This window comes from Gossypium hirsutum, chromosome D05 (assembly GCF_007990345.1).
Source record: "Gossypium hirsutum isolate 1008001.06 chromosome D05, Gossypium_hirsutum_v2.1, whole genome shotgun sequence".
NCBI lineage: Eukaryota > Viridiplantae > Streptophyta > Magnoliopsida > Malvales > Malvaceae > Gossypium > Gossypium hirsutum.
Genome location: NC_053441.1, coordinates 14,188,724 through 14,332,902, shown reverse-complemented (window position 1 = coordinate 14,332,902; position 144,179 = coordinate 14,188,724). Strand labels below are relative to the sequence as shown.

Here is a 144,179-nt window from a genome sequence, read left to right as displayed (position 1 = left end):
GTAAAGATATATAATAGATGAGTTTTTGAACAATAAAAATAAAAGAAACCTTAGATCTGACTGCCTTTTCTGTTTTCGGGTGTTTTTCTTGCTTGAATCTGCTTTTACTCTTGTATTCTTAAGTAATATTACAATTGAAAATGAAAGGAAAATCCCAAAAAGAAAAAAAAGTCTCCCATTTGATTCTTGATTTTGGCTTTTTAAAGCCGATCTATAAACATTCATTTCTTTTTTTTTTTGTTTCCGTTCTTTTGTTTATTCTTTGCCCCATTCCTCGCATGCTTCGCTGTTGCTTCTGTCTCCATTGCAGGTGTGTCAGGTGTGGGTGGTGCACGTGATGGCCAAGGGCAGAGGTAGCATGGGGCGACTGATCAGAGGCGTGCATGCGTGAGGGGAGGTGAAGCGGCGGCAGCTACAAAGCATGAGACTAGGGTTTTTTGTTTGGTTGAAAACTAGTATAGTTTGGGCCATTCGGGCCTCTAAGGTTTTTATCATTATTGGGCATTTGGATTGGGTCTGTTTTTTTTGGGTTAATTTTGTTGTAATGGTCTGTTAATTCTTTATTGGTCTTGGTCTATTTGGGTTTTATGGTCTGGGCCCGGGCAAAATTTTGGGCTTTACAGCTGCCCATCTTTGCTCGTTGTCGTGTAACGAAAACAGAGCAAAGACCAAGGAAGACCAAATTTGCCCGGGCTTGCCGAGCCTTGGCTTCCTTTGGTGCTTTTCTTCTTCAAGTAGCCTCGTTCTGTTCTGCTGTGTCTCGTTGCTTCAATCCACTTCACTGCGCTCCAGAGAAACAATGACTTAAATCTATTTTGCTGCAACTCCATGGGGATGAGATTTGTTGTTTTCTTCGTCTGCTCCACTACTGCTTAGGGATATAAGATTTGTGCTCTTCACTCTATTCCACTGTTGAATGCAGGGAGATAGAGTTATTGGCTTCAATGTACTCCACTGTAGTCAGGGAGGTAAAATCCGCCATCGTCGATCTGCTTTCTTCGATCTACTTCACCACCAGTATGGGAAGACAGGATCTGCGTCGTCGATCCACTTCCAATCATTATAGGAAGATAGGACCTGTTATCTTTGATCTACTTAACGCCAATACATGAAGACAAGATCTGCTTTCTGCGATCTACTTCGCCACCAATATGGGAAGACAAGATCTGCGTCGTCGATCCACTTCCAATCATTATAGGAAGATAGGACCTGTTATCTTTGATCTACTTCACGCCAATACATGAAGACAAGATCTGTATCTTGGATCCACTTCCTATCAATATAGGAAGATAGGACCTGCTATCTTCGATCTACTTCACGCCAATACATGAAGACAAGATCTGCTTTCTTCGATCTACTTCGCCACCAATATGGGAAGACAATATCTGCATCTTCGATCCACTTCCTACCAATATAGGAAGATAGGATCTGCTCCTTTGACCTATAAAATCAATTTTATGGACCTATTTACGTCTAGTGTTTAGGATGACATGATCAGAGTGGATCAAATGCTCCTAACTAGATGTGTATGAATGATATTTGTAGAATGTCATGAGAATGATCCATTTTTAATGCTTAGGTTGTCATTCCTCATTGTTCATCAAGGTTCCATCACTGATGCCTTCTTTTTCAGCCAGTACATTTGACAGAAAACCTAAAGAAATAGACGCTATTTAGACTATCATTTCTCAAATGTTTCCAACCCTTAGGTTTGGTTAGTTCTAAACAATAGTCCTGTTTCAGGTCCTCGTATTATTTAGAAACTTTCAGAGTAATATGCAGAACTCCTTCTGCATGTGTATTGTCAATCCATTAATCGTTATTTCAAAGAAAAATGCTTGAAAGATTATCAAAATGGACAAAATAAAATTTTGCTGAGAGCAGAGCTCGAAATGAATAAATCAATCAAGATAGCAAATTTTGCTGAGATATGATGAAAAAGATTATCACAATGAATAAGATGGAATTTTATTGAGAGCAGAGCTCTAAATGAACAAATAGCAAATTTTGCTAAGATGTAAATAAGAAAAAAAAAACAGGTGCCCCAGATATCGCAGCATGAGCTTCTCTGCACAAACTCTGTGTTTAGAAATCCTAAAAGACTTTGTTGATGCCCCAAGATGTAGCATCTCTCCTTCTTGTTAATTCGGAGAAGACAAAACTACTCTATGCCTCACCTTTGATCGAAAATTTGAATTGCCCACTCCTGGGTTTTCAATTCAAAGCCCCTTTGGTCTCAAGGTGCCCTTTGCGGGTTTTTGCCTTGGCCTCTCCCCTTTTTTTTTTTTTTAGGCAAAGTACCTCTTCACTGAATCCGAATTCACAGGATTGGGCAAGCTTTTGCCATCCATCCCAGTTAAAATTAATGCCCCTCCTGAAAAGGCCTTTTTTACTACATAAGGTCCCTCCCAGTTTGGCATCCACTTTCCTCTGAAGTCCTTTTGTATGGGAAGGATCTTCTTCAGTACCAAGTCCCCTTCATAGAAGTTTCTAGGACGAACTTTCTTATTGTAAGCTCGCATCATTCGTTTCTGGTACATTTGACCATGACAGATAGCTCTTAACCTCCTCTCTTCAATCAAGTTCAGCTAATCATATCAGGATTGGACCCATTCTGCTTCGTCTAACTTTAGTTCTGAAAAAACTCGGAGAGAGGGAATTTCAACCTCAATTGGTAGCACTGCCTCCATTCCATAAACCAAAGAGAATGGTGTTGCCCCGGTAGAAGTCCTAACGGACGTTCGATAAGCATAGAGGGCGAATGGCAACTTCTCGTGCCAATCTCTATAGGTCTCAGTCATTTTCCCCACAATCTTTTTGATATTTTTATTGGCTGCCTCCACCGCACCATTCATCTTCGGACGATATGGCGATGAGTTGTGGTGCTTGATCTTGAATTGATTACAAACTTCTGCTATCGTGCTATTATTCAAATTTAATGCGTTGTCTGATATGATCCTTTCAGGCATTCCATACCGACATATGATTTCCTTCTTTAAAAACTTGCTGACAGCTGTCTTTGTGACGTTGGCGTAAGAAGTAGCCTCTACCCACTTAGTAAAGTAGTCAATCACTACAAAAATGAAACGATGTCCGTTTGAAGCCTTTGGCGATATCGGCCTAATGACGTCCATGCCCCACATGGAGAAAGGCCATGGGGAAGTCATGACGTGAAGAGGTGATGGAGGCACATGAATTTTGTCTCCGTAAATCTGGCATTTATGGCACTTCTTAGCATACTTGATGCAGTCTCCTTCCATGGTAGACCAATAATATCCGAATCTCATGATCTGTCTGGCCATTGTGAAACCGTTAGCGTGTGTTCCACAAATACCATCATGGACTTCTTCCAAGATCTGCTTGGCCTCCACAGCGTCTACACATCTTAACAGCACCTGATCTTTTCCTCTTTTGTACAGGATTTCTCCATCTAAGACGTAACCACTGGCCAGCCTCCTCAACATTCTCTTGTCATTCTCAGTTGCTTGGTTTGGGTATTCACAATTTTTCACGTATCGCAATATGTCCTGATACCAAGGGTTGTCGTCCTTTTCTTCTTCCTCGTCAATATTACAATAGTGGGCTGGAGCATCATAAATTCTCGTTTGGATAGGCTTCACATCCTCTGGTCTATTTACTTTGATCATGGAAGCCAATGTAGCTAAAGCGTCGGCCATCTGATTCTCGTCTCGTGGGAGATAACAAAAAGTGATGTCGTCAAACTCCTCAATCAATTCTAGGACTATCCTTCGGTAACTAATCAATTTAGGGTCTCTTGTTTCCCATTCGCCTTTGAGCTGATAAATTACCAATGCCGAATCCCCACATACCTCAAGTACCTTGATTTTGCGTTCCATAGCCGCGCGGATTCCCATGATACATGCTTCATATTCCGCCATGTTATTTGTGCAATCAAAATCTAGTTTACTGGTGAAAGGATAATGATCACCGTTTGGAGATACCAAGACTGCCCCAATCCCGTTGCCCATGGCATTTGAGGCTCCGTCAAAATTTAATTTCCAAGTATTGCCTTCTTGTGTGCTCGCTTCAGTAGTTGCCACATACATCAGATCCTCATTTGGAAAGTCAAAGTTCAAAGGCTCATAATCGTCCAGGGCTCTACTTGCTAGAAAATCTGCTATCGCGCTCCTTTTACAGCCTTTTGATTCACATAGGTTATGTCAAATTCAGATAGTAGAATTTGCCATCGGGCCATCCTTCCGTTTAGAGCAGTTGACTCCATCATGTATTTAGAGGGTCTAACTTTGAGATTAACCAAGTCGTATGGTACAACATGTATTGTCTCAATCTCCGAGTAGTCCAAACCAATGCGCAACATAATTTTTCGATTGGCGAATATCTCGTTTCGCATTCAGTGAACTTCTTACTGAGATAATAGATCGCTCTTTCTTTTCGTCCTGACTCATCATATTGGCCGAGCACGCACCCCATGGAATTCTCAAATACTGCCAAGTATAGTATCAGTGGTTTGTCATGGCAAGGTGGCATCAGTACTGGGGCGTTGGACAAGTAATGTTTAACTCTTTCGAAAGTTTTCTGGCATTCCTCATCCCATACACCTGGATTGTGTTTCCTAAGAAGACAGAATATAGGGTCACATTTCTCAGTTAATTGTGAAATGAATCGAGCGATGTAATTTAGTCTTCCTAGGAAACCCCGAACTTCTTTTTGAGTACTTGGCGGAGGTAATTCTTGTATGGCCTTAACTTTGTCTGGGTCAATTTCAATTCCCTTTTCGCTGACTAAGAATCCTAGCAATTTTCCTGATCTAGCCCCGAAAGTACACTTGGCTGGGTTAAGTTTTAGCTGGAACTTCCTTAACCTCAGAAACAGTTTTCTCAGAACTTGCACGTGTTCCCTTTCTGTTCTGGATTTTGCGATCATGTCATCAACATAAACTTCTATCTCTTTATGCATCATATCATGGAATAATGCTACCATGGCTCTCTGATACGTTGCTCCCGCATTTTTCAATCCAAAAGGCATCACTTTATAACAAAACGTCCCCCACATCGTTATGAATGTGGTCTTCTCCCTGTCTTCAGAAAGCATCTTAATTTGGTTGTACCCAGAGAAACCATCCATGAAAGAGAACAGTGAGTATCCGGCCGTGTTGTCTACCAAGGTATCGATATGAGGCAGTGGGAAATTATCTTTTGGGCTGGCTTTGTTCAAGTCTCTGTAGTCCACACACATTCGCACCTTCCCATCTTTTTAGGAACAGGGACTATATTGGCTACCCATTCTGAGTACTTGACCACCTGTAAGAAACCAGCATCAAATTGCTTCCTAACTTCTTCCTTTATTTTTAGCAAGACATCAGGCCTCATCCTTCGGAGCTTTTGTTGGACTGGTTTGCATTCTTCCTTTATAGGCAATCGGTGCACCACGATATCAGTACTTAAACCTGGCATATCTTGGTAGGACCATGCGAAGACATCTTTAAACTCTTGAAGCAACTCAACAAGGTCTCGCCTTGTTTCCTTGGCAATGCAAGCGCCAACTTTTACCTCTCTGCCCTCTTCTAAGATCACAACTTCTACTGATTCCTTATAGGGTAGAATTTGTTTTTCTTCTTCTTCCATCATTCTTAACAAATCCGGAGATAAAACGCTGTCTTGGTCACCTTCAAAATCTTGAGGATCATCTATACTTATGTCTTGCTCAAATAGAGACTCTGAATTAGTAACAGAGTCGCTCATCTCGTTGATATCTGAAGACCTGTTATTGGAACAAATGGAGGCCCAAATAAAAGGATCTAAGAATACTTGTATGCATAGTATGATTATAAAGGGGATGAAAAGAATGAAAGAATATTTGCTCAAGATGAAACTGAATGATAAGTTTTCACTGAAATTAGATTTTGGACATGTGCCTTTTACAAAAGATTCTTATCACCCCCAGGCTTAGGGCAACAAGTGTTCTGAATATTACTCTGAATTAGTTCTAAATGTTACAGGGATCTCTTCTGTAGTCCAGTTATTCAAAACACTTCCAGGTTCGTAGGGACGAATGCCCGATAAATTCCTTTCCACCCTTTCTTCCGCGGATATGGCATTGATGTCCAACCTCTCAATCCTTCCTTCTGTAACCTCATCCTTCTCTTCAGGGTGGACAATTCCCCCTGAAACAAAAGTCTTAGATATATGAGGAAAGGTTATCGGTCCCCACTTGGCTTCTATCCCGCCCAAATGTGCTCTTCTCCTTTCTTGCTTTTTCTCCATCTCCTTCCTCCTTTCCCTCGTATTAGGCTTATATCCCAAACCATAACGGTCCTGTTTGTTAACTAGGATCGGTACTCTGACCCTTCCCTGGAGGTATTTTCCCAATCCTCTTCCAGGCAATGCTCCCTTCCCCATCGTTAGTTGTAAGCTCATTGACGTAGCTTTGGATATCTTAGGCTTTGGGATTTTGCTCATCTCGATGACAAATGTGGCATTTACGAATTCCAATGATCGAAATGAACATTCTATCGCTTCACTATCAGCCTCTATGTATGGCATATCATCGGTGACTGATGCAATGATGTCTTCTTCTGCACCTATAGTCACCAATCGGCCCTCTATCACCAATTTTAACTTTTGGTGAAGTGACGATGGTACAGCTCCTGCAGAATGGATCCAAGGCCTCCCCAATAGGCAATTGTAAGATGGTTTAATATCCATTACCAAAAAGTCCACCTCGTATGTATTTGGACCAATCAATAGAGGTATCTCGATTCTCCCCATCACTTTTCTCTCAGTGCCATCAAATGCTCTCACTATATTTTGGCATGATTTCATGTGAGAACTATCCACAGGTAACCTGTTTAATGTGGACAGGGGTAAAACATTCAGGGCCGATCCATTGTCCACGAGTACCGCCGGTAGTATACACCCCTTGCAACGGGCAGTGATGTGCAAGGCCTTGGTAGATCCCATACCACCTGGCGGGATCTCATCATCGTTGAAGAAGATGAAGTTATCGGCATTTATATTGTTAACCAGGCGATCCAATTTGTTCACTGAGATATCTTTAGCGACATAAGTCTCATTTAGCACTTTTACCAACGCATTACGATGTATCTCTGAACTTAGAAGTAACTCGAGCACTGAGATGCGAGCGGGTTGCTTATGCAATTGTTCCACCACGCTATACTCACTATGCTTCAAGAATTTTAGGAATTCTCTAGCCTCATTTTCAGTCACCGGTGTGTTAATTTGCGGTTCAATTCCGGTCGTCTTTGTTTTATCTTGTTCAACCGCCAAGGCTTTTCCTTTTATAGGCTCCCTTTTTGTATTTCCCAGGTCGTAACATTTTCCATTACGCGTATAGAAACCTGCGTCATTACCCTCTTCTGAAGCATTTATCGGGTTCTCCTCTCCCGTGATCATCACATTGCAGTCGTAATTCCAAGGAACCTTTTTGCTATCCTTGTAAGGAAAGGCTACAGGTTTTTGGGTTATGACCCTTGGTGCCAGTTGTATTCCAGATCCTGTACTCGTTGGCCTTGAAATAATCACCACTGGGTGATTTGGGGCCTTTCCCGTAGGCCCCTCCTCCGAGGCATAAACTTCTTCATTTTCAAGTCATTTGATCTCTTCATAAAATTCTAGCTCTTTGTTGTTCATCAGATTTTGCACCATGGCCTTGAATTCAGTGCAGTTTTGAATGTCATGGTCTTCTTCAGCATGAAACTCGCAGTACGTCTTCGTTCCTTCGGGCCTTTCTTTTGAATCTTGTTTGATGAGACCTCCTTCTATCATTTGTCTCCAGACCCAACTCAATGGGGTTTTTATCTCTGCAATGTCGGTTTTGATTCTCTTTTTCTCACCTTCGATTATTGCGTTTACCCCTTTATCAGCATGGTTGGGTAACGGATTCGCTGCTACGTTGGGTCCTAATGGGTTGTCAAACTTCACAATCCCCATCTTAATGAACCTTTCCACCGCCTTTTTAAACCCAGTGCAATTCTCAATTGAGTGTCCTGGTATCCCTGCATGGTATTCACATTGGGCATTCGTGTCATACCATTTGGGATATGGAGGTTGCATGGGCTCGAGATAAAATGGAGATACTATGTGTGCATCAAATAACTTCTGATACAGTTCCCCGTATGTTATTGGAATGGGCGTGAATTGAAGTCTCTCTGTGTTAGTCCTTGTGTTGGGCCTTGTGTTGGGTTCCTGCCTTGAGGGGGCTTGGTGACTAGTGGTTATCATTTTTGGAGGGCCAACAGTAATCGGTTTTGAATGGCTCTTGCTATATGTGCTTACGTTGTTTACTTCGCCCTCTTTTTTCCTTGGGGCTGGTCTTTTGAAGTTTTCCCCCGTGTCAATCTTACCGCTCCTTACCGCGTTCTCAATCATTTCACCAGACATTACCATATCCGAGAAGCTCTTGGTAGCACTCCCCAATATGTGGTTGATGAACGGGGCTTTCAAAGTGTTGATAAACAACATGGTGACCTCTTTTTCCAAAAGGGGTGGCTGGACTTGTGTTGCCACTTCTCTCCATCGTTGGGCGTACTGCCTGAAATTCTCGCTAGGCTTTTTCTCCATGTTTTGTAACGTAATTCGATCGGGTGTTATATCCGTTACATGACTGTATTGCTTCATAAAAGCTTGCGCCAAGTCTCTCCATGAACTAACTTTAGCACGACTCAGTTGGTTGTACCATTTGGCTGCAGATCCGATCAAACTGTCCTGGAAGCAGTGGATTAACAGCTGATCGTTGTTGACGTATCCTGTTATTCGTCGACAGAACATAGTTATATGAGCTTCAGGACAACTAGTCCCATTATATTTTTCGAATTCCGGCATTTTGAACTTAGGTGGGAGTACTAAATCAGGGACCAAACTCAGATCCTTGGCGTCAACCTCGCGATGATAGTCGATGTTCTCCATGACTCTAAATTTTTCCTCTAACCATCTACATCGGTCCTCTAGTTGTTTTGGCAGGTTCATTCTTGTTTTTTCTATTTCTGCCACATCATCGAGGTCCGGGACCACAGGATTAGTGGGATTATCCCCGGGATTAGAACCCGAGTCCATTTGAAAATGCAATGGTACCGAGGCACCAGCCAGATATTGAGGTCTAATGGTAACCGGTACCCTCTGTGGGTACACCTCTGGTTGTGCTTGGATGTTAGTTGGGGTGAAACCTGGAGGATAAACAGGGTCATCGTGATCTTCCCCAGCATCGACTACGGGGTCTTTTCCTTTGTTATTTCCTCCAGCCAATAACTGCTTTAATTGGTTCATCACAGTGTTCTGGGATTCTAACATGTCCTGCTGGATTTTTTCCAGTCGTTCACGCATCTGATCTTGCATCTCTCGTTGCAACTGTTCCAGTCTTTCCAACCTTTGATCCATTGCTTTTGTTTGGCGACGAGTACCGTAGTGATATTTGATTAGATTTTTGTTGGTTTCCAGGGTAACTGTCATAATTTAATTTTATTAGGGTCATTTTATGAGATGTAATGCAAATGTATGAGATGAATGCAAAAAAAAGAGGCATTGATTCGAATTCAATTTCATTAGAAAACTCAACTAGAAAGCAGATTTCTTTACATAAAATAAATTACATATACGGCTTCGCCTTTATACCCAAAGCCTTAACCTTCCTAAGAAGCCAAGCTAAATCTCGACCTCGCTTGATTCTGACTCATATTTTAAACTCAATACATCGGCCTGAACTGCTAATGTTTGCAGATGATCAGCCACTTCCCGCACTTGAGTCACAGCTTCGCCCATAACGTAATCTCTATCTCTAATCTGCCTTTGAGAATGATGGAATTGCTCTTGCCATTGATCATTACTCCTCTCAAGAAGCTCCATTCGTAGCTCAGAATTGTGTAATGCGTCCTCAAGCTCCTCTACCTTTCCTTTCAGTTCTTCGATCTTATTTAAGCTTGCTCTTAATTCGATCATGGAGTTGCGACTACGGTACGAGTGAAGTGACTTTTCTAGCTCTGCCACCTTGGCCTTTAATCCTGCCTTCTCATTTCGGCACTCTAACAAACTCCTTTCCAAAGCGTTTTCTCGAGCTCGAGCATCTTGAAATTTCTTTTCCCACTGATCGGCCCTATTCTTTTCCTCATTGATCTCTTGTCGCCACTGCTCTGACGTTTTACCCAGACCGACAGTTCTCATCGACAATCGCAGCTTCTTGTAATCTGTTTTTAGACTATCCAAATCCTCTTCAGCTTTGTTCTTTCCCTTCCTTAATTTCTCGGCTTCTAGCTTGTGGATATCGATGTCTAATCCCAAATGCACTCTTTCTTCTTCTAACTGTTCTATCCTCTTTCCCAACTCAGAATTTCTTTTCTCAAAGTCTCGTTTGATGATCTCTAATTCTGACGAAACTACTTGTAGATGCTCCTCTATAGACTGAACGCAATCTTCCCTCGGCTTAGGGATGTTGTCATTGACTCTTTTACTCCACCACCCATAATATTCTGAAGTTGCCATCGCTCCTACGGTAAATCTTTTCATTCGGTGAACCTATTTCCAAGCGTTAGATATTTCTCGAGTTTTTCTCTTGTAGTTTTCATCCTTATAAGAAAACTCACATTGAGCCAACCCTTGTGTTGCTGGTATGAACTGTCTCGATCTATATTGTCTTAATACGAGTAAAGGGGCATAACCGACAGCTCCCCAAATTCTGAGTAAAGGGACCCAGTCGAAATCCCTACATCGATACAGGATCTCGTCGGGTACCATCCAAGGAGCTTTCCATTCAACGTCATCCTCCTGAAGATTTTGGAGAATCGTCATCCACTTTTCTTCCGTGATGTCGTCTCGTCTTGGTGTAGCAACTTGTTCCTTCAATGGAGAATAGTCTTCTGAGAAGGCTCGATAGGAGACATTTTCCACCTTCCAAAAGTGACTATGGAACCACACCAATAGTAGCTGCGCGCATCCGATGAACCTTCCCTCCCCTGCTCTTCGACATGCGCTTAGAGATCTGAAGGTTTCTGCTAAGATTGCCGGGATGGGCGTGACTCCTTTACTAAGCCGATCGAACAAATCAGAGACGGCCTCATCTACGTGCCCTAAAGCTCTAGGGAAAATTACCAATCCATAGATACCTAGAGCGAAGACATCCACTCTTTTCTTCACATCAGGGTGTGCTAATACTAAATCTCGCAAGCTTTTCCAAGGAACGCATTTACTGTCTCCTTTCTGTTGGATCCGGGCAGCGACCCACTGTTCGCTCATCCCTGTAATGCTCATCAATTTTTTTAATAATGTCGGGACACTAGCAGCTCTAGAATATGCTTTGTCAATTTGAATCTTTGGACACCGAAGCAGGGTCGTATATTCTTCCATGGTGGGAACCAAGTCCACTTTTCCAAAAGTGAAACAACTGTAAGCAGGATTCCAAAACTGGGCTAGGGCTCGGAATAAATGCTTGTCCACTTTGATACCAAGTAGGTAAGGCAAGTCCCCGTAATCACAGTAAAACATCTGCTTGGTCCCGTCGTCCCATTGATCCCATATTTCCTTCATTTCTCGAAGATCATTTTGGATTACGCTGATACGGGTGAAGTCCCATAACTCTGATACGTACCCTTCTGCAAGACTATCGCCTTTCTCTCTCCACATCGTCTCAGCCCATAATCGTACAGCTGCATTGTCTTCTACTTTATCAAGAAACCTCTTTTCCATGATAAGCTTTCTATCTATACTGAACGTGAATCGACACCTCTTTTGAAATGAAAATGCCATGTAATCACAAACAAAGCAAATTAGAGCTAGGATTTAAAGTAAACAGTAATAAATAAAGCATCTATTCGTAAGCACTAGGGTTTGGAATAGCTCTATCTCGGTGGGTTCTTATAGCTCGCTATGTGTGGTTTGGTTCTAAAGTAAGGGTACCTGAACCAGCAGATTCCTCGATCCTCACCCATTATAGGCTCATATGGACCGAGTTCAGTTCAGGGGAATACATTTCCCTATGGCCATGCGGAGATGAAAATCTCACGAAGACATAGGTACGGATGTATCCCGGAAGCGATTCACTATCCCATGCGGAGGTGAAAACCTCACGAAGGCGTAGTTTCTCACTCCCACTTAAAAGGTGTGACCAACGGTCATGCAATGGAATGTGCAGAAATATACACCTAAACTCTAAACAAAGCAGTAATTATAAACAAATAATAAAAGCCAAAATAAAGGCAAAAAGCAAGTTTTCAATTTTGACACAAAGACAAAAAGTAATCCACTCGTGGCTTGACTCTCTTATTTAAATTCCCCAGTGGAGTCGCCAAGCTGTTGACACCATTTTTTGATGAAAACGGGGTCGACTTGGATTTAAAAAAAAGAATGAAAACGGGAGTCGCCACCAATCCTTTTTTGACGAGGTGTGATCGGGTCACCTCAAAAAGTGGTTGTTTTTAATAAATGATTTAATTTTATTAAAACAACGATTTTGGTCTACGAAATTCAGAAAAATGAGTTCGGGAGCCGGTTACGCACGAGGAAGGATTAGCACCCTCGATACGCCCAAAATTGGTACCTAGTTGATTAATTAGTGTCTTAGTGTCGAAAATTGAAAATTTGAAGAGTTTTAAAAAATACGATCCTTAAAAGAAAATCTGATATCGTGAATTGAAACATAAGATTCTCTTGTTCCGAGGGAATATCACATCCAGCACGTTAGGACACGATACTCTACACCATCGAAACCAAGATCACCTTATAATTTAATGAAACCATACTTTGAAGCTTTAAGAGGATATTTGGCTATTTAGTCAAACGAGAAATCGAAACCCAGCACGTTAGGGCACGTTTTCTCGAGTTTCCAAACGCGAAATATTGCCTTATTTAGAAAAATTTTCCTTTTGGTGTTTAGTGTCAATGCTTGACAAAACAATAACGAATACGACAAGGTGAGCAAAGTAAAATGAGTAACAACAATGCAATAGGCAAAATGAAATGACGAGGCGATTACATAAACAAAGCATACAAATAAATAAATAGAACTAACATTTTAGAAAAAGCACAAGTGTACATGGATAAACAAACACCAAATAACAATGATGACAACAAATGCAATTATGTAAAAAAAATATATATATATATGCATGTATAATTTAAAGCCATAAAATAAGAAATATATATAAATTATAGAATATGAAAACATAGATAAGTATGTACATATATATAAAATCGGTAAGTATTATAAAAAATGTAAATGTGTATTTATATATTTACAAATCGTGATAATATAAATTATATGTATGTGAATTATAAAATATGTGAAATATACAAAAAGCATTTTTAAGAGTATAAAATATATAAGTATGTATATGATGTAAAATATGCATAAATATATGTAAGTATATAAGAATTATGAAATGTGAAAAAATATATTTAAGTATGTATAAGTACGTATATATACATATTATAAATATATAAATATATAACAAAGCATAAACTAATAATAATAATAATAATAATAATAATAACATTGGAATATAAAAGAAAACGAACATAAAATTAATAAAATATTAAAATAAAGTGAAATGAAAAATATTAAATACGAAAAAAATATATGTGTATACACGTACGTAATAAAAATATACACTAGTACATAATTATAATAATAGTAATACTAATAATACTAATAATATAAAAATAATAAGGATATTTAATAAAGATACAAAAATAAACGAAAAAAGGATTAAAATTGAATTAAAAACAAAGTTGTAGGGCCAATTTAAAATGAAAACAGAGAAAAGGGACTTAATTGTAACACGCGTGCAACTTGGAGGGTCAAAAGCGCAATAAAACCCAAGTATTAAAACGCTGTGCAGCATGGGGGACCAGAATGAATTCGGGGCGAAACCATGGAGCCAAATTAAAAATAAAAAAACCTTGATTGTAAACTCCCAAAAAAAGCGGAAGGGCTAAAAGTGCAATTAGCCCTTCCAAAGAAAAACACACGGATCCTCCCTGGTGCGGGTCGGGTCGACCCGACCCGTGTTCAAAACGACGTCGTTTTATTTGTTTAAACTGGGGGTCCAAAACGGTGCGTTTTGACCCCCTATAAAAGTAAAAAAATTTCAAAAAAATCATTTGTAGAGCTGAAGGGAAAAAAAAGAAAAGGGAGAGAGGAGAGGGGAGCTCGGAGCGATTTCCGGCCAAGGGGGGTCACCGGACGGCCACCGGAGGCTCGCCGGCGCCGGCGCCGGCGCCGGCCACCGAAAGGTAAAATTTTTTATTTTTTTGTTAACTCCTTTTTTATAAACTTATGCTATGTAAAGATATATAATAGATGAGTTTTTGAACAATAAAAATAAAAGAAACCTTAGATCTGACTGCCTTTTCTGTTTTCGGGTGTTTTTCTTGCTTGAATCTGCTTTTACTCTTGTATTCTTAAGTAATATTACAATTGAAAATGAAAGGAAAATCCCAAAAAGAAAAAAAAGTCTCCCATTTGATTCTTGATTTTGGCTTTTTAAAGCCGATCTATAAACATTCATTTCTTTTTTTTTGTTTCCGTTCTTTTGTTTATTCTTTGCCCCATTCCTCGCATGCTTCGCTGTTGCTTCTGTCTCTGTTGCAGGTGTGTCAGGTGTGGGTGGTGCACGTGATGGCCAAGGGCAGAGGTAGCATGGGGCGACTGATCAGAGGCGTGCATGCGTGAAGGGAGGTGAAGCGGCGGCAGCTACAAAGCATGAGACTAGGGTTTTTTTGTTTGGTTGAAAACTAGTATAGTTTGGGCCATTCGGGCCTCTAAGGTTTTTATCATTATTGGGTATTTGAATTGGGTCTGTTTTTTTTGGGTTAATTTTGTTGTAATGGTCTGTTAATTCTTTATTGGTCTTGGTCTATTTGGGTTTTATGGTCTGGGCCCGGGCAAAATTTTGGGCTTTACACATACAATTCACAAACAAACATTTTATACGAGACAGTACAATTGTCATTTTTAAGATTGCAGTTATTCGATTTCACTTATTCTTCTAGATTTTTTTTTTAAGAAGTATTTTAGACCAAACAAGAACAAATGGCAACTGTCGTGATTCAGGGGGGGGGTTGTGGTTTAAATCTCACCCACTTTGCAGAGAATCTACACAACATCTTTCACTGTTTGTAATCGACTTTTGCAGTTACTGTGGTGATAAGAGATTCTAATTTTCTGTTTCCACTCACCAATCAAACTTCTCTTCTGTCATTTCCTCCCATCAAAGCTGCTTATGGCACAATATTTTAGTCAGGGTTGGGTTACCAACATGAAAATTATTTAAGTGCTGAAACCATTTACTGGGTTCACGATTTTCACGTTTGATGAATAGCTCCATATCCTTTCATAATCGAAAAATAGCAGTCAATGATGATAAAAAATAGAAATAAAAAGTTCCTTCACCAATGCCAGCCCAGCTCAAGTTATTAGAAATACACGCACACACATTGGGTCCACTGTGTGTAAATGTTGGATTTCGACATTTGGAAAAATTTTTTTCTGAATCCAAGTCATGGTGTTTGCCTCTGAACTGCATTCACTGCGCTTGTTCCCGACATCTCAGCTTTAGGCTTTCCACCATTTTACAGCCACTTGCTTTATGTCTTTCATTTACAATCAAAAGATGTTTATAAACTTAATTAATTGATGTGTTACCCAGTTTGGTTGGAAAATGGGAAATTTGGTTAAAGATTTCATTTACTTGGCCCATTCTTTAAGTTAACTTTAAACTTAAATAGATATAATTCAAATGGTGTTTTAGTTGACGTTGAAACCAAATTGGATGGCTACTTGCTTATAAAATTCAAAGCAGATGGATCTATATGTGTAACTTAGTTGAAAGCATTAAATGTTAAAGCGTGGGTGCATCCAAATTATTGAGGGTTTCAGATTTATTCATCCCATCCCATGATTCTTTTAATTATTGGTTCTAGAAACTTTATTTTACCATTATATTAGAGAGAGAGAGAGAGAGAAATATATATCACTACACCAACCCATTCTTAGGGTTCAAAATTTTAGTACAAAGTGCAAAGATTTAAAGATGTTCATTGTATATTGTTTTATGGAACCCCCTACACCTAAACTTCCCCATCTTAATGTAGAGTTAAAACAATAAAGTCACATTCCCTATTATTAATGAAATTTATTACCAAAGTATTCTTACCTTTTCATTCAATAACACACATTCCTTGTTTATTATCCTTGTTGGGTAGCTTTAATTCGCCACTATCATTGAACTTATCCCTTGTAGTCGAAGAACATAATCAATGATGTTTAGAAATAAAAGAAAAAGAACAAAATCAATGATGATTAGGCAAAAAAAATTGTTTAGGGTTTTTTTGTATTCCGTTAAAGTCAATGAACCCTTCAACGGGTTGGTATTATTTTCAATGAGAGTTTTGTCTCTCAACTATGTGAAAAACTTGGGCACCTAAAGAGGCAACAATTCAAAAGAGCAGACTAGCTAGCCCAAGTGGTAGTATTCTTGCCCATAAATGTCCTATATGTTGTAAGGTACAAGCTTAAATCTTACCAAGCACAAATGTTGACATTTCCACTGTAGATGGTTATGTCACATGTATAGCTCACCTTTTTAGCTACTCGGTGAATGCACTCACATTCTGTTGAACTCGTCGTCTCTTTAGGCATTTTAATTCTTCTATATAGTTAGGAGACAAAACCTCTAGCAAGAACAATACCAATTAGTTAAAAGATCTACTAACTCCTAACCGACAAAACTTTGAAAATTTCTCCCAAAAAATTTAATCTGTCCAAACAAAATTTATATGTATATAAAATTTACTTGAAATTAAAAAATCAATTTATGTCTATAATTAAATTCAAACAAAATAAATTTTAATTAATAAAGAATCCAATAGAATTAGAACTTTAAATTAAATAAGATGTATAAAACAAAACAAAGACTTGGGGCTTCCAAACAAAATCTAATGACTAAAACATTGGGGTTGCATTTTTCCACAGAAAGAGAAACATAAGCGAGACAAAGAAATGATGTCAAATTTGGTTATAGAAATTGACTCTCCTTTGAAATGACATCCACTATTTTGACCTTATAACTACATTTACCCTTTCTAATTGCAGAAAAGGAAGCACTCACTCATTACTCGACGCAAAGTTTAAACCGTCGGCTAAACGTTTTCTTATGGCAAAGCCAATAAAGAGAGCTTTTGAAGCGTGACTCAAGAGTCGACAAACTATTACTAGCAGTACAAAGAAAAAACACACTACGCAAGGATTGCTGTTGGTGTTTTTGTGTGCCTCTCTGCTATGCATGCTGTCATAATAAAACCACGGCTAAACTAAAAGTGTCATTGTCTCTTTAATAATTATTATTTTTCATACACTCATTAATAATTATTTACTACTACGTCTCTGTTTTCTCTCTCAAAATCTCCACCCTCTATCTCTCTTCTGCTTTCTTTTTTTTAATCTTCCTCGAGATCATTTCCCCACTCCCCGTGATGACACCGATTTGATAAAACTTCTTGGCTTCCTCTACCTGTCTCAACCCCCATTGATTCTGTTTTCAGAAATTACAATTTTTTACACTCCTTTTTCTTTTCTTTCTTCCCCTTCATTTTCTTAGCTTTTTAAACGGTAACAGTAATCCCCCTTTGCTTCAGTTTTCAGTGTTCTTTTCCCACCATGATTCTGTTTAAAACTCACCATAGACAACAATAATAGTTAAACCACATCATAACAATCCCCACTCTTCCTCTTCCTCCGTTTTTTCTCTCTCATTCATTCCCTGTCTCTCAAATGGCGAAACATCATCTTCCTCCTTCAAAAGCCTTACTCTATAACTCTTCATTCCCCTGAGGCTGACTCTCAAATATATTCACACCAAACCTCTTCACTTCCTTCCTCGTCCCTTTCCCTCTCTGCAAAACACAGAAACAAAAAGAACGACAATGCTTCTCCTTTTCTTCTCTTTTCTCTTCTTCACCTTCCCTTCACCGTCCCTTTCTCTCAACCAAGAAGGTCTCTACCTTCTCCAAGTCAAAGCTTCCCTTTCAGACCCTGACTCTGTCCTTTCCTCATGGAATCCTCGTGACCCCACCCCATGCAACTGGCGTGGCGTTTCCTGCGACTCTGCCACTGGCTCTGTTACTTCCCTCGACCTCTCCTACGCCAACGTTGCCGGCCCTTTCCCTTCCCTCCTTTGCCGTCTCCAAAACCTTTCCTTCGTTAACTTCTTCTACAACAACATCAATTCCACCATCCCTTCCGATATCTCCACGTGTCAAAATCTCGTCCACCTTGATCTCGCCCAAAACCTACTCACTGGTGAGCTCCCCCACACTTTGGCTGACCTCCCTAACCTCAAGTACCTTGATTTAACCGGTAACAATATATCGGGAGATTTTCCCGAGTCTTTCGGGAGATTCCAAAAGCTCGAGGTTCTGTCTCTCGTTTACAACCTTCTAGACGGTACAATCCCCGCTTTTTTAGGGAACATTAGTACGCTCAAAATGCTCAATTTATCGTACAACCCGCTTAGTCCGGGTCGGATCCCGCCGGAGCTTGGCAACTTAACTAACTTGGAGATTTTGTGGCTCACGGAGTGTAACTTGGTTGGCGAGATCCCTGACTCGCTGGGTCGACTCAAGAAACTCACAGACTTGGACCTTGCCCTTAACCACTTGGTGGGCAACATCCCGAGCTCGCTCACTGAGTTGGCTAGTGTCGTTCAGATTGAGCTATACAACAACTCGTTGACCGGTGAGTTACCTCGCGGGTTCTCGAAATTGACCAACCTGAGACTTCTTGATGCGTCGATGAACCAGTTAACGGGAACGATTCCGGACGAGTTGACACAGCTGCCACTTGAAAGTCTCAACCTTTACCAGAACAACTTTGAAGGGACTTTACCATCGAGTATCGCCGACTCCCCAGCTCTGTATGAACTCAGGCTCTTTCAGAACAGACTCACTGGGGAGTTGCCCCAGAACCTCGGCAAAAACTCGCCTCTTATATGGCTCGACGTCTCCAGCAACCAATTTACTGGTCCCATACCGCCGAGTTTATGCGAAAAAAGGAGCCTAGAAGAGCTTCTAATGATACACAACTCGTTTTCGGGTCAAATACCATCGAGTTTAGCAGAGTGTCGGAGTCTGAACCGGATCCGACTCGGTTACAACAAATTATCTGGTGACATACCCGCCGGGTTCTGGGGTCTCCCTCACGTCTACTTACTCGAGCTCGTTAATAATTCCTTCTCTGGTCAAATTGGGAAATCAATCGCAAAAGCAGCGAATTTATCTCTTTTGATTATATCTAGGAACGAGTTCAATGGTTCACTGCCTGAAGAAATTGGTTTAGTTGATAATTTAGTTCAACTTTCTGCTAGCGGCAATAAGTTCGGTGGGTCATTGCCTAAAAGCATAGTGAAGCTTGATGGGCTAGGGATTCTTGATCTTCATGGGAATGAGTTGGAAGGGGAGTTGCCTAGTGGGATTGAGTCCTTGAAAAAGCTAAACGAGTTGAATTTAGCTGATAATAAGTTTTCAGGGAAGATTCCTGATGGAATAGGGAGTTTGTCAGTGTTGAACTATCTTGATCTGTCTAATAATCAGTTAACTGGGAGAGTTCCTTTGGGTTTGCAGAATTTGAAGCTTAATCAGCTTAATTTGTCGAATAACTTGTTATTCGGTGAGTTACCACCTTTGTTTGATAAAGAAATGTACAAATATAGCTTCATGGGGAACCCAGGTTTGTGTGGGAATATCAGTGGTTTGTGTGTTGGGAGGGATGGAAACAAGCATAAAGGTTACGTTTGGTTGCTTAGATCCATTTTTATCTTAGCTGCTTTGGTGTTTGTTGTTGGTGTGGTTTGGTTTTACTTCAAATACAGGAGTTATAAGAAAGCTCAGGCTATCGACAAGTCTAAGTGGACTTTGATGTCTTTTCATAAGTTGGGTTTTAGTGAATATGAGATATTGGATTGTCTTGATGAGGATAATGTGATAGGGAGAGGATCTTCAGGGAAAGTTTACAAGGTTGTGCTTAGTAATGGAGAGGCTGTTGCGGTGAAGAAACTCTGGAGAGGTGTGAAAAAGGGTTGCAATAGCTTAGATCTCGAGAAAGGTCAGGCTCAGGATGACGGGTTTCAAGCTGAGATTGAGACATTGGGGAAAATTAGGCACAAGAATATTGTTAAGTTGTGGTGCTCGTGTACTACCAGGGATTGCAAGCTTTTGGTGTATGAGTATATGCCAAACGGTAGCTTGGGTGACTTGTTGCATAGCAGTAAAGGTGGTTTGCTGGATTGGCCGACCAGGTACAAGATTATTGTCGATGCAGCTGAGGGGCTTTCTTATTTGCACCATGACTGCATGCCTCCGATTGTGCATAGGGACGTCAAATCTAACAATATCTTGTTGGATGGGGACTTTGGTGCTAGAGTGGCTGATTTTGGAGTTGCCAAGGTAGTTGATGCAGCTGGAAAGGGTGTTAAATCAATGTCTGTCATTGCCGGATCTTGTGGTTACATTGCTCCTGGTTAGTTGCTGAAATCATTATCATCATTCTTATAATTGAATGTTGCACTTTGTTTATTTACTTCACTGCTATTTGGTTACGCTATGCTCTTTGAATGCTCAGTCAGAAATCATCTGGAAACTATTTTAATGACCTTAGATTAGCTACTGCAATCAGTTAGTATTCATGTCTAGCCTTTGTGTTGAATGAATATTCGGACAATCTCTATTTTGACTGCTTTCTTTGACACTTCATCAATACCTCTAGCTGTTTTTAGATTCTAAAACAAATTGCCACTAATAGTACATTGACTGATAAAATGCCTTTTAACTGGTGTCGTTGCATATTTCACTCAGTCTGAACTGATCTTTCTATGAAATTTTTTGGTACAGAGTATGCATATACACTGCGTGTGAACGAGAAGAGTGACATATACAGCTTCGGTGTAGTTATACTAGAGTTGGTCACAGGCAGACTCCCAATTGACCCAGAGTTCGGAGAGAAGGACCTAGTAAGGTGGGTCTGCACCACTCTAGATCAGAAAGGAGTGGACCATGTTCTCGATTCCAAGCTCGATCCATGTTTCAAAGAAGAAATATACAAGATCCTCAACATTGGCCTCCTGTGTACTAGTCCACTCCCAATCAACCGACCATCAATGAGAAGGGTGGTTAAAATGTTGCAAGAAGCTGGCGCTGATAGCCTGCCAAAAACTGCTGCTAAAAAGGATGGGAAATTGACTCCTTACTACTACGAAGATGGCTCAGATCAAGGAAGTGTAGCTTGAGAAAAACGAAAAGAAAAGAAAAGGTTTTCCTCGTAGATTTGTCCCATAAACAAAGAGTAATAGAAGGATTGTGCGAGTGTGTTACGCCTCTAGTTTTTTTTTTCTTGCCCTCAAGTTTTGGTTTTCAATCATTGATCCCACTTGCTGTTTTGCTTTACAGGTTGGTTTAGTGGGGGACTGGGGGTGTGGGGTTGGGAAGAGTAGTAGGGTTTGGAATTTTCTCAAAGACAGAGAAAGAGGGAGAAAAAAGCAGAGGCAGATTTACTATGGAGTTTAATGTACACTGTAAATTTCTTAAAAATCAAAGTTATATTCCCACCTCTCCAAAAACAGCTAGAGATATTGATGAAGTGTTGAATGAATATTAGGACCCTGAATCTGATGTGTAGCGTATGGTTCAGGTGACATTTAAATCACCAACTACCTTATTAATCTTCATTCAACCCAAGTCAAACCCATTTAGTTTCACTGCTCCATGCTATAAGATTTTGCTTTTACAGTGGTTTTAACCCTTTGTTCATCAAATCAAATAGCTATAAATCCGTTAATGAAGTAGTTGAGTGGGGCAACTAACGTAGGTCCACAATGCCAGTGGCTTCTTTCACCTTTTAGTGAATCGTTACATCATTTTGGAAAGCGACGATAACGACAAGACCAGACCCATAGGTATGTTTAGACAGGCGGCCTTAAGCCTGTTTTTAAGTGGTCGTGTTCCAAAATCTACCTCCTCTCAAATTTATTATTACAGCCTTAAAAAAGCATTTCCGAGGAATTCAACTGTTTTAATGGGACAGTAAACAAGCATACACCAAATCTCCTACTTGTACTGCTCTCTCACTTACATTAGCAGTAGTGATTCTTAATGCTTTTTCTTCAGCATCGGCTTTTGCTGCAAATTGAAATGCCTGTGAATAAAGACAAAGTTTCAACATAAAGGGGGCAGTGGCATTTTTTGTTTGTTTCAGAGTTAGGCCAGGCTTTACTTTCAACATATGATTTAGAAAAGCTCTGTACATGTTGTCCTTTCTAATTAAAAACAAAATTTGGAGGTCGTTTTCATGGCAGCTCATTAGATGCTTTGTGTTTCGTTACTTCACGCTGATTTTGTTACCAAACAAGGAACATGGATTGATAATTACAACAATTTAGTTTAAGTAACTCTTTCTAAACAATTATTGATGTCCAATGGAAACCAAATGTTTAGCATGCCGAAATTTCTTGAGGTAGCCAGGATTTAGCTGCAAAAAAGGGTGATCCAAAACTAGTAAAAATGATCACCGGTATTTAATGGATAATAGAGGGAAAATCCCAAGTGTGGGTTAGCTATAGCTCTTACCAAAATGTGGAAATCGTAAAAGCAGGAACCAGTGCAAGCAGGGGTGGATTAAACTTAGAAGGGGCTGAAAATGCCCTTTCTCTAACACTACTGACACGCATTAAAGGCAGCTCTTTGGCATTAGCCTAGGCCTATCCAGGGAAGGGGAGGGGGACCATATTTGAAATCTCATTTTCTGTGGATAATTAAATTGTCCGCCTTTTTCTTTTATTTTAGGGTCCCTGATCTATATTCTATAGTCTTGGTCTACTAGTAGTAGTAAGGAAATTCCTTTTTTTTTTAACCCCTGAATTCTTACATAATTGAGCATTTTGAAACCTATCCAATTATCTACCTTCCTTTTTGTTCAGGGGAAGAACAACCAATCATAGTGACAAGCATTTTGGATCTATAGTGTATAGTGTCTACTAGTGTGAACCTATGGCCCTTTTTCGGGAATCAATTTGGGTTTGTTTTCATTATTTTCGGCTGTGTCGATTCCTACATTACCCAGTAACAAGTCAAACTCAAAGCAAAGCTCCACTCAAGAAGCCCACGTGGGTCGTTTGTTATTGAGCCGCACTAAATTACCACCCAAAGTATTTCATTTTCTGGGCTTCTTTTTGCCTCTAATAAGGCCCCGAGTTGGGTTCTACTATACTACCAATTCCCTACCATCTATACTATTATTTATGAAAAAGGATTTTTATTTTATTTTAAAATGTAATAAATATTAATTTGAGAATAATTTATTTTTTATTTTTTATAAATATTATTATGATAAAATTTAAACTTAGTGCAATGATTTTTAAAATGTAATAATATAGTTTTAATTAATTTGAAAATATAGTAATATTAGATTATTGGTGAGTCCTATTATTATATGTTGTTTCAAAATCTAAATTTGTTAATGTAATTTGAAAATAAAACATAGCACCCTTCAATTAACCTTTGACTGTGTTGGCAAGGTTGAGATCCTCGAACTTTAGGTGTTTAGGTTTAAGTCCTATCCTATATGATCTATGTGTGACTATGCCCTAATTGGTCTTTGCTTAGTTAGTTGGGTTTAAGTCATGTTTAGTTTATATTTAGTAATGTTGAATAATATTTTGCACACTCACTTTTTTAGAAAAAACAAAAGAAAATTGCTTGAATATAGTAGTTTAAATTATATGATTTTATTCTCTATCACTTCAATTCATTATATTAAAACTGAAACTCAGGCCCCAGGGACTAGTATTCTTTAGTTCCGAAGTAGTAAATGCAATGTTATAATGCTATATTATGGAAAGAATATCCATAAACCATGGTGGGTAGGGCTTGTATAAAAGCTCCCCAAGAACTAATTAAGCATTAGGCAAGAGAGTGCCAAGTTTATAATATTCAAAAACAAAATTAGAGATGAAAATGCTAGGTAAACATGGGTGATTTAAAATTATACGTGCCGTGGACCGACCCACCTACTTCTTCCACCAAATTCTGAACCACTTCGTTTGGCCCATATATCTTGGTGGGCATGGAGCTTGTCTAAATGGTACCTGCATTTGTGTTTTAAGACCTTGGTTCAAACCTTTGTACAAAAAAAGGAATTCACTTTATTCCAAGCACCAAATGTTAAATTAGTCCATTAATTATTATTATTTGCAATTGGAAATACATATAACGAAGATACATCATTCAAAGTGGAACTTACCAAACTTTCGTTATCCATATCTTAATCAACATGAGATTTTTTTACAACAACATTTCACATTTTGAATCCTTGACAAGTACTTGGCAAATCTAGAGTTTAAGAACTTGCCATCAAAGCCTCATGACAATGCAAATGACAAAGATCTTTTACTCATCCATTATCTCCATAATCCCTCCAAATTTATTGCCTACATCACTCACATTACTATTTAATTTGCATTTGAAATATATATTTCAGATTTTGAATATAATAATATTATATCACAATACAACACACATCCAATATAAAAACAAATTATCCTCCTTTATGATTTATGAAATTTTTTATATAAAATTAAATTCTCATATAATCTATTTTATAAAACAATGTTACATTAGTCATCCTCCATAATTTATGAGCTGCCAAGTCGATACCAACGCAGTTTGAAAATGTTCGAAATACCAAAATTTTTATTATTAATATATTTATATCTTTCAAATAATTTTACTTTTTTTAAAAAAATTAAATAGTTAATTTTTATTTATTTTTATATAAAATTTCCCTAAATCGTAAGTTGGGTATCACATAACATCTTGAAATTCATTAGAGTTCGGGTTTTGTCATTAAGTATCCCTGTTAATAATTTTCTGTGATTTGACCTTTACAATTGAAAATCAATTTGAGTCGAGTCGAATTATTTAAACGGTTAACGGAATATAAGTTAAAAAAATTATAATTAATCAAATTTGACCGAATTTTATTTCTTAATTTAAATTTTTATATAATTAATAGTATAAATAAATTAAAAATTCTATATAAAATATATTTTTAAAAATATCATGTAGGAATTATTTTTTAAAATAGAGTTTTTATTATCTTTTATTTATTTGAAAATTTATTTGTCTAGAAATATTTCTCAAAAGATTTAAAAATTTTCTAAAAAATATTAAGAAACTATTAAAACAGTATTTATTTTGTCAAGAAAATAAAATAAGATTCAAAATCCAACTTTATATAAAAATAAAAAAACTAAAAATTAAACCGAAGTATTATGAGAAGTACGAAATAAATAGAAATGAATTTATTGGAATCCAAATCACTCCTAATCCTTACTGAATTAGGTTATCTTAGCTAAAATTTTCAATTAAAAATATGATTAAGTATCGTACCCTAAAATAATAATAATAATAATAATAATAATAGCCTCTAAAGCTAGAGTCGGCCAACAAAAATAAAAAATGCTAGACTTGGAGAAACGGAACACCAACTCTTTTACCAAATCTAACCCCTTTTTTCAAAGTCTGTGCACTTACTCAAACTATGATAACCTCTCCCATTTTCCCTTCATTCAACTCTTTTAAACTTCAAACTTCAAAGTCCAAACCCATCCATTTCTAGGATTAACCCTTTTCAACACGTTAGTATATGGAATGGACTAGACAACTCCCCCGCCAATCTCCCTCTCCTTCCTTCTCCATTTCTCCCAACCCATTTCAGACGCTAGAGTTTAATTTAGCTCACAAAACATGACCCAAACGGACGATATTGCTTACGATTCGATTTTGGTTCTTCTCTCCATCTCTCTTTTCATTCTTGGTGTCGTCCTCATCATCATCATCTGCAGGAAGAAACCACAAAAGCCCGATCAGAAACAATTAGAGCTCCCCGCCAAGTTTTGTGCCAGCTCCTATCAGTTAACCGACATAGATGCAGCGACAGATGGCTTTAACCCTAGAAGGATCGTCGGGAAAGGCCGCTTAGGTACCGTTTATGCAGCCATATCGCCGAGCGGGGAGCTCGTTGCGGTGAAAAGGATACATCCACGGCTTGTTTTAAGCAATGCTGGATTCGGGTTTGCTTCGATAATAAAAACACTTTCTTTGGCTCAGCATCCTAACGTAGTCCCAATCATAGGGTATTCACAAGCGCCGGGTGAGAGAATCATCGTGATGGAGTTTGTCGGCATGGTGAATTTGGATTTTTATTTGCATGAAAACTCCGATGGTGCTTCGTTATTAGATTGGAACCGGCGTTTGAGGGTTGCTGCCGGGGTGGCTAGGGGGATCGAGTATTTGCATCAAGGGATAGCACCCAATATAGTACACGGTGCATTAAAGGCGTCGAATATATTATTAGATGTGAAAATTGTTGCAAAGTTATGTGATTACGGGCTATCGTTTTTGGCACCCAAAGAGATGACGGGGCTTGTGGGGCATGTAGATGACGAGTATTGGGCTGAAAAGGGAGGCGGTGCTTGCAAGGAAAGCGATGTTTATGGCTTTGGGGTGGTGTTGTTGGAACTTTTGACGGGGAGGAGAAGTGAGCAAGGGTTGCTTGTGAGATGGGCATTGCCATTGATCAAAGCCAAAAGGTTTAGTGAACTTTTAGACCCTAGACTCGTAATTCCCTCTGATATAAAACCTGTTCTTAGACTGGCAAAAGTTGCTTCAGCTTGTGTTGGTAATTACAGAAAAGACAGGCCTTCCATTTCTCAAGTGGCATCCATTCTGAACAATCTGGAGATTGAGGTCTGTCATTAGAGTGCCAAATTTGAATATTGGGTTTGTTTTATTTTATTTGACTTTGATCATCAAAAAGCTAAAGCTAAGATTGTACACGTGGGTTGTCCTCAAAATGGATGCAAGATAGAGTTGGCCAACGAGGGTAAGAACTGTGTGGGAAAATATTGAAATGAAAGATTATAAAGGTGGGAGAGGGGCGGTGATGGGGGAATCATTGTTTCCGTGTGGAAATAGGGGGGATTTTCTTACATTGGTGGTGAAAGGGACCCATTTCCCTTAATTTTTTTATATTATGCCTTTCTCAATCTGATTATCAGATTTTGGGGGGTTTGCTATGGCTCCATCATTTCACTACAACTTCATTTTGTAAATTAATCATTACCCAATTATTTGTGTTTAGAATCAATCACAATATTTCTACAATTTTGTTCATATAAAAAAAATTGGTTTTGGGGACCCAATTTTGCGTTGATTGGACTTTCATTCTCTCTCCAATTATTCTTCTTCTTGTTTCCAACATACTATTCAATGTAATACATCTTTAATTTTCATTAGATTCTGTTTGCTTTGTCTGTATATAGTAAAATTATAGCCATTGGTGTTTTTTTTTAGTTAGCAAATATTCAGTTTTGACAATTTGCCTATTATTAATTAAGTCTACATTATTCATATTGGATTGGAAAAAGTAGCCCAAGGCAGTGGAGTGAATCTAACCAATGTTCTGCTTAAATTGTTAATAATAGTATATACCCAACAAACCGGAGCTGCTCCATCTAAATTCTAAAACAAGTGTTAGATTTCCACAAGGATTGCAATTCGGGTCCCTGTAGTGTGTATGCAAGGACCAAACATTCATTGGAACAAGTTATTATGTACACACACTTATTGAAAAAGAATATATAAATGGTAGTCGTAATTTCGCTTGTCGAGTACAGGCAGGGGATGCAGCTATGAATTGGGCTTGGAAAAAATGTTGTAAATTAGAAAGGCCCAGAGGAGGGTTAGCCCACCATTGGGGGTGATATAACAGCCCACTTTACTCTAAAAGTTGGAAAATTAAATGAACAGAAGAAAAACAAAATGGTCCCTATAAATGTAAATAAAATCTTTCTTAAAAAGAAAACCTTGCTATGGTTGATAGGTTCGTGTTGTATCCCTTAGCCATAAGAAATAAATGGGTCAAGAGTGATTGTTGGGTGTCGTTGCTTCAACTTCTACATCATAACTGTAAAACGATATTCACAAATATATAAAACTCACCTCTTTACTATTTTCATTATAACAGACAGGCAAGATGCATTGCGTAACATGTATCGTATTACTGATTATTTTTAGTTCTATTTCTTTATTTGTATACTTTTCTAATTCAATGAGTTGTTTGATATCATTTTTCTATTGGTCTAGAGAATGATGTATTGGGTACAAATTGGTTGAATTGGGTTTTTAATTTTTAATATTTTTAATTAGACTGGTTAACAACGATCTGATTCTAAAAACATTGGTTAATTACATCAGATACACGAAAACTATGAACTAAATAATGAATTCTTTAATTTTCAAAATATTTTCTCATAATATCATTATCAAATTAATCAAGTTCTTCCATTACTATAATGTTAATTTGGGATTGATGTGGCGGATATTTAAATGCATGGATCAAATTTTAAACACTAGTCTACATCTAACATGTCAATAAAAAAAATGAATCATTAAAACTTATGAGGGCTATTTATTTATATCTTTTTTCTAACATGTGATATTCAAATTCTAAATACAATGTATAGATATGTATTTAAATTTTGATCTATATGTTTTATGTGACATTTGAACTAACATTTAATGCCCTAATTGATATAATACTAATATTTATAATATTTTAATGTATGAAAATTAATTTAGAATATGAAATCATGAACCATAATTAAAATATACCCAATCTGTTTTGTTTTACTAATTTAAAATAATAAAATAATATAAAAAATTACATTAATATATTAGATTTAAATAAAATAATTCTTATTTTTTTTAAATAATAAAACACGTCAAACTAAGCGAAGTTAGGCTGGGACCAAAAGAAATTTTTAGAATTAAACCTCCACCTGACTCAATTTATTACTATTAGTGTTTAATTTCAAGTTAGCATGTGTGTTGTGGCTAAATTACCTATTGGGTTGGGTTATCTGGTTTCGACCACCACTGCTTGTTATGATGCAGAACCTTTGTGTATCTCCTGCGCATTCTCTTTAATGATATGATTTCTATCTTCCCCCAAAAACAATCTAAAAATTCAATCCATTAAGAATAATATAATGACAGACCAGAAATATGCTATCTTCACATCACATATATTGAGATTATGTAACATTCAGTGATCAGAATATATATAATAAGATTCGAATCCGTACTCCAAAAATATTAAAATTTTATTTTAATAATAGTTTAAGTTATTTATTTTAAAATAAATATAAAATTCATTTGTAATAGAATTTTTGTTTTATTTTTTATATTTTTTCTAATTAAATTGATGTCCAAGTAATTCATGACACCAACTCAATCAGATATTTAATAATAGGAGAGGCATATATATATATATATAAGATAAATTGCACTAAACATTTTCATATTATGGTCCAAATTGTAATTTAGCCCTTAAATTTCAAAACATTCTAATTGAGTTCTCATAATCCCATGTCAACTTAGATTTGATGTAAATGACATTTAAATGCATGGATTAAAAATTAAACACGAATGGATAACATGAATCTAACATATCTACTAAAAAAAGTTGACTTTAAGATTAAAAAACCAAGTCCCTCTATGAAGAAAACCCAATTAAACCATAAAGATTAGAAACGCATTAATTAGGATCATTGGCTAACGTTTTGTATAGTTGACTGTTACTGTGCTATTCTCATTGTTAATGATTATCAACTAACTATTATAATGTTGACGTGATAATTTACATAAATATAAATATTTAAAAATTCTAAGTTTAAGAATAAAATCGAACAAAAAAACATTTAAGTGCATTTGAATATCAACATACACTTATCCAAATTCACTATAGATATAAAATTTTGAATTATAAATAAAAAATTAGAAATTAGAAAAACATATAAAAAATATTAAAAAGTTGTACAAATATTATAAAAAAAAACCACCACCATTTCTGGATTTACTTGTTGTGACGTAGTAAGAAAAGCAACCGCCACCGTTTCTCCTTCATTTTTGTAATGCTTTTAATATTTCTTAAAATTTATTTATAAAAGTAATTATTAGCTAGATAGTTTGTGGTGCTTTTTTAGATTAGTGAGGGTGTAACAAATATTCCATTTATTTATATATTATTTTTTTATTATACGCTATAAGATGGAGGTCATATTTTTAATTTATCTGTGAAGTCTAAAATATTCTATTTCACAAGCTACGTATAAGATAATTTTCCTACATATCATTTAAAAAATTATATTGATAATGAATATGGTAAAATTGATGTCCGGATTCAAATGAACTTGGACATCCATTTGTTGAATCTTTTAAATAAAATTTTAAATTTTCTCAATAGTTGTTAATGACCACATCAGCATATTAATGAATTAATTGACTCGTTTTAACGTTTACTTTCCTTTTTTGAAGTGACTTGATTGAATTTTTTTTGTCGTTGAAAAGTTCAATAGCTTCATGGACCATTAAGCCGAAAAAGTATTATTAAAACTTAAGATTGATAATTTCTTTTTTTTTACAGGCAATATTCAAGTTATCTATATAATATGAAAATACGTGTTTACCCTTTAACCAATATTTAATATCAAGTCTAAGCTAACGTTGCCCTAATTAGTAAAAGGATTTACTTAATATAATACTAATATTTTGAGATGTAGGAATTGGAAAATAGATGTATGGTATTAGTAATATTTTATCTAGACGCAAAATTACAAACTGATGATATTTGTGTCAACTTTGAAGGGACCATGCAAAAGGTTTAGAGTAGTCGTCGGTTTTAAATAATGGGTTGTGAAAAAGTTGGAAATTGCAAAGAAGTGACCATTCGGTCTGAATGTTGAAATTCAAAAGTGTGAATCCCGAGTAGGAATGAACATTATTTGCCTGCAAGTATCCCCAAGCTTAACTTAATGCTTGGGTTGCTCATTAATCCTTCGGTAAGTAAAGGAAACAATGATTAGGTGAGTTGTATGAAAATGAAAATGGGATTAAATTTTGGTATGAACAAATAAGAAGCCAAAAGCTGATGAGGAATGGGACAATTATTTGAATGGACGCAAATAAAAATATTCATATTTGGTTCGAACAATAAAAACAAAAGAAAAAGAAAACCCTAAAGCCCATACGTTAAAGTTTGAAAGCTTAAGAAAGAAGTTTGATGCAGTTGCGTGGTTTCTCGGAGAAGCTGTCTCAAACTAACAGATAACACGAGAAATGAAAAAAGAGAAAGCCCATTTATATTTAATTACGTGAAGGAGTGTGATTTCCCACGCTCATCTACTTTTCAACTCTCTCCCAGCCCTTTGATCATTCATCACATCATCACTTTGGAGTTTGGGGCTAATTAATTCGAATTAGGTAGCCCTTAACTGTAAAACCTAGAAATAAAGTTTTTAATTTATTTATTGGTGCACCATTTAAAAATTAATGAAGAGAAAATGAAACTCTGTCCAATTGGTTTTCTAATAATTAATTACATTATGTATGGTACATATGAAAAACATAGTTAGAATCTTCACATCACATTAATCTCATTGGGAGGAGTTTTCGAAACCATTAATATCCAAAATTACTAATAAAACCAAATAAATAATAAAGAGAGACTTTAACTGTAAAAGAACTTCCAATTTGTCCCAGAATAAACATCCAAACCTGAAAGAGAGAGAGGATGGAGCTTGGTTAACACATGAGAAGTTTACGTGAAGAAATGGATAAATTGCTGCTACACAACAAGTTTGGTGCAAAACACCAATATTGTTACATTCGTATTTTCTATGTTACGATAGTGTATGCTATTTAGTTATTTATTTATTTATTTTGTCTTATATATTAGCTTTAAGAATACTCCAGTATGACATTGGAGCTAATTAGATCAAATGTCTTGGGGAAAAATACCACCCAACCCTTGGTATACACAAAATCGTATTTATAAATATTGAGATTTTAATTTTATATCTTACTAAAAATTGAACTCCACTCTTTAACTAATTCAAACAATGTAAAGGGTTTTAATGTTTAGATCAAGGTCCAAGACTACATTTATACTTTCATACGATCGTATCTACATTAGCATAACCAAACTTAGCGTCCAAGCAACATTTCTTACCCTATAAATTTTTTTATATTATTTTTTTTCTAAAAAGAATTAAATCCCATTCTCTCCTTTCTATTATACCCTTCTCCCTTTAACCTTCTTTCTCTCTCTCTCCCTTTCTTTGTTTTCCAAGATATAGGAGGATATAGCACACAGCAGCTATGTCCTCTCAATCATAAGCAGAAAATTAGAAAAAGAGAAATAGAAAAAAAGCGTGTAAGAATTAAATTCCTTTGCCAAACATCAAGAAAAATAAAGTAGGGGGAACTGGAAACGTGCTCTAAAGGAGACAAGTTTTGCTTTACTTGTTTTTTTTTTGTATGTGTAAATCTCGCTAGAATTTCGTGTGGTGGGGGAGTTTGACAAGTGGGGAAGACGGTGGAACCATAACCCAGCTTTGTGATGGGAATAAGACCATCACCACAACAACAGGAGAGATGACATGGTGCAATAACCCAGATGATGATGCTAGAGCTATAAAGTTAGTTGCAGCAGCCACTAAAGAACCCTCTCTCGCCGTCGCTGCCACCTCAGCCGCTTCCTACACCAAAATCCATGAAATCCAAACCATTATTTGCCCTTCATGTGGTTTTAACATACCCTACCAAGATCAGGTACTACATGTTTTTAATCCTAATATAATTGTTTTGCTAGAGTATTACTCCATATGGTTTGATCCACTAAAATACTATGATCTTTTGTGGGGTTAGACGGGAATTCATGATTTGCCTGGGTTACCAGCCGGAGTGAAGTTTGATCCAACTGACCAAGAAATTTTAGAGCATTTAGAGGCCAAAGTAATATCTGATCTGCGCAAGCTTCATCCGTTGCTTGATGAGTTTATTCCAACACTGGAAGGAGAAAATGGGATATGCTATACTCATCCTGAGAAGTTGCCGGGTACACTTTGATGCTTTAATTTTAGCTCCAAATTCAAACTTAATTATTACCTTTCTCAACATTTTTAGCTTCTTTGCTTTTCTAATTGTATACAATTAGTATTTCATTTTGTGTTGAATTTTCTCTTTTGTAGGGTTAGCTATATCAATGATCTATCTATCTATAAATACATATGTATATTTGGTTTGGGGACTAGCAATGATCTATGAAGAATTTTAGATGAAAACGTAAAACCTTACAGCTTTTTATTAGAATCCAGTTAAGTGTACTGTAAGGAAAGTACCTAAGTTGGCTAATACTAGCTGCCAAGCATTGCTTGTGTGCAGTGTTTCTTAGGTGGCTTGATTACGTGAGGTCCTTTGGTTCTACTCTCGCCACATGTTTTCTTAGAGACATGTGATTAGGCTTAGATATTCCCCTCCCACCTTGCTAGCTTAATCCTATGTTTTAGGCATTGCCCTTCATCATTCAATGATCTAATTAATACTAAAGTTTCAAAGTAGTGCTGATGCTAAACCTTATGATCACTTGATATTAACATTCCGTAATCTAATAAAACATGAATTTATATTTGATTCACGGAGGAATGCATCAAATACAGACATCGATGGTGTCTAATACGCTTCCAATGCATTAAATATTATAGCCTATATTAGCTTTGATTATAGCTGGTACAATTAAGCAATTGACCTAATTAGTTTACGCTTAGAACTAAAAACCTTCGATCTGCAGGAGTAAGCAAAGATGGCCAAATTAGACACTTCTTCCATCGACCCTCCAAGGCGTACACAACCGGGACAAGGAAGAGAAGAAAAGTTCACACGGATGAAGAGGGAAGCGAAACAAGGTGGCATAAAACAGGCAAGACCCGAGCAGTTTCGGTTGGTGGGGCAGTGAAGGGTTTCAAAAAGATCTTAGTGCTCTACACCAACTATGGCAGGCAAAGGAAGCCTGAGAAGACTAACTGGGTGATGCATCAATATCACCTCGGCAACAATGAAGAAGAGAAAGATGGAGAGTTGGTGGTTTCCAAAGTTTTTTACCAAACTCAACCGAGACAATGCGGTCCCAGTAGTGTCAAGTATACGCTCGACCGAAAGCTTAAAACCCGAAGCCGGCTGCACCAAAGTCCTAATCCTATGGCTAAGAGCAGTGGCAGCCGGGGTCTTGTTGAGCATAACAATCCACCTTTTATTCCATACGATGATGGGAGTCACCATAATAGGGAAAGCCCACCTCAGCTCATCCCAAATTTGGTTGTTCAAGGTGATGGATCCTCGATTATTCGATTAACCTCTGATACAAGCAAAGGGAGAGTTGAAAGAAAATAGCAATGGAAAGATGAGCAGCTACGACAAGGACTTATGCGGTTGTTGCTGTTGCCATGTAACAGTCAAATAAATTAAAGAGTCGGATGCTTTGGGAAGATTTGCCCATGAGACCACGCTCTTGATCGCAAACGACTAAACAAGGGAGATTGCTGGCATTTGCGTAATATTTATATATATTTTTTACCTTATTTTATCCACTTATAAGGTTTGATGACTTATATATATATATAGTAGGATTGCACAGATATGACTGCCATAAAACTTCTAGTAATAGTCCCTACTGATTAATAATTAGGTTTATCATTATCATATGTATATGTACTCCTTTTTCATTCTATCATGGATTCTTTTCTTCTTTTTTTGTTATTGTAAATCTGAATCCTCCATCCTGAGTTTGTTCTCATCCCCATTTCTGGATTAATCACATATCTATATGGATTCTTTTTTTGTTCATTCGTGAACTTTTGATACTGTTGGCACCTAAAATTGTTAATAACATTTCTTTGAAGATTCAAGTAATGACTTAATTTAAACAACATCCAACTTATTTCTTATTAGTAAGCATACAGCCCTAGACAAGCATATGAAATCATTGTAACCCAAACTAACTTGAATTCCTCCATAATCATTGAAACACCAAGTGCAAGAGATTTTTTTTTTTATCAAACAAGGACTTGAAAAAATATTGATATCTCATTATTGGCATGTGTAAAATGTAATGCAAGAATTTTGGATTTGGATTTGAATAGACAGACCAACGCCGGCTGGACGAAGAATTCATGTTCCGGCCAGGAAATCTACATTGTCTTTTTCATGATGGATTGGAAATTTGGGAGATTTAATGCTGAGTTTTAGTTTCGCAGAAACTATTAAATCGAAAAAATAAAAAAGGGGGTATAGTTAAAAGCTTAAAATAGACATTAACTCCATCAAATGGTTAAGAAAAGAAAGCTTGGTGGGTTGTTATAAAATAATAGACAATTAGGAAATGTCATTATCGCAAACAGGCATAAAGCTTAATTAAGAAGGTTTATCTGTTTACACTTCCAGTTACTATTTTGGCTTATTTATTTATTTCCCCCTCAAGTTGCTTCTGCCCACCCACCAGATTTTGTATTCTTGTTTTCAAATTGCTGTACATAATTTTGCATTTTTTTTTCCAAATTAATTTTTGGAGTGGAACTGAAAATTTTATGTCTTAATCTCACCACTCATTGGGAGGATTTTCTCTTTTTTCTATTTGCTTGCAGTTGAAGCAATTGCATAACAAGACAGGAAAAGGCTTTGGCGCAGACAAATAACATGGTAAGAATTAAACATCAATTTGTACGTCAACTGTGAAGGAAGATTTTCGTAGTGGTCCGCATATTTATAAAAAAATGGTAAGAAACTCAGTTACACATTACAATCAATGGCATAACTATCCCACTTTTATTAGCTCCAATTAACAACTTGAAAGACCCCCAAAACAACACCAAACAAAACGAAAAGACAAACAAGAATTTTCCTTTTCTCCAAAAAAAAAAAAGCTCACATCATATGTTCTTGTCTTGCAGACAAGGCAAACGCCAAATCCTGAAAATCTGTGGCTATAAGCTATATGACCTAAACACAGATACCAATATAACTGTGGAAAGAAATGAATGAATTCGTTATAGGTAGCTCCGAATGTCGTTAGTGTCCTAACGCTTATTCTCAATGCAGTCACGTGGGACATTAAACCCACAAGTTCAATGCAAGTACCATCAATAAATACGTCCTGGGATTCAAGAATTACGTGCATTCCAAATACAGTGAAATTATTATTAGATATGAAACTGGACATTAACCATTCAGCCAGAGCCCAGCCCACCACTGCATGACCATCCAATTTACGAATACCATAATTTATTTTTTCTTTCTCGGAAGTAGAAACGGTCAATGATTAATGGAAGTTTCTAAAGTACTATGATCAGGTAAAGGCTTTGAAGCTAACACGTGTAGTTAATTTCTTAATTATCATATTCAATTTTGAAATTTTGAGCAACTGATCGGATTTTTTTATTTATTTAATATCATCGTACAACAGTTTTGATAAACCGAGGAACTAACAGCTTGGATTCTGTGTACCACATTTTCATTTTTACCTAAATCGTGGACTTTCCTGTTTAGCAAGTATGTGTGCGACAGGTGGCCTACTGGATAAATATCATCGGTCCTCAACTCACATGCACGCCTATCGTCCCTTCGCCTCACCCAGCTAAGGAAATCTAAGTCCTGTCGATATGAACTTTAATTCATTTGTTTGGTACATCCCACCCTTAATCAAATACAAATTTCATTTATTGCCAACATCAAATTAATTTGGGCTTAAAAGGAGAAGATGAGAAAAGAAGGCCGAATTTGGTTGACCATCAAACGGCTGAGGGATCTAGCTGGCCCCGCCATGATTTCTTTTCTCTCCAAAGCTTTGGTATTTAGACTTTGTTTGAGAAGAAAGATGAATAATGAGTATAAGAAAATTAGGAATTTTTTTTCTTTATAATATACCCATTAAATTAATAATTTTTTAACCTGATCATCTTCGTCAAACGAACCCCAAAATCGCTTGTTATTTGAAAGAAATAATGAGGTCTGATGCTAAAACGATCTAGATAACTTCCGTTACATCCTTGAACTTCAATTCTGCACAAAATGTACCTGCTTTGCATAAATTAGGTAAAAATTCTGCATACATATTTTTACAAGTACGGTGGCTGATTGTTTGGTTTTAATCGGTTTTTAGTTAGTTTCTGGAAAAAGATTAAACAAAGCAAGATTGAAGGAGTTGAGGTTTAGCATGTAGAAATCCAGATCCAGATGATCATTCAATCCTTCATCTTCAATGATTTTTCATTACAAAAATCCCAATATAATTTTAGCCTCCATCTCTGATTTCAATAGAAGAGAAAATTGGCAAGAATTTACATTCAATCTGAGTTCTCCCGAAAGAGCTTTTCGATATGATGAAGGAATTTACAAGTCCCGAAACCCTTGCCTCTGTCTCAATACTCAACATCCATACAATTACTACACGATCTATTCCCTCAAAGACATGATTAAAAGTTAAATTTGCTGCATTTCTACAACTAAAAGCAAAAAAAGAGGAAGCCAGAAGAAGAAACATGAGTATAAACACAGATTGATTATAAGTCATCATAGCCATAAAGCCCCTGCTTCTTTCAGAATAGGCACCAATTCACCTGTAATATGCGTAGACATGACCCTATCCAAACCGCCGAACAACTTCCCTCCCACGAAAACAGCCGGGAACTGAACTCCACCCCCGTTTGTTACTGACAGTTCATGGAGCACCGCCTCTTCCTTCTCTTCGTCCACTTCACAAACCGCCGGATTCACTCCGAGCCCCAGTAGCAACCTGTTCACGACATGGCACATGCAGCAACCACGTCTACCGAATACTATCACCGCATTCTCCACAACCAATTTCGTTACATTGTTTTCACAGCCGTTGGCAACGAGTCGATGTTCCCCGCCATTACCGGCGCCTTCGAGAAAATTGTGAAGCCGCGAACGGCCACCGGCGGTGGCAGCCATGTATGATTTATAAGAGATTGCTTCTTGCATGGAACATATATAATATATGCTTAGAAAGGGAACGGGGGGGGGTATTCTATTGTTGTTATGAGATTATATAAATAGGGAAATGCGGAGAAGACTCTAACGTCAACGCCAGTTACGCACTCTAGTACGTCAGGGGGTGGTGAGGGTGATGTCGGCCTACGTGACCGTTTGGTAGATGGATTGCCATATGTTAGCCAACTGCAATTTGCGAGGTCCCCAAATTGAACGTCACATTCCCTTTCATCATTTACACTCTGTCTAGCAGAAGAACCGAAAGGAAAGTCATTTATTTCCCATCGGCATTCGCTTGAATTGTACGTGGGCCAATTTAATCTTCATAACCTAACCTAAGGATCAAACTATAAATTATCCCGGCGCAGAGGTAAAAGATTTTAATTGGGATTAAACACTTGTAACATTTCATAAACTGTTTTTACCAAATTCTCCCGCACTACCAAATTAATAGTTGGAAAAGATTAGGAAAGCGCTGTACTGCTGCAGAAGGCCATTCCAAGGGAAGTTTAATGCATAATTGCATTTTTTTCTATTTAAAAATTTAACAAAGTCTTCAAGTCAACTTTTGGATTCAGATGGCCAAAGATTAAAAAAAAAAATCTAAACATCATTCGTTAATTATTGATTAAATACTTTTAACAAAGTGATCAAAATTTTACCTACTACAGATGGTCCAATTTACAAGCCATATAACACGTCAGCATGAATACAAAATTCATCTGATAAAAAAAAATCTTGATTGATAATATATAATCCTTTTTTATATTATTTTAAACATTTTAGATATCTCCATCTTCAAAATAACATAAATATTTTAATTCAAATATAATTGAAGACCACTAGTTTAACACATTGTGCATTAAGTATAAACAATTTTTAAAAATATTCTTTTATTGAAAAAATCTATTTTTCTTTTTAATCTTTGGGAGAGTTTTCTAATCACAATGTTGGCAGTTGTCAAGGGATAAGTATGAAATTAAATAAAAAATAAAATAATTTTGTTGGTCGGATAACGTATGATTTTTTTTTTTCTGAAAGATAACGTACGAAAGGTTAAATGGCTAATTTAATAATCGCCTTGGACTGACTCATTGGACAACACATGGTATATATATGGATAACATTAAAGGATCCACCACGGCCTTTTCTTACAACATTACTCCCTACCTGTCACATTCATCCACGTGTTACACCATGTCTTCCACCGTGACGATTGATGATTTTTGAGAACTGAGATGGGCCCCATCCGGACGTGGTCGTTTGTTTATTCCCACGTTCACTATACCATCGTCATCATCGATTCATTATTGAAAACAAGATGCCAAGATATATATATATTTGCTTGAAGCTCACTAGCTCGACTCTTTTTTCTTAAAAAAATTAACATTATGGGGCTTAAAATGAAAACTTTTAAATGGTTCAGTGAATTAATTAAAAATTTTTAAATAATTTAATGATTATTTTGTAAGTTTTTAAAGTTAAATTATCAAAATATAAATTTACTAATGAGTTTTAAAATCTATTTTACCCCAAAAGATAGGGTCATGAATTAAAAAAAAAGGGTTTGAAGTTATTGCTAATTTTTTAAAATATTTAAAACGTTTAAACTGTAAATCACATGGCAAAACATGGCATCATCTAGAATATTTCATTTTGATTTTATTTCCGTACAAGATCAAGTGATTTTGAATTATTTACAAGGTTATATATGGTTCAGTTTTTAATATGAGATATTTGTATATGGTTCAATTTTCATTAATTCAAGGTTATGTAACATTTGATTAAATTGAATATGTGAAAAGAAACAAACAAATGAATGTTTAAATATCCCCCACATTGTGCATTTACTTATTTAATAAGAAAAAAAAAGAATTATGGGAGGTTGTTTTTGTCCCAAAAGAGAATACTGTTTTTAGTCATATTAAAGATAAAGAATGAGGTCACAATGATATTATAAATAATAGAAAAGGAATTTGACCCCAAAAGGAGGGGGGAGTTTGAAAAAATGAAAGTGGCCGGTCCATCCACACACTATTGATGGAAGGCAGTTATGAAGTGGTCATTTTCTTAACCCACTAATCAAACACCCTTCCGTTTTCAAATCATTCAACAAAAGCAATGTTCAATGCTGCATGAAATTGCAGGGTATGCTTGATGAGTCAGTTTCTTCCCCTACATTTCCATTTGGACACCACTTTCTGTTCTTCTTTCGTTATACAACAGTTTAATTAAGTTTTTTGAGTTTTTTACATCATGCTCCTCCATGCTTCAAAACCACAAGTTTGCATATCTAAGATGGGATCCAAAAAATAAGCCAATCACTTCATAGGATCACTTTAAAATGCATTTATATCCGAATTTAAAAATAAATTTATTAAAAGATCTCGCCGTTCGATTCAACATCAAGTTTTTGGTCATTACCCAAGTCACAGCAAGCAGCAAGACGGTTTATACAGAGAAACCAACCTAAACGGAAGAGCCAATGATATGTGTGCCGTAGACGTAGAGAGAGTGACCAAAGAATACGGAGACGGTAATTACCAACCATTTCGTTTAATGGTTTTATCGTGCAAGTAAAGGAGTGCTGCAATCCGGCCATCAAGTAGCATTATCAATGGCAATTTGCTTGGCCGGCAGGGCGTTGACTTCATCCAGAAAGCCCAAGTTCTAGGGGCAGGTCTCCAGCGAAAGGTCGCGCCGAGACTTAAAATAATACAATTAAATTAAATTATTTTAAAAAGATTTAATACAATTCATAGTGTTTATTTTTTTTGGCCCACATATAATTATATGTAACTAAGTGTTTATTTATTAAAAGATTGGACAAGATTTTATTATTATTATTATTATTATATTTCAAAAGAACTCAATCTAACGACGTTTAATTCTCCTTCTAGAACTTAATTTCAATATTATATTCTTTAACATTCAGTTGACTAACCAAAACATTGTAATACTATAGAATTGATACCATATAAGCATGAAGGTTAATACAAGAATAGCCACAAGTCAGTTAAAAAGATAGAACAAAGTAGTTCATTAAAAGTAATTACAATTCATCAAATTTAGGCGATGAGGAGGCAATCCAAACACGCATGCATCTAAAGCAGACTATAGGCATGCATGCATCTTCTTGCTCTGTCATCATAATTTTTGAGACAAAGTTGCAGGATTCCCTGTAAAAGGAAATGCCACCAACTACTGAAAGCTGTTCAAACTTCCAACATAGCCATTTTCAACCACAGTCTCACCCAAGGCACTTCAAACCAGATAGCATACCACACCAAACCCAACATCCTCGTTTCGTGTAACACCAAATAACACTTTTCGTGCCGCCCAAGGCACTCTAGAATGAATACTTTCACTCTTGATAGAAATTTAAGATGTCAGATGTTAATCTCCACAACGAGCCCCCCCCCCAAAAATAATAATAATAATAAGCAGACCTAATAAAAGTTATTACTTTCCCATCACAACATCATATTCATCAAGCTCCAAAACCCTGTGTACACACAACTCCTTATTGGTGGGACCTGCATTCTATTCCATCACTAAGCTATAATGCAATATCATAAACAATATCTCTGACGGCGTAGAGGTTGCTTACTTTGGTATAACTGCTTCCAACTGTGTTTGTCACTTACTTTGGTATAACTGCTTCCAACTGTGTTTGTCACTGCAGGAGGTTGTGTGTTAAACTGTTCCCCAATGCGAGGTAAGAAAGCTCCGGCACCCAATGACGAGGTTGCTTGCACCATGTTGTCCTCCTTGGCAGCATCGTGTCCTCCCTCAGTCAAGGAGAAACCAAAAAGCCTGCAGCTACTTTTACATGAAGAAGCTAATTCTTGACTTGTCCTAAATGTTGGTTGTGCTGACAGAGGTTGAGAATCACCAAGCTGAACAGTATCAGCTGAAGGACCAAATGAATCCAGGCTTCCGAGATGCCTCCTACGGGAACCATGTCCACCAGTTGAAGATGGTATCCTATCCCCATATGTTTCGGGAGCATGAAAAGAACTACTTTTATGAACTCTTCGCTCCTTTTCCTGGCTATTCAAGTTATGTATAGGATTGACGTTTGCAAATGGATTGCTTGCATGTTGGAACTTTAGCACTGAAGAAGGTGAGGACACTTGTGCAGATGGTCCTATATGACTATGAGTATTATAGCTCTGCATCAAAGAAGACCATCCACTTCTAGTTCCTGACAACTGACCAACATCAGGAGCACCAGGACTGTCACTTTCTCGAGTGTCATCTGCAGTTGGACCTCTTCTACATGGAGGGCTTACAGAAGTTTCTTGACCTTGCAAGACCTTTTGGAATCTGAAAGATTCCTCAAAGCCTACACCTTTATAAGAAATATCAGGATTCACCAATGTGTCTCTACCAATATTTCGTATAGCAGCAATACCAGAACCATTAGAACAAGGAAAGCGCCGACTTATTTCAGACCGGTGCATTATCTGACTATTAGCACCATCATGATGAGTGTTAAAGCCCAAAATTTCTTGACCTTGCAAGACCTTCTGGAACCGCAAAGATTCCCCAAAGTCTGATGCTCCAATTCCTTCTGTTGTAAAGGACTATGTCAAACAATGTTGCATGACAGATGAAAGAGAATTAGTTATGCAGAAGCACCTACCAGGAACCATAAATTCAGGTTTCCCTGAAGGCAGTCCAACCCTGTTCCTTTTAGAACCAGGAGAGAGCGAGCTGTTAGAACTAGATATTGAACTGGATGGTTCAATTTCCCAGGGAGAGACCCTATTATGCCTATTGGCATCAATATCATCCCACCTTACCTGCAAAATAAGCCCAAAATCTACTAGCTTAACTCCTGAGTAATTTATTGATAAAATCATAAACCAATGAGGTGGTATTCAAAACATTGCCTACGAAAGAACTAATTAGCAAGACCAAACCAAAGCAATCAAAACAACCATGTGAAGCTCGACAGCCGAACGAACTCGAAACATTATTTTTAAGTTCTGAAGTGCAAGCACCTTCCAAATATGCAAACCTAAATAATTGGCATCTAACTAAGAGTGAGTACAGCGCTTCCTCGAGAAAATAAGGTCCACCAAACAAGGCCATTTTTTGTTATGTTCATTCTGCTTAATGCATATCTAGGCTGGATGAATGAGGGTTAATTATTGATAATACAAGAGAAGTATTTTGCAGGATAAAGCAGTATTGCTCGACACTGCTTCTAAACAAGCGTAGACAAAAAGCAAAAATTCTACATGAATTATGTAATGAAACAAATAATTGGAGGAACACTATCCATTTAGGTATATCAGCTTAATTTCAAGGACGGAAAGACAAATCATTAAAAGAGAATTGTCCTGTGTAATTACTTTTGTCAAAGCCTAAACATATATAGCCCTTTTACAATAATAACCTTAAGGTTTGAATGGAGCCTTATTACAAGCTATGGCAGTATTAAAAGCAGAAAGGCATATTTCATTTATTAAATTGTATAATATTTGGAAATGTATAAGCAATGTCTGCAACCATACCAGCAGGCATCTCCATTTTGAACCAGACCATCTAACAGGATCCATCTCACTAATTCCGGTTACAACTCCTGTGTATCTGCAAAATGAAAAGTTGAATTAAGGCTTTGATAGCTTGGTTGAGTAGGTCTTTCATCCCTTCTTTAGGCTAAATATAATATGATTTAATATCTGAAGAGTTGAAAGGTTCGATCAGGTCAGACCTTCCTTCTGCTGCATCTTCAGATTCAAACCGCATCTTAAATCTCATTCCAACGGAAAAAGAATGATCAAGACTCTTCCAGAACTTATGCACTGGTATTATGAACTCTGATGAACTGGCCCTGCTAGATATCAACAAAAATATGACTGAGGAAGCATCCGAACAAGTAGAACATGCACAAAACTAAGCACAAATGGGTCACAAGCACTTAACCACCAATGGTATATAGGACCAATAGTAATTTAAATATTTTCTCCGCGTGAAAAAGGACACAGTACTTCCCCCTGTTTGGATTCATGACGATATTGAGGACGAAGGGTCAATCTTGCGATTATTTTTCTATAATAATATCAATTCGTATCTATGACACAATGCATTTAAACTAAAGATAGCTGTTCAAACTTCTTATATATATTAAGACGTGAATTATTTCGGGATAGAGAAAGGATGTCCCAATACGGTACAGTGCGATTCAGGCTTTAATTAAATGAGGAAACAAGTGAAAAATGCAACCCAAAATCACCCACTTAAAAACCAAGTTGCATCTACAAGCACTAAATTTACCATTTAAACATTTATGCATGCTATTCACTCAGGTCAAATTATTTTCCCTCTCCAAGGCCAGCATTGCACGGTCTCTCATAAAATTTCCAATAGAAACCCCATAATATTGGCTGTAAAGCATCTAATTGGAGCAGCAACATACCTTGGATTGTAGTAAATGCTGAACACACTTTTCATAGATATAGCATGGACCACATCTGCGAAATTGCTGCGGTTCAACTGCTGGGTGCACAAAGAATGAAAAGAAGTGCCATTTTTAATGTGAGCAGCTCTTCGGATTCCCAGCCTCAGTTCTCCATTCTCACCCCTGCTATGGACACTAAATAAGATTCGTATGAGGTATTGATTAAAATTTCACAAGAGGGGGAAATTTTTAACCTAAGAAAAAGCACAGCGTCTCCAGAGACAAGCTTCTTCTTATTTACAAAAGCACTCCATCCAGTTGTAAGCAAATGCCTCCGTGGTTGTCCTATTCAAACCAAAAAGATACCTTTAGCAGCAAATTGAGAAATGGACAGCTAATCAAGGATCTGATCGACATGCCTTTGTACCATGAAAGGAAATCCATCATTAGCAAAATGTTGGATTAAAATGCATTCAATATTTAGTGCATACCCCTATAGATGTGTCGAAATCTCCATTCCAGGCCATGCAGGTCTTTAGCAACAAGCTCTTGGGAGGGCCGCTGCTGATTATAATCCTACAATACCAGTCTACTTAAAACTCAAAACTATATACAAATAGAAGAGTGCTTTAACAAAACATAATCAATCGTTGTGAACATATATTAAGAAAACAAGGAAAACAACAAAACGAAATACGGAGAAAAGTGCATGAGGATTACCAAGGGAGGGAAGCAGTCCTCAGCAGCTCGACGAGGAACAGAGAAGCCTCCATGTGTACTGGTATCAGAAGCCGTAAGAGTCTTGCAGAACATGTGGGGCGTGGTGGACTTGATATCTGCTTCGGCATCCTCTTCACCATCTACTTCTATGTTCCCTTCTTTCAACTTCTGCTCAATTTGCCACATACAGCATAATGTAAGCAAAATAAGACTCAACTTTGGAGGTAACCAGAAAAAAGCACCATGAACAAGTACATTAACCTAGATAATGACAACCCAAAGTTTAGAATTAATTTCAACGTATCATTGAGCAATGATTCTCGTTCAGAATGTTGTCATTGTCCAATCTCTTTGGTTTTAAGAAACTGAAACACCTAAATAAAGTAACTTGGTTCGTACTGATCATAGTAGTCAGTCGGTTACTACCTTTATAAGCAACCGTTAATCAGATGTAACAAGAAACTATGGAATAAACCCCACCTCATTTTCAGGAACAAGTGAAACTTGAGCGTAAACCTCATCTGTGGCACCCTCAGCCTGCCAACAAAATTAAACATTTCAATAGCAAATTTCACATTTTAAACACACTCACACACGCTGCAGCACTCTTCTTTGTCCCCGAGACTTCGAATTAGCTGTAAATTAAACCCAATTCTCTTGAAAGCCGAATCAAACCTAGATTCAAAACCCAAAAACCGAGAAAAGAAGAAAAGAAGGATTGAAACCCATGAATCCACAACCACAATTCCATGTTTTCAAAAAGGAGGAAAAAAGAACCCCCAATCCTCAGAACTTCCCCTTAATAAAAAAACATTCATGACACGAAGACAATCTATAGAACACACAAGATAAGAGGGACAGTCAACGAAAATATGTGTAGGTTAGCATACATGGAGCTTGACATCAACAACCCGACAAAACACGTGAGGAGGGAGATCATGTGCTGGAGCTACGCCGGAAAAATCGGACACTTGTTCCAAGTGGCCCTGAGGGAAGTAAACCACTACACTTCCTCTCTTGGGCAAAGATATAAGTGGACCGGCACACGCATGCCAGAGTTCTAAACAAACGGGAGAACTTGAAGCAGAGCCAGAAGCACTTAACACGGAAGCTGAAGATGAAGAAGGGGATAAAGAACCAGATGATGGCGTTTCCTCGTCTTCTGTTGTGTTCAGATCGATTAAACCCCCCATTAGTGCCCCCCAGAAAAGAAGCTTAGAAAAAAATGGTAACTTTAAGGAAGTAAGGGAAAGGTTTGGGCCTTATGTGCACAAGAAATGAAATATGAAGGAGAGGATATTTCATGACTGCATTTTAGAGAATGGGTTTTCAAGGTAAAGACTAAAAATTCAACATTGGCATTACAAAAAGGAGAGTTGGAGTCATCAAGACACGCCCTGAAAAAGAACCACAGACAAAACCCCTTTTTTTTTCCTCTTTTCTTTTAGGGAGTGATGGAGTTTTAGTCTTTTTCTTAGATATCAAATCAAAGCTTTTATGAGCTTTTAATTAATTGGAATTTTACATATTCAAATTTGCTTTTGGGATTATAGAAAGAAGTTTTATTCTGAAGTTCTGTTTTTGTGGGTTTTCGTCGACTGCAAGCAGCAGAGTGCTGCAACTGATACTGCTGCAATGCTGCTGCGACCGCTGGGTGGTGATGTGTGGCAGAAAAGAGAAAAAAATATGAAGTGATGACAATTAATTGAGCTTTTAACTGGGTTTGTACTTTTAGTTAAATTCTAAATTTTAATAATAATAAAAAAAAACAATGTTAAGAAAATAAGAAAAAAAGAGAGGAAGAAATACGAAATGCAGAGGGTTTGTGTACGAGGTCCCCTGTATTTGCGGGTGGATGTCTATTCTGTCCCCATCTACATCCCCAATTCTCACTCCTGTCCCTCCCCCACTTGTCTTTAATTTCATCTGTATTTTCTTTTGCGTTAATTAACCATTATTTCCCCAATCTTCCTGCATTTGACTTTTTTTATCTTTTACTTTTAAAAAAGGAGGATGGGAAATGAATTTACTCTAAAATAGCCAAACCCTGAAAGAGACCAGAGTTAGCAACCCTTTCTATTATAGAGACAGTATTCTGTTTGAATAGCCCCTACATCCACTGCTTATTTTGTACTGTTTCGTATCATATTTGATCAACCGTGATGCCCTAATTTGTAATCTTCTATCATATATATATAAAGATCAAACATGAACTTTAATTTTTTGTTGGGGGGGGATCAAATATGCAGGAAAAAACTCTAGGATACAGAGAGAGGTAGCCTATACCATGTAGCTTGTATTGCATTAATCTAATTAAAGATGAACATGATGTAACAATAAGCATTCACTAAATGCAGTGATCTTTGTTTATGGTAGCTGGAAATTAAATGAAAATTTGGAGACCCATCGTTCTAAAACAAAAAGGTGCATGCAATGCAATGGTTATTTAATAACATGACTTTATAGTACATAGATTTATAAAAGTGCAAACAAAAGAAAAGTGCAAATTAAAGAATAATATCTTTCACTTTTTCAAAGAAGGCAAAGCAGCATTCATTTATATGCATAAAAGTGCAAACCAGAGAAATGATGCCATAGGACCAACCTTGTTAGTATTGGTGGTGTATCAGAATATGAGATGAATGGGGTGTGTTATGTTAGCATTAGATGTGAGTGGCTGTATCTGAGGGGTAGAAAAGGGAAATTGGGAAAGTAAGGACAAAGGGTGTCACAGTAATGGAAAAAGGGGCAGGTCTTTATCAGAGCCATCAATTGTTTGTAAATGACCCAAAACCCAAGCCTTAAAAGCCTAGCTGATGAATGCATCAGATGACCCGGACCAAACGGGTTTACAACCCTTTAAGCTTTTTATCTTTTATTATTTTACTTGTAAGAGACATAGCAACGAGCGTTTTTCATTCAATCATTACTTGCTTCTTTAAACTTATTTGGTGTTAGAATTATAAATTGATCACGTCTTGGAAGTTTTTAATTCATATTAAACATTTTACCTTAATAAATTCAATCCAAAATCTTAAAATTTTTCATTTTGCCCAGCAGCAACGGTGCTATTATTTCTCTTCTTCTTCATTTCACCAACTCTCTTTCTTTATATATATTCTCATTCTCTATCTCTTTTCAATTTGTAAAAGTCTTTCATAATAAAAAATGTATTTATATTTTAAATATAATTTAATTAGACGCGATAAAAGAATGGGCTTAGCATGTTCGTTGTTTCACAAACTTTTATTATTGCATCTCATTTACAAATCAAAGTATACATTTGTTGTTGATAGGATAAAAATAACCACAATCTCTTATATACCGCGTTTAAAGTTAAAGCGCATGAAACCAATTTTGATTTGGTTTTCACTCCAAAACTGTTTAGTGTGATAATAATTATGAGCATTACCTCTTTTCATACAACAACAATTATTAGCCACCTAACATTTCAATTTTATTTAATAAAAAATAATTTAAAACAACTCTTCATTTTTTAACGGATCTATTTCATGATTATTTTATCGATTCAGTAAAAGCATAAAACTAGTATTAGCATCACTCCAAAATAGATTAATTTTTTATGGCACTAAAAATATATTTTTATAGTTTTTAAAGATTAAATTAAAACTTATCATTTTTAAGGGATACGATTTTTAATTTTTAATTTTTTAAAGGATTAAAGTGAATTTTTTTCTATTTTAAGGTACTAGCCCCCTAGCTACACCCCTATTAGCATCACTTTTCTTTTCTTCTTCTTCTTTTTATTTTATTGTCACCGGAATTACAGTGGCATCACCATTTTTTCTCTTATTCTTCTTCTACCACCAGTTATGGTTCATAAATTGTGGTTGTTTAAATGACCGGAAGCACTTCAACACGGTCGGTTAAATGGTTACTAAGATTGATTTGTTATTTTTCTAAAATCGAGTCACTGAATTAAAAATTAAGTCATTATTTTATTATTAAAATAAAAAATAAGTGATTATTGATCTACTTTATCCATAATGTTTTAGTAAAAGAAATACTTACATGAAAATCTATTTAAAACAGAATGAAGGTGCACAGGCGTAGAAATAACATAACATGTTTATATATTTCCCTTTTGCCTCACTTTAATCTTTTGCGTCAGTCCCACCAACCGCACTAAGATTGTCTCGTTATTAGACCGGCTGTTGATTAGAGCGCTCACTCTACTTTTGATAAACTAGGCGCTAAACACCTTTTTAATATAATCTTCCATTAATTATTTTTACAACACTATTTAAATCGTCAAAATTAATAATATAAGGTACAATCACTTATTTAGTCCTCCATACAAATAATCATTTTAATCTTCTATTTAATTATTTGATTATTTTAACCCTTAAACTTATATCATATCACCCTAAAATGATCGACAAAATTAATATTTATTAACTTTATTGATGTGGCACCCAAATGGTAGTCTATGCCACGTTAGCAATTAATTATCTTTTTAAAATTAAAATATTAAAAAATTTATAAGTCTTATAGTTTCTTAAAAATTTTTTTTGAATTTTTAAATTTTAAAATTAATTGCTAGCGTAGCATCCACGTGTGTGTGGCACCAGCAAAGCTAACAATAACCTTTTCATCTATTTTTGGGCTAACTTGACAAACAATGCAATTTTAAAGACTAAAATAGATGAAAAAATTAAACTAAAAACTAAAATAATTTTTTTTATAAAATTAAAGACTCAAATAAGTCATTGCCCTAATTATAATAATTAGTAATATAGTGATTATCAAATTCTAATAAATTGCTTCAACATGTTATAGTATATAAAAAATCTAGAAAATATCATTTATAGTATTCCCGTTTTATTATTTAAGCTCTTAATTAAGTTGATGTCACTCTCAATCAAGTCATTAAATTGATTAGAAAGTTACAAGAATGTTTCTCTATATATGTTACCATATATTTTATATATATAATATTTTTTACTGTAAAATATATATTTTACCATATAAATTAATATTTTACCATATAAATGGTGAAAATTATATTGTTAATTAATTTGTAATATTTATTTTGAATTCATTAGTTCTTCAATTAAAATTTGGTGAGGCTTAAAAATTCTTTCTTTTTTACTGCAAACTACACTTAAAAAATATATAAAACTTTAAATTTTAGTAATTAAGGCGCCAACGTTTAATTGATGACCCGTTAAGTAATTTAGAAATTCAAATTTTAACGTTTATAAGTATAACGATAAATTTAGTTTTTAATACTTATATTTTTATTAATTAAATTATTATTCATATTTTTAGTTAAATTTAATCATTAATATTACAAAATAAATTAAGATATTTTTTAAGGTAAATGCTTTCTAATACATTAAATTTTTAACATAAATATTTTATATGCTATGTTAAAAAATAATTTAAAATTAAAAAAATTAAAATTTATAAAAAAATGTTAAAAATTAATAAAAGATAGCATGAAGTATATATAAATTGGTATGCAGATTGCTATATTTCAAAATTTAACATTTTAATTTATATTTCTGTTAAAAAACAAATTGACTCCCTTTAAAAAATTAATAATTAAATTCAAAATTTTTAAAAATCCAAGGACCAAATTTAACTAAAAAAATAACAAAAAAAATATAAACATTAATATCCTATAAGCACCTTTCAGTAAAAGCATTGAAGGAGCCAAAACATGTGATGATTTAGGAGGAAGGTGTAATGAAAAAAAGGGGAGTGCCCCAAATAAAATATATTTATGAAATTGGGTATTTTTGGAGCGGAGTGAAATTGTGAGGCAGTTGCTCTGTTGGGAAACCTAAAACATCCTTCTTCCATAAAATATGGAGTTGGTTAGGCATTGCTATTTTCTGCCTCGTTTTGAAGGCATTGTTTCCTTGGAAAAGACGAGTAGTGATAAAATATTTTCTTTTCTCTTACTATAATTTTATATTATTTATATAAGCATCCAACATTAGGGCTTAATTCTAAATTAAATGAGTTGGGATTGACAACTGGAGGTAGTTCAACCTTAAAATTTTGGCCTCATCTATACCCTAGTTGTGGAGTTGTTTGGCAAGTTGATGCTCTCATCTACTATTTTAATATTCTCTCTTTTTGCTCAAATGTGAAGTTGTAGATTGAAACGTTACATCAACGACACCTCAGTAATTGGAGTGTCTCACCACTTCATCAACTCTCTTCCTTCTTGTAACTTTCCTGATTATTGAAGAAAAAAAAGGAATTACCGACTATTCTTTAAAAAGTTACCTGTATATAATTTTCACTCCTAGCTATCAGTATATGTAATTAGTAAAAAAATGTACTTTTCTTTCGTCTTTCAACGTGGCAGGGTTTTTTTTTCCTATTCATGGTATCCGAAAATTAGTTTTGAAAAAATGGCAAAAATGGAAAGAGACCAAATCCAAAAGCAAAGCCTTTTAGCAGTCATATATGTGTGTGGGGGTTAAGGAAAGAAATGATGGTGCTCAGTCTCACGTGCACCATACGATAAAAAGGAACCCCAAAGATTAAAAATAAAAATCTGATTATGCTTGATACTATCGTAATGTTGTGCTAAACCACGAGGATCATTCTTTTAACCTAAATCTTATCTTAACCAATCCTATAAGTTATAATGATGTCTTTTTGACCGTGTTTTAAGACAATTTGTTAATTTTTATGGCATCTGATAAGTTAGGTACTAGTCATTACTTTAAGACATAAGAAACATCAAAATAATTACTTGTCCATTAATTTTTCCAAATTTAATAATTGTCATTTCAGACAACAAAGGGGGTACCGCAAAGTCGTTCTTAGATTCACATTGAGACTGATAATGTACTTCCACTTTGTTGAAATTAGACCAAAATTTTTAAAAAAAGGGAATACTATTCCGGGCCGATTAATATATAAAGCATCCTTTAAAAAAAAATCACCATCAAAGATGTCTTTATGTGTTTTTGCTTGAGTTTAATGGCATCTTATGCGATTTTATTATTTAAATTGAGTTAATGCTTTTAGGATTTTATTTTTATTACATTTTAAAAGTTGAAAGTATATTATTATGTTACAATTATTGTCATGCAATTTGTTTTGTAAAGTCCACCAAAAAAACAATATGGAAGAAACATAATTTTATATTATAATTAAATAAAAATGTGGATAAATTCTTTTTATATAAATCACTGCAAAGTATTAAAAAAAGGAAAGAAAATGTGAAATTACCAAAAATTAAGGAGAAGGAAAGCAAAGATGTTTGTAATTCATTTTGTCGTATGCCTCATATAAATATCATTTCGATGTTGAATCTTTTCTTGTAAACAGAAGCTTCTTTTTTTCTTTTTTTTCCTTCCCTTTTTTTTGGCATAATTGCAACAATTTCAAACAAATGAGAAAGAAAAAAAAATGTAATTAATTACGTCCTGAAGAGTTTTATCTTATTTTATATATTATAATTTATTAGCACAACAAAATTATTATTTATTCAAGGATAAAACATTGAATCAAATACGAGCGTCACATTATTTTATATCACTTTTTAATTATTTAATGATATTTTAATAATTTTTTTATTTTATTGATATATAAATTTAATAATTTTTTAAAACTGAATCTCGAATTTAGATTCCTAAACCCAATCCCGAACACTTAAATTTTGAACTCTAAATCTTAAATCCTAAACTTAATATTTTAATTTAGGGTTTAGAGTTGAGATTCTAAATTCAATATTTAGAGTTTGAGGTTTGGAATTTAAAATTTAAGATTTAAGTTTAAAATTTTATCAAAATTATATATAAATAACATAAAAAATATTAAAATATTATTAAGTAATTAGAAAGGATGGAAATTTTGTTTTATACCATCTTTACTCAAGTTCAAGTATTTATTTTGATGAATTTTTATGGTAAGCGAAAAGAAATTAAAAGGAGGCACATTAAAACATCGGTAACACGTAAAAAGGAAACCGAAAAAGCGATGTTGTCATGTTGCAGACAAAACGTATCAAGCTTTCTTGATTATGACATGGATTTCATTACCCAGATTAATTCACACGCAACTCTTTGTAGTTTACCCAATAATAATCATATATATCACATCGGATGAATGGAAAAGAAAAAACAAAAGGTTTAAAGGTGGAAGACAGTCATAATCGTTTCATATCAGTGTTGTATATATATTTTACTTGAAACCTCTTCAGTCTTCTCCCCACCATTATTGTTTTTATCTTTTTAGGATACCAACACTCCTTAGTCCTTACCCATTACCACTTGTCTTCAACTCATTAGGACAAACTACTGTTACCATTAGCTTTTTTTCTTTTCAATCTTGTATCTTTACTTATGGCTTATATGTGTGTGCTTGTGTCATGGGCTAGACCTTTCGTCTCGCAATCTGTGCGGCTTCAGGCGATCTATTCGTCTAAACTCACCTAAGTCAGCCTTAACTCAAGTGAGGATTATTTTAGAACTCTTTCAAGGCAACAAATTGAAGAGTAGAAGCGATTTATGTCAAAAGAAGCTAACCAAAGAACAACAAAAAGCCACAGAAAAAATTGCACACAAGGTACTTGAGTAAATGCTCTCAAAATTCTATTACTCTTAAGAATTCAGAATACAATGGAATGGAGTGAGTACAAATGAGGGGAGGCTCTCTATTTATAGTTGAGCTCCCCCACAACTGACGATCAAGATACATTTACATCGACGGATGATATTTAACCATATCCCTTAATTTTAAAGATTTACAAAATAAGCCTTATCAAATCTAATCTAATCTTTACAATATATGATTCCCTTTATCTTCTAAGATTAGTTACCATATTAGCCTCAGTTGCCATTTCTTCATTATCGGGCCAACTAGGCTTCAATCTGATAGGCTTGTCCAATAGCTTTTTGAATCGGGCCAATTCTCGTTGGCCAAATGATTCCCATCTAGGCAATAGACCTCCATTGGATATATTTGGTGCGATGGTCACAGGCTTTGAACTGCAGCCCGTGACACTTGTATGTGTAAGGAATTGTAGAATTATTTACGTTGCAAGTTTTTATTGGAAGATAATAAGATGAAGCAGGATCAGGACCAAATAATGATAAATTATAAAAATACAGAGATGAAGAAGCTGCAATGCATCATCCATAGATTATGTCTCTCTTGATTACGGAGTGTACACTTTTTTCAGTTGAGTAATCTCTTACCCCAATCTATATGTCCCTACCTCAGTACCGATCTTCCGCTGCCTGCCTTCGTTTTGCTTTTGCCCCCGAACAATGCCATAACCTTATCTTATAAAACAACCCCATGTCCCTCAAATATCTATCTCCCCACTTCTTGTCAAAAAAAAAAATCTATCTCCCCACTTGATTTTTCATTATAGCTGTTCAAGTTTGGGCAGGTTAGTATAAGTCCAACTCTGTCTCTCTCTTATTTTTTTAAAGATGAAATTGATTCAATTAAATTTATAATAAGATATTTACTTAGATACATGGTTAATGAAAATTTTTAAATTTTATAAGCGAGTCAAAGATATAATAAATGTTATATTTTATATATATTTTTTATTTTTTTATTACACTCTATAATATATTTGTTAAATTTTCACACTTGTAAAATCTAAAAAAATGTATTCACAATATATCAAATATTTTTCTTTTATAATAAATATATATAATAAAAGTTTTTTTTATCACGACATTTTGATCTAATGGCGCTGTAAAGCCAGAGTTATCGATTTGTTTTTTTTCAAGATATGAATGCAATTCTGAAATTGCAGCAAAGAGTTATCATTATGTTTTTGAAGTTTTTTCTTTTATATAATTCTTATTATCTATATTTTTAAATTAAAAAATAATACAATTTAATTACACTCAAATTTATATTTTTTTATTATTGTAATCATAATAGTGCGAATTAAGCTAACCAAGCTTAAGTTTAGCAGTATGCTAACCTAGCTAACTCAGCTTAGCTATAGCAGTCACGTGTAGTAAATATCCATCAGCAGATAATTTGTGAAAGTAATTCAGTCAAGTGATTTCAATGAAGATCAATCTTCTTTTTATTGTTTCTTGATTTTACCTGTGTTCTAGTTTATTGTTCATTGAGCATGAATCCCCGTTGAGAAAACTCAATCGATGGCTACCTATGCGCTTTGAATTTTAGATCCTTGGCCACTCGTTTATGGCTTTATACCAACAGTAAATCCTATTCCTCTCTCGCGTGACCTGCTGCACTTTCTTTTAGGAAATTTTGGGTCATTTGGCTCTGCCCTTCAGATCATTGTGCCCAGTCTTAAAAGAGTATAAGTATGTACGAGTGCTTCAAAGTGTGAGACGGTGCTTGCTGTTGTCGGTCGCCAGAATAACCAAGGCCTCTCAACCTCAACACCGTTTGGTCTCTTACTTCTCTTATCCCAAGACGTTTGACGGGAGACCTGGCTAAGATTATTAACTGTAGGACCCATATGAAACTTGGTAAGAGAAACTAGACTGGTCTTCGTCTGATCGGAAGCTGTCTATACAGTCCATCGTATATCTAAGGAACAACAACAAAAACTACATTTGAAGTGTCTGTCTGTCTGTCTGTCTGTCAGAGAATCAAAAAGCAACGGCCAAGACTCGGGTGAGAGGAAGGGGCCCTGACGGGGCAGTTTTTACCCGGGATGGGTGCACAATACGATATTTTACCCAAATTGGTGCTTCTATCATATGGATGCCTTCAAAAATAAATTTAAGGCTCAATATCTCTTCTGGTCCCTGCACTATAGCTAAATCCTTACATTAGTACGTATACTATTTTTTATCAGTTTGGCCTCTGTATTCTATTTTGGTTATCAGTTTAGTCCTTGTACTTTATTTTGTATACCCCGTTACCCATCTATATATTTTCTGTTAAAAAAATCAAATCAACCAATGGTATGTTGCCACGTGTTAAAGAAAGTAAAAAAAACTTAGATATTAAAAATATATCAATTTTTAAAAAAAATCATTAACAATCCAAAAATATCATAAAAATATGGAAACCCACCAAATAATCTTAAATTTTAGAAAATTATTAAAAAATAAAAATCATAATCTATTTTTGAAAATTATAAAGAAACATTTTTAAAATGATAAGGATGAGAAATCTAAAAATAAAATTAAAAGACAATCATAAGATTTTTTTAGAAAAAAATCATTTGTTTGGAATTTTATATTTTTTAGAAAATCTTAAAAATTTATGAAATTTTTAAATAATTTTATGATATTTTTGGATTTTTTATATTCTAAAGGAATTATGATTTTTTTTAGCTAAAAAATCATAAAATTCTTTAAGGGTTAGAGATCACTCAATAAAAGAATGCCTAAAGATGTTTTTTGAACATTTTGAGAATTATTTAACTTGAGTTATAAGAGTATGAATTTTTTTTTTGACATTCTAATTTTATACATATACATAACATTTAATTAATTATTTTTTCTCAAGTTAGAGGAGAAAACTTTTTATGCATTTCTAAGGAGTATTATTTAAATACATCTATCCCACCGAGCCGAATTTTAAAGAATTTTGTGATATTATTTTATTAAAAAAACTCAAAGTTCCTTAAAAAATAAAATATTTGATTTAAAAATGCAAAAAAATCTTTAAAATGTTCAAAAAATATCATAAAATTATTTAAAATTTTCTAAAAACCCTAGAATTCCAAACAAACGAATTTTTTTTAACATTTTATGAAAAATGTTAAACTATTTTAATTATTTTTAAGTTTAACATACTTATAATTTTAAAAATATTTTTTTATAATTTTAAAAAAATAGATTATGATTTTTTAAAATTTATTTAATAAATTTCTAAGTTATAAGATTTTTGAGTTTTTTTAGATTGTTTTAGATTTTTAATGATTTTTAAAATATTTTGATATATTATTAAAAGAATAAAAATTTTAATTTTAATTAACACGTGTCAATGTGTCATTGGCTGATTTAAATTCTTTTATCGACAAATATCTAGTAGGTAATGGGGTTATACAAATTGAAAGTACAGGGCAAAACTAATAAAATAAAATAGTACAATTACTAAAATGATAATTTAGTTATACTGCATGGGCTAAAAGGATATTAAGCCTAGATTTAAAGTACACTGCAAATTTCATGTTATGGTTCCAACATGTGACTTATTTATGGATATATAGAAAATTAAAACAATGGATGTGATAAAAGTATTATGAAGTATTTCTATTAAGAGTTAGATTGTATTTTATTTTTTCATAAAAATGATAAATTAGTTTGTGTATGTTAAATCAAAGAGTAAATTGATTTTTCTGTTAAAATTTTATTTATTTCCACTGTTAAAAATTGACGTGGTTGACGAAATAACCAAACAGTCGCACATGGCATGCTACATGTACCCCATGTCAACATACAATGACCAGTTTTTAACCATAAAAATAGATAGAATTTTTAATAAAAGAATCAGTTTGATCTTTGATCTAATATACATTAACTAATTTGTGTAGTTTCTAAGTAGAAATGGTAAAATGTATTCCAAATTCTAGTATAAATGTCTCGATGGTACTTTTAGCCAATAGATAACTCAAACTTTATATATGTATAAAATTTATGTGTATAAAAATATATTTATTATTTATTTAATAATCATAATATTTTTCTTAAAAAAATCATAATCTTAATAATATTGATTTGAGTAATGGTTGGGTTTGTCAGATAGCCTTTCAAATCTGAATAATTGTGTCCATTTGGTGAAATGAAAGTCGAAAATTATGTCCATTAAATAATCTTTTCATCATGAAAGGTTGTTACCTTTTAAAAGAAGCACTTAAGCATATATTAATGCGTTTTGGAATTATTCTATTTCCTAAAAAATGCACCGCTTTAATTTCCAATTTTGCGAATGCAACAAAATAACTAAGAACACGGGCCTATTTGAGCCCAGGATCTGGTTAATGATAATTTGCGCTTAATCTTTTCCTGGTATTTCTATTGGGAGGATGAATAATAATATTACGTACTAATTTCTCATTTTTGCAATAGTTAAATTAGTTGGGAGTTGAGTTATTGAATAGTTTAACTTTGCTTAGTGATAAAGCTAAATTATAGATGCAGAAATTTCAACTATTTCTTCATTCATTAACAACTCAAATCAACTAATTGTGATTAGAAAATACTACCAACCCTTTAGCTATCCTTTTCCCGATCTAGTTTTGAAATTTGCATTAGCCTATTCCCCTTAATCAGAGATTGTTAGCCTTTATTTAACCCCCAAAGCCCGTAAAGACCAAATGTTTAACGCTAGGCCTAAGGCCTCAAATGTTGGATAAGGATAGAGGGCCTCGTACAGCTCTCAAGTTTAAACTAAAACACGTCTATGATTATCAATCCATTGCACTCTGTTTTTGGGATTTCACATCATTTCAGAGAACTGCACGCTCCCCCCCCCCTTTCCCGATCCTTCCGAATTGTGGAAAACCACTGATCTTCACCACTTGGTTTTCCTCAGATTGGCGGCAGAGGTGAGAAACCATGTTACAACTTTATGCTTCTTTTTGTTTAATCTGAATTATTGCTAAAGAATTGTTCTTTGCATGTTTACGTGATATAAGTTACTTCCAAGATGTCTAAAGCTCAAGATCCATTTTACATCGTCAAAGAAGAGATTCAAGAATCTGTAAGTTGGGTCTTTATTTATTTTTTGAACCCTGTTAGAGAGAGAGAGAGAGAGATTGCTTGATCTTCTTTGTTTAGGATTTTCAGTTAGATGACGTTTGGGGTGTTTCTTTTTTGTTGGTATAGATTGATAAGTTGCAATCAAGTTTTCATCAATGGGAAAGAATTCTCCCCGACACTGGAGAACAAGTACATCTCACGAAAGAGCTACTTGCTAATTGTGAGAGCATCGAATGGCAGGTACTCAAATTAAGTATTCCTCCTTAATTGAACTGGATCCTTGAGATGGGGGAAAAGACTATGTTGTGATGCTGTGTTTTACTTCATCTTTGTTGGGTTAATTGAACAATTTTAATCCAATTTGCTACTGCTGAAAAAGATACATTTCTTGATAGGAAGGTAGATGAGTTGAACAAAACAATAGATGTGGCAGCAAGAGATCCTTCTTGGTATGGCATTGATGATAGAGAACTTGAAAGCCGGGGAAGATGGACCACCACTGCTCGTACTCAGGTATATCGCCTTTATAGTTGCTACATTTTTTTAATTAAGGACTGGAGATATATTAATAATGTTTATTTGCTGATTGGGGCATTGCAGGCATTGTCCTGTTAATATAATTGTAACTTATTGTGATTCTTAGTCTTAATGTCATGGACCCTTTTTAAGGATTGTTTTGTTGAATTAGGTAGGAGATGTGAAGAAATCTGTAGTAGCTCGAAAAGAAAATGGTAATTCCACAAGTGCAATGCGCCGTGAATTAATGAAACTGCCAATTTCGCATCAATCGGACAGATCATATCAGTATAGTGCAGAAGATAATGATGACTTTATCGCATCAGAATCAGATAGACAAATGCTTCTTATAAAGTAGAGTGTCCTTGACTACACTGCCTTGAGTTTGTTTCACTAACATACTCCGTCATCCAATTTTAATAGTTTTCGGTTGCTTATTAATTGGTGGTTGTAGGCAGCAGGATGAGGAGTTGGATGAACTTAGTGCAAGTGTTGAGAGAATTGGAGGTGTTGGCCTTACAATACATGAAGAACTTCTTGCACAGGTGAGTGTGTAACGGTATAATCTCTATGGTTTACCTGGTTGTTCTCTTTTTAATCTTTACTTAGTCATGCATGAATTATTTAATATGTTCTGTTCAATTTCAGTGTAGGATCAATATCTACGATTTCATATGCTAATACTTTGGTGTTTCAGGAGAAAATAATAGATGACTTGGGTTCTGAAATAGACAGTACAACAAACCGACTGGATTTTGTTCAGGTAATTCCCTTTAATGGCAGTTTCGTAGATGCGAAACAATCCTATCTGCAATCTGAGAGTGAATTGTTTGGCCTTTTGTGCTTACGTTTTAACTTGAGCTGAGTTTGCTGCCCATTAATTACATAATAGCTTGTCTTGAATGATTACTTTGTTTTGAAAAATTCATGTTTTTTTCCATTGCAGAAAAAAGTGGCTATGGTTATGAAGAAGGCAAGTGCTAAGGGCCAGATTATGATGATATTATTTTTGCTAGTTTTGTTCATTATTCTATTCATTCTGGTCTTCCTCACTTAGTCTTCTGATTGTTATACACAAGTCTGATATTTGGATATAACCATGGGAGCTGCGGAACATAGAGGAGTTGGTTGGTGTGATGTCAAAGTGTTGAATAAACGATGATTGGAACATGCTGAATGGAGAAAGCATTTTTCTTCTGTGCTTGTGAAATTGTTGAACTTTATTTAGGATTATGTAAGACAGGGATATATGTATATGTATACTTCTAATTGTTTAATTCTCTTTTGCAATGTTATGACTTTTTGTATTTTGTCTATCGCTAGAGCTTAACGGTTTCTGATTCGCAATTATGGTGTGCGTCGAGTTCGAACCATTATCTGTGCACTATGTTTTGCAATATTTGAGAACTTGTTCAATCCTCTCGGAGGTAGAAGATAGATACAGCAACCCCTGTATTCGTGCGACTGTTCGGTCGCGTTGTATTATTAATTGTGGTTAATGTGGTGTATATATATATATTTCCTTTATTATGTTTATATCGAGGGGGATGTGGAAGATTGAAACTTCAATGCTTCCGACTATCCAGAAAAGGGTTATGTATATTTTGACTATCCGGAAAAGGGTTGTATATATATTTTTCATTATTAATTATCATATGCGTCTTAGTTTGTCCTAAGCTGAAAAGTGATATACTTGAGGATAAAATAAGATAAAAATATAATTCAAATACTAAAAGTATATAGTTGAAAGGTCACTTAAGCCGATAATATATTAACCAAGAAAGCCTTGGCTGCGAGTTTGCAGTACCCAACCATGGTGATCCAACTGTCGCATGCTCATACGCCTTAGAGTCCAGTTTGGTGGGAGTCATCCCAGATATCTACAGTAATATAAAAAATATATAAATATTAAAAGGGCTACCCATTTCAGACTCAGTAATGGCATCTCCTTCCTTTACCCTTCTCTCTTCTACGGTCCCAGCGGCAATCAAATGAAAAAAAAAGGAAAATAAAAATAGAGCAAAGTCTAATTGTCTTGCTTATCAAGAAACTCTGACCCTGACGAAGTCAAACCCGGCAGCGATCACCCGTTTTCTCATTTCATTCTCGCGTTCCCTTTATCTGATTATTAGTTCCTTTGAATTGGGGAAAAAAAAACCCAGATCATAACCAATGGTACTGCCATTGTTGAAGTTAGGAACTTTGGCCTTAAAAACTCTGAGTAAGCCTGTGGCCGCTAGGCTCAAGAAACAAGCTGCGTATGCCCCTAGGTTCCGCGAGTTCATCGTCGCCATTGCTCAGGTACAAAATTGCTTGCTTGCTTCTTATAATTTTGATTTCTTCACACTTTGATTTGGGGAGGCTAAAGCTAAGTTCCCTCTTCTTATAATTTTGTTTGCTAAAATGGGTTTGCTTGCTTTTCTAATATTCCAAAACCAAGCTTTGCCGTTTGCTCTGGAGATAAATTTCTGTGAGTGAAATCTTATGATACATCAAGAAACCAACATTTTCACTGATGGCATACTAGATAATATCGTAACATTTCTGTAAAATCTGCTTATGCAAAGCAAATCAAAGATCACCCATATTCTGTTTTTCTGGAAGATAGAGAAAAAAAATTGCAATTAAATGCATAGAGAATGGGATAATAAATTATGGGTATATCGTTCTTGATCTTAATATATTTAGCCAGAACTATTAACTAACTTGATAATCCATTTGGTTGAAGAATGGAATCAATCATATATTTCCATTAGATTATTAACCCCTTTTTAGCAAATTGAATCACTAGGAATCTGTGATGTTGCATTTTTAGATTCTTACTGCTGCCAGTGTTCAAGTATCCATTTCCATAGCGTTGATAGATTTGATTCAGATGATGTGATCTGTCTCTTTCTCCTTAAGTTCATTTTCTCCTGATACTCACTTTAACAATTTTCGGTTTTCCCTTCAATGCTCGACACTTGTGTTTAATTTATGCTATGAAGTTATGTTTCTTTTTTGAGCCAACATTTTCCACAACTTGTTGCTCAAGATTGCTGTATAGTACAACAACTGTATTTTCTGCTGTAAATTAATAGATTCCATAAATGTAAACCTAGTGCCAATGTATGAAACCAGGCAAACCATCGAATCACAACTAGAATGCAAAGGCGCATTTACAGTCATGCAACTGATGCTGCGATACGCCCCTTGGATGAGGAGAAAGCTGTGCAGGCTGCTGTAGATCTTATGGGGGAGCTTTTTGTCTTCACGGTATTGTTGTCCCTGCCATTCTTCCTGTTACTGTTTCTAGTAGTCTTCAGAACTATTCTTTTTGCATGGTATGGATTACTAATTTGATGATGCTGTCGCTTAAAGCTTCTTGTCATCGCCTTCCAAATGAAATAAAGAAAATGAACAAGAAAAGAGAAGAAAAGGAAATCAAACTGGAAATATGCTAAAATCGCGCAGACACATATTTGCATGTATTTTGATTCTTATTTGTATCTACCGGAACAAAAAGTGTTACTGCAGATAGTCTACCAGCCAATACCTTGTATTAGACATATGCTCACTTGGTAGATGTCTTATCTTCTTTTTAGGAATAATCATTTGGAATGCAATAATCTATCACCTGAGTTACATTGCATTTAAATATTTAGCATCATTAGTGAATTGCAAATCTAACTAGATTCTTGATATATCACTGGTTATCATGAAGCACTTTTTCCCCTTTAGCTGGTATTGCATGAAATGCCAAAACTTACCATACTTTGCACTCTGTTGAATACATGAATATTTCTGATTTTGTACATGTTGGAGTGTGCATATAGGTTGCTGGAGCTGTCTTGATCTTTGAAGTTCAAAGAAGTTCTAGGTCGGAAGCCAAGAAGGAGGAAGCACGCCGAAAAGATTTGGAGGTATTCATTGAGCAGTCTCCTTTCTTTTTATTGTTTTCCTCTTTTGTATCAAGGTGATAAACATGATGCTAACCAAGATGGAGTTTAGTCCTATGTTGCTCTAACTCTTCATATTTGTTGAAATACCCGTGTGCGACATCTATGTTCATGATCCAACACATACTCGGAAAATGATACAAAAAGTTCTAAAGGAATTTGAACATACCCATGTTAGATATGCACCTATATCTGATACTCTTCGTCTGAGTTCGAGTAACATAGGTATAATCTATGACTTTATTCATGAAAGAAGCACAGTGATCTAGTATTTTGCATCTCCTATTCAGGGAATTATTGATTTCTAATCCCTCTAATTCGCAAGCCCAATTCTTCATTACTATTTCAGGCAATGAAGCAAAGAAATGAAGAACTAGCAACACAAGTAGAACTTCTCAGGCATAAACTTGAAGAACTGGAGCAACTTGCTAAGCGACAGGGACTCAGTGGTATTTTCAAATTGAAACCTGCTAATATGGAGGGGGGAAAATTGGCCAAAGCAGCTTGATGTAAACGGGAGACTCGACAAATAAGTTGAACACTAATTTATTTATACAGTTTCTCTGATCAACCCCTCCATTAAGGGAATCATTCTTCTTTTTCATTCTTTTCAACATCGAGGCATCTTTTTGGACTGTATTCTGGTTTCACTTGTTCATTAAAAAGATTATAAAGATAGAGATTATATCAATGATGATTTAAAGAGTTTATAATCAAGGATGTGGGTTGGCATGGTCTGCTAATTTACCTTATATGAACTGAAATGTTTACTAGTTTTGCCAGCCTTGTGTAGAACACTTTGACACTCGCACAAAGAATATATGCATGCATATGCCAAGTGTGGAGGGTTGGTAATATAGGTCCATTTGTGTGCTTAAAACTTGGCTGATAAGTAATGGGTTGTTAGGGAAATGACAGGAGCTAATCTGCCGGGGAGAATTGTTGAGGAGGCCTGGTTTGTTTTTGATTTAAACATTGTTGGTGCCCGTGCCGTCGTTTTGTACTGGTTCTTGGGAGGTAGACCCACGTGTACTGATTTTGATCGTATAATATGGAGACTTTCATGTTGTTTATGAATTAGATGAGTGATTGAAGTTAGGTAACCATCCTTGGGTTGGGAGGGATTGAAGTGGGTAAGAAAACTTATGGTGCTTATCTAGAATAGAAGAGAATCATTGTCATGTTAAACACCGCTATCTTAAAATGTGAATGAAAGAGGGCATCTTTGATGTTACCACACCAGCAAAGATATAAAAGGAATGTGGTGGTGGGTGATAGTGGGACTTTTCTTTTTATGCCTTTCATGCCCCCACTTATTTTTTTTGCTTTCTCACCCCACCGTTAGAAAAGGGGTCATCCTTTTTTGTTTTTATTTGAATTAGTTGGTAAATGTGGAAGTCCTAAATCTTGAATGTTTAATTATTTACATAAATTTTTGAGAGTTAGTCCTAATTTATTAACTTTAAATTTAATACTTAGTGAACTAAAAATCTTTTTACCTTTAATTATTTTGGCCTAAGATATTTTATAACAAATATTACAAATCTCCTTTTATAAAACAAATCGTCTGTAACAAAAATATAGAAAAACAATATGTGTAATGTTTCCTTCAACTGAAAATAAGGCCTTTCTTTTTCCTTTTTTAAATTAAAATAAAGAAAATTAATAATAATTGGAAAATTATTAAACCTAACAATAAAACACGATGGTTTTATAGAAAACACATCCTGAAATATACAAACTTACTTTTTTTTTGAAGAAACTTACTTACAATTTCTTAAACTAAATTAAATTGAAAACTACATAATATTTATTTTACAAAAAATTAATATAAATGGCAATTTTTATATTATTTTGTACCAAAATAATTCTTATAATTTAAACCATTTTTTTAATATTTCCCGTACGGGAATAAAAATTAAAAATAAAACATAAAACATAAAAACTCAAAAGGCCAAAAACCAAAAAAGAAAGAAAAAACATGGAGGTAAGGATTAAGGATTAAGGAGTAAAGAGCATCTGTTCTTTTAGTTTTTTTTCTCATCGAATAATTTACTTTTCCTATCTTGGTTGCCACTCCCAGCACTTTAATCTACTTTTGTCTCAGACCTTCTCCATACAAATTGAGGAACTTCTGTGTCTTTGATCACTCTCTGGTTAGCTTTCTAAGATAACTATTTATATCTCTTTTGATTCTGCAATTTGCCTTTGACCTCATGCTCTCTGCCTTTGATCTCAATCTTAAGGTACTTGGAAAACTGGGTTGGCTTTGTTTTTAGATGTAATTCAGATTTGGTGTTGCTTTCCACTTATTTTCTGATATTTCTTTATTTATAGGACTTCAGTTTATCTGGTTATGATTTGAATTTATTTATCAAGATTTTAGTGAATTTTTCTAGCTTGGTTTCTTTTTTATTTAAGTTATATAACCATGGGAATCTCAGTTGCTTTGATTGCAAATTGGGAGTTGCTTTTTGCCCACTATTGTTAGTTGTAATTTGTGAACCGAGATTTAGTTATAAATTTTAGGAATAAGAGTAGTGAAATATGGAGTAAATTTTCATCTGGGTTGATCTTAAGTTTGTGACTTATTGCGTTTTGGATTCCAGGGTTTTGGTTGGAGTTGTTGAGGATTGTTTATTTTAATGGGGAAGGGTTCGAGAAGCAACTGCAAGTCTGCATCCCACAAACTCTTCAAGGACAGGGCAAAGAACCGGGTGGATGACCTGCAGGGGATGTTCTTGGATCTGCAATTTGCCAGGAAGGAGAGCCGCAGTGTCGATGTTGCTGTCCTTGAGGAGCAAGTCCATCAGATGCTCCGTGAATGGAAAGCAGAACTCAATGAACCTTCTCCAGCATCTTCATTGCAACAAGTTAGTACTGCACATATAATTTTCATTTGAATCACATTTATAACTTCATGTCTGTGTGAATTTGTGGGAATGTGTATTTTCTTAGGTTGTATGTTGCTTGAAGTGGTCTGGCTGTTATGAATAGTACCCAAGATAAATGCTTGTTAGTTTTGATCGTAAAGGGGTTGAAAAAACTATCTAAAATGTTGTGAATGAGAATTGTGATCTTCATGTGACTTACAGGGAGGGAGTCTTGGTTCATTTTCATCAGACATTTGCCGGCTGCTGCAGCTTTGCGAGGAGGAAGATGATGCAACTAGTGTCCTAGCAGCTCCAAAGCCTGAGCCTGATGACCAAAATCTGCAAGTAGGAGATACTGCTGCTTTCCAAGAGGTGGTTTCTCTTTGTCCTTGGATTTTTTTACTATTTGTTTTCTTTTGGAGTTCGCATGATGTTTGGACTGAAATCAAGTTTATTGTATATGCTTAGGCCAACATGAGCTTCAGGTTAAGTTGGCCACCTTAAGGGAATATTTATTGGTCTCTCTAATAACTAAGTGGGTATTTCTGTGACAACTATGGGAGGATATATGATATCCTAGGATGTGGCCAGAGTATCAAATATGTTTCATCCGTTGCACACACATTGAATAGGACAGGTGCAACCAGTGAACTTCATTCCAGAATATCTCCTCACAGCATCAATATTGCTGATCTCCCTTGTATTCAGCATTATGCATGCTTTGTACGTAGAATTTTATTTGAGTTTACTAGGGCTGTCATATTTTTCTTGTTTGTACTCTTAAATTAAAGCTATCTTTCCTTAGAGCATCCTTTGTTTCTTCTCTAATTATATTTCATGAATATTTGTAGTTAATTGTTTCCATTTTTCTTTGGCATGCTATAATGTTGAAAAGGCATTCACTGGCAAGTTTTATAATTGACATGTTCTGACAGGTTTATGGAGTGAATCAGGGGCAACATGAGCGTGGCTTTCCATTAGTTGATCATTGCAAAGACTCACCTTCAGGAGTCCGTACCATGCCAATTAACAACTTGGATGGAGCTACTCAATTGGAATACCACCAGTTTGATTTGCATCAGGATTTTGAGCACTTCTACACAGGTTTTAATGGTACTGGTTTCTCTGGGGAGGATGCCATGCTTCATACTTCTAGCTATCTGCCAAGTATATGCCTGCCACCATCTGCATTCCTAGGTCCAAAGTGTGCACTTTGGGATTGTCCAAGGCCAGCTCAAGCGTTGGACTGGTCTCAAGACTACTGTAGTAGCTTTCATGCTGCTTTAGCAATGAATGAAGGGCCACCTGGAATGGGCCCGATTCTGCGACCTGGTGGCATAGGCCTCAAGGATGGGCTGCTCTTTGCTGCTCTCAGTGCTAAGGCACAAGGAAAAGATGTGGGTATACCAGAATGCGAGGGGGCTGCAACTGCGAAGTCTCCATGGAATGCTCCTGGTACGTCTTATCAATATTGCTTGGTTCTAGTGGCAACTTTTATGAGTGGGACCAGAATATATTCTCTAATCAGACATGATATTCTTTATGATTTGTGAAATTAATTAATTGTCTGCTGTGATTGCAGAGCTCTTTGATCTTTCGGTTCTTGACGGTGAATCAATTAGGGAGTGGCTCTTTTTTGATAAGCCTCGAAGAGCATTTGAAAGTGGGAACAGGAAGCAGAGGTCTTTGCCAGATTACAGCGGGCGTGGCTGGCATGAGTCAAGGAAGCAAGTTATGAATGAATTTGGAGGACTGAAGAGATCATACTACATGGATCCTCAGCCACTGAACCATTTTGAGTGGCACCTTTATGAATATGAAATCAACAAGTGTGATGCTTGTGCCTTGTATAGGTTGGAGTTGAAGCTCATTGACGGCAAGAAAAGTGCAAAGGGGAAATCAGCTAACGATACAGTTGCTGATCTGCAGAAGCAGATGGGAAGGCTCACTGCAGAGTTCCCAACTGACAACAAACGCTATGTCAAAGGACGGGCAAAGATTAATGCAAAGGTCACTGTTGGAAATACTTATTCCACCCAAAATGCGGTGGCACCAACCAGTGAGAAGTTCGATTACGGGCATGGTTTGCAGTACGACTATCTCATCGACGATTTAAGTGGCTATTATCTAACATAGTCAGAAAATGGATAAAAGGTGAAATAGCCACAACCATTGATCTAGTTATATAAATCTGCTGAAGCTTTTTTACTCAAAAGAAAGTGGTGGGAGATTCTGAATTTTTACTGGTCCTTTCTGCAGTTCTGAATTACTAGAAAACCAAGTCAAGCTCTTATTTTTGGTGGCCATAAATTTGTACAGTGCTCATATTTTCGGGGTTGATGCCCTGAGCTAACTTCTGGAAGAGGGTGACAAGCAAAAGAAATGGCTGTTTTTTCTTCATACCGACCATTTGAAAACCTTAAAGCTAATTATATTTGTAGGGTTTTAATACTTGTATGCTAAATCTTTCAGCTGCTCATGAAAGATAATCTCAGTCTGTAACTGGGTATATATGAATGGAATACATTTCTCGGGTCGTTATAACTTGTTCTATGCTTTCAGTAACTTGTAAATGTGTATTTAGCTTCGTTATGCACTACTCTTCCGTCAGAGTGATCTATGCCAATACAGGCTCGCCCACAAGGGATTTACTTAACCATCCATCACCTTCGACAGACATATTGCAGGACCTTCCGTAAATCAATACTAAACCTCTTAACATGATTTAATCACATCTTATTGATTCCTTAAAAAACCCTCTTTAGATTTTCTTCACCCCTCGTTACTCGCTTTCTTCCTTACACTCTCCCTCTAAAGCTTTCCGCACTGTTCTGTAACCATGGTTTGAAACGCTTTTATCCATCAATCTTAACTTCAATCTCGTATCAACAAGCTTCCTCATACAGAATTTTTCGAGTGATGAGGGGTGAAAAATGCCAAGGGACAAATAGATAGAGATTCATCCAGGGATTTATTGTTTATATATTTGCCTAACTCCAGCAACTTAGATTTATAACGGGCAAATCTTGTGCCTTATTATGGGGTGAAAGTGTTTTAGTTCATGATAACTTTGATCCGTATTATGAACTTGAAAATAATTTTAAATATTAATATTAATTATTGAGTTAACAAAATAAATTTATCTATAACCATTTAAGTTTTAGGGGTTTTACACATGGACACCTGGATTGGTGGCTTTCACCTTTTGAAACTATTTAAGAACTAAATTGAATTAAAAAAATTAAATTAGTCTAAAATATAATAGAGTTAACATTTATTGTATAAAAAATGTCTTGAAATTTATTTATTTTAATTGTAATTTAATTCCAAACATAAATATCGACTCTATTCCAATTTAGCCTTGTGTAATTCTTTTTAATAGTATAAGGATTAAATTGATTCATTTAATAGTAGAGGAAATAATTTGATCAGGTCCTATAATAGAGGGACCTCTCAAGTACATTCCCTTTTTTTCTTTACATTATTTAATATAACAGTTAAATATCAATTATGATCCCTCTATTTTTTAAATTATATAAACTGTCAAATTCTATTTCGATCTCTATACTACACCTATAATTGAGATTTAGTCTTTATATTTTAATTTTTGACATTATTTGATACCTCAACGTTTATAATGTGATCAATCAATTTATTCCAATTAGAATTTAGATGTAAGTTTTAAGAATTGTTAACATTGTTAAAATTTTTTTGTTAGATTTAAGTTCATTGCCATCCTATTTTTTCTACACATAGTTACCAGATGAGTAAATTTTTTTAAAAATTTTAAAATATCAAATCAATGAATTTAATAGAAGAATTTGAACGGTATTAATAATTGGATCTGAATTTTTAAATTCAAAAGATGAAAAATTATTTATAAATTTTGTTGAAATACTAAAAAAAATATTAACTATTTGAGTATTTTGATTCACATACCAAAAGTATTTAATATTAACATCTTTTTTCAATGCTCATAATCTGAGCAAGTATAACATTAATGGTCTAGCTATTTAAATGTATAACTTACAACTATTTACAACTAGATGTATTTAAGAATAGGGTTTATTCAAAAAAAGAAAATAGGGTTACCCTTAAAAAAAGTTGGGTTACTTGTTTAATACAAATTATGATTTATTAATTAAAGTTATATTTTATTTAAAAATAATTATAAAAATATATAAACATAAATAACTTTTTAAAGTAATTAAATACTGTCATTTAGGCTTAATACACAAAAAATAATATATACTTTTGAATGCAAAACCATTTAACCAAAATCTTATGATGAAAAAATGCAAACCTAATCTTTGTCTTCAGTCCCGTTACGCATTGCCTGCTCTCCATGGCGGATTGTGAGAGCCAACCTGCCTGCCTAAGCTTAGCAGCAGCCTACAAATCTTTGTTTTGTTTGCACTTTGCAGTATGATTGGAGAAAAGTCCTCTATCCAATCAAACCTACTGTTGACCCACATGTATACATTAATCTGTCCACTCTTATCATGCCACGATTTCTGTTCATGAACTGTTCTCCCATTTCTCAGCCCTCCTGAACCCCCCCCCCTCGCCCTTCAAGTTCTTGAGCTAGCTGTTGCACCGTCACTCCATCTCCATTGCTTCTTTCTCCATCCACTTTGGAATTTAATTATTCCATGTTTGAATTTTGTGGGGTTCGGAGGAGTTGTCATCACTCAGTCATCATTATCATCGGTGATGCTTCATGGAAAACCCCCAGTGTCTTTTGCAATTTGTGACGTAGCTGCAAAGGAAGCAACCAGAAATAGGTATAGCGAAATGATTCACTTTTTTTTTGACATTATCCAACACTACTTGCTATGTCAAATCGAGTGTGTGAGAGGGGGTTAAAACTGTTCTCACCAAAGTGCACGTCAAATATCTGCACCACTGAACATCACATTTGACTCTCATCCTTTTTAACTCCTCGTTGCAACACGGAAAACACAGCAGTAAAATGTTCGGACAGATCGACCAACCCATCAGGGTTTTCAGCCTTTTCAAGATTCGTGTGTGACGAAATCGTGTGGTGGGGGGGGGGGTTTGAACGTTGAGACAAACCAACACCACCTCCATGGCCGACGCTCTAAACAATACAATATAACAGATTGGCTGGCTTTGAATAGGTTGTTTTCATGTTTGGATGAATCCTAAGTAAAACCCTATTTCAGATTTACAAATGAATTGCAAAATTTATTGTGTACAACAAGTAAGACAAACTTAGAAGCCTACAAGACATACACAATATTTGATTAGTTATGATGACCCTGCATGCCTCTCATCTATTTTATTTGTCTCTTTAGAGCATGGATCCTTTCAAACCATCCTCATAAATTAAACTCGATGGACCCTGCGCCTGGTTGGTCGGTAATTAATCATTTAAAACCTCAAATAATAAAATAGTATTCAGCATTTCAACTGAGTCCTCCTGCATTGCATGCATGAAGTACAGCTGCCCGGCATTGACAAAAAGGTTGTCTCTCAAGTTATTAGATTCTCAAATCTCAATAATTTTCTGGCTTGCTGAATGGTATAGCAATTAAGGAAAAGTCAAAGCGGCTTTCAAATTTTGTTCATGGCCATCGAGGAAATAATTAATCTCGATTGGTTCGGTACCAAATTTAATTGCTTATAGATCCAGATTATTTACTTCCAACCAAAACAATTAAGAGCAGGTCATATGCCCACGTTGTATTACAAGATATTATCACTCAATTGTACAAAATACTACTAAAATTTTAAACTAGAGGTTATATTAGAGATTAGAGTTTTGGCAAGTATTTATACTAGGAGAATGTATGAAACAAATTAAAAATACATCACATCCTTTTAACTTGCAAAAGTACCATAAACCCTAAATTAAGAAAATTTTCAAATCAGCTCATTTTAACTAGGCAAAGTAGTCTAAACCCTAGATATACAAGTAAATCATCACTCGAAAAAAAATTACCAGCAGTTCATTGAGCCTGTAAGAGGGCTGCATTTCCGAGTGTAAAGTACATGATATGTATAATATGGAAAACTGAGTTTTTAGCTTTACTTTCCAGAGAAAATGTGCAAAGTAAAACTGAAAATTAAGTTAAATGTAGGTATAATAGTTTGCAATATTTCATGCATATCGAAAGTAAAATAGCATATATAATTCATACGCATTGGCTTAACGCGAAATTAGAGAACACATTGGTTCACAAAGTTTTCATACTACATATCCATAACATATATAGAGAGAGAGCCCTAAGGACTAGCTAAAGCTAAAGCGAAAGTTCAACCTTGATAATAAAGAGAGATTGAGGGAGAGATCAGAGAGAGGAAAAAGCTTCCATTTCCACATCCCTAAACCTGCAATTCAAGAAAATAACACGCAAATCAACGAGTTCAATTGGTAAGCAAAAGCTTCCAACGCTTACACGAGAAAGAAAAAGGGCCCCAAGTGATCTCTTTTATGAATAAACAAGCTGGAGCTGCGATCAACATTATCTTACCTAAAACTAGTATATATATATGCGTAATACCATTGTAGAACATCGATATAAATATTGTACACATACGTATTTGATGACATGCAGTAAAGCAAAATTTAGGGGAAGGTTTTTTCAAAGCTAGTCACCTTCCTTAGATGGAAAAGGGGCTTAATGAGCGAACCAGATAGTAAAATCCACCATGTTGAAGGGACTGAAGGGTCAAGCCCCACTCGTTGGTGAGGACAGGTTGACCAGAGGAGTTAATCAAGATTGCATCATCTCCGAAAGCCTCCCGCACGTTGAACGGACCCACCGTCACCTCAAATGCAACATCATTGATGAACACCGTTGATCTACCCAGATCTCCATGGCCCACTGCAGCCGGTTCCCCAACACCTGCCAATCACTCAACATATTAAAAACACCAAGGCAGTAGTCAATTTCCACAGAGAACAAGCCATGCACACGTTCGTGTCGGTCCTAAATGACACTTTTATCCTCATCCTGGAACATCTATATATTCTTGTACTAACCCTTTTCCTACTAATAAAGATAAATCTTGTATTAATATCCTTAATTCTGAATTTTTTTGTGTGTGAAAATTACCATGAATGTGGTGAGTATTAGATGGAACAGTAACTGTAGCACTGGTGGAATCAGTATGAGGAGCAATAGGGTTAGTACTAGGGGCAGTTGTCATAGTACTGTAACTAAGCTGGAGCTGCATATCCATCTTTTCCTCTCCTTTCCTTGAAGCTCCGTGCGTTAGGATCTCACTCAACAATAGACTTGTACAGGGTCCAACTGTTTGTTCAGGGACTTGAATCACATTGGTCAGTTCTGAGAAGCCAAACGCTTGTGTAAATCCGGATCCTCCAGCAGGCTGTTGCATGGGAAAGAAAAACGGTTCGTTCAAGAACTCGTTCTGAGGCTGATGAAAGTAGGTCTGGTTCACGGAAGCAGTTGGAGAACTGGAAACGTCAACGACATTTGTACTGCTCAAAGAGAAGGTACTCTTGTTAGCTCCTTTTGGCGAAGATTTCTCGGATGAGGATGATGAAGAGGAAGGTGCAGAGATGGTGGTCATATTAGTGATAGGAGGAGTTTGTTGATTTTGCTGCAACTGTTGTTTAGAATTTTGGAGATTTCGCAGCTTGTGTTTGCTTCTTGATTTTCTGTTCTGGAACCAGTAAAAGACATTGGCATCGCCTACTTGGCCATACTCTTGCAGTTGAGCTCTGATTTTCCTTATCTCATCCCTAGGTGGGTTAACCATCCCGGAGTTGAATATAGCTTCCAGTATGCGAATTTGTTCAGGCTTCGGGTTCCATCTTGGTTTAGGCTCAGGACTACGCTCTTCACATCCTGCAATAGTTGTTCAAGAAGTTAGCATACAATTGGAACTTGTGAAGAATTCAAACATGATGTTTTTCTTAATTACATAAAATTATCAAGTAATACTATAACTATTGGAAGTATCAGTTTAAAAGAAGCAAATTAATGAGAAAACTGACGATTTATTTATGTAGGTAAAGACAAATCCGAGATTTCTAACGTAGGAAGATTTCAGGTGAAGTAGATGACTTTAGGCGTCCCTTATTCAAGAACAAAAGAAACCTTGAATGAAGTTTGTCATGGCTACTGAAAAAATTGTCATTTACCTGAAGTGTAAGGGGCTTTTTGGCAAGCACTTGACATGAGAGATGGGTTGATGTCATGCTGCCATTGGTGGTGAGTGTTGCAGGGCTTGGATTTGAACATGCTAGGCCAGTGTCTGTTTGATGAAGACATGATGGTGCTGATGATAATGGCCAAAATCTGAGTTAGATATCTAATCTAAAGTTGCCAACCAAAAGAGGAATAAGAAATATAATTGCCCTTTTGTTGCTCTAGTTTTTGCTACTGCTTTGCACTAGGCAGACATATATAACATCTCTTCTTATAGCCTCCTCACCTACTCCTGTGATATTTTTCTTTTCTCTCAATTAAATAAAAAGTCGTTCCCATCTCCCAAAGAAAAGAAAATTAAAAAAAAACATTTAATAAATTTCCCTTCTTGATAAATAAACCATGTAACTGGCAAAACCCACAACAGGAGTCCCCTCCAAAAAGATAAACAAGAAAGGAAATCACAATAAATGAAAAGTGGAAGATTGAAAGTAGTCTCCCATATCGTTCACAATTTTATATTAAGACTAAAGTACTTGTTTTCTACTCAAAGTACAAGCTAATTCTCCCGGCCAAGAAGCAAAGGAAACAAGGAAATGGATACATGCTTGGTGTTTAATTAGAATCTTCATCAATGGTGACAGAGAAAGTGAAGTAAGGTTTGAAGACCCCAAAAAGTAGAGAGAGAGAGGGCTTTTTCTTTGTTTTTTGCTTTAGAGAAATGGGTTATTCTGGTCAGCTTGTCTCTCTTATTTTATGTTTCATAATATAATAATATTTTTCTCTCAATTAAATAAAAAGTCATTCCCATCTCCCAAAGAAAATAAAATAATAAAAAAGAACATTTAATAAATTTCCTTTCTTTGATAAAAAAAACCATGTAACTGGCAAAAACCACAACAGGAATCCCCATCAAAAACATAAACAAGAAAGGAAATCACAATAAATGAAAAAGGGAAGATTGAAAGTAGTCTCCCATATCGTTTACCATTTTACATTAAAACTAAAGTACTTGCTTTCTACTCAAAAGTACAAGCTAATTCCCCCAGACAAGAAACAAAGGAAACAAGGAAATAGATACATGCTTGGTGCTTAACTAGAATCTTCCATCAATGGTGACATAGAAAGCTCATAATGCGAAGGAGAAAGTGGAGTAAGGTTCCAAAGAGTAGAGAAGAGAGAGAGAGAGAGAGAGGCTTTTTCTTTGTATTTTTGCTTTAGAGAAATGGGTTATTCTGGCCAGCTTGTCTATCTTATTTTATGTTTCACATATATATACTAATATTTCTTTTGGGGTTCTCTTCGGTTTCTGCTCGCAGTGTATTAATGAAAGGGTGGAGGGGGGCAGATGTAAGTGTTGGATTATTCTAATGGAAAATTAGGTTGTTGAAGAATAAATAGGGGGGTTTGAAAGTCAATAAGGGATGTATAGCTTGTAGGGTTTTCATACTTTGATTTGGTATCAGAGTGGTGGCTTATTATTTATGGATTGACTCGAGGGTTTTATTTATTGTTTATCTGCATGGTTTTTTGTTTTCTTTTTTTTGACATTAAAACTTAATCTTTCCCATCCGAGGACTTTCCTAGTGAATTAAATTGATTAGTTCCATACTTATCTAAAACAGTACACTGAAGAGGGCAAAACATTTCTGCACTTATCCGAGGGATATTTGCATTTGGTACTGAAAGAATATGGGGGAATTGTCGGCCTTGGCATGAATTAGCTGCTGATTATCATGGCGGTCAGGTCAATGGTTATCCTCCAAATTCCCTTGTTTTTTCTTAACTGGCGTTAGAGGTTAGCACCAAACATGCATTGACGTTCAAACTCTTTTCAATATTTCTAAGTATTTATTTTTAAGCTTTTTCTTATTTTAATTTTTGTAATATTATATAATAATCACGTAGAATTCTTATATGCTTGAATAAAAAGAGAAACGCTGAATCCCACGTTTTCAATATAAATTACATTAAGACCCAATTACAATTACGTAATTTTTAAAATTTATTAAATTGAAAATTAATTATCAAATTAAAGAGTGTGTTTAGTGTGTGGATGTTATATCAAATTATATTTTGTCAGTAAAATATATCAAAATTTATTTTTTTTCTTTTAAAAATCTGAACATAATATGAAAAGGTTAATCGGATTTCTTTTCTCTCTCTCGATTTACTTGGCTAACTAAGGGTCTGTTTGATTGCCAATAAAATATTTTCCGTAAAATGATTTCTGGAAAATGTTTTACTTTTCTGTAAAATGATTTATTGAAAAATATTTTCTGGTGTTTGATTGAATCTGTGTAAAATATTTTCTGTTGCTTGGCAGATTTTTTGAAAATATTTTTCGGAAAAGTTGTTTTTACATATATTAATATATATTAATAAATTTTTATATTTTAAATTATTTTTACATATATTGCAATGATTTATTTATAATAATACTCAATTATTAAGCTACAATATTAATCGTTATAAATTGAAAAAAACTAATATCAAATAAATTATTTGTAATTGTGTTAAAAAAACAAGTATTGAATAATTAAAAAAACAAGTTACTGGAAAATCGATAAACAGAAGCAGTTTTCTACCGGAAATGAAGGAAGGAATGAAGGAGACGATAGAGACGATAGAGAGGATAGCACGAAAAATGTCTTACGGAAATTGAAAGGGTAAGACATTTTCCCTAAACTGTAACCCATTTTCCCTTGTTTTGGAGTTCATTTTCCAAATGGAAAATGTTTTCCTCTAATCGAACGCTGGAAAAGTTGGAAATAATTTTCCGGAAAGTCAATTTCGTCAATCAAACAGATCCTAAGAAAATTACCGAGGCGTCATATGGATAATCTTAAATTTGCGTTAATTAGCTTTATGTTTTTTTTATATTATATAGTGTAATTATTAGATTAAAAGATTTTTTTTATGCTTTCATTCTTATCAAATCGAGCATAAAAAAATAGTGCATACAATTAAATAACATTAATGCAGAACATAAAATTGGAAAGATCTAAAACTTAATTTTGCTATAACCACATAAGATGGACTCCAAGGATTAAAAATAGATTAGATAAACGTTATTATTGAGATTGATTACGGTCTAGTTATCAAAGGTATTAATGGAAATTGTTGAGGACATTAATTGTGTGAATCCAAGACATGTACAGCCGTAAGTGGAGAGTACTATTTAAATAAATACCTAGAGAGATGTGAACTTTAACTTATCTGATGAAAAGTATTCCCATTGACTTAAAAATTTTTCATTTTACCCCTACTTTGGTTGATGATAAAATTCGGATAGATAGGTGATTTTTATTTCCAACTCTGTTCCTGCTATTAATTCTCTTACTACCAAAAATAAAAGAGCTTTAAAGGAGCTCATGCTCTAATAAACGTGTTGCCCATATGAGGCATATCCATTATCCTTCATAGAGAAATGTTCTACCAGCAAGTAAACATGCAAAATGAGCAGACAACAACCATAAATAACAAATAGGATCAGTTGTTCAGCCAAAAAAAAAAAGGCAACTTGATAATCAATTATAGATATCAAGGTTTAGTTCTATGTATTTCAGGTATGATTTCTTTATCTAACATTTTTTAACTTTATTTTTGAAAAAGTGTCTTGGAACCATGGTTAGATTCGTTCTAGTACTGGTTGGAATGCTCTATTTCCATCATAAATTGATTCACAAAAGTTTGGTTTTTTCTTTAATTCTGATATGTTCCATCCATTCTAATTGTTTAGTTTATAAATTTTAATTATATAAAATTAATTATTGTTTATCCTTATTCTTTACATTGAATCATTTGTGTTTTGACATGCCACGATTGATGTGATACTGTTAATTCATTAGTTTGAAAATCTTCATTATTTTAATTACAACTTACAAGAATTAATTCTAAAAGAATGAAAATGTTTCACCTCCTAAAATCCAATCTCTTAGATAAAATCTCCCTCTAATTTAATTTAATAACACAATATATCACTACAAATGTACTTGCAAAATATTGAAAGAAAAACAATAAAGAACACCAAAATTTTAATGAGTTCAATACATTACACCTACACCATCGAACACTATCAAATATAATTCACCGCAAATGACAAATTTTGAAATGATTTAAAGGTGGAGAAACCAACTCTATTTATAATAAGACAAGCACTTCACAATCTTATATTTTTTAAATGTGAGATTGTGCTATTTTAACATAAATTGCATATTAAATCCTTTCCCTTTTATGATTCCTTCGCCTATACTTGTATGCTCATGTATGGAAGCTTTTTAAGGGTAGGATTATCTTTATATCGAATTTCTTTCCAAAGCTACGTGTTTATTAAAAAGTTAAAATTATACATAATATTCGAGTGGTGGAAGGAAGTCTGATACAACTACAAGGGGAGCACATGGGACCGAGGGGACCATCACCATGGCTCTGTTTCAAATAATGTAATAAAGCAAGTCTTCCTTCAGTCTCTGTTTAGGGGCAGACAGAGACGAAAGTTTACAGAAAGTTGGGAAGACAATCCCATCAAAGGTCTTTAGCAAACTGAAGTATACACAGGAAAGTGCTTGTTTTGGCACTAGCTTTGGCCTTTATGTCGCCGTCATTGCAAACGTGTGTAGGGGCTTTGCCTTCGTTATTTATTGATGAATGACTGAGAGTCAAGCCAAAGTGAACCATTCCCAACCCAAGGCCATTCACTTCCTTTAAATTATCTTTGCAGGACGAACTGTGGCTATGGGGGAGGGGATCTCTGCCTCTCTGCTGCAATTTCGCACATTGCAAAACGTGCATTATTATTTTAAGACTCAATTTCTCTTTTTGTGTTATTTTTCCCTTTCTGCTCTTTCTTTTATATTGTGTGGTCCTACCAATTTGGCTGTGACAAATCTTGAAATGAATTAACTCCCCCTCTTAGTTTCTGAAACTTTTTCGATTATTCACACCACATATAATGTGGACGCAAATAGCGTAGCAGAGTAGTGGTTAAATCAATAATACTGTAATGATATTTTTTTCTTTTTGTATTTTCATATTGTTCTTTTATAAAAACTTAAATAAAAGAATTACATATAAATTACAAATCTCTAGAGATTGAACTAGGGATGAGCATTCGATCGAATCAAATCAAATCGAATCAAAAATTTTCGAGTTAATCGAGTTTTCGAATCTCATTTTATCATCCTAAATTTATTTGAAGTTTTATTGAATCGAGTCGAGTGAGATGAAATTCGAATCGAATCGAATATATTTGTTCGAGTTAAATTTTAAAAAAATAATTTGGGTCATTATAACCGTTGTCACCCATCGTAATAAAATTTGGCTACCTTAATCAAATTTTTTATTAACTTTCATCACCTCATAATTTATTTATTAATTTTTTATATACTGATTAGTTTATTTTCTTGCTTAGTTGTTTCAATTATCTTCAGATTCTTGTCACTATGTATTTTGGAATTAAAAAATATATTAAATGTAAAAATATAATTTTTTAATAAAAGTTATTTCAAAAATAAAATGTGAAATTGATACCAATATAAAATTTTAACACGAATATTTTATGGCATAATTAATAATTCAATTTTAATATAAATATTCAATATGACTAAACAATTCAATAATATAAATAATATAAAATGTGAAATTTAATTTAATAATATAAATAGTAAATATAAATAAAATTATTACTTTTTATGTTTAGTGATTTTTTTGGATAATTTTGATTTTTTATTTGAGAGTAAATAGTGAGAAGTAAAAGTTTAGGGGGAAAATAAAAAGTTTTGGGGAATAAAAGTTTGAGGGAAAGTAAATAGAGGGGAGTAAAATTTTGGAGGGAAAATATTAAAAAAAAAAAATTTGAGGGGGGAGGGTTTGGGGTAGATGGGAGGTGGGAGGTGGGATGAAAAAGGAATAAAAGTTTTAGGGGAAAAGTGGGAAGGAGTAAAAATTTTGAGAGAAAATAAAAGGTTTTGAGGGTTTTTGGGAGTAAAATTTTGAGAAAAAGTAAATGGGAGAGTAAAATTTTGGTGGGAAATGGATTTTGGGTAGATTGGGGGGTTGGGAGGGGAGGGGAGGGGAGTAAAAGTTTTGGGAGAAAAGTGGGAAGGAGTAAAAGTTTTGAGGGAAAAGTAAAAAGGTTTGGGAGTTTAGGATAAAACTGTCAAATATATAGTTTGATATTCGAATTATTCGAATTATTCGAGTTATTCGAATTCGAAAACTTAACTCGATTCGAACTCGAAATTCGAAAAAAAAATTCGAGTTGATTCGAATAACTCGATTAACTCGAATAACTCGATTCGTTTAACTCGAAATTCGATTTTTTTTTCGATTTTTTCGAGTCGAATCGAGTTTTGCTCACCCCTAGATTGAACTAAAGATTGATAGATGTATACATAAATTTTTATCACTTGCACTAAATCTTTTATAAATATAAATTGTACTCACCCATCGTTAATAAATAGACCAATTCTTTCTTCATGATTATTCACAATAAAACAAGAAGCAAAACTTCAAAAAATATATATAAAAAAGAGTAGAAGTTGAAACTTGAAAGCACATTATTACAATAAATGGTGTTGGTATTTTGAATCAATAAAAGCCAACATGAACAATGAAAATGAGAATATGTTAGCTAGAAATGCGGTTTAAGAGAATAGTCACTTAAAGCAAACATGGTTGTAGTAAATACTGAACATGGCTATGCTTAAATGCCTAAATTTAGGTGCACATGCAATTCATCATATAATATTCCTACATTTTGTAACAAAAATTTCCACTCTCAACTTCTGCTTTTATAAGTAGATCAATTTAGCTGCTTAATATATATATTTTTGAATTTAGTATATTGTTTTCATTAAAATTTCCAGACTCAACTTTTGCTTTTATAAATAGAGCATAGACTCATTTCTTTTTATATATTAATATACCACTTTAATCGATTTATATTTATATCGATGGCACAGAAAATTTAGGAGAAAATTTGTGAGGACTGCTTTTGTTTGCAAATTTTAGTGGCCCAACAACATCATTTATTCTGTGGGAAAAAAATTATGAATGAATCTACTTCTTAATTACCTTTTTTATTTTGTACTGAAATAGGTGCCACTTAATCATCATCATTTTACTTATTCCTTACGTGAGATTCCTAGCTATCTCAAGAACTGCATTGATTTGAAGGGAAGTCATACATTTAATTGTTTTATTCGACTGCGAAATCATTAAAATATCATTCTATATGTGATGAGGGTAATTTTTTTTTTACACTTCCATAAAATCAATAAAAATTCAATTATAATAAAATTATGTTAAGCACATAATTTCAATCAAAGTTTGAAAACCTCTAAATCCCACTACAGCTAAAACATAGTTTAATGGGGGGCACAACATCATCTTGGGAAATTGAAGGAAGTCCCAAATTTTCATTGACCCTATTTAATTATTACCAATATATAAATGAAATACAGTATTATATTAAGGAATGTCAAATTCTTTCTTTTGGGGGGTAACGAGGAATGTCAAATTATGGTACTATATTAATTGAAAGTGTATTTTTGTTAATAGCAAACATGTTTTGTACTTGAATATTATTATTAGTGCTTAATATTCTTAGTAAATACTGAATCTTTCTACTTGTCTCACAAAAGGGAACAACTTTGAGAGAACAGTTAATTTATTAATAATTAAAGTAAAGATTTTGCTGATTAATGTTCTGTTGACGGTCTTTAAGATTACCGGATATAATTCATTGATAGTGCTAAATAAAATAATCAATGATTACTTATTAATCTAAATACTGTTTAAGAGCATGCTGGGAAAGCCCTTAAGGCAATTAACCCAACTTTTCAGGCCAAAAAATAACAACTTTTAAAAGAGGGGAAAAGGGAGGAAAACACAATAAATTTTCTAACTCCCTCCACTTTAGGTTTAGATAAAAAAGAGGTCTGGAAATTGGATTTTTATAAAATTAAATTCTTAAGTTTTAACTTTAATCCATTCAACTCATTTTGTACTTTTATAATATAATTTTATTTTTTATAGGTTATGTAGTTTACATTACATAAAATTAAATATATAATAATATAATACTAAATAAACATTAAAAAAATATGTAGTTTCTAAAATTTAAAAATTTAATGAAAGAAAAAAAAAATTCTAAAATGTTAAATGTGAAATTAAAAATAAATATATTTTAAGCAAAAAGATGTTAGGTCTAAAATGAATTTGGGTTAGTCATTTATAAAGATGTGTAAACTAAAACAAAATTTTAAGCTCATATTTACTAGGCTGAATTTAGGCAAATATAAAATATATCAATATTATATATAAGCTCAACTCAAACTCTGTCTAGCTATGAACACCTCTATACATGAATCTAATTCAAATGGTTTGGTGTTGCATTAAAAGGTGTTTTTTAGGGGGGAAATGCTCTTGTAAAGTTTTATGAAAAAGTACGGTGAAGTGATTTTTTAATTTTAATTGTTTAACATTACTATAAAAAAATATTGTGAAATATACAATTTTTAATATTAAACTCAAGGTTTAAAAAAAATAATTTAAATAATATTATAATATATTAAATATAAAATTTAAATGCTTTTAAGCAATTAATATAAATTATATGTAAAATTTAATTTGAATATATAACTATATTTGAGAGATTAAAATCACATACAAATAAAACCCTTATAAATTAAAATATATAATGCTATACAATTTATATAAAATTTAGAAAGGAAAATAATGGTATATCCAATTTAAATTTTACATAGTTGCAATTTAAAGTGAATTGTATATACAATTTAGTTTAGTTGTATAACAGTACCCCCACACAAACAAGGACACTGATTTTATAATTTCACATAGAAACTAGCTTTCTAAAAACCTAAACACATTCAAATCCATCTTTCTTATTCAAGTCAAAAATCTAATTTAAATTTAACCATTGCTTTGGTGGGCATAAAACACTAATTTAACAAGACAAACAATGCTAACAATGTAACGACCTGATAGTCACGGGCATCAAAAAGTACATTTTTAAGACTCCGTTACCGTAAATCAGACTCGTAGTGTGGTTAATTAGGTTTTTGTTAGGTGAATTTGCATGAATTAAGAGAAATTAGGTATAACGACTAAATTGCATAAAAGGTGAAAGTCGAATTATAGATTAAAGAAAAATTAAAAGGACTAAATGAGCAATTGTGCTATTGCTTATAAATGAGGCGGCATAAGATAGATATTTATAAAACTTAAAGTTAAAATATATATTATAATATTATATCTTAATTATTAAATATATATATTATATATTATAATAAGTAAATATAATAAATAAAAGAAACAAAATAGAAACAAAATAGGGAGAAAAGGAAAGAAAAAAGAAAAAGAGAAAGAAAGAAAGGAGAAATTAGGGTTTCAAGGTTCAAAACTTAATTGGTAAGTTAGAAATGAAAAAGTGATTGAATTGTAAAATATTGAATTTTTAGATGTTATGAATTGTAAAATATTGAATTTTTAGATGTTGTTCATGTTGAATAGTTTAAGTATTTGGGATTAAATTGATAGAATTTTAAGTTAGAAATGAAAAAGGGATTGAATTGTAAAATAAATTATAAGTTTTGAGTATTAGGACTAAATTGTAAAAATTTTGAAATTTAGGGATTTGAGTGAAATTAGAGAGTTGAATTTAGTCTAAAGTGGAAATTGAATGAAAATAGAGAATTAGTTTTGAAGAAATAAAGTTAAGCTCGGTTTAGGGACTAATTTGAAATTTAGACAAAAGTTGAATAAAAATTGAAATGTTCAATGTCAAATTGTATTGTATTGATGAATTTTAATTATTTTAATTCCGTAGCTAACGTCGTACCGGAACCCTCGACTAAAAAGGGAAAAGATAAAGTCGACGAGGAATAGCTCGGTATTTCCGGTTTGTATTTCTATAATCCAAATTTAGTTGTTAATTGTTATAATTCAATTTAATGTATATGATAAGTGTGATGAACTTATTAAATTTATATTGATTGAATTGATATATATATTGATTATTTGAATTGAATAGAATATTGGTTGTATTTGAAAAGTGAAATTAAACCCTATTAACTGTATCAGACTGAGTCGGATATAGATGACATGCCATAGGATTGAAAGAGTTCAAGGATTTTTTCGACTTCGAGTCGATGAGACACTGGGTGTCAAATTATTACTTCGGATAAATTCGATGAGGTACTGGGTACCAATTTACTTCGGCATGGCCGATGAGACACCAGGTGTCAACTTATTGCTTCGAATTATCCAATAAGGCATTGGGTGTCAAACTGGTGTGTTTTGGTTGGATCCGTGTATCCGTCCGAGTCCGTGTCATGTTAATGGGGGTTATTGAATAAAATAGTGTTCTGATTGATATTGAGTGGTGATTTGAAATATGGTTAGAGACATATGATTTGTGTATTTATGAATTGAATATGAATGAACAACATTGTTGTTCAAATGATTTGTGTTTGTATTGTGAAAAGCTATCTGAGATAGCAAATGATAAAAATTGAATGTGTTATAAATACCTTATTTATGAATTGAATAATTGTATGATTATAGTTATTGTATATTATATTATTTTACTTTTAAACATTTGGATTATAGAAATACCACTGAGTTTATACTCAGCGTACAATTTGTTTTTCGTGCGCAGGTTAGGTTAAAGTCAGATTGCCGATTCAGTATCCATCAACGATCCCGAACTCAAAACGTGGTGATGTATATTTCTTTTTGTGTCAGCATGTACCTAGGATGTCTTATGCTTGTCATTTTGGGAAGTGAATGTAAATGATGTTATAAGATGATATTGGTTACTTATATACATGATTATACGTGTTAAGTTGAGGTTTAATATGGAATGTTTAAGTTGATGCACAAGTGATAGTGATATAGGCAAATTTGGGCTGAAATTGGTATGAATTTTGAATTGGCTTAGATGCTGTCTTATTTGATTGTTTTGATAATATATGTGAAGTACCTATGAGGGTACATTGGTTAGAAAACTAGGATGATTGTTTTGACATGTTTTAAAGGTATTAAATCGTGTTTTAAAGTGATTGAACGATTGGTTTTTGAGTTGCTTGGTGTTCAAGGTTGCAGGGAAGGGTAAACTTGATGTTTAAGGTTCATTTTGAGTCTACACGGGAAGACACAAGGGAGTGTGACTGGACCGTGTGAGACACACGGCTAACACATGGGCGTGTGTCCCCTACACCTAGGAAAATTTTTGAAATTTTGCAAAAAATTCCTGGAGTACCTGATTTAGTCTCGATTTGTTTCTAACACATATTTTGAGCCTCGGGGGCTCATAAAAGGGACAATATGATTAAATTATGATGTGTATGTTAGAAGATTATATAATGTTCATAGTTGATCTGAAAAGTTCGGTAATGCTCCGTAACCCTGTTCTAGCGACGGATAAGGGTTAGGGGGTGTTACAAACAAGGTCTTAGGCTCAAAATAGTCTTCGTTGAGCATAAAAAGAGGTATCTATTTTAATAAACTTGATTCCTCTTTCAAATCGTGTTAATGTTAGAACGTGATGTTAGTGCTAGTTTTACTTACCAACCATAGTACCAGTTACAATTTAAGACATAGCTAGTAGTAATTAAAACTCTTTGTTGGAATATTTGACTGATTATTTACTTGTATTTTTTTAGTACTCAATCACGAGATTATAATTAGAGATAGGGGCGAAGCTAAGGGGTTGGTAGGGGTCTCGGCCTATCCCACCTAATTTTCACATTTAGTCCTTTTATAATTTTAAAAAGTTTAAATTAATATATGATAAAATTACACTTTAGCCCCCTTAAAAATGAGAAAAAAATGATCTAATCCTTTAAAAATGATAAAGATATAGATTATTAAAATAATGAAATTTCACTTTTGCTACCGTAAAAATATACAACTTAGTTTTGGCCCCCTTCAAAAACTTTTCTGACTTCTCATTTAATTGGAGAAGAAGTTGGATTAAGCAAGGTTAATTTTGAAGACTCCTAGTGTGATTAACTTACCTTATATATATTTTAAAAAAAAAGAACATCGGTAATGACAATATATCACAAAGAAAAGAGAAATAAAAATAAAGAACACACAGATTTTACGTGGAAACCCTTTCGGGAAAAAAACCACGGGCAGAGGAGAAGAAAATTCATTATATTGAATTTGAATGATTTCAAAATGAGTTTCGACTACATCTAGGTTGAAAAAATCTAATTCTAATCAAAGTCAAATATATTATATTAATAAATGCTAAATATATTATACTCATAAATACTAAATCTTCTAGAAAGAAGATATATTTTGTTTAACTTGAATTGCAAACAATCTTTTAGAATTTGGGTCACACAACTCTAACATATATATATACACACACATATATTGAGATATGTAGTTACAAGAAGATGTGAGTTGACTTTGTGAAGATTTATCTAATTCCTTTTATGTTAAGGGTAATTGATTTAGTGCGATTTGTACAGATCTAGATGGATCGAAGATTACTTTGTGAAGTTGAACTCTAACTCTTTATGGAAGCTTTGTTTAACCTTAAAAGACTAGTTGCAACATAAGAAAAAGTTGGACGAACATTATAAATTACCTATTTTGTTGGTATATTTTGATCCAATTATTGTGGCATTTTTGTGCATCTTCTTAAGGGATATTATATTGTATATTTCATGGTATAATATTTAGTTAAGGATAGTTTGAAGAAGCTTAGTGTGATTGTCTTTCCATAAACAAAGAGATATGTGATCGAGAAAATATGAAGAAAATATCTCAAGATTATCTTTTTCATTAAACATGTTTGATATGGACAAAAACCCTAATGGTTCAACCAGATCACACTAATTGAATTACTTTGATTACAAGGGTCTATATATTGAAAATTTGTATTTTTTTAGGTGTGGATCTATATAGAACTCAATTTATTCATTGTAAGGAACATTTTTGAGTGATTTTGGGATATATTCAACCTGTTCTAACATAGCTTTTATTGGAAAAAGTCTTAGTCAAAGAGTGATTTTGAATGTATTTGAGTGAGGTTGTTACTTGGTAAGAGAGTTGAAGTTAACACACATGTTGTATTGTCGATTCATAGTAGATTAGTTTTTGGACAAGACCCCACGCATATAAGAAGAGGTTCAAGACTTGATTCATAATGGATTACTCTTTAACAAGACACCACCAGATATAGGAAGAGATTTAGAATTGGATAAATAATTTTTTGATGTCCATCTTTATTTTTCTTATAATAGTCAATTGGTTCAATTGTAAAAATCAACTTATTTTCATGTGAAATTTTTAAAAAAAGATTTGAGAAATTTCAAAATAAAATGTTTAAAGACGTGTATAAATTCTATTATTTCACGTAAGATTAAGAGAGATTGAAAATTTTAAAAAAGTACTGAAATTCAGTAATTGGGTTGATGTTATATTTAAAATAATGTTTTTTTACTAGAAGAAAAACAAAGGGTTGTTATCAAACAAAGCAAGTCACTAAAGCTCGAGTATTGTCGTGGTTGTTCAAGAAGGAAAAAGGTTGAAGACATTTATAAATAGCATTAAAAAAATTTATATAACTTAAATACACAAGAGGCCAAAGGAGGAGGAATGAATTTTTGTGTGGAAGAAAAATATTGCATCAAGTTATGTAACTTATTTATAATAGATACTAGATACACAAATAAATACGAATAAAGAAAAATATGATATGATATAAATTAATTATGCAATATATCACACTAACATTATACATAAAAAAATTCAAAATTGACAAGTAATTAAACTTATATAGCAAATCTGCATCCAATTAGAGTCAAAATGTAAAATTAAGATACTTTCTAGCCACCATAAAATACGAGGTTTTAGATATGCTGAGTTAGCTGTAAGATAATTATAATTAATTTTGCTTTGACGCAATCTCAATCATGCTTGTCTTAATAATTTTATTATTGGGATCATATCTAAGCTAGTTTGGTTCCAACAAGCACAGTGGACACATGAGGAGCATAATGTCTTAGCTCGAGGATCTATTGTTGCCATGAATGCAGTATTTATGGTAATGAATGGTGAACCTAAGCGTATTGAATTAAAGAAAAATGTGAATGGAGAACTGGTACGTCGGTAGTAGCTTTATCATAACCTACAAAGCAGAGTGTTTTTTCTCTCTTTAGTCTTTACCACACTCAGCATAATCCTTATAAATTAATTTGGATCCTCCTCCAAAATACTACCATCTATGCTTTTTAAAGTTTGAATACTTGTATATAGAACAAATATTATTTTCAAGCTGTCCAAAAATGAGATCTAGTGGCATATGGATTGGCATACACCCCCATCCTATGAAATAATTGTACAAAATCAATAAATAAATCTAGACTTAATATAAGATTTGATATTTGAACGTGACATTTTTTTTTTAAAATTCAGTATTTAATTTTTGTGTGTGTAATTTAGTACTTAAACTTGCCAACCGTTACATAAATTATCCAAAACACTAATAATGTTGATTTTTTTATGAGGTGGCGCACGTAACAAATGTATGATCGACACATTGCATATGACATCATTACAATTTCATACATGAAAAATACATAAAAATTCTTAATTTTAAATTTTAAATTAAAAAAATAATTTCCTTTAATCTATTTTAGGAATTTCTTCACAAAACTTAATAACTGAAAATAAGAAATTTACCTTTTCTATTCAAAAGGTAATCCCTAAACCATACAACAACTAAATCATTCATCTTCTTCAATTTTCTTTGCAATCAAAGAAAGAAATCAATATCAAGATTTGCATCTAATGATTTTTTTATTAATTTTTTTATAAACCCCAAATCTTATATTCTGGTTTCAAAAAAATTTCAACCCAGGCCTGATTTTGACTCGGCCTGCTCAAAAGCTCATTTCACTGTCAAAAAAAAGTAAAACGTTAAAATATATTTTTATATTTAAATTTGAATTTGAAGTATTTTTTACTATTTAAAATAAATTCGGACCAACACGAAGTGTAAAAATATTTGTCCAAGTTGAGTTGAGCTTATTGAGTCGGGTGAACTACTTGGCCCTTGACAAGTCCAGTTAAGTTTATGCATATAATTGATAGTTTATAAAAATTTAAACCTTGTTACCGAATTATAAAATTATTAATATTATATCAATCATATTATTTTATCAGTTTAATTGTTAAGATGAGTGGTAGATATTTATTTCTATTAGAACACTTGTATTAATTATGCTAAACATAAAATATTTCTTTGGACTACTTATTTCTTTAACTAATAATTAATTTAAGAAGTAAAAAAAATCTAATACTCTTATTTAAAAAGTAAAAAAAATAAAACCCTAAATAGAAAAGATATATGATATTTATGTAATTGGGAATTTGATGGACAAAAACTACTAGGGGCAAGCCGAATTTATGAAAACCTAGTTTAACCTTGAGAAAAAGGAGGAGCACTTTACTTGATTGTCTCAACAAACCCTAAATTCTTGTTTGTTTGTCCGAGGAAAGAAGAAGAATGTCGAACGGTGAAGAAGCTGCTCCAAATACTCGCCACGCATGCGCAGCATGCAAGCATCAAAGGAGAAAGTGCGAAAGCAACTGTGTATTTGCTCCCTTCTTCCCTGCAAGCAGAGCAGAATCTTTCCGTGAAGTTCACAAGATTTTTGGTGTGAAAAACATGACAGGGATATTGACGCCTCGTACTCCTGACGAGAGGAAAAAAGCTGTGGAGTCCCTTGAATGGGAAGCCTTGGCATGGACGCAAGATCCAGTCCGAGGGCCTCTAGGGCTCTTCAGGCGGCTCGAGGAAGAGCTTCAACACTTGAATGACCTACTCGATCAATTGGTTGAGCCTTACCAGCAGAACCAGATGAACTCTGCAGGCTTGAATGGGTTCAACCACAATTCTGTAACTGGTCGTGTAATTGTACCTAATTCCAACATCAATGCTACAAATATTGGTTATGGTAGTAACCCATATTTAGGAATAGATGTGCCACCCATTGATAACTACGATGGAGTGCCGCCAATTTCATCTGATGGCTTGAACGAAAATCAATTAGTGGTAAATGATTATTTTCCAGGTTACTATGGAATCCCGGACAGGTTAGCGGTATTCCGAGAAAGTGGCGGTGTGGATAATGTTGCTCAAACATCTACTCCAAGTCCAACATTGCCGCCGAAACAAGAGACGATGGCTCAGAGAAACCAAATTTGGGGTCCTTCAAGGAGACCGCTCACTAATAATCATTTTCCTCTACGGAATCACCGAAGAGGAAGCCAACAAAGATATCAATATGGAGTTCTCCAAAGACCTGCTTCTCAATCTCAAGGGAGAGGTTTGCATTAACAATGAAATTACACAATGCCATTTTATTAATTATCAGTTCTGTATTTTCGTTAAGGATTAGTATATACTTTTTTTTATGCTAAATAATAACAAATTTTAGTATACTAAGTGTACTACACTTTTTACTTGCATTTTATTCTGGTTCTGTTATATTAATCATGTAGTTATGAATATAATACAATTATTGTTTTTGTTTAAGAGGAGGATTTTATTCTGGTTCTGTTATATTAATCATGTAGTTATGAATATAATACAATTATTGTTTTTGTTTAAGAGGAGGGAATGGGTAGATTTGAAATCATTGAGAACACGAAATCTTTTAAACACCCCAAAGTATAGGGCCGAGTCTTCGATAATTAGATTTAAGTCTTATCATGCGTGAGTTATTGTCTCACATTATGTGCGTGTGTCGTGTGTGAGTTATTTTTAGTTCTTTTTAATTTAGTTAGATTATTTTTAATTTTTCATTCGTTGTGTTTTTTACTGATTTAATTTTAGTATATATTTATATTTTTAACATTCTTAAAAAAAGGGTAAACACAGATGTATAGGATTATTTGTATTTAAACACATGATTGTTTCGATTTTCTGTTACAAAATGAAATGAACTTGTTGATTCCGGTAGTATTGCATACAAATATAGGATTGAGGAGCAATTTAAGCCCATGAAGTTGACCCAATTAATGCAGCTTTTAGGTAATTCCTTATATTCTTCTCTTGCCTCTTACAATATCTATATTTATACCATTATTTAACCAAAGTTATATTTGGTTTTTAAAATCAATTTATATTATTTTTTATTATAAAATTTTCATCCTGTACATGGAGTTAAATAAGAAAACCTTAAAAAATATTTTAAGGGAGTGGTTGTGTTTTTAAAGAGTTGTATTTTTTTTATCGAGACGACAGGAAATGAATTTATCTCATTTGGGTATGAGTTTCTCTCGCAACAACTTCAACCAATTACTTTAAATAAGTTTTAATAAAGTGTGTATTTTTTTATACAACATATATTATTTAACAATTTCAAATAACATAACTATGTATTGTTATTTGATTAATACAATATCAAGATTTTCATTTAATTTATTAACTAAGTTCATTTAATTACAAAGATCATAATAGTCAACTTTCGTATTGATGTTGATTGCATCGATTCATATCTCTCATAGAAGTTCAAAATATCCTTTTCATTCCAACTAATATTCGATTTGCATCGATTGTGCGTAATGGCTACAATGATGTATACCAACAAGTGCATCAGCAATCGTTTGAATCAGAGTTGAGTCCAAAAAATATTGAATAAGAGTAAGAAATGAATTTTAATTAAATTTGAATATTACACACATAAATATTAATATTTTAAAAAATATTTTATATTTTTAATTTGTAAAATGAATTAGCATAACACTTAATAAGATTATTCTATTGTTTAATGTATGAAATATTTTTTCCCTATTTATTTATTTTAAAGTGTAAAAAATATAAATACAAGAACGAGTTATTACAAGTATTAAATTATTGCAAACAGATAAATTAAAAACTAGTACAATCCAGACTGACAAACTAAAACCCACCTATAATAACCGCACATGAAGGTACTTGAAGACCTACATATAAAATTACACATGATAAATCTTGAAACTTGAATGTTTAAGGCTAAAGGCCTCCGCTTTTACCAACTGAGCTAAAGTCGCATTCGCTTCTTGTTTATTTAAATGTGTTGAATGATAAATTGTATTTGTGAAATTTTATTAATGAATAATTTATTTTTAATATTTATTTTCAATTGCTTTTTAATTTTTAATTTTCATTTCAAACAAGTAAACTGTAGTTTGTGATAACACAAGAAATTCCGTTTCATTTTCCTCCGATTGTCTTAGTACTTTTCAGTTTTCGTTCAAAACCACGTGTGCTCGTGCTTTACATTAGTCTAGTCTATGGATCAAATTTGTAAAAGAAAAAGGTTTAATTTATTATTTAGCTTTTGAAGTATACTTATTTTTATTTTAATTTGGTACCTAAAATATTTATTTGTTATAATTTTTGGTCCAGATTTTAGCAGATGTTAAGAAAATCGGAAGCCAATCGAATAATGTCTATGGTTTTTCTTTTTATATTTTCAAAAACTAAAATCTATTTTAAATGAAAAATGTATTTCTTAATTGACTTTTTGATTAAATTTCTTTTTGCACCCTTTTCTTCTTACTCCATCTTTGTTGCTACTATTTGTTTCAGGTATAAATAAGTTGTGTAACCTGAAACTTAATTCAACAACAAAAACAAAAGAGAAGAAATAAAATTTGAGATTGAAAACGATGGAAATAGAAGAAGCACATTAATGAATATGTTTGGAATACTTGAATACAACTCACTTCAAATACGCAAAACCAAATGTAACCTCAGATCATCATAATTCATAAAATCCATTGATCTGAAAATTATAAGCGCGACAAGCATCTCAAATCACAAAAGTAAAATTCTGTTATGGTTTACTAATTCCTAAGAGCCCTCACAGTTATAATAATCTAATGCTCCATCATATACCCACTAAAGCTTTTGGCCATGTAACTTCAAAGCCAGAAGTATCTCATTTGCTTCACCATATAAATTTAACATGTAACCTATTGTCTGAAAATGATATATCTCATCATCAGCACATGGAAAATTTCAGACTAACTCATAGATAAAACCTGTGGTCTGCAATGCGAATTCAAACACACACACACACACAAAATGCATTATACTATACATCCAAAAGATTCCACAGCTTCAAATCAAGAACCAACGGCCAAGTATTAAACCGCCTTTCACAAATATTTTAAAAAGGATGGAGACCCTCTCCATTTGTTTTCACACCCTCAGCAACAATAGATCTATGGAGAGTGAATCATATTTGAATATGATATCTAGTAAAATTAGAAGTAGAGAATATAAGAAATGCAAAAAAAGAAGCAAATACGAGTTTTCTTAAAAATGGATTTTCGTTGAAGGATCGAGAAGGGGTGAAAAGGGAGGGTAAAAAAGCAAATTAATAAAAAATTAATTAAGAAATACATTATATTAATAATATTTTTTTTCTTTTTAACAAAAAAAAATAGTTTATGAAAATATAGATTTTATTTGATTAGCCATCAATTTTTTTTAAAACATTAGTTAGAAATTCGAACAAAAACCATATGGATCAATACTAAAGTATTAAATTGGGATAAAAAAAATGTAGGTATCAAAATGAAGAAAACATGTATACTTTAAGAGCCCAATGGTAAATTAAACCAAAGAAAAAAATCTTTTCATGGGAAGATATTTTATGTTTAATTTATGATTTATATTTAAAATTCGTGATTATAATATTATCTTTAGTTTCCTATCTGAGTTACAATTACATAACAGAAGTTTTGGTGCACAATGAGTTAGAAGTTATGCTCAACTTTTATTGTGGGAAGTCGAAGATATTGAATTGCAATTTTGTAATCTTGTTGCCAAGGGTGTTGTAGGAAGAAATATGACGATGGTGATGAGGTCAGAGATCCCGGTGAATGCCAAAACTCTTTGCGTCATTCATTACGTCCAGATAGGAGCAGGTCAACCTTGTTCTTCGCTTTCAATAACACCCGGAAGACTAAAAAGTCAGCCCATTTGCCATTATTTTGACCATCAATTGCAAAATTATCCCACTTTTCATCGTCCCATTTTGATTTACCACGTCTCTGCACGTCTTCAGAATTGACATCAAACCAAACGTTGCTTTTTCTGTTCCCAATTTTCGCTATAATTGATGTAAATTATTCGCATAAGACAATCCCGATTTCCCCAAATAAAACCATCTATCCCTTTGTGAGGCTCAGATAACCCCCCCCCCCAAAAAAATGCTTTCAGCAAACATCTTATCTATTATCTATAATAATTTATAAGCCAAGTATCAACTAGAAAAGCTGTTCCAAATCACCTACAAGGCTACAATAATTTTTTTGGGGAAAAGAAGTGTGTTCTTGTAATAACTAGCAAACTACGGGGCAAAGTTTATGGTGTAGAATAGACAAAAGTTTTTGGTTCCTCACTTCCTCTCACCTTCGTTTTGCCTAACAATAAATTTCCAAGGAAAGGCCCCACTTGGAACCACCATTCTTCTTCCTTAAATACAAGTCCAGAGCTACTTTCTACAAACTTCAGGCCTCATCCAGATAGAAGTATCCCTGGAAACAAACATGCAATCCCACAGTGATAATGTGCTGCCATTTAATGAGAATGACTCCCAAGACATGTTCATCTATCAAGTGTTGAACGAAGCAAACGCTCACGGCCTGGGAATCAATAACCTTCATCATTTTCTTGCTTCCCAAAGAAACCAAACTGCCGTTGCGAGCAGCATGCTTGAGCCAGCCAGGACCATCGCCAAGAAGCATTACAGGGGTGTCCGGCGTCGCCCTTGGGGCAAATACGCCGCGGAAATCCGTGACTCCACTCGGCATGGTGCAAGGGTGTGGCTTGGCACTTTCGAAACAGCCGAACAGGCTGCTTTGGCTTATGACAAGGCAGCTTTCAAGATGCGTGGCTCCAAGGCTTTACTCAATTTCCCAGCCGAATTGGCTGCATCGTCGGTCCAAAGAATATTAAGGCCAAATTCAAGCTCAAAAAGCTTGGCAAAAACTGATCTGGATTCAGGAAGTAGTTCCCGCACCGTTTCGACCGGGACATCGAAATCAGAATCAGAATCAGAGAGCAGCACAACTGGGAAGTCCCATAGTAAAGGCTCAGAATCTGATCACTTGAACAGTATCTTGAAAGTTTTTTGAAACAGTTCTTCAGGAATCAATATCTACCTCGAAGACCTAAAAACCAGTACTAGGGTTCAGATGTGAGAAAGTCTTCATCTCCCCTTTTCGGGTTTACATTTTGCCGTTCGATATTTTGTTTTCTTCATGGTGTCCTTGGCATTTTTTGTGTATAGGAGTTAATAATAGGTTTAAGATCAAGGATGATAATCAATGCTCATTGCTACAAGTGCAAAACTACACCTTTAAGAACCATATTTCATTTCTTAATGTTTCATAACAGGGGTGGCACAAGAGATTTGATTAGCATGGTGGAGAAATCATTACTACAAATAGATTTAACAGGTTGAAGACATGGGTTTACCTATTCCAGGACAAATGAATGGTACTGAACAGAAATTGTTTAAATTTGGTAACAAAACTAGAATACTAGTACTATTGTATGACTATATTTATTCGAGTTTAATAAAAATGAGTGTGTTATCATTTTCAAGGTGATGTTTTATTCTTCTTAATAACATGACTTCATCGTGGACGACGAAATTGACTAACCTCTACTTTTTATTACATCCATTGCATCTGAATAAGTGGTATGGTAGTAAATTGGAGGTTTGTTTCCTCTTACAAGTGTACTAATTTTGATAACAATAACCACTGAATGTAAAGAACAAATTGCAACAAAAGACTTGATTTTATTAAAGTTCAACCCATGTGATAATTTACCCTAATAAAGGGTCAAGTGATCTAGAAGAATTTACATATCTAGAATACTCTCTTGAATTTTTAAAGTGGGATTTGCTTTTAAAATAGAAAGTAAATTCAAAGTTTTGTTCTGAATTCCACCCTTGGCGTGGTCCTTGTGCTTTTAAAAACGTTTAGTTTGATGGGAAAGTAAATGTTTACTCGATGTACATACAAAGTTATATATTTTCGGGGTTTTGCTTAAAACATGTCTTACTCCCATAGCAATGCCCAAGTGTCACGGGGCTAGACCTTTCGTCTCGCAAACCGTGCGGCCTTAGGCGATCCGTTCGTCCAAACTCGCCCAAGTCAGCCTTACTCCCAAAAGAGAGGATTCTTTTAGAACTCCTCCAAGACACCAATTTATATAACGGAAGCGATTGTGCCAAAAGAAGCCACAAGAGAACAACAGAAAGCTAAAGAAAGAAAGCACACAAAGTGTTTGAGTAAATGCTCAAGAATTCTATTACTCTTAAGAATTCAAGTTACAATGGATGCTTTACAAATGAGGGGGAGGCTCTCTATTTATAGTTGAGCTCCCCCAAAACCGACGGTCAAGATACATGTACATCGACGGATGAGATTCACTATATCCCTTGATTTTAGGGATTTACAAGATTTACCATATCAAATCTAATCTAATCTTACAAGATATGATTCTATTCTATCTTCTAAGATTAGTTACCAAAATTGCCTAAGTTGCCATGTCTTCATCATTGGGCCAACCAGGCTTTAATCTGATAGGCTTCTTTAGTAGCTCTCTGAATCGGGCCAGTTCTTATGGGCTGAATGTCTCCCATCTAATCGATAGATCTCCATGGGGCGCTTCTTGCGGCATGGTCACGGGCTTTGCACTTTGGCTCGTGACATTCTCCCCCACCCAATCTCGCAATGCCCTCGTTGCGTTTTCTGGATGACACTGACTTGATTCACTGTGAAACTTTCTCGTTGCCTCGGCTTCTTCCCGACTCGTCTTGCGATCGGGTTGTCCCTTCCTTCGGAACTTATGCTTCGACTTCCGTCGCCTCTTATCTTGAACCGTTCCACTCGTTGGTACATTCTGTTGGCAAGTAGTCTCCGCTTTAACTTGCCCCAATTTTGACTTGTTTCTGTTGGAATCCCCTCGATTCTCATACCTCGGCTTCGTACCGCCCACAGTTCCTTAGCCTCCTCGCTTATGAACTTTGAAAGGGCCCCTACGACCTTGCCAAGCCAACAAGTCAAAATTCAAAACACTATCAGAGTGTTTGCAATGTACCTTACTCGTAGCATTTACTCGTCTCGACTGTCCTTGCATCGCTCCTTTTCCCTTGAAGCCCGATGCACAACCCACCTTTCCCAAAGGTGTCAGCTCCACAGTCGATCCCGCAGGCTTCATATCGGTCCCTTGCGCCACTAACACTTCCGAAGAGGCTTTCGTAGCATTCCGTTTTGCCGATTTAATGTTTCTCCCATACGAAACATCTTCGACTAGTTGGATTGACGATAACACCTTAGTCCCAACTTTCACATCCCGATGCACCGGCACAATACTCTTTGTTGATGGACCGGTGGCAATATGGATTTGATCGGCCCCTAGTTGCAGAGTTGCCTGAATCCTAACAAGGAAGTTTAAGCCAAGCACAAAATCGTAATCACTTAATTGGATTACCTCGAATTCTTCCTTGCTCTTCCATTCGCCGATTTGTATTTCCACATCACGAACTACTCCTACAGTTGGGGCTTTCTCAGAAGTTGCTACCTTGATCTTCTTATCCGATTTTCTAATCGACAGACCAAGCTTCTTCGCAGCCTTTTCCGACATGAACAAGTCCGATGCTCCCGTATCAATAAGAGCACTCCGCTTCTGACCCGCAATGTTGACGTCCACAAACATCAACCCATTTCCATTCCTCTTCCCAGGAATGAGCATTTCATCTTCTTCCTCTTGTCCCTTGGGTTGTCTAATCCCCGCTTCGCATCTCGTGGTTTCCCGTTGCCACTTGTGCTATTAGTACTGTTGCCCCCATCGCTATGTCCCCTTTCATCTTCTTCATGGTTTCTCCCACCATTGCCCCTTCCATTGGGCTTAGATGCCTCAAGCTTGTCTCTCGCCGGATCAAGCTCAACAAAGGACTCTGCTTCGACCATGGCTACAGTAAGTTCGGTGATTCATTGCCTTCGCAACTCCTGCTTTGCCCACGGCTTTAACCCATCCTCGAACCAATAGAATGCTTCTTTCTCGCTCAAGTCGAAGATTTGAAGCATCAACTCACTAAATGCCTGCACATACTCCCGAACAGTGTCTTGTTGCGTGAGACGGCGCAACTTTGCTCGAGCCTCCTTCTCGGCAAACTGAGGGTAAAACTGCTTCTTCAACTCTCCTTGAAACTCCTCCCAAGTTCCAATAGCCGTTCCTCCACGTTTCTCATCCGTGGACCTACGTCGCCACCACAAGAGGGCAACATCAGAAAAGTAAATCGAAGCAGTGTTTACCTTAATGCCATCATCCTCGATGCCCATCGCTCGGAAGTATTGCTCCATTTCCCACAAGAAGTTGTCCACATCCCTCGCGGATCGTGCACCCTTAAACTTCTCCGATTTGGGAACATCCATTGCATGTTGCTTCGGCCTTGAAGACAACATCCCATTACTCAAAGCGGCTTTGTAAATCGCGAGCTCCCCTTTGAGCTCCTCCATTTCTTTCTGCATGGCTAGCACCATATCCTCGAGAGCTTCATCCCTCTCTGCCAGCTTTACCTCAGTGGACTCGAGTAATTCCGTTATCTTTTCCCTATTTGCACCGAGAGAATCCAACACAAAATCTCTGAGTTGCTCCTCCATTGAGTCTAACCCATCTGTGCGTCCCTCGACCAATTCAAGCGTCTCTTTCACGTTCCCTACGGATTCCTCAAGATTGACCACTCGATTCTCCAAGGCTGTCAGCATTTCCCTCGAGCGACTGGCTTTTCTAGCCCTCCCACGGGTCTCCATTGGCTCACTCTGACCAACGACTTCTTTCGACATCCCAATAGTGTCTTCGAACCACTCGAATAACTTGGTTCAAAACTTGGCTCTGATACCTCTTGTCACGGGGCTAGACCTTTCGTCTCGTAAATCGTGCGGCCTTAGGTGATCCGTTCGTCCAAACTCGCCCAATTCAGCCTTACTCCCAAAAGAGAGGATTCTTTTAGAACTCCTCCAAGGCACCGATTTATATAGCGGAAGCGATTGTGTCAAAAGAAGCCACAAGAGAACAACAGAAAGCTAAAGAAAGAAAACACACAAAGTGTTTGAGTAAATGCTCAAGAATTCTATTACTCTTAAGAATTCAAGTTACAATGGATGCTTTACAAATGAGGGGGAGGCTCTCTATTTATAGTTGAGCTCCCCCAAAACCGACGGTCAAGATACATGTACATCGACGGATGAGATTCACTATATCCCTTGATTTTAGGGATTTACAAGATTTACCATATCAAATCTAATCTAATCTTACAAGATATGATTCTATTCTATCTTCTAAAATTAGTTACCAAAATTGCCTAAGTTGCCATGTCTTCATCATTGGGCCAACCAGGCTTTAATCTGATAGGCTTCTTTAGTAGCTCTCTGAATCGGGCCAGTTCTTGTGGGCTGAATGTCCCCCATCTAATTGATAGACCTCCATGGGGCGCTTCTTGCGGCATGGTCACGGGCTTTGCACTTTGGCCCGTGACACAAGAATCTGCAGAGAAGCTTCATATGGCCGTCCATGAGCCCTGAAGCCTATGATGATTTGTAAACCACAATAGGCAGTCCAAACCAAACTTTAGCCACTCATTCAAAAGCTTTTTTGATGGCACACCAAGAAGAAAGTGTGGATCTACTGTAGCCTCTCACCATCATAAGAATGTTATTATATGCATCTCCTTTTCTCTAAATTTATAATCCACTTAAGAATATAGCCCGTAAACTTTGACAAGACTTGCTCGTAATTAGATAGATGTCCATTGCACCGATAATATGACCTGGATTTGGCTTCCAAGTTAATTTTATTTTGAAGATCATATGATTGTTACGGGTTTGGGTTTGACTATTGTTTTAAACAAATATATTATCAAGTTTAATACATATTTCTATTGATAAAAACTTAGACTTATACATGTAATCCTGCCAACAAACAAACAACTGTATACAATTAAACTAGTACTATGCCTATGAATCAACCAATCTCAATGTACAGCAATAATCTTTCGGATCTTGTATCCCTTTAGATTCTCTGTGTCAAAACGAAGACAACAAACTCTCCAAATAATCACTCCCCAAATCCTGAAACCAAAATACATCATATCCACACTCTTCAATACTAGCCATTCTCTTTAGTTGAGGCTGTTCAACCATCACAACCTCACTGTTTTGCTCCCAAGCTCTACACTCTCTTTTTCGGTGATCTGTGAAATCCTCAGTGCCTTGACCATTAGTTGTAGACAAACAACGGTTGAAGTTAGTTTTCGTATCGTCGATCCCCATAGCCTTAGCAATTGTGTGAAGCGGGAAGTTAAGATTTGCTTTGGGGCCTCTAATTCTCAAGGCAGCCTTGTCGTAAGCCATAGCTGCTTCCTCGGCTGTGTCGTACGTCCCAAGCCATACTCTAGCTCCTTTCCTTGACGAGTCCCTTATCTCTGCTGCATACTTGCCCCAAGGCCTCCTCCTGACTCCCCGGTAGTGTCTTGTTGCCAGTTTCTCTACTCTCATGGAATTCGCCTTATGCCCTCACGTGCTTATAATATCATTGGCTGTAACATCATTACAGGATTGAGGTATATTCCCTGGAGGAATAATTCCATGGAGAAGATCCTCCCAGGCGTCAGCTCCCATTGATATCCATCTCCCAAGACTTGGTAGCCTTTGTAAAATCTCCATAGACCCGTCTCTACCATCCAGGCTAGGCAATTCTTCCCAGGAGCCGAACGATGGTTTCCTTGCTTTATCACCTTCTTCCCCACCAATGAAGTTGGCCCATACATTCTCTAGTATTGACTCTTCAGCTGCTGCATGGTGACTGCTTTCTACAGCCATATTGCTAGCTACAAATTTTAATCTTAGAGTTTGACCAAATATATATGGTATTGAGAATTAGGAATATATATACGTATATAAAGCTATAAATACGCGTTAATTTCAACCTTTATCCTACTCAATTCACAAACTCCAGTTAGAAACTTGTTCTTTAATCAACTGAGCCGCTCAATTTATGGGAAGGATTTCGAATTCAAACAATAAAGAATTAAGTGGATTTGTGCGTTTTAAGGCTCATACGGTTGGTCTAATAATTTGGCGGCTGAATTTGTGGAGATACCTGCATATTGTCCGTCCTATAATCCATGACCAAGAGCTAGCGGAAACAGGGGAATGGCTGAAGAATCAATTGACTTTTGGCATTTTATATTATTCTCGTAATTTCTTTTACATATTTCTTCAATGACATAAAATGCCTCGGTTTTATACTTAAAAAAAGCACCAATTTTCCAGCTAAAGGCTCACCCCCTTAACATGTAGTCCAATCCAAGCTTCTTAAACATCAAGGATAAATGATATAATGATTATGTACGTTTTAAAATAAAAAGCTAGTGGGTTTCTTCGGATATACATATTGTACTCACAGCTTTTTCAAATGTCTGTTCCCATTGAGATAAATTACTGGTTAAATGTTTGAAGGCATTGCCTTTTCCAGATATTCCTTACATCCTATATGTTGCTAATTATATCTGGATATTGAATTATTCTATGACCATCCAATAAATTTGATGTCAGAAATTGAATCTTAATTATTATTATTATCCAAAGAAATAACAAAAATTGTTACAAAGTCAATTACAAAACAAATGCCTAGTTATTCCAAAATGTTCTAAGCTATACACAAGAGAATGTTTACATTATCTATTCTATTAATCTTTTTACTTCTAAGCCTCAAGCCAACTACTTCTTTAATACTCTTGAAGATCTCTTCATCATTAGCTTTTAAATTTGTTAATTGTCTTCTATTTCTTTCTTTTCAGATAACATAAATGAAGGCATTCCAAGCCAGCTTTGAAATGACTATAATCAAATCTCTTTCTTTGAGTTTGCTACAAATCCAATCGAATTCAAGTTTCCAGTTAGCCATTGTCCTGTTGATATTACACAGAAGCAATACTTGTTCCACACTCTTTATTGCAAAAACACATTCTGCAGAAAGGTGATTTCCGGTTTCATTTTCATTATGGCAAAGCAAACAGTGACCTTCAATACTCATTCCCTGTCGTATCAACCTCTCCTTGGATGGAAGTCTATTCAGAATTGCCATCCAAGCGATGAATGAGTGTTTGGAAATGTGTAAAGGATACCATACTATTCTTTGCCTTACAACCCTTTCTTACTTTGGCCTGAACACTATCCAGATTCTTGATATGGTGATTTTCTTTCCATTTAACTTAGGGCTCTCCAGCACTGCCACCGCTTCCTCTTTAAATTTAGTATTTCCCTCCAACTCCAGTTGATGTTGCTTTTCATTGGAGCCTGCCTCAAAGAATAGTTTCTAAGCATATACTCTTCGAGCCAAGCAATCCTAAGTGAACCATGTCTAGCCAAGAGGTTGGAAGGAAAAAATTCTGACGCATGAATCCATTTGCGAAGAACGAATTCGAGTTGATAGAAAGTTAGATAACATTCATTCTCGATCTGAGTAAAGTATTGATTATGGCAGAAAGCTTCTGATCTTCACTCAAATGTAGTCGCAACAAGTTTCGCTCTGACCTCTACAGTATCCACCAAGAAGAAGAAAAGTAAAAAAAACCTCTTCGAAATTTGTTCAGAGTATTTTGAAATACTTAATGTTGCTTGACAAGTGAATTTTGGGTAAGTCTGGGAGAAGGTATCAAGACTCGTCTATATTCAAATACCTTATTGAATTGCAAAATCTCAGTTCGTGATTCAGGGGACTAGAATAAAGTATATCCCTTCCATAAAAGATATTAATTTTCTTCAAACTTTAAAAATACTCTTTTAATCGAAATTTATTAAAGACAATTAAATATAATCCTACTTTCTTTTATTTTGATTATTTCAACTATAAGGGGAGACCTTTTAGGATTTTGTAAGGTTAGAAGTAATATTAAAATAATTCCAACGTTACAAACAGTTAATAGCATCTAACAATGCATCACTATTATCCAAGTTGTAGGAAGTCGTGGTTTAATATAATCTTTCTATGATAATATTATCATGTAGTATGTCTTTTTATTCGTGATATTTAGATTGAACACAAATCATGAAACAATCACAATTGTATAGTCCAATATTTTAATTCTTCAATCTCGAGTAGACTGTGAAAATATAATAGGTGTGATATCTCAAATAAACTCATTTAAGTATAATCATGCATTTTTAGTCTCACCTGATCAATGGGTCCAAGATATCGCTTCAATTATGTAGGAGAGACAAATACTATATTGATCATGCACACCCACTACATAGATTGTGGAATATACAACACCAGCTTTTATAGTACAATCATTTTACATAGATGTTTGATTGTGTCAAAACAAACAACTCACAATGTTGGAACCATAGTGATCTCAAGTTTAAGAATCATACATACAATTATGACTATTATATAATAATCCAACAAGCATTCTCATGATGGGTCAATCCAATATATTGTTCTTTAATATATACTATGTGTTAACTTGATATCACATATCTATAACAACACTTGTCATAAGTACATATTAATTTCAATGCATTATTGTTGCTCAAACCCACAATAATACTTGACTAGGGGCATTAAAAATAATCATGCTGTTATTAGGACTTATATCATTATATAATTTATTTAACACAATAATAAAGACTGGAAATAATAATGGCAATACCTTTACTAATAAATTAATTAATCAAGCATCTTATTACAATTATCTCATTATTTGATCTTTGGGTATACTTTAACATAAGATGCCCTTTATGAGTTGGATAATGCAAGCTCGATCCCAACATTGAAGATCCTTCATTCCAAGTCTGCATTCGACTTTAGGGGTATGTATCTTTTGTAACTCACTATTGCACATTGGGCAGGTCTTCGTTACCTTCCCAAAAAAAAACTAAAGCACATTTGGTTGATCTTTCTAAGAATTGCATTTGGTAGAATGAAGTGCTTGCATCAAAAGTTCTAAATCTGAAAATAACAAATTGCACTGCAGCCCAACTTGTAATCTTACCCCTCCATTTGATTTTTCTTTTTTGTCTTCGTAGCATTCGCGAAGTTTGCGACCCCCGTTGATGCAACTCTAGCCTTGCGAGGAGAAGCTTGCACAAGTTCAACTCTATCCTGAATAACAACTTCCTCATCACTTGTTGAACACAATATCTAAAATATACTGCTAGATCCAGGTATAGAAACTTTCATTGTTCAATCACTTCTTTACCTTTCTTACTTTTCAACTCGCCTTTCATCTTTTTTATTTTATTTATTTAGCGCACTCAGTATATCAGAAACCAATTTCTCTACTATTACACCTAAGTCTGAATTTGTAGTCATCACAACTGAAGATTCTTTGGGTTTCCAAATTTGAATAGCTTTAACCTGCTTCTTAGGACAAAGTTTCTCATAATGTCCCAAGGTCTTGCACTCAGAACATCAAAGTGGAAACTATGGAACTTCCACCTTAATGAATGAATTGGAGCCATCACTTAGTGTAACATCAATAAATCTAGGCTTAGTTGAGCTAGTAGTTACCTTTACACACACCTTTGCAAATGCCAATTGTTGCCTTCTAGCTATTATAACATCCGTGTAGAGCGGATTCCCAATCGCACTAACGATGTGGTTGAGTCCTTTCTATGTAAACAATTCCAAAAGGATCCTACTCAAATGAGATTTGGATGTGTTGAAATCTAGACTCTTCATGTTTGGAGTTCATCTCCTCAAAATTATTGGAGTTTTTTGAAAAATGCCTAGGGTCGTTCTCAAGTGTCACTATTAAAAAACCGAAGAAGAAACAAGTTACACTTATAGATTTCATGATTAGTTCCCTTTTTTACCTCATAAATGAGTTATCATTTTATAATACTTCAAGATTCGATGGTATCCCAGAAATTGAGCAACCAGAGAAAATTGTCAATATTGGGTACCTTCATCAATTATTTCTTTGAGATGCTTCACTAGCATAATACTTTCCTAGGTGGATAATACTTTAATTTCTGTTCATTTGAAATTGCGAATAATTTCCGCCTTGAATGACAAAAAATTGAAAGAAAAGAATAAAAATTGAAGAAAAATAGAATCAATAGAAAAAAAAAACAAAGAAAAATGGGATTAACCGAAGAAATTAGGGTGAAGGAAATTACCGGCGTTCAATAAAATGATTGATTTTTTTAAAATTTTAATTATTGAAAATTAAGAATCTAAAACATTAGCTACAGATAATTGACAACCTTTTGAGCTTTATAATATTGAAATTTTATTTTATTTCATGTAAATCCGATTTGTGATTTCAAATCAATCCGGTAGTTGCATGTGCATCAATGCAAAATCCATTTTTCTTGAGGTCCAAGCATTGACATCCTTAATTAAGGAAACCAATTTCAACTATAACAACATTTTGTTATTATAAGGCCACATGCTTCAACATTTAAAACGAATTAAAGGGTTAATTAAAATTAACCAAAGAAAGATGGGAGAGTATGATGCAAATGCGGCGGGTAGTGGGTACGGGTAGAAAGCTTCGTAGGCCAATGCAAGTTAATGCATTTGATGAATGGGGTTCAGGGCTTCAGCCGCATCAAATTCCCCTAAAGATTTCAACTCGTATGAATTAAATTATTAAAATATTAAATTTATCACTCTAATATTCTGTATTTTCATTTTAATATGTATAATTTATTATCTCCATTAATTATATATATTAATAATGTTATTAATTGAGTTAGTGTTATAAGTCAACTCGATATTAACTCACAATTGTTAACAAAATCATGATAAATAATTGTAGCGTATTTAGTATTGTTTATCTGATGAATTTATGTGTGTAAATTTCGTTTTACTCATAATTTAATCTACTTTTTATTTTAATATTGTACATACTTTATGTGTTATTATGATTAATTAGTTTTAAACCATATATTTTATTATTTATTTTATGTTATTTTTAAACAAACATCTATGTTCTAAATCTGTGGTTTCACGCACATACTTGTTTGATAGGATTTCTAGTATTAATAATGTTATTGATTGAGATGGTGTCACAAAATAACTCGAGACTGACTTAAGATTGATGACAACACAATTATAAACAATTTAACCTATTTTTTACATTTTAATATCGTGAATATTTTGTAACACCCCCAACCCTTATCCCTCGCCGTAACCGAGTTACGGAACATTATCGGAGTTTACAAACCAAACAGACATAAATTTTAAACATTTCATATCATCAAAACAAGTCATCAAAGTATCATTTTAATCCAAATTATAAACATACCAAATCCAAATCAATTTGCCTAGTTCATGAACACTTAAATACAAAATTAAATTCACATGCACCTATCTAGATTTAGTTCAATTAATCATGCCATAATATGGTTTAAAAAAGAAACACATATTTATATGTATAAAACCAACCAAAATTAAACTTATAACCTCATTTACAATCAAACCACAAAATAACTATTATTTAGACACCCTAGGTACATACCGGCACAAAGGATAAACATCGCCACATTTGAGTTCGGGATCGTTATTGGATGCTGAATCCGCGATCAAAAGTTAAGTACCTAACTTGTGCACGGGAAACAAAACCGTAAGCTGAGTAAAATTCAGTGGTAATTCTATAATCCGAATATTTAAAGATAAGAAATTACAAATATACAATTGAAATATAAACACAAATTTATATTTAATTACTACAACAACCTAATCATATTTCATTTGTTTCACAAATATCTCAATTCTCATACTTGCTATATAAATAGCTTTTCACAATTTATTTCACATTTCATTATACAATTGCAATATCCATTCCATAGTCATTTCATGAGTATATAACTCATATATTCCATATATTTGCAACATATTTCACATTCTATTTTCAATTCACTATTTCACTTCCATTTCTCATACCATACCATTTGAATATCAATTATAATACTTTATTATTCATTTATCCCTATTAACACGACTTGGACTCGGACGGATACATGAATCTAACCAAAACACACCAGTTTAGCACCCAGTGCCTCATTAGATAATTCGAAGTAATAAATTGGCACCCAGTGTCTCATCGGTTAAACCGAAATAAATTGACGCCCAGTGCCTTATTGAATTAATTCGAAGTATAGTAAATTGACACCTAGTGTCTCATCGACTCAAAGTCGAAGAAATCCCTGAACTCTTCCAATCCTATGGCATGCCATCTATATCCGACTCAGCTCGATACAGTTAATAGGGTTTAAATTTGACATTTCAAAAACAACCAATAACCAATATCAATTTTTCATATAATCCCATAAATTCAATTCAAATCAAATAATCAATACAATCATAATATATATACCAATTCAATCAATTTCCATCAACTTTAATTCAATTCAATATCAAAATACCAAATACTCACCTCAACCACTTACCATAAGCATTAAATCAAAATACAATAATTAATAATTAGATTTGGATTATAGAAATACAAATCAGAAATTCCGAGCTATTCCACGTCGACTTTATCTTTCCCCTTTTTAATCCAGGATTTTGGTACGACGTTAGCTACGGAATTAAAACAGTTAAAATTCATCAATACAATACAATTCAATTTCATATTGCATATTTTAATTTTTACTCAATATTTGTCTAAATTTCAATTTAGTCCCTAAACCGAGGCTAATTTTATTTCTTCACAATCAATTCTACATTTTCATTCAATTTCCACTTTAAACTAGATTTAACTCTCTAATTTCACTTAAATCCATAAATTTTAATTTTTTCACAATTTAATCCCTATTACTCAAAATTTATTCTACAATTCAATCCTTTTTCACTTCTAACTTAAAAATCTATCAATTTAATCCCAAATACTAAAATTATTCAACATAGACAACACTTAAAACTCAATAATTTCTAAAATTTTGACATGGGTCGGATAGTATTTAATACCGGAATTCTAAAAACATAAAAATTAAAAGAAAAAATGGACTAAATTGACTAGCCAATTGAGCTTTAAACAATTGAAACCCTTAGCCTTTCTTTCTTTTCTTTTTTTTCTTTCTTTTTCCCTTCTGTTTCGTTTCACTTTCTATTTCTTTTTCTTTCATTTATTTGTTTTATTATACATTATTATATTGTTTTGTTTTATTATAATATAATATAATATAATATAATATATACTTAATACTTAAGTAAATATTATTAACTTAAAGTTTTATAATGATTTCACAAGGAAAATCTATCTTATGCCGTCCCATAAAGAAACAATGGCATAATTGTTTCTTTAATCTTTTTAATTTTTCTTTAGTCTATAATTTAACTTTTACCCTATAACTAATTTAGTCTTTATACCTAATTTACTTTTAATTCAAGTAAATTCACTTAACCGAAACCTAATTAACTACACAACTGGCTTCGTAGTCCGATTTAAGGGAACAGAGTCCCGGGAATGCACTTTTCTTTAAATATGATTCTTTTTAATTAATTAACTATCAAAATGTTAAAATTTCTTAACGAAACTTTAATATCACCTTAATGACGCTCCGTAAATATTTATAAAAATATTTACGGTTCAGTTTATAAAAACAAGGTTTCGATACATTATTTTCTAAAGCCACTTGAACTTAATAAATCACTTACATAACATAAATTATCAAATCAAAAACCCTTTTAAAAATCACATTTGACTCGTAAATATTAAATAATATATTTACGAACTTACTTGTCGAATTTGGTGGCCCTGAAGCCATTGTTTCCGACACTACTAAAAAAAGGACTATTATATATTTCATGTGTTATTATTACACATGCAACATTAAAGTTTTGACATGTGTTTATTTTTTAAAATATATATTTTTTAATAATTTATTATAACCCTATAGAATATTTATCGACTCTCTAACTCTGTTTGTAAAATTTAAAAACTCCATTAATAATGTACCAAATATTTTTTTTAAAATTTTTTTAGAAGTTATTAATAAACATATGAGTTAGTATTTACTATATTAGTTTATTCTACAGTCATCTTAATAAATTGTCATATTTTTTTTAAAATATTCTTTTAATATAATTTTATAAAATTTAAAACTCACTGATGTCGTACCAAATATTTTTTTTAATTTATTAACTTTTTAAGGTAATTAATATATTAGTTAAGCTCTACAAAATTATTAAATTTTATTATCTGATGTATTTAGCTGACACTTTCATTTGTCAAAAATTTACGATATTTTCCCATAATGGGCTTCCCCTGTATGGGTTCTTTTATACCTTTCTCTGATAATTAAAAAAAAATAAAAGGGTAAACTACACATTTGACCATCCAACTTTTATAAGCTTTCATTTTGGGCAGAAAAAATAAAAATAAAATTACTAATTAGGCACTGCTATTAACAACCGTTTCCATTTTAGTCATCCAACTTTAATAAATTTTTATTTTGATCATCTGACCTTAATTCTATGTTACTATACACTCATTTTAGTTACCCAACTTTAATGCGTTGGCATTTTAGTCACTCATTTTATCTTTTTAAAAATTAATTTTATTTTTTATTTTTTCCTTTTTAGGATTAATAAAATTACCTGAGTTTTATAAGGAATTAATAAAATAAAATAAATTTTTAAAAAGTAAATGATTGACCAAAATGAAAATTTATTAAAGTTGAGTGACTAAAATGAGTGAATAATAACATTGAGTTAACGGGGTGACCAAAATGAAAACTTATTAAAATTTGGTGACTAATGTAACACCCCTTACCCGTATTCGATACCAGAATAGGGTACGAGGCATTACCAGAACACAAACGCTTGTAAACGTATTTAACCGTATTATAAAATTTCATCTAAATTAAAACTTTCAAAAAAATTTTAACATGCTTTTATAATTCTTCACAATATACCCTCAAAATATTATATTCATAATAAATAAGGCCTATGAGACCCGATACATACCCATGCAATTCAATGCTTCATTTCTATTTTATTCAGTTCACAATTTCTCCTGCTCACAATTCAAATCATATCACTAGCAATTTCCATTTAATTCACGTACAATTCAATATTAGTAAGTTTAATACTAATACGTATTTACCATTTAACTCAATGTTTTTCGATTATACCATTCATTAACACATTTATGAAATTCTCAATTTTGCAATGAAAATATCACTTTATCTTAAATAACAACATCAATTCAACTCATCATCCCCTTTTTCGTCATTTTTCACTTCAAATATGAAATTACTATTTCATTACCTTTCCACACCCGTTTCCTATGCATATCACATAAGACATAAACATATTGTTTAACCATAGTCGCAAGCTAGTGCATTTAAGCATAATTCTTTTTGGAACTAACCACATGATAAACTATTTCACTAGAGATTACATAATTTAAACCTTACCACCCCTGTCATGATCACAAGCATATTTCCATTTAGGCACTTACCATTTCAATGCATAACTCATAAGTTTAACGTGGCACAATCCAGCCAAAACTTGGTCAAAGCCTAAGCATGTACATCAAATATGTTAACCAAATAAACATATAGCATAAACATTATGAGCATGGATGAGCACAACATTTATTAATGTATCAAACTTACCAACATGTGTTAATTCATAAACCATTCAACACATTACTTCAAGCTAAATCATATTCCAAATATACCATACACACATATTATGAAACTTTATTTTCCCACATGAGCTTAAATCATGACCAATAATGCTCAAATATAAGCATCATTTCTATTTCATCGTTTATCAATTATAATCGAGCATATTACTAATTATACACAAATCATTCATATATTTCTCAATTTTCCTCCTCCTCCTCTCCATTCCGCATCCTTAATGTGTATAACACACTTAAACAACATTATTCATACTTTCATTATTTTCCTGTATGTAAATTCAAACTGTCTGTCTGAGCCAGAGTCACTAATTTATTTATATCTCGAGCTAACAAGCTCCAAATTAAGATCCATTAATTTTCCCTGAAACCAGACTCATATATCTTCTTACCATAAAATTTTCATAATTTTTTGCTTATCCAATAAGTACAGTTTATTCTTTAAAATTCCCCTATTTCATTGTTCGACAGTTCTGACATTTCTTCACTAAAAATTAGTTATTTCATAGTATAGAATTCGGATAATGTTCTCATTTGTTTATTTTGAAAATATACTCATTTAGGATTCTAAACATATAAATTTTATCCCATAATTATTTTTGTACAATTTTTAATGATTTTCCAAAGTCAGAACAGGGGATTCCAAAATCATTCTAGCCCTATCTCACTAAAATTCGAATATCTCATAATATAAAATTTATTTGCTTACTCTGTCTCTTTTATGTGAAAATAGATTCATTCAGATTTAATTTCATATCTTATTCACTCTCTAATTCGATTTCCACCATTTTTGGTGATTTTTCAAATTCATACAACTGCTGTTGTCCAAAACTGTTTTGTTGCTAAATTTACTCTTTCATAATTTCACTTACTCCATTGCATCTTACCGATAGTTTGATCAAATATCAAGCACATTTTTCATAAATTTTCACAGTTATACCTGCAATCATTCATCACATAGTCATATTCAATTACAATTAGTCTTTACTTGATCTCATGTATTTTCATTTAGTCAATTTCCCGATGAACACTTCGGAATAATAACAGATACACGGTGGATCAGCACATAGCACCACCCTTATAGTCAATGATACTCGGTGGAATCAGCACATAGCAACCACCTTCATAATCAATAGTACCCGGTGGAATCAGCATACAACAACCACCTTTATAATCAATGATACCTGGTGGAATCTGTAACACCCCAAATCCGGTCTAAATGTTATGACCGAATCTGGCGATGTCACATTGTAACACCCCTTACCCGTATTCGACGCCGGAATAGGGTACGAGACATTACCAGAACAAATACACTTATAAACATGTTAAACCGAGTTATAAAATTTCATTCAAATTTAAACTCTTCAAATTTTTAACATGCTTTTATAAATCTTCACGATATAACTTCAAAATACTATATTTGTAACAAATAGGGCTTCTGAGACCCAATGCATACTCATGCAATTCAATACTTCATTTCCATTTCATTTAATTCATGATTCTCATGTTCACGATTCAATTCAATTTCTCAATCCAATATACATTTCAATACCATAATAATTCATTTAATTCAAATCATGTCATTTGCAATTTCCATTTAATTCACGTACAATTCAATTTTATTAAGTTCAATACTAATATATATTTATCGTTTAACTTAACGTCCCCTTTTTGCATCATTTTACACTTCAAGCATGAATCTAGTATTTCATTTCCTTTCCACTCCCGTTTCCTATGCATATCACACAAGATATAAACATTACACTCAACCATAGTTGCAAGCTAGTCTTTTTGAAGACTAACCACATGATAAATCATCTTAATAAAGATTACAAACTTTAAACATTACCACCCTTTTATGATCACAAGCATATTTCCATCTAGACATTTACCATCTCAATGCATAATTTTATAAATTTAATGTGGCGTAATCCAGCCACAACTTGGCCAAAGCCTAAGCATACACACCAAACATATGCTAGCCAAATAAACATATAGTATAAGCATTATAAGCATGGATAAGCACCACATTTATTTATGTATCAAACTTATCAACATGAGTTAATTCATAAACCATTACTGACATTGCTACATACCAAATCATATGCCAAGTATACCACATACACATACTATGAAACTTTATTTTCTCACATGAACTTTAACTATAACTAATAATGCACAATTATAAACATCATTTCTTTTCAATCGTTTATCGATTATAATCGAGCACATGGCTAATTATACACAAATCATTCATATGTTCTTCCAATTTTCCTCCTCCTCCTCTCCATTCCACATCCTTAATGTGTATAACACACTTAAACAACATTAATTACAATTTCACTATTCACTCACATGTATATTCAAAGCTGTCTATTCGAGTCAGAGTCACTAAATTATTTTTACCTGAAGCTACAGAACTCCAAATTAATATCCGTAAATTTTCTCGAAAACTAGGTTCACATATCTTCTTAACATAAAATTTTTAGAATTTTTGGTTTAGCCAAATAGTACAGTTTATTCTTTAAAGTTTCCCCTGTTTCATAGCTCGATAGTTCTAATCTCTCTTCACTTAAAATTAATTATCTCATTGTAAAGAATTCAGATATTGTTTCTGTTTCTTTATCTTGAAAATAGATTCACTGAGGATTCTAAACATAAGAAATTTATCCCATAATTATTTTTTACCATTTTTGACAATTTTCCAAAGTCAAAATAGGGGATTCCGAACTCATTCTGACTATGTCTAACTAAACTTCAAATATCTCAAAATATATAACTCTTTTGCTTGCTCTGTTTCTTTTATGTGAAAATAGACTCATTCAGCTTCAATTTCATATATTGTTCAGCCTCTAATTCAATATCCATCATTTTTGGTGATTTTTCAAAGTCACACAACTGTTGTTGTGTAAACTGTTTTATTGCTAAATATACTCTTTCATAATTTCACTTTTTCACTTTCAATCACAATTCAATTCAAAATTCACTTTTCCATTTCTAAGTCGATATTCAATTCAATTCCACACCTATATTCATTATTCAATTATACTTAGTCAATTTCCCGATGAACACTTCGGAATAATAACAGATACTCGGTGGATTTAGCACATAGCAACCCCCTTATTAATCAATGATGTCCGGTGGAATCAGCACATAGCAACCACCTTACTAATCAATGATGTTCAGTTCACATAGTAGCCTGCATATAGTACTACACATGTGACCATTACCATCTGATACACGTAGTAGCCTGCACATAGTACTACACACGTGATCGAAACTATCCAGTACGCATAATAGCCTGCACATAGTACTACACATGCGACCTATCATTCCGGTACACATAGTAGCCTGCACATAGTACTACACACGTGACCATTACTTTCACTTTTACATAGTGGCCTACACACAATCCGTGTCAGACATGTGATCATTTCTGTCATTTCATTCGTATCCCTTTTTATTCCAAAGGTTCATTCAGGAATTTTTCACTTTTTCTCACTTTTCTTTTTATCGATCAATTTCAATTTCTCGTTTTTCTTGATTTATAACAATACATTTAACTTATATAACCTTCACACTATTCATTCCAGTCCAAAAATCATACTTTGGAAAATTACAATTTTGCCCCTAAAGTTTCACAAAATTACAATTTTGCCCCTAGGCTCATAAAATAATTTTTATTCATTTTCCTTGCATTTTAGGCCTAGCTGAACCATTTTCATAACTATAGCATTCCACAATACTCACTTATTCACACACTTGTGACATATTTTATAACTTTTACAAATTAATCCTTTTAGTCATTTTCATCGAAAATTACTTAGTACAAATCGTTTATCACACTCCAAACATTCATATTTTTCCATAAAACATCAAAATACATGCATATCATTCATGGGTAAATTTTTAAACACAAACCCTAGTTCAAAACAATGGTAAAAATAGGTAAATCTTGTTACAAGGATTTCAAAAACGTAAAAATCATTAAAAACGGGGATAGAACAGACTTACAATCGAACTTGGAAGCTTGAAAAACCCTAGCCATGGTTTCTCCATGCAATTTTCGGCCTAGGGGTTGAAGACGGAAAAAAATTGGCTTTTAAATTTTTTTTCAATTCATTTTAATAACTAAATGACCAAAATGCCCTTAATGAAAAACTTTGGAAACATGCCTAACCATACCCATTTTTGTCCACCAACTTAACCAATGGTCTAATTACCATAGAAAGACCTCCAATTTAAAATTTCATAACAATTGGACACCTCTAACATATAGAACTCAACTTTTGCACTTTTTACAATTTAGTCCTTTTGACTAAATTGAGTACCCAAACGTCAAAATTTTCGAACGAAATTTTAACGTAAATCATTTTGTGAAATCGTAAACCATAAAAATATAATGAAAATATTTTTTTTCTCATCGAATTTGTGGTCCCGAAACCACTATTCCGACTAGCCTAAATTCGGGCTGTTACAGAATCAGCACACAGCAACCACCTTTATAATCAATGGTACCCGGTACACGTAGTAGCCTGCACATAGTACTACACACGTGACCATTACTATCTCTTTCACATAGTGGCTTGCACACAGCCTGTGCCACACATGTGATCATTATTGTCACTTCATTCGTATCTTTTCTATTTTGGAGGTTCAACCGAGAAATTTCTCACTTTTCTTTTTCACTGATCAAAGTCAATTTCTAGTCTTTCTTGATTTATAATAACACATTTAACTTACTTAACACTCACATTATTCAATTTAGTCCAAAAATCACTTTTGAAAAAATTACATTTTTTCCCCTAGGCTCGTAAAATAATTTTTATTCAATTTACTTGCATTTTAGGCCTAGCCGAACCATTTTCATAACTATAGCAGTCTACAATTCTCCCTTATTCGCACACTTGTGACATATTTTATAACTTTTACAAATTAATCCTTTTAGGCATTTTCAACGAAAATCACTTAGTAAAAGACATTCATCACACTCCAAACATTCATATTCTTCCATAAAACATCAAAATAAATGCATATAATTCATGGGTAAATTTTTAAACACAAACCCTAGTTCAAAATAATGGTAAAAATAGGTAAATCTTGTTACGAGGATTTCAAAAACGTAAAAATCATTAAAAACAGGGCTAGAACGGACTTACAATCGAACTTGGATGCTTGAAAAACCCTAGCCATGGTTTCTCCATGCAATTTTCGGCCTAGGGGTTGAAGACGGACAAAAATTGGCTTTTCAATTTGTTTTTAATTCATTTTAATAACTAAATGACCAAAATACCCTTAATGAAAACTTTGGAAACATGCCTAACTGTCCACCAAATTAACCAATGGTCTAATTACCATATAAGGACCTCCAATTTAAAATTTCATAACAATTGGACACCTCTAACATGTAGATTTCAACTTTAGCATTTTTTACAGTTTAGTCCTTTTGACTAAATTGAGTGCCCAAATGTCGAAATTTTTGAACAAAATTTTCGTAAAATCATTTTGTGAAATCGTAGACCATAAAAATATAATAAAAATAAATTTTATTCTCGTCGGATTTGTGGTCCCAAAACCACTGTTCCGACTAGGCCCAAAATTGGGCTGTTACAACTAAAATGAATACAGTTGTTAATGACAGCGCCAATTTGCAAATTTTTTTATTTTTAATATCCAAAATAAAAACTTATGAAAATTGTATGTCCAATTGTAGGATTTACCAAAAATAAAAGCACCCACGATGGCAAACCCCGTAATTTTTTTAAAAAAAGGAGCACAAATTGTAATGATAAAAGAAATAGTGGGTTCAAATTCTAATATCACATCTCACCATCCTTCAAAAGTTTGATGTAAGAGAATGTAACTAAAGATCAACCATTCAAAGCTTTATTATATGACGATTATTTCTTTAATTTTATACTCATTTTACTTTACCTCAATAAGCTAATAACATTAGCTTTCAAGTAAATTGGTGGTTGAGTCACCAGTCCAAAAAAACAAACCAAAAGTGGTTGAGTCCTAAATTCAGAACAAAAGAAAAAAGTGTCCATGTTTAGTTGCAAATAGTGGTTCAGGGGTCACCATTGGAGTACTTGCAGCTGTGTCATAATGGCATTACTAACAAATTTTGATTAATTAACATACACTGCACGCTATATAACATATATATGTTCACGATGAATATGAAATGCCTATACAAGTTAAAATATTTACATGGTATCCAGAACGATAAAATTCTACTTTTGTGGATTCACATCATCATTTTCTTTCACAAACATAATGTGTCTTCTCCGACAACTTATTCGCTCATCCTGTTGCTATCTCACTGTACTTTTTCCATACAGCAGAATTTTGGAGCTGGGAGAGAGAGGAAATGATAAACTAATCTGTTCTGAAACTGTCAATTTTTTAAAGGAAAGTTGGGACACCCACATTAATTTCTCCCATTAGATTATGCTTTCGATGTAACGGGCACTTGAAGCTGCCTCAACTTGAGTGTCCAGACTCTGATCCATACCTCTATTATGGCAACACATTTTCAATTCGATTGGCTTGAAAACTTTTCAATCTCTGTTTATTTGTTTATAACTTTGTCTTTTTTTCTGGTGATGAATAGCTCTGCAAACAACTTAAAATAAACAGGAATCTGCTCCAGGCACCAGCCATCCCCCCATTTTTGTGTGTGATGATATCGAAAAGCAAATAGAGTTCTGAAATTTACAGTGAAAATTTTATATATTTATAATATAGGCCCATAGCTCACTGCATAAGGCAAAAATGTTAACACGTTTATGGATCTTCATCCTCACCATATATATCTCAACTGTTTATATATATATATTATTTTATTTAATCTTGTGGCTGTTTCCTCTTAATAGTGGCTCCACATCTTTTCTCTTATTGGGTGTAAAATATAATTTTATATATTCCGTGTTGGGACATCCCTTCATTAATTAGTAACCACCTCATCTTCTGATAATTAATGTGTATATATATATACGCAGTAGCATTAACTTGTTAGGGAAATAATTAGAGCAGAGTGTTTATCTCAACTTTAAATCTAAAATGCTAAACCCCATAAGTAGCTTACCACGTCTATGAGATTAACATTTCATAGTATCATGTAATTGTCGACCAAAGTCATGGACACGAAACAACCAAATTTGTAGCAGAAGCTTCTTACTTTCAAGTTTCAACACACTCAATCACTTTTGGGTAATCAAATGGGAAAAAAACCCGTTTTACAAGACTTCAATAATAGTCGTTTTGGACAAGTTTTAGTGACACAACATAGTTACTACTATGTATAAAAAATGTTCAGTACAACGTTTTCAACTGCTAATTTACCAAAGCAAAATTTTGTCAAAAGGATACTGTTTCCCGATATGTAAAAAGCCTCTGACTAATTTTAATTTGGCAAATTTTGCTCTGTAATTTGGTAGTTGAGAAGCTAAAGACTAATCAGGAAAGGTTAGGCTTCCAAACTACAGCAACCAAACTAATATAGAAAGGGCGATAAAACACTGTACATTAGTGATGTTGTTGTTTTTTTTTTTTTTTTGTCAAGAAACTTAAACTGCTGCTTGAAGTTGTCCCACTTTCACCTTTGTGACAGACAAAAAATAACGCTGGCTAATGGGAGGCTATATTAAATAAGCATATCCCCCATACACTCAATAATAGTCGATCAGTCCAAAAATTGTTCAGTTCCCACTATCAAACTAGAGGATCACATGGAGTCTTGTCACAAATTTTCTTTTCCTCTTCTTACTCTTCTCTCTCTCTACATGTTTTTTGTTGCTCATGCTGAAGGTTCGCTAACGCCAAGGCCCTTCAACAACAAGATTACGGCTGCTTTTGTCTTTGGAGATTCGACGGTAGATCCTGGGAACAACAACTACGTAAAGACCCTGTTTAGGGGCAATTTTCCTCCTTATGGAAAGGATTTTAGAGACCACGTGCCGACCGGAAGGTTTACTAACGGGAAGCTTTCCACCGATCTCATTGGTAGGTTGATTATCCATTCAAATGAAACATGATATTTGGTACATTATCCTTTGTGGTGCAAGTAAACTTGAGCTGCTTTCATTTGGTACGTTTGGGCAGTTTCTTATGTAGGCATAAAAGAATATTTGCCACCATATTTGGATCCCAACCTTAGCATTGAGGAGCTGATGACAGGAGTTAGCTTCGCCTCCGCCGGCTCTGGATTTGATCCACTTACACCACAGATATCTGTCCGCATCTGATCTCCCTTTTCCCTTTTTTTTCTCTTTGATGTATACGTTATAATGTAGAGTGTGAAAAGCTAACTAAGTTTAAATGTTAATGTGTTGAAATGCAGAGCGTGATTTCATTACCCAAGCAGCTGGAGTATTTTAAAGAGTATAAAAACCGACTGCAATCTGCCATTGGAAATAGAAGAACGGAAGCTATTATCAAAGAAGCTGTGTTTCTCATCAGTTGTGGTACTAATGACTTTGTAGTCAACTATTTCACCTTACCAATTCGACGAAAGAGCTATACCGTCTCAGCTTATCAACAGTTCGTCTTGCAAAGTTTTAAGCAAGTCCTACAGGTTTGGCTTAATTAGAACTACTACAATTATCCAAAGAGATCATAATAATATATTTAACAAATCCAAAATTAATTTCCTATTTTTAACGATACGGAGGAGTAGATTGTTAATAACTAGGGATAACCTACAAATGCTACTAGTTTACCATATATGTTTCATGGTATATAACTTATTCATCTACCTTTTGATGAAGAGGGAGGGGTTGCTTGAGCCGTCCAAAATTTTACTTTTCGACTGTGAGTTACAAGTGGCTACAACATTCCATATATTTTCTGGATAAGAAAAACGCTAGCTAATCAAGGTTGTAGGGATATGGGGCTTGAGTCAAAATTTGACTATTCAAATGTGAGTTACAAATAGTTACCTCCTCCATTCATATATTTGTTGGATAACATAAAAGGTTGCATGGTTGGGTGTATTTTGCTTTGCTCTTTTTACTCAAAAAATAAATATATTGGTCCATATATATTAGATCAAAAAATAAACCAGTTCTTCTATTAAAAATATAAACTATTTCTACTGTTAAAATTTTATTATTGTACATCAGTACGAGTCACGCATAACATGTCATGTGTTATTATATGATTATTTCTTCAGCCACACAAATTTTTAACAGTACAGATAAATAAAATATTTAAAGTTACTGCCGAATTTAAGTAATCTGAACAAATTTGTAATGCACGTAGAAAGGACTGTAAGGAATGTATGGAGTCCTAGCATTAACTACATGGTAAATACCACCACCTTCCAATTCTTCCATTGGTTGACTTACTGCAATCAACTTGCTGGATAGGTATTGGAGGGCAGTGTTTAAGAATAATAGAACAGCCTAGGCCCTAGGGCAGTCTTCAAGCCCTACAACTTGGAAGGCGTTGATTAATTAATTAGTGTGTATATATATGTTTACCGCAGGATTTATGGGATGAAGGAGCTCGGAGAATCGCAGTTACTGGGCTGCCTCCCATGGGTTGTCTGCCGGCTGTGATCACTCTCTATTCTGAAAACGCCATCCTCGAACGTGGTTGCATAGAAAAGTTATCTCAAGTAGGAATGGAATATAACCAAATGCTCCAAAATGAACTGAATTCCATGCAGGGTAGATTAGCTCATCTGGATTCAAAAATCACTTACGTCGATATTTTCACACCATTGGTTGATATTATTCAAGGGCTCGGAAAACATGGTAAGCATGATCTTCTAATTAAAATATAATGTGTGGTTAATTTCTACGTTGTAATTATATCAGTAACCCAGATTTCGTTCTTCATCTGCTATATATTTATTTTTCCCATTATTTCTCTGCAGATTTCGATGAGGTTAGCCATGGCTGCTGTGGGAGTGGTTATTTAGAAGCAGGATTTTTGTGTAATCCAGGATCATTTGTGTGCAACGACGCATCTAAATATGTATTTTTTGACTCAATTCACCCAACTGAAAAGACATACATCAACTTGTTTATGGCTAGTCGTCCTGTCATCGATTCATTGATCCAGGATTGATATTCGACTGGTGGAGTGATGTATAAATATATAGATATGTATATAATTAAAGCTAATATTACTTTACAAATAATATATATTTTTTGCATGTGTGGGTGGTTTAGTACATTGAATGCTCGGTGACATGTAAATTTAATGCAACAGATACCATTTAGGCTTACATGTGACTGAAAATTTTGCAAAAAGAAAAAAAAATGATTCATAATTAGAGGTTTATCAATTACCAGTGCTTTAAAATTAATGAAATTTGCACTACCATAATTTCGTCCACCATTGACATTTCTATAAGCCACCTACTTTTGTACCATACTCGACCGATTATTTTAGTCAAATTCGACAATTCCAATACAATTTGAAGGCTCCATTAAAATTTGAATCTTATTTTATTGCTAACAATTTTTTAACTGCAGTTGATGCCAATGATAAGATGATGCAGGGCGTTTGGAAACTCGAAAGCGTAAAAATTATATTTACAGTATGAAACTAGTTGACATATCAAGGTCTGAGAGACAAGGCAGTAAATTACCAATAAAATCAGTGGCTAGCCTTCCATTGCTGAACCGTCCAGTCGGGTGGCCTCTGAAGAAGTCTTTCCCATAAGGTAGGAAATTACCCTTAAAGGGCGTAGCAATATAGTTGTTATTCCCTGGATCCACGCTGGAGTCTCCGAATACCACTACGCAAGTCACGTTGAATTTAGCTGTCAGTGTTGGAATATTTTCAAATATTTATAGTATCCCAATAACTATAAATGAATGGGTGTAATTAATCAAAAGATAAAACTTTTGGTCATTGGTCAAAAGTTATATCATTTGATTTTTTAAAAAAGAATTATAACTATTCAAAAAATATTATTTGAATAGTTACAAAATTAAATGAATAATTATTATTATTTATTTATTCATAAAGACACCTATTGAAAGATGTCTCTATGAAGAGACATGAAAATTCCTATAAATAGGAATGGGATTTCATTTGGAAATCATATCAACAAATTCTAATATTATTTCTTCTCTTCCTTCATTTTCTAATATTATTAGATTATTCTATAAAGTATTGCTGCAGAAATCCTTTGTAGAAATTGAGTTTTTGTTATACATTACTCAGTGCATAGTGGACTATTCTCGTCAGTGCAAAACGCAAATAGTCATTGGCTTCATTGTATCCTCGAGGTTAATTTGCTTGGAACTCGTTTACACACTGAAGATAAGTGGGGGCGAATATAACCTTAAAGATAGTGGCTTGATACACGCCTTGGAGCCTGTCCTATTTCTTCTTTTTCTTTTCGAGTTCCGATCGTGTGTTCGAGTTTTTTTCCTTACCGGAGTTTTGTACTAACAATTTTAAGGTTATATTTCATGATGACTACCACAACACATGAAAGTGGAACACTAAGGGAGTTGGCTTCCAACTTTGTTAAACTTGATCGTTTTGATGGTGACAATTTTGACGATGGCAGAAAAAAATGCACTTTTTGTTATCAACTTTGAAGATTGCTTATGTTTTGGATACTCCAAGACCTGAAGAGAATGAAAATGAATCTGTTGCTGCAACCCGAGAAAGACAAAAATGGGATAATGCTGATTACATGTGCATGGGCCACATATTGAATGGTTTATCTGATGGTTTGTTCGACACCTACCAAAACGACGTCACCGCTAAAGAATTATGGGACAAATTGGAGGCAAGATACATGACCGAAGATGTTACAAGTAAGAAATTTCTTGTCAGTCGTTTCAATAATTATCAAATGGTTGATGGTCGTTCTGTTATGGAACAATTTCGTGATATTGAAAAGATGCTGAATCAATTTAAGTAATATGATATGAAAATGGATGAAATGATTGTGGTATCCTCCATAATAGACAAACTTCCTCCATCTTGGAAAGACTTTAAAAGAAGTCTAAAACATAAGAAAGAGGAAATATCTCTTGAGGCTTTGGCAAATCATCTTCGTATTGAAGAAGAGTATCGAAAACAAGATCAGAACCTAAATTCTGAAAATGCCAAAGTACATGTTACGGAGGAAGTACAGACTACTAAACCATTCAAGAGAAAGTTCAATCAGACTGATAGAGCACCTAAGTTCAAAAAGAAACAAAAGGGCTCATGCTATCATTGTGGAAAGCCGGGACATTTCAAGAATGAATGTCGATTTTTAAAGAAGAAATCATCTTCTAAGGCTGATAATAACGAAAAGTTCGTTGCAATGATATCTGAAATTAATATGGCACAAGATGATAATACATGGTGGATTGATACCGGAGCAACCAAACATGTGTGCAAAGACAAAAGCATGTTCACAAAGTTCACACAATGTGAAAATGACAATGTCTTGTACATGGGAAATTCTTCCACCGCAACAATTAAAGGCAAAGGGTCTGTTGAACTACAATTCACTTCTGGAAAGGTTTTAACCTTAAATGATGTATATTATGTACCAGAAGTTAGGAAAAATTTAGTGTCTGGAAGTCTGTTGAATAAGTTTGGTTTCAAACTTGTTTTTGAGGCAGATAAGTTTATTTTGTCTAAGGGAGGAATTTTTGTGGGAAAAGGGTATATGTATGAAAGCATGTTCAAACTTAATATTATTAATAAGAATAAAAATACTATTTCTGCTTATATGGTTGAATCATTTTGTTTGTGGCATTATAGATTAGGTCATTTGAATTATAGAAAATTGAATGACATGTATAAATTAGATTTAATTCCTGTTTTTAATAATAATATTGAAAAATGCAATACCTGTATGTTGACTAAAATTACAAGAAATCCTTTCCCTAAGGTTAAAAGGAAAACAAAATTGCTTGATTTGATACATAGTGATTTATGTGACTTGCATAATACTCCTACATTAGGTGGAAAGAAATATTTTGTTACTTTTATTGATGATTGTTCTAGATATTGTTATGTATATTTATTGCATTCAAAAGATGAAGCGCTTGATAAATTTAAAGTTTATAAATCTGAAGTTGAACTTCAGTGTGAATCATTTATCAAGTGCTTAAGACCGGATAGAGGTGGAGAATACTATAATCCAAGTTATTTTGAACTCACTGGAATTGTCCATCAAGTTTCAGCCCTTTACACACCACAACAAAATGGTGTAGCTGAAAGGAAAAATAGAGTCTTGATTGAAATGGTAAATTCAATATTATCATATTCAGGTCTTGGACAGGGTTTTTGGGGAGAAGCTGTTCTAACAGCTTGTCATATATTGAATAGAGTTCCTAATAAGGAAACTAAAATAACCCCTATGAACAATGGAATAAAAGGAAACCAAACCTTAATTATTTAAAGGTTTGGGGTTGTAGAGCTATTGTAAAAGTTCCAACACCTAAACGTAAAAAGTTAGGTGAAAGAGGAATTGAATGCATATTTATAGGTTATGCACATAATAGCAAGGCATATAGGTTCATAGTAATTGAACCAAATGATTCAATTTCAATTAATACGGTTATTGAATCAAGAGATGCTATTTTTGATGAAAATAGATTTAATTCTATATCAAGACAATTACAACCACAACAATTGATTCATTCTTCAAATGAGAATGAGATTCCATTGAAACAAATTGATAATAATGATGAATCTTGTCAAGAATTAAGAAGAAGTAAGAGGATTAAAAAGGTCAAAGATTTTGGACCAGATTTCATTATGTTTCTTATAGAAGGAAAAGGTGAAAGTATATGCAATAAGATACCTTATTGTTATAATACCGAATCTGATCCTATTACATTTGAAGAAGCAGTGAAATCTCAAGACTCTACTTTTTGGAAAGAAGCAATAAATGATGAAATAGATTCAATAATGGGAAATCAAACTTGGATCTTAGTTGATCTTCCACCAGGTTCCAAACCAATAGGTTGTAAATGGATCTTCAAAAAGAAAATGAAGGTCGATGGAACCATTGACAAATTTAAAGCAAGGTTGGTAGCAAAAGGTTTTACACAAAGGCAAGGTATTGATTACTTTGATACCTATGCTCCAGTAGCAAGAATTGCTACAATTAGACTATTAATATCACTTACCTCTATATATAATTTGGTTGTTCACCAAATGGATGTTAAAACTGCATTTTTAAATGGTGAATTGGAAGAGGAAGTGTACATGGAGCAACCGGAAGGATTTGTTGTTCCAGGACAAGAGCATAAGGTATGTAAGCTTGTTAAATCTTTATATGGGCTTAAACAAGCACCAAAACAATGGCACCAAAAGTTTGACAAGGTTGTTTTAGCTAATGGCTATAAAATAAATGAATCCGATAAGTGCATATATAGTAAATTTGATAATGGAAAGGGTGTTATAATTTGCTTATATGTAGATGACATGCTCATTTTTGGCACGTATTTGGAACAAATAGAAAACACAAAGAAATTCTTGTCAAACAACTTTGCTATGAAGGATATGGGTGTAGCAGATGTTATTCTTGGGATTAAAATAACCCGAGATGAAAGCACTATAGCTTTATCACAATCACATTACATTGAAAATGTGTTTAAAAAGTTTGATCTTTTCAACTGTATACCAGCATCTACACCCATGGATCCTCAATTAAAATTAGTATCTAATGCTGGTAGGAAAATTGATCAATTGAAATATGCAAGTCTAATTGGTTGTCTTATGTACATAATGACTTGTACAAGACCAAATATTGCATATGCTATTGGAAAATTGAGTAGATACACAAGTAATCCAAGTAGTTTGCATTGGCAAGCTTTAAATAGAGTACTTAGGTACTTAAAGAAAACTATTAACTATGGATTGTGTTATAATGGATATCCTCCAGTTTTAGAAGGGTATTCGGATGCTAGTTGGATTACAAGTTTGGAAGATCATGCATCTACTAGTGGGTGGATCTTCATTCTTGGTGGATGAGTCATTTCTTGGGGTTCCAAGAAACAAACATGTATTACTGATTCCACCATGGTAGCAGAATTTATTGCATTAGCCGCTGCATCTAAAGAAGCAGAATGGTTAAGAAATTTGCTTTATGATGTACCTTTATGGCTTAAGCCAATTTCACCTATTTCTATCCGTTGTGATAGTGAGGCTACTCTAGCAAAGGCATATAGCCAAGTATATAATGGAAAGTCTAGACACATTGGATTAAGACATAGTTATGTCCGACAATTAATCTCTGATGGAGTGATCACTATTAATTATGTGAGGTCAAGTGAAAATTTGGCAGATCCTTTGACAAAAAGTCTTGCTAGAGATGCAGTAAAAAGGACCTCAAAAGGGATGGGACTCAAGCCTATTAATTAGAGTCACCCATGATGGAAACTCGACTCAACGCTTGGTATAACGTCAAGTCTTGAGTTCAATGAGACAAAGTACATCATTAGTATGTGACTGTTAGCACTATAAATAAATCCATCCTAAGATTAAAGTGCTAGGTACCCGTAATGATAAGGGAAGGATGAGTAATGTACTCTTAATGGACCCATAACATAAATATGTTAGAGTGTTATAATTACGGGAACACTTTTGATGGGATCTACCTATGTGAGTGGAAGTGTGGCCGCTTCTAGGAGCTTAAGGGCTTGGCTCTGACAGCACTCATGAAAAGAGGACATAGACACATGGCTATAATAGTGTCCCTAGATACTATGCATTGACTGATGTTGAAATCATTGTGTGAGATGTGTTCAGTTAATCAAATGGAATAGTTGGTTCAAAGCTTAGTCTACCATACAATTTCGATTAACTTTAACATGTTTTCACTAAGTGAAGGTTCAATCGTAAGACACCTTTATTTATGCAAATTGATTTCCAAGAATATCAAAATCTAAATATTTTGAAAATGGGGGGAGATTGTTGGAATATTTTCAAATATTTATAGTATCCCAATAACTATAAATGAATGGGTGTAATTAATCAAAAGATAAAACTTTTGGTCATTGGTCAAAAGTTATATCATTTGATTTTTTAAAAAAGAATTATAACTATTCAAAAAATATTATTTGAATAGTTACAAAATTAAATGAATAATTATTATTTATTTATTCATAAAGACACCTATTGAAAGATGTCTCTATGAAGAGACATGAAAATTCCTATAAATAGGAATGGGATTTCATTTGGAAATCATATCATCAAATTCTAATATTATTTCTTCTCTTCCTTCATTTTCTAATATTATTAGATTATTCTATAAAGTATTGCTGCAGAAATCCTTTGTAGAAATTGAGTTTTTGTTATACATTACTCAGTGCATAGTGGACTATTCTCGTCAGTGCAAAACGCAAATAGTCATTGGCTTCATTGTATCCTCGAGGTTAATTTGCTTGGAACTCGTTTGCACACTGAAGATAAGTGGGGGCGAATATAACCTTAAAGATAGTGGCTTGATACACGCCTTGGAGCCTGTCCTATTTCTTCTTTTTCTTTTCGAGTTCTGATCGTGTGTTCGAGTTTTTTTCCTTACCGGAGTTTTGTACTAACAGCCAGCACCCTAACTTGTTGAATATCCACACCTCCTGAGAGCAATGGCATAACAGCGGCCAAGGCTAGTGCCAAAATCTGCACCAAAACAACCCTTCTCCTGGTCATATTTTGAGCCATATCTGGCTTGCTGAAGCTTGGAAAGGGAATCCGGTCCTTAATTTATTAGAAATACTATACTCCGGAATGGATGTTACTCTTCCATGGCCGTACTTCAAATCTTAAATAGGCCTCAGACGGGCTGGTTTGTGTTGGTTGAAACATTTAACAGCGTCTGCCAAGTTATGGAGAAATGCAAACTAATTGCATTAAATATGGAGTTTGAACAGTTACAGTCGTAAAAGTTTAGGACTTGTTAAGTTGATCATGGATAACCTATTAACCAAATCTTCAAGTTTCCACTCCATGGATAACACGTTGCAGTCAATGAGTAGGTAGATATTTATGCTCAAATTCAAGTTTGAATTCTTTGAATTTGAATTGATATTTTTCAATAAAAATTCAATATTTCAATAATAAAAAATTATGATATTCAAATAGAGTGGTGAACTATGCAATTAATTTGAAACTCGAATAAAACTTCAAACTATCAACCCATAACCTGAGTAGATACAGATGAATCTGGGCCCCACAAGATAAAGACATCACCGGCTCACCGGGAGAGCTCACGTGATGAGCTCTCAAGTCAGACTCGCATGTTCTTGGGTGTTCGTAGACAGAGGGTGTGAAGTCAAATGGGTAGTTCGATGAACATGTGTTAAGTCTAGAACAATATACGTGTTTGTATGCATGGAACCTATTTAAGATATTATTTCGATGATCAATAATTGTATCTTATAAATACCCGATTCCTCTCACCCGAGAGAACATATAACAAAACACTCAACAAGTTTAATTGAATAATAAATTGGATCCAAATAATATAGGGTTACATCTTAAAACTTTTTAAATTTCCTTAAAACTTAAACTTTTTATTTTTATTTTTTAAACCTATGGCTATTGTACTGTATACAAGTAAAAATAAAAATGGTTGACAAGATTTCGTGAGTAATTAATACTATTTGATAGGCAGGTTCTCAGATTCTGGCTGGGGATTTAGTTTAATGGTTAAGGTGGAGTTTCTAAATCTTAAAGAGTATTTAGGCTTGAATTTTATGTATAAATTTTGTCTACTTCTTTTTAATTTTTCTACATCATTTTGAACTGTTTTGACTTTATATTTATAATTATGTATGTATAATATTTATAATAATAAAATTTAAAAGAAAATCAACGAATCCCCGATTCCCTATGCAAAATTCCACCAAATTAGACAACCAATCACCATGTAAAATTATTGTGTGCACCATTAATGTGTAAATAAATTATATGCAGTGTTTATGTAGGGTTAGGGCAAATAATCAAAGTGGACCCTTCCAATAAATTATTTTAACTTTCACGACTATCCACCGAAAAAAAGGGAAATCATTGAAATGTATGGTATCTAGTGGTTGACATAAATATATATATGTCAACGATTATTGAAAAATGCATCAAATTAATATATATGATATAAATTGCAATCCAAGTTTGGTCCCATTGACAACTAGCTATCAAAATAGACCTGTTTAGTTATAAGTGATTGATCATGTCTTACCCTAAATTCAGTAGCAAATAAAATGGAATCCCAGGTGGCGCATATAAAAATCTATATGCTGCCTCCAGATCATCTTTCCAGGCCCGGATTGATTCTAAAAAGATTCTAGCTTATTGATTTAAACTGGCTAGGCCAACTACCGCATGTACATATATATTAAAAGCCCCTTCTTAGCCCTTATATAATCTGGCTATTAGGGTATAATTAGTACCCCTTAATCCCTGCTTTTGAACTTGTAAATGAAGACTACAAGCATCTTTGTTGGTATTTATTTCTTCGACCTTCCTCCCAATGACAACTTTTAAATGAGACAAGTGCAATTAATAAAACTATATATGTTTTCAATAATTCATAAATGGAATAATGAAAAATAAAATAAAACACACCAAAATACAGTTACAATTATTTTTTGGTCCATTACAGTTGAGCTTTCATCACTACTATTCAAATTAAGTGAATAAATTTATACCATATCCCCTCAAAATTCAAATTTTATATTTAAATTAATTAATACTATGATATATCAAACTTTAATTCTAAATATTTGTAAAATATAATTTAAGCATATAAATTATATGTTTAACTATTAAAATCACATATAACAACTTTAATAAATTAATAATTTTTTTATAAGTTATAGAATAACTGAATCTGAATCTAGTGCAAATTAATTTTTATTTTTCAACTGCTTGGGATTAAAGTCAAGTTTTTATACCCACAACATAATATTTTTGTCATTGAGCTAACATATTGCTGCCATTACTATTATCATCATCATCATTAGACCTGTTTAAGGGCCGAATAATCTGCTCGGCTTGATAGGAATTAATAAGTATTTAACTTAAATTATAATACAAATATAGTAAAATAATTTTTGAGAATTCATTATTAATATTATGATATATAAAATTTAGATTTAAATACTTTAAGTAATTAATATAATTTATTTACAAAATTTATTTTGAATATATAAATCATATTTATAGTTTACTGTTTATAAAAATAAGGGATAAGGGATAAATTTATAGTTGAACAACTGAATTTGATTTTTAAAAATTCAAAAATTAAAATTTTCAATTTTTTATATAATAACTTTTTTAAGGTTAACATTATTTCAAACATCAATGCTAAACCCACCTTTAGTCTTCATTGCAGGTAACTTACAGCTATTGCTACCTTTTTGGGGGATTTTGTGATCCAAGAAAAAATGTCGAAAAAGAAAATTAATGAATTTTGAGCTATTCGCATTGATTGTCGATGCACTGCTTTGATTGAATTTCTGACTGCAATTGTCGGCTGCCTTTAATGTCCTTTCAACTTTTCCTCTCTTTTTTTCTTAATCACAAGTTTGGTCACTAGAGTTTATATATTTTGTCAAAATGGTCCTAATTGTATTTTTTTAGTTTTTTTTTGCCATCAAACTTTGTTTTCTTTTTCAAACTGTTTTTTCTAACGGATTTGATGAAAGTACTGTTTAAAAAATTAACAGAAATTATATGAAATATTTTTAATGAGATGTAATTTATTACTTAGGCAACCCAAAAAATAATTACATAATAAAAATCATACATGTAATAAAAAATAACTCTTAAATTAAAGGAAATAAATATAATTATCTAAAAAGGTTTGAAAATGAATGCATACGTTTGTTTACTACGAGATTTAAAAAAGATAATTAGTAAATCAAACCAAAAAATATTGAATCTGTGCTTCATTTTGAAAATTTTTTAGATAATTACATTTATTTTCTTTTAATTAAAATTTATTTTTTAAATTTCATGAATTATTTATTTATTTTATTATTTTATACATGTAATTATTTTTTTAAGTTATCTAAGTAATAAATTATATCTTATTAAAAATATTCTTCATATCAAATTTCACATCATCCTGTTAACTTTTTTAAGGGTATTTTCATCAAATCTGTTAAAAAAATTAATTTGAAAAAAATGAACAAAAATTAATGATAAAAAAACTCAAAAATATAATTAAGATTATTTTGACAAAACATATAAATATTAATTGTCAAATTTATTGTAAGCCTTTCTTTTTACAAAACATCCATTGAAGCAATTGTAATAATTAATCTTTTATGTTTTATAAACTCATTAAAATAATAAAGCCTAACCACAAATGTTAAAACTGTTCTATTCCATTTATTGTAGCCTCTAATAATTACTCTCCCTATAATTGTATCCCTTGATACTACATATACTTTTTATTCTTGAATTATCACTCTTTTTATATTTAAATTTTAATTTTCTCCTAATTGGAAAATCACGCAATTGATTTTTAAAGAGCCCATATGTAATACCCCTTACCCGAGACCATTATCGGAGTCGAGTACGAAGCATTACCTAACCTAACTTACTAGTTCGGAGCATAAAAAATTTGCTTTTAAAAATTAATTCACTCACGTTCATTCAATATGTCCCTAAAAAGGAACCTCGAGACCCTAAATCATGCAATAAAAACAGTTCAAGTCCAAACCGGGAACATTAATAATTTTTCAAATACTAAAACAAATTAAAACAATTCATTTCATTATTCACAATAAAACTGTCCACCTGCACAATAGTCACTAATTTAATTATAACTCAAGTTACAAAACTCAAAATTTAGATCCGTAAATTTTTCCTGAAACTAAACTCATATATCTCCTTACAATAAAATTTTCAAAATTTTTGGTTTAGCCAATTAGTACAGTTTATTCTTTAAAGTCTCCCCTGTTTCACTATTCGACAGCTCTAACCCCTCTTCACTAAAAATTAATTATCTCATTGTACAAAATTCGGATAACATTCTCGTTTATTTCTATTGAAAATAGACTCACTAAGGAATCTAGTCATATAAATTATAACTCCCAATTCTTTCTGTACAATTTTTAATTATTTTCTAAAGTCAGAACAGGGGATTTTAAAAACTATTTTGACCTTATCTCACTAAAATTAAAATATCTAAAAATATACAACTCTTTTGCTTACTCTATATCTTTCATGTGAAAATAAACTCATTCATCTTTACTTTTATATCTCACTAAACTTCTAATTCAATTTCCACCATTTTTAGTGATTTTTCAAAATCACATCAATGCTACTATCCAAAAACTGTTCCATTGCAAATTTTTACGCTTTTATAATTTCTTTGCATTAACTATCATTTAAGCATACACAATACCAAAACACATTCTTATATAGTCAATTCAATAGTTAATCATTATCAAATATTTACTTGTTACTTCTTAGCCATATCATAAGAATACACACAAACTGACCAACTCCCTATACATGCCATATAAATCAAAAAGTTGTTTAACAAAATCTACCGGAGTAAATCTGGATAGTGTGATCGTTGATGTAGATCCGATCCTCCGAAGATATATATATACGTCAATCTACAAGAAATAATAAACACATATAAGTAAGCTTACAGAAAGCTTAGTAAGTTCATAGGCTCATAATAAAATCTTGCCAAAATTTCACTAACAACATTAATAAACAAATAAAAATTCAACATTTCTTGCCAACCACAATCTCAAACAATGAATCTATCCAATCGAACTCAATATTAGATGTCAACTTCTATTCCGACATTTAGCTTCAATTGCACTTACAAATACCTGTCAAATTAAGGATCGTCTTACGGAATTGAGTACATCGTTTGCCCGGTGCCACAATTTGCTTGAATATTTCACAAGGCTATAACTCAGTATGGTTTTCTTCACGGAAATACCATACCTACTTTTCACAACTCAATATGGTTTTCTTTACCGAAATACCATACCTACTTTTCACAGCTCAGTATGGTTTTCTTCACTGGAATACCATACCTACGTTTCACACTTTGCCATGGATCCACCATGGACTTCTTCGTCAATTCATCACTGGTTTTCGAACGTATGTACTCAATCCTACATATCCTTTAATTTGAACTAACAATCTCATTTTAATCTCATTTTTACCATAATCATAATTCAATAACAATATACAGATTGATTGTAACACCCCCAACTTGAGTCCGTCGCCGGATTAGAGTTACAAGGCTTTACAGATCAAAACCCAACTCAAAATTTTTTTATTATAAATTATACTAACTCAACCACGAAATTTCATTCCATATATATATACATATATATAAATACATAACCAATTAAAATCAAACATGCATCATAAATCAAATTACATATACTAACCATGTCTCAAAATTTCAACCATATCATTATCATTTACCTAATCAAAATTTATTATCATTCAAATTCTTAAAACATTTCCAAACATATATGATTATATATCAAAATTCAAGCATATATCCAAACATTTATTTGTACACATATTTCATTTCAAGTTACTAACTATACTACATATTACAACATAGGTGGTCTACCCCATTTGGACAATTATTATACATCAATTTGAACAGCATTTATATACCAAACTAGATAGCATTTTTCACACCAAAATTTGACAGCATTTACATATATAATTGGACTGCATTTGTACATCAAAATTTGACAGCATATACATATATAATTGGACTACATTTATACATCAAAATTTGACAGCATATACATATATAATTGGACTGCATTTGTACATCAAAATTTGACAGCATATACAATCATTTACTCTATCAATAAGCCAAACGTAATTAATCACCAACATTTACAAGCATACTTCAATTTATAAATCATCCCCTATATTCACTTAACTACTAAATCCAACCAAATCATATATAATACATAACCTAGACACTTAACTTAACATTACTTATCTTAATGAATATAACAACTTAATTACTTCTACCACATAATTACCGAAACACTTGAATGAAATCACCATGCACACATATATATACATTACCATATAAATACTAACCATAAAATACTAATCCATGATTAAAGTATGCTTAAACCATAATTCAGCCCAAAACCGAACACAAACAAGAAAATTAAGCCATTTTCGCATGGCTTAATATTACATAATCTAAATTCAAGCATTTCAGCTACGCTATACATGCCATAAGATCGAATTCAAAATTTACAAAATACCGAGAGGAGTCGATAGTGTGATAATGTTCTCTGACGATCCCCGAGCTCATAACCAACTTCCAAAATCTATAAAACGAAGAACAACATACACACAGTAAGCTATTTAAGCTTAGTAAGTCATAAGCAAACATTATTCATTTTAACATTAATATTAAACCAACCAAATCAAATATAAATAAACATTTAACTTTAATAGCTTAATGTACAAATACTCCAATTATTGTATACTTATCAAAATATAATTTAAAAACTACAATAATAAGCCAAACTACCAATCACTTATAAGCACAAACATGCTCACATATTGTTCATATATCAAATAACTTTGTATCATCAATTCAATATACAACTTACCTTAATTTCATAGCATGATATAAATACATACCTGAACACTATTATTGTTTCAATTTCACATTCGGTCTTCACTTAACATTGCCCGTTGAACCATTCGGAATTAAAAAGGATACATGGATAATTAAAAAGCTAGTACAATGCCAACGTCCCAGACGTGGTCTTACATGTAATCACATGCCAATGCCACTGTCCCAGATAAGGTCTTACACGAAAACACAAGTCGATGCCGACATCCCAGACGTGGTCTTACACGAAAACACATATCAGAGTCCTAGACATAAGTATCCTATCTATTCCTAGGGTTCGTACGGGGCTTTTAGGCGTTGATTATCGATCGAATCGAACTCGAAAGAAAATTCCTATCTTAATAATCATTTTCGGCCAAAACATATAACAAATAAATAATTTAATTTATCACTTATCATTTATATATTCTTGAATTTAACAACATTTAAATGCTTATCGACTTACCTCGGATGTCGTCGATTACTAAATCGGCTACTCGACCACTTTTGTCTTTCCCCGATCCAAATTCGATTTCTTTAATTCTTGATCTAAAAATATTCAAATTAAGCTTATTTAAACACCATTCTGTTCAACTTACCCTAAAAACACATGAATGGAAAAATTATAATTTTGCCCCTAAAATTTCACACTTTTTACAATTTAATCCTTTTTGCTCAAAACACAAAATACACAAATTTTGACTACACTCCTTAAGGGCCGAATATTCCTAGTGTCTATACAAGCTCATGCATTTCATTTATTTCACATTATAGTCCTTCAAAAATTTATTTTCTCAATTTAGCCCTAGTTACTCAAATTCACCAAAAATTCAAAGACAAAACATGTTAATCTAACAATTATATTTCATATTTCATCAACTAACATCATGAAACTTAAACATTCATCAATGACACATTTCAAAATCATCAACAATTCACAAAATTAAGACATGGATTTTGAAGTATTCAAAGCAACGATCTCAAAAACGTAAAAATTATAAAAAAAACAAACAAAATTCATACCTCAATCAAGCTTGCAAGTGCCGAATATATTAAAGCTTTTAAACAATCTTCTTTGCTCTTAGTTTCGACCAAAAGATGGAGAAATAATGCTTTAATTTTAATATATTAAACATACACTAACATTAATAATTAGTTTACTTTATTAACCTTTATATAAATATATATACATATATATAAGGCTATACTTGTACTTTGCCACCCACTAACTATATTTTGGCCTTATTACATCATAAATCCTCCATTTAATAAAGACAACAACAATTTGGTTCCTTTAGATTTAACCGCTAAATTTTCATTTTACGCGATTAAGTCATTTTCTTTAATCAATCTCTCAAACGAAAAAATTAAAACACGAAAATTTCACACAATTAAATTCACACATCATAAACACACAAAATAATATTAAAATATTTTTTTTCTAATTCGGATTTGTGGTCCCGAAACCACTGTTCCGATTAGGGTCAAAATTGGGTTGTTACATTGATACATTATATCATTCCCACATTAACAATTAATCATAAAAGTTCAGCCGTATGAACTTACCTGGGCCAACTAGTAGGAGTTGTAAAAGTTCAGAAACTAGTTCGATACTTTCTCTTTTCCGCGTTTATCTTCGGATTCCCGATCTATAATATAAAATTTTCCATTCATTAGCATATAATTCAATACTAATTTACTTCACAATTTATGCCTTTCAATTTTCGAAATTACACATTTACCCCCAAAATTTACAATTTTTACAATTTGGTCCCTACTCAATTAACCCTTCAATTGATCTAATTTTTCTCAATTAACACCTTATCCAACCATTTTAGACTACTATAAAGCCTTTTATATTCATAATTTCTGTACAAAACCTCAATTCCTAACTCTTTCACAATTAGGTCCTAAAAATCATTTTATGCTAAAATCACTTAATAAAATCATAATATAATGAAATTAAAACTTCAAATATATATTAATTCATAATAAAATTCCAGAAATTATTCATAGTAACTTGAAAAATCACCCATGTAATCAAAAACTAATGAATTCAATAGTTGGACCTAATTGTAAAATTTATAAAACATAAAAATTTCAAAGAAAAAGCAAGAATTGAACTCACATGATATAAAAATATGAGAAACCAGCTTGTTTCAGACCTCCTATGGCGTTTTTACTGACAAATTATGAAGAAATCTCTAGATTTTTCACTTTTGTCTTTGTTTTATATATTTAATTTGTAAAGTTTCCAATTTTGCCCTTGTTTCTCCTTACTTTCTTGCTGATTTTTCTTACCCAACCATCCAGCCTATATACTTTAGGCCTAATTGCCTTTGAAATCCCTCCTTATTAGTCACTTAAGCTATTTAATCACAATTTAACAAATTTTGCATTATTTTCAATTTAGACTTTTTTAATTAATTGACTATCCAAACGTTAAAATTTTCTAACGAAACTTTTATACTAACTCAATGACACTCCATAAATATTTATAGCTTGGTTTATGAACTCGAGGTCTCAATACCTCATTTTAGACCCAATTTACCTATTAAATTCTTTTTAAATCACAAAATTCAATAAATAAAAAAATTCATTAATTCAAAAATTCTTATAAATTCACACTTTACCCATAATTATTAGTTTATTAAATTTTAAGACTCACTGGTCGGATTTAGTGATCTCGAATCACTATTTCCGACACCACTGAAAATTAGGCTGTTACACCATATATAAGAGCAATAGAATCGATCGAGTATTAGCTTAATTCGTATGAATATTATTGTCAACGCAGGAGGATGTGGGTTCGAGTACGCTGAAGCGCATTATCTTTCTATTTATGAGTTAGGAGGGTCTATGGGTAGTTTTATGTATTGTATCAAAAAGAGCAGATATGATCGGAATATATAACAAAACTATTCAAAAAAAAGTCTAATAAAAAAATCATCTAAAGGAACAAATTTATAGTAAGTATTATAAGTATTATAAGACTTCACTTTCTTAACATAATTTTCATCTAATTCCTTGTTGGTGCCTTTAAAATTTTTGAAGTAAGATGAAACAAAATACTTATTACCACCCTAAACCTTCACCCTATTGCTATACTCATCCTAACAATTGCCTCCTAGATTAATACCCCTAACATTTGAAACACTACCAACATTACCCTAAACACCATTTATGCACTATCTTCATCTGCTTCACCCTTACATAGTACACTATTGTTTAACATATATGTCAAGAACATCCTCAAAAGGTTCAAGCAATGCAGTAGGGATGTCATGCTCAATTTTAGCATCCAAATGTTTAACATATATGTCAAGAACCCACCTTTCACTAATTGGGTTGCTAGTTCTAACACAATGGCATCCTTTTCATTTAACATTCTCAACCGCATGCTCAATGATTTACCAAACTCAACATAGTAAATGTTCATCTTCCTATTCAAGTCATGCCCTAAACTCTTTAGTGTTTCCATGATCAGTCCAATATTAGCACATTAAATTAGGATCCTCATAATTAAGTAAAAAAAAACCCTATCATGTGAAGATAAACAAACATTAAAGATATGACCATGTGACTATGTGACCATTGAAAAAAAAAACCATGCCAACATGTAAATTATATATAAGCAAGACACTTATTATGTAAAAAATAATAAAAATAATAGAGAAGAATTTACTTACAATGATATAAAATAAAATTATTTTACACCCTTTCATATCTTTTTGTAGGATTAATGTTTTAACAATTCAACCATTTAATTTATGATATAATTGTACTTGTCATGCATGTAAACTTTAGAACCAATTTGATATCTCTATCACTTTGATCTAAAATATTGTATATTTTAATATTTATATATGGTTGAATTCTTTTTGCATAAAACAAATAGTTAGAAATTTTTAGTTCATGTTAAATTTAACATGCATGATCTATATGAATGAAATATGAAATATTATGATTAGATTGTTAAAATATTAATTCTACAAAAACAAATACTAAATGTTGTAAAACAACTTTAGTTTTGCACCAATGTAAATGAATCCTTCCTCATAAATAATATATGAAAGTACCATAACAATCTTTATATAATATTTATTATTTATTAACATTTTGTGTATTTACATATATGTTAAGTTTTTATTATATATTTATTATAATTTTTTATACAAAATCATGACCAAATAGACAATAAGTATAAAAGCTTATGACTAAATTTGTTTTTATAGATCAATTAAAAAGTGTCACATTATCATTCCGTTACTTAATGGTGATAAAAAAAACAATCTCGAAAGTGTTAGTGACTAAATTATAACTTTTTTTTAGTTGATGATCATAAAAGAAACTTACTCATTATGAGATGACTGTTAGTGTAGTTTACTCAAACAGTAAAAGAATTTTCTACTTATTTTTGTGTAGAGGTAACTCAAAAGAGAAAAGTTTTCAATTTAATCCTCTTATAAATAGAGAAACTATAAATTAATATATATAGTGAAATTGTACTTTAGCCCCAAAATAATAAATTTTCAATTCAGTCCTTTTATAAATAAAAAAATATAAATTGATATATAATAAAATTACATTTAACTTCCAAAAAATGAAATAATTTCTATTTAATGTTGAAAGAAACGTTACTAGTATGGATAGGTGTCAAATGACCAGTGGAGGCTCCTAACCTTTGTCGTCATTCACAGCAGCCAAGAATTTCTGTTTTTCTGTTTTCATTCTCCTAAACAGATTGCTCCACGTTGCTCCTCTTATTCTCCATTACTAAAATCTATTTTTGCTCTCAATCTCTACTATAAATGTACCAAAAAATGATCCATTAAGGAGAATGAAGGAATTCATTTTCTCATTTTCTGATTCTCTTTTATTTTCTTGTATATCCTCAGTATTTAGCCTATGTTTTTCACTTTTCTTAACTTGGTATCAGAGCCTTTCTTCCTCACGGATTAAGCTTTCGTTATGAACAACACCAACAGTAACGCCACCAGTCAAACGACTGAATCTGTCACTGCCTCCGGTGCGATTGGAAGCTCCGTCGATGGCTTTGATGGAAGACTTTTTGCAACCAAAAAGCTTAATATTATCCTAGATGATGACAACTACTTATTGTGGCAGCAACAAGTTTTACTGGCAGCCAAAACCTTCAAACTTCAAGGCTACTTAGACGGCACCCTGGTTCCACCTCCCTCAATGATACCCGATGAAAGTGGTGGGTCAACACCAAACCCAGATTTTGCAAGATATGAGCAACAAGATAGTGCCCTTGCTTCTTGGTTGCTTTCATCAGTGAGTCAAACTGTTCTTCCTCACCTTATTGGAATGAACACTTCTTCTCAAATATGGCAAACTTTGGCACGTGTCTATGGCAGCAAAACGACCTCCAAGTTAATGTTTTATCGTCGAGCACTTCACTCTCAACGCAAAGGTGATTTGAGCATGAAGGATTATTTACTTAAAATTAAAAGTTTCTGTGATAACTTAGCAAATTGTGGAGAAATGGTTAGTGAATATGAGCATGTTACGGCTATTTTAAATGGTTTATCTGCTGATTTTGAATCTGTCATTACTGTCATCTCGGCTAGTCCTATTCCATACAGCATTCAAACGGTATCCACACTTCTTCTTAATACTGAAGCGCGACAACAAACTCTTCTCGCCTCTATTCCAGCTGCTGCCAATATGATTACCACTCAAAGTTCTCAAAACAATGGAGAAACACCCTCTTACAGACCACCCAATCATTCCTCTTTTCGAGGTCGAGGAAGGGGTCGATCCAATAATTCTAGGCTCCAATGCCAACTTTGTGGAAAGCCCGGGCATCTGGTAGATCGATGCTACTTTCGTTTCGATCAAAACTATAAGGCTTCTACTTACAGACCTCCCTCTTCACAACCGGGAACACAAGCTCCTCAAGCCTATGTTGCTACCTTCAACACCCATCAATGGACACCAACTAGTGGGTCATCCTTTGTGCATAATAGTGGGACAGCACCATGGGCCCCACCTCCTTCACTTGAACCACATGGGTATTGGATTTATCAAACCTCACCTCTCCAGAATGCTAATGCCTCCATGCCACCAACCACTACTCTGCCTAATAATGCCAATACTTATATTGCAACTCCTGAGACAGTAAATGATCCAAGTTGGTACACAGACTCTGGTGCTACCCATCACATAACTCACTCTTCTGAATCCATGGGTGAAAAAGCTTCATATTCTGGACCAGGTACAATTTATGTTGGTAATGGTTGTGGTCTTCCTGTTATGCATACTGGTCAATTGTCTTTAATTACTCAAACACGACCTTTAGTCATGCGCTCTTTACTTTATGTTCCTGGCATTACTAAAAATCTTCTCTCCGTTTCCAAGTTCACTAGTGATAATCAAGTGATGTTTGAGTTTTTTCCAAAGGAGTGCAAGGTTCGGGACCTAAAGACAAATGAAGTTCTGTTGCATGGAGATGTTCATGGTGGTTTATATCATTTAAAGTTGCCATTTTCTTCTTTAAATCCATCTGCCCAATGTTATGTTGCTTCGCATGCTACTCCGTTGTCTTTATGGCATGCTCGTCTTGGGCATCCATGCCGCTCTACTCTTGTTCAAGCTCTTCAAAATTGTAATGTTTCATTTCATGATAATAAAATTGGTGACTGTTGTCCAGCATGTCAAATGGGAAAAGCTCGTAAACTGCCTTTTACAAATTCCTTGATTGAGTATACAACACCGTTACAATTAATTATATCTGATGTTTGGGGACCAGCACCGATTACATCAAATGGTTTCTCCTATTATGTGGCATTTACAGATGCTTTTTCTAGATATACATGGATATACTTTCTCACTCGAAAATCAGATGTTTTAAGTGTGTTTATTCAATTTCATAAGATGGTGGAACGTCTTCTTGGTCACAAGATAAAAGTACTTCAAACTGACAATGGTGGAGAATTTCAAGCTTTAAAAGGGTATCTATCGCACCATGGTATCATTCATCGTTTATCATGCCCTCATTCTTCTGAGCAAAATGGCATAGTTAAACAGAAACATCGCCAAATTGTTGAATCCGGGTTGTCGATGCTTGCTCATGCTGGTAAGCCTCTACACTACTGGAATGATGCCTTTACAAGTGCTATTTTTCTTATTAATCGACTTCCTACCAAGGCGTTAGATGGCTTTTCTCCATTTGAAAAACTTTTTGGGACAAAACCAAATTATCAATTCTGTCATGTATTTGGGTGTCTCTGCTTTCCAAATTTACGCCCCTTCAATAGGAACAAATTAAATTTTCGGTCAGAGCCTTGTGTTTTTCTTGGTTATTCTCCTCTATATAAAGGATATCGGTGCCGCACATCAGAGGGTAAAACATTATTTCACGTCATGTTATTTTTAATGAACAACAATTTCCCTTTAAACAAACCCAATCTCAGCTTTTACCTCACCAAAATAAAAATTCAACCACTACCTTGTATATTGTGCCATCACCTATCAACTCATCCCCTCCATCACGTCACACAAGTCCATCACCTCCACATATTTCTTCTACTACTCCTACACACACCATGGGACCCACCAAATGCTCACTTGATAATCCCCCATCTTTGTCCTATATACCACCCCACTCTCCTACTTTATCTGACAATTCCTACACTACAATTAACCCACTATCACATTCTACTTCTATACTCTCACCACAAATTGACCAAACTGAAAATTTTGAACCCCAACAAGCTTCCACCACAAACACCCATCCCATGATAACTAGAAGCAAAGCTGGAATTTTTCGCCCCAAAATTCTACTTTCTCAAGCAACTTCCTCTGACCCTGAGTTACCCTCTGATATTCATAGTGCTATGCGTTATCCTCACTGGCAAAATGCTGTTCACAGTGAGCTTCAAGCTTTGATAAAAAAATAACACTTGGACATTAGCTCATTTACCATCTTCTCATCGTGCTATCGGATGTAAATGGCTGTTCAAAGTTAAGAAGAAACTAGATGGTACAGTGGACCGTTACAAAGCGCGTCTTGTCGCTAAAGGGTTCTCTCAAAATGCCGGATCTGACTTTGTTGATACTTTCAGCCCAGTAGTTCATGCCAACACTATACGGATTGTTCTTGCTATTGCTGTTATGAAAGAATGGAGTCTTCGTCAAATTGATGTAAATAATGCATTCCTTAACGGTATTCTTACTAAAGAAATTTATATGCAACAACCACCGGGATTCGAAGCTCAGGGGTTGAACGGTGAGTCATTAGTATGTAAGCTCAACAAAGTATTGTATGGCCTTAAACAAGCTCCACGAGCTTGGTTCAACACTCTAAAGGATTTCCTTGTCTCCAACTTGGGTTTTAAGCCTTCCAAAATTGATTCTTCACTCTTTATTCGACACACTGCCCGCTCACAAGTGTTTCTTATGGCTTATGTTGATGATATTGTTTTAACCGGTAATTCTCAATCTGATATTGATGATATTGTCACCCAACTTCACTCTCGATTTGCTATTAAAGATCTTGGAACTCTTCAATATTTTCTTGGTATTGAGATTTGCTCTATGACTGGTGGCTTATTACTTTCACAAAAGAAATATCTTCTGGAACTACTTCATCGAACTGGTATGTATGGTGCCACACCTACTCCTACGCCAATGGTAGGTCTCCCTCATCTTACTCGCAATAATGGTACTCCATTTGAAGATATTCATTTATATAGAAGTGTAATCGGCACTCTTCAATATGCTTGTATTACCAGACCAGATCTCACCTATTGTGTTAATAAACTAAGTCAATATATGAATCATCCTCTAGGCACTCATTGGAAAGCTGTAAAAAGAGTATTGAGGTACATCAATGGAACTCTTGATTATGGATTGCGGTTCAAAAAGGGGTGTTTTAATCTTGTTGGATATTCGGATGCTGACTGGGCCTCCACTCCTGAAGATCGACGCTCCACCACCGGCTACTGTATTTTCTTAGGACCAAATCCTATCACATGGTCATCTAAAAAGCAGTCAGTTGTCTCCCGTTCATCTACTGAAGCTGAATATAGGAGCTTAGCTAATTGTGCCTCTGAAATGCTTGGATTACAACAACTTCTTGAAGAACTTGGTATAAGTCTCTCACACACACCAATTATATGGTGTGATAATACCTCTGCCGTTTCAATCTCCGCCAATCTAGTTCACCACTCAAAAGTTAAACATGCTGAGATTGATCTATACTTTGTGAGGGAAAAGGTTGTCTCTGGAGCTTTGCAAGTCAACTATATCCCCTCAAATAAACAAATTGCTGATGCTCTCACTAAACCCATCTTACCTAAAGACTTTTCTCACTTTCGCAAAGCTTTATGTGTTTCTTCACCACAAGCTGTAGATGACGGAGAGGATGTTGAAAGAAACGTTACTAGTATGGACAGGTGTCAAATGACCAGTGAAGGCTCCTAACCTTTGTCGTCATTCACAGCAGCCAAGAATTTCTGTTTTTCTGTTTTCGTTCTCCTCAACAGATTGCTCCACGTTGCTCCTCTTATTCTCCATTACTAAAATCTGTTTTTGCTCTCAATCTCTACTATAAATGTACCAAAAAATGATCCATTAAGGAGAATGAAGGAATTCATTTTCTCATTTTCTGATTCTCTTTTATTTTCCTGTATATCCTTAGTATTTAGCCTATGTTTTTCACTTTTCTTAACT

The 144,179-nt window shown here is 33.8% G+C and overlaps 11 protein-coding genes and 2 pseudogenes across 25 annotated transcripts; 9 read left to right on the top strand and 4 right to left on the bottom strand.

Annotated features, from left to right (window-relative positions):
• The first annotated feature begins 17,313 nt into the window (after window positions 1-17,313).
• On the top strand, window positions 17,314-21,592 carry LOC107941728 (receptor-like protein kinase HSL1). The gene is made up of 2 exons (XM_016875317.2): window positions 17,314-20,496; window positions 20,868-21,592. The coding sequence occupies exons 1-2, from the start codon at window positions 17,907-17,909 to the stop codon at window positions 21,260-21,262; spliced, it is 2,985 nt and encodes a 994-aa protein (XP_016730806.2). The 5' UTR covers window positions 17,314-17,906; the 3' UTR covers window positions 21,263-21,592.
• A 3,844-nt stretch (window positions 21,593-25,436) lies between these two features.
• LOC107941718 (phytosulfokine receptor 1) lies at window positions 25,437-27,232 on the top strand. Its single transcript, XM_016875304.2, has one exon. It carries the CDS (start codon window positions 25,776-25,778, stop codon window positions 26,787-26,789), a length of 1,014 nt encoding a protein of 337 aa, XP_016730793.2. The 5' UTR covers window positions 25,437-25,775; the 3' UTR covers window positions 26,790-27,232.
• Window positions 27,233-32,417: 5,185 nt separating this feature from the next.
• LOC107941732 (NAC domain-containing protein 73-like) lies at window positions 32,418-34,352 on the top strand. The gene is given in 3 exon segments (NM_001327454.1): window positions 32,418-32,702; window positions 32,799-32,988; window positions 33,721-34,352. Coding segments are annotated over 3 exon segments (966 nt in total). The 5' UTR covers window positions 32,418-32,525; the 3' UTR covers window positions 34,320-34,352.
• Window positions 34,353-37,163: 2,811 nt separating this feature from the next.
• Window positions 37,164-38,254, bottom strand: LOC107941727 (glutaredoxin-C9). The gene has a single exon (XM_016875316.2). The coding sequence runs from the start codon at window positions 37,923-37,925 to the stop codon at window positions 37,494-37,496; it is 432 nt and encodes a 143-aa protein (XP_016730805.2). The 5' UTR covers window positions 37,926-38,254; the 3' UTR covers window positions 37,164-37,493.
• A 2,620-nt stretch (window positions 38,255-40,874) lies between these two features.
• On the bottom strand, window positions 40,875-46,874 carry LOC121217755 (auxin response factor 3). Of its 11 annotated transcripts, none has more exons than XM_041093895.1 (11): window positions 45,957-46,874; window positions 45,547-45,603; window positions 45,067-45,246; window positions 44,838-44,922; window positions 44,601-44,691; window positions 44,365-44,529; window positions 43,660-43,782; window positions 43,460-43,535; window positions 42,583-42,742; window positions 41,602-42,510; window positions 40,875-41,564 (listed from the first exon to the last, which is right to left on the bottom strand). In XM_041093895.1, exons 1-11 carry the CDS (start codon window positions 46,257-46,259, stop codon window positions 41,494-41,496), a joined length of 2,220 nt encoding a protein of 739 aa, XP_040949829.1. In that variant the 5' UTR covers window positions 46,260-46,874; the 3' UTR covers window positions 40,875-41,493. The 11 variants fall into 11 exon arrangements, with proteins under 11 accessions (XP_040949829.1, XP_040949831.1, XP_040949821.1 ...); XM_041093897.1 differs by having other exon boundaries at window positions 43,660-43,779; XM_041093887.1 differs by having other exon boundaries at window positions 40,875-42,510.
• An 11,777-nt stretch (window positions 46,875-58,651) lies between these two features.
• On the top strand, window positions 58,652-60,547 carry LOC121217753 (syntaxin-61). Its single transcript, XM_041093885.1, has 7 exons — window positions 58,652-58,716; window positions 58,842-58,955; window positions 59,115-59,228; window positions 59,404-59,585; window positions 59,686-59,776; window positions 59,929-59,994; window positions 60,178-60,547. Exons 1-7 carry the CDS (start codon window positions 58,663-58,665, stop codon window positions 60,286-60,288), a joined length of 732 nt encoding a protein of 243 aa, XP_040949819.1. The 5' UTR covers window positions 58,652-58,662; the 3' UTR covers window positions 60,289-60,547.
• A 26-nt stretch (window positions 60,548-60,573) lies between these two features.
• On the top strand, window positions 60,574-63,886 carry LOC121217754 (OPA3-like protein). Its single transcript, XM_041093886.1, has 4 exons — window positions 60,574-61,532; window positions 62,352-62,486; window positions 63,047-63,133; window positions 63,519-63,886. The coding sequence occupies exons 1-4, from the start codon at window positions 61,404-61,406 to the stop codon at window positions 63,675-63,677; spliced, it is 510 nt and encodes a 169-aa protein (XP_040949820.1). The 5' UTR covers window positions 60,574-61,403; the 3' UTR covers window positions 63,678-63,886.
• A 1,209-nt stretch (window positions 63,887-65,095) lies between these two features.
• LOC121217752 (transcription factor VOZ1) lies at window positions 65,096-68,588 on the top strand. 5 transcript variants are annotated; one of them, XM_041093882.1, is made up of 6 exons: window positions 65,096-65,325; window positions 65,779-66,042; window positions 66,265-66,414; window positions 66,978-67,497; window positions 67,625-68,196; window positions 68,302-68,588. In XM_041093882.1, exons 2-5 carry the CDS (start codon window positions 65,815-65,817, stop codon window positions 68,176-68,178), a joined length of 1,452 nt encoding a protein of 483 aa, XP_040949816.1. In that variant the 5' UTR covers window positions 65,096-65,325; window positions 65,779-65,814; the 3' UTR covers window positions 68,179-68,196; window positions 68,302-68,588. The 5 variants fall into 5 exon arrangements, with proteins under 5 accessions (XP_040949816.1, XP_040949817.1, XP_040949814.1 ...); XM_041093883.1 differs by having other exon boundaries at window positions 65,123-65,415; XM_041093881.1 differs by having other exon boundaries at window positions 65,127-65,156; window positions 65,253-65,325; window positions 67,625-68,588.
• Window positions 68,589-72,131: 3,543 nt separating this feature from the next.
• LOC107941722 (WUSCHEL-related homeobox 9) lies at window positions 72,132-74,855 on the bottom strand. The gene is made up of 4 exons (XM_016875308.2): window positions 74,180-74,855; window positions 73,125-73,883; window positions 72,665-72,914; window positions 72,132-72,396 (listed from the first exon to the last, which is right to left on the bottom strand). Exons 1-3 carry the CDS (start codon window positions 74,307-74,309, stop codon window positions 72,670-72,672), a joined length of 1,134 nt encoding a protein of 377 aa, XP_016730797.2. The 5' UTR covers window positions 74,310-74,855; the 3' UTR covers window positions 72,132-72,396; window positions 72,665-72,669.
• Window positions 74,856-89,640: 14,785 nt separating this feature from the next.
• Window positions 89,641-90,700, top strand: LOC107943700 (protein ASYMMETRIC LEAVES 2). Its single transcript, XM_016877482.2, has one exon. The coding sequence runs from the start codon at window positions 89,740-89,742 to the stop codon at window positions 90,571-90,573; it is 834 nt and encodes a 277-aa protein (XP_016732971.1). The 5' UTR covers window positions 89,641-89,739; the 3' UTR covers window positions 90,574-90,700.
• Window positions 90,701-94,458: 3,758 nt separating this feature from the next.
• On the top strand, window positions 94,459-95,846 carry LOC107943699 (pathogenesis-related genes transcriptional activator PTI5-like; annotated as a pseudogene).
• A 4,488-nt stretch (window positions 95,847-100,334) lies between these two features.
• LOC107943701 (ethylene-response factor C3-like) lies at window positions 100,335-101,129 on the bottom strand (annotated as a pseudogene).
• Window positions 101,130-118,387: 17,258 nt separating this feature from the next.
• LOC107943698 (GDSL esterase/lipase At5g45960) lies at window positions 118,388-121,079 on the top strand. Its single transcript, XM_016877480.2, has 5 exons — window positions 118,388-118,921; window positions 119,021-119,151; window positions 119,259-119,492; window positions 120,405-120,675; window positions 120,798-121,079. Exons 1-5 carry the CDS (start codon window positions 118,648-118,650, stop codon window positions 120,989-120,991), a joined length of 1,104 nt encoding a protein of 367 aa, XP_016732969.1. The 5' UTR covers window positions 118,388-118,647; the 3' UTR covers window positions 120,992-121,079.
• Window positions 121,080-144,179: the final 23,100 nt, after the last annotated feature.

Bases quoted from the DNA above. Each gene is read 5' to 3' on its own strand.
- LOC107941728 (XM_016875317.2), top strand. From the start codon at position 17,907: ATGCTTCTCCTTTTCTTCTCTTTTCTCTTCTTCACCTTCCCTTCACCG. The intron at 20,497-20,867 runs GTTAGTTGCTGA...TTTTTGGTACAG, and splicing joins TTGTGGTTACATTGCTCCTG to AGTATGCATATACACTGCGT.
- LOC107941718 (XM_016875304.2), top strand. From the start codon at position 25,776: ATGACCCAAACGGACGATATTGCTTACGATTCGATTTTGGTTCTTCTC.
- LOC107941727 (XM_016875316.2), bottom strand. From the start codon at position 37,925: ATGCAAGAAGCAATCTCTTATAAATCATACATGGCTGCCACCGCCGGT.
- LOC121217755 (XM_041093887.1), bottom strand. From the start codon at position 46,259: ATGGGGGGTTTAATCGATCTGAACACAACAGAAGACGAGGAAACGCCA. The intron at 44,923-45,066 runs GTAATCCTCATG...CTGGTATTGTAG, and splicing joins AGGACTGCTTCCCTCCCTTG to GATTATAATCAGCAGCGGCC. The intron at 42,511-42,582 runs GTAGGTGCTTCT...CCTTTACAACAG, and splicing joins ACCTGAATTTATGGTTCCTG to AAGGAATTGGAGCATCAGAC.
- LOC121217753 (XM_041093885.1), top strand. From the start codon at position 58,663: ATGTCTAAAGCTCAAGATCCATTTTACATCGTCAAAGAAGAGATTCAA. The intron at 59,777-59,928 runs GTGAGTGTGTAA...TTGGTGTTTCAG, and splicing joins ATGAAGAACTTCTTGCACAG to GAGAAAATAATAGATGACTT. The intron at 59,995-60,177 runs GTAATTCCCTTT...TTTCCATTGCAG, and splicing joins ACCGACTGGATTTTGTTCAG to AAAAAAGTGGCTATGGTTAT.
- LOC121217754 (XM_041093886.1), top strand. From the start codon at position 61,404: ATGGTACTGCCATTGTTGAAGTTAGGAACTTTGGCCTTAAAAACTCTG. The intron at 61,533-62,351 runs GTACAAAATTGC...GTATGAAACCAG, and splicing joins TCATCGTCGCCATTGCTCAG to GCAAACCATCGAATCACAAC. The intron at 63,134-63,518 runs GTATTCATTGAG...TTACTATTTCAG, and splicing joins CACGCCGAAAAGATTTGGAG to GCAATGAAGCAAAGAAATGA.
- LOC121217752 (XM_041093882.1), top strand. From the start codon at position 65,815: ATGGGGAAGGGTTCGAGAAGCAACTGCAAGTCTGCATCCCACAAACTC. The intron at 66,043-66,264 runs GTTAGTACTGCA...TGTGACTTACAG, and splicing joins CAGCATCTTCATTGCAACAA to GGAGGGAGTCTTGGTTCATT. The intron at 67,498-67,624 runs GTACGTCTTATC...CTGTGATTGCAG, and splicing joins GTCTCCATGGAATGCTCCTG to AGCTCTTTGATCTTTCGGTT.
- LOC107941722 (XM_016875308.2), bottom strand. From the start codon at position 74,309: ATGTCTTCATCAAACAGACACTGGCCTAGCATGTTCAAATCCAAGCCC. The intron at 73,884-74,179 runs GTAAATGACAAT...CAACTATTGCAG, and splicing joins AAAAGCCCCTTACACTTCAG to GATGTGAAGAGCGTAGTCCT. The intron at 72,915-73,124 runs GTAATTTTCACA...AGTGATTGGCAG, and splicing joins TAATACTCACCACATTCATG to GTGTTGGGGAACCGGCTGCA.
- LOC107943700 (XM_016877482.2), top strand. From the start codon at position 89,740: ATGTCGAACGGTGAAGAAGCTGCTCCAAATACTCGCCACGCATGCGCA.
- LOC107943698 (XM_016877480.2), top strand. From the start codon at position 118,648: ATGGAGTCTTGTCACAAATTTTCTTTTCCTCTTCTTACTCTTCTCTCT. The intron at 118,922-119,020 runs GTAGGTTGATTA...ACGTTTGGGCAG, and splicing joins GCTTTCCACCGATCTCATTG to TTTCTTATGTAGGCATAAAA. The intron at 120,676-120,797 runs GTAAGCATGATC...ATTTCTCTGCAG, and splicing joins TCAAGGGCTCGGAAAACATG to ATTTCGATGAGGTTAGCCAT.